This window comes from Lithobates pipiens, unplaced genomic scaffold (assembly GCF_037356315.1).
Source record: "Lithobates pipiens isolate NorthernLeopardFrog02 unplaced genomic scaffold, aLitPip1_a1.2 Scaffold_18, whole genome shotgun sequence".
In the NCBI taxonomy this organism is placed as follows: domain Eukaryota; kingdom Metazoa; phylum Chordata; class Amphibia; order Anura; family Ranidae; genus Lithobates; species Lithobates pipiens.
This window is the reverse complement of record NW_027507758.1, coordinates 110,852,768-110,996,946: the sequence shown is the minus strand read 5'-3', so window position 1 is coordinate 110,996,946 and position 144,179 is coordinate 110,852,768. Positions and strand designations below refer to the sequence as shown.

The 144,179-nt window shown below is 44.9% G+C and overlaps 1 protein-coding gene across 1 annotated transcript; it reads right to left on the bottom strand.

Moving 5' to 3' along the window:
* Positions 1 to 44,699: 44,699 nt before the first annotated feature.
* On the bottom strand, positions 44,700 to 138,900 carry SNX5 (sorting nexin 5). Its single transcript, XM_077486006.1, has 13 exons — positions 138,736 to 138,900; positions 101,605 to 101,709; positions 100,816 to 100,926; positions 99,494 to 99,615; positions 93,539 to 93,662; positions 89,943 to 90,038; positions 80,974 to 81,079; positions 78,540 to 78,615; positions 62,790 to 62,829; positions 62,585 to 62,671; positions 62,327 to 62,486; positions 56,251 to 56,336; positions 44,700 to 45,056 (listed from the first exon to the last, which is right to left on the bottom strand). Exons 1-13 carry the CDS (start codon positions 138,883 to 138,885, stop codon positions 45,006 to 45,008), a joined length of 1,314 nt encoding a protein of 437 aa, XP_077342132.1. The 5' UTR covers positions 138,886 to 138,900; the 3' UTR covers positions 44,700 to 45,005.
* Positions 138,901 to 144,179: the final 5,279 nt, after the last annotated feature.

Below are 144,179 nucleotides of genomic sequence, written 5' to 3'. Positions count from 1 at the left end.
AAGCGTTGTCCCTGAATTGCAAGACACCTGGTGTAGGCGAGAGGTTGTGACTGGCTGGTTATCATAACGCTCCTTACGCTCTACCTTCTGGTAAGCGCATCTTTTTATCGGTGGCTGGACACATTAGTGATAAAAGTGTGGAATCACTGTGGTGTGTTTGGTTTTGAAGCTAAGTGATTTTTCTTAAACACAAAGATCCTCTCGCTATGGACTTTTATTAATTTAATAAGTCTGGAACTTTATGTTAAATGTAGTGCTGTTTGTATAAGCTATTTTATTGTAGCAGCTCTTTTTCTTCTACTTCCATTTATTGTGTGTGTATCCCACAGTGGAAGAGCAGCCTTGTAATTTTCAACATTCACTGTAATTTTTTATATCAATATTTATTTTGCCATTGATTTTGTATTTTTTCTTTATTTTCACTATTATTATTATGTACTATTATTCTTAGGTCTCAGCGCAGTTTTACCCCCTTGTTTTTGAAGAAAGATGAGGCTTTGTATCTTCAGCTAGCCACTTTTATCGGTGCACTTAAACTCCTGAAAGGAAGGCCAAACAACACAACTGGCCTAGCTTATTAAGTAAACAATGCAGGATCTTCCTCAGCAAGGTGAAAGGATAATGGTGTCTGTATATAGTGTCTCTGTATCTGAATGGCCTTGTGTCCTGTGGCACTACAGGTGTAAGCAAGGTGACTAAGAGCAATGATGGTCTGTATACAGTGTCCGTACAACTATATCTGTGTGCAGTGTCCTTATTTCCTGCAAATGGCCAAAAGCCCTTTCACCCAATCCTGCGGTCATGGCCCAAATGAACTTCGTGGAACAAGCAGGCTCTTCCAGTGACGGGACTGGTCACCTCACACCGGAACGCTTCACATCGTTGGTGCAGGTGCGTCTGGATATGCACCTGGGATTTCCCCTCTCAGGCTGGATGTTCCAACTGGCTGTGGATGCCTGAAATCACATGGTGGACTGACCTGGGAGGCAGCACCTCTCCCCTAGGTCTAATCTCTTCCTCTGCCTCGTTTAGTCAGAGAAATAACCTCAGATCAGCAAGATGGAGTCTCTAGTTCCTTTTTTTACAGAGCATGCTGGCTCTTGTAGTTCCATACAGGTTAGTCTGAATGTGAAACTTGAGTCCTGGGACTACAATTCCCTGTATGCTTTGCTCCCTGGTGGTATTCACTCTGCTGACAGGATGTGATGACACAGTGTCTTAGCTGGGAAACAGTCTCACTGCAACATCGTTGCAGAGTGTCTTCTGATGCTGCAGGTAAGATAGTCAGCTCCCTGCTACATCAGAAAAAGAAAAGTGCGCACAACCATGCTGCTGCCTATATAATAAACTAGTATGTGTTGTTGGAATGAGTATCTATGTTTATTTTTCTGGATGTGTACTGTACGATTTTGGTTTTCTGTGAACAGCAGACAAAGACATTAGTCTGTCCTGATCCTATATAAGAGATATGTTTGTATAATTTGGTAAATTGTCGGTTCGCTACAGCATATGGCACGGGCAGACAACTGTGCCAAAGCTATGCAGTTTATTTTTCATGAAGAGGAAACTTGACAGGATGTGCCAGGGAGCCACCTGGAAGCCTTCTGCGATGATCATCTGCATTGTACAGTCATCTCAGGTATTCAGAGATTCTGCTTCTTACATGCACATGGACTCCCAAATGCAAACACACATACGGCAGTAAACCCAGGCCAAGTCTTGAGTAATCGTTCTGCTAAGCACCCTGTTGTTTGCAGATGTTAATAAAACCAGTGAAAAGTTCTGGAAAAAAAAATGACTAAGAATGTACAAACCTGGCTTATAATACAACAGTGCATTTATTGTACAAGACAATGACAGAATGATCAAGCCTGCAAAGATTCAACTATTAAAGGGTCGGTCCATCTTAAACTATTTTAATTTTTGATGAAGGATGGGGAGTTACAAGAGTCCCAGCCTATAGAGACAGTTCTCATTCCCAGGTTTTATACATTATGCCGCGTACACACGACTGGACTTTCTGGCAGACTAGGTCCGATGGTCTTCCCGACGGACTTTCCGCAGAGTTTACAATGGACTTTTCTAACGAACAGACTTGGCCACACACGAACGGACTAAGTCCGTTCATAAGTCTGTTAGTTTTGAACATGGTGACGTAAACGTGACTAAACAAAGAAGTTCAATAGCCAGTAGCCAATAGCTTCCCTTGTGTCGTATTTGATCCGTTGGACCAGCATACAGACGAACGGTTTTCCCGATTTTAGTCTGGAATTGAGTCTGCCGGATAGATTTGAAACATGTTCTATTTCTAGGTCCCTCTGATTTATTTATTTTTTTAAACGATGGGACTAGCCCACATGTAGTCTGCCGGAAAGTCCGGTCGTGTGTACGCGGCATTAGAGTTTTTGCACACAGCTTGGCTATCAAAGAAGTGGATCCACAATCCAAGTTGGGACACACTTTCTGGCACCCTGGTAAGAGCTGGCATTGTGCCTCCCTCTTATGCGTCCACATTTGGTGCTACACTGCTCCTGTACAACACAGGAAATTCCTGTGTCTGTGAGGGGAATCTATTTACTCAAGCAGTACACCATCTGGGGACATGGATGTTGGCTCATGGATCTAGGCTGTAGTAGTTTGAGGCTTTACGAGGCAGATGTTCAGACGAGACTGTTCACTGCCTCCCAGAGAGGAGGTCCCTTAAAGCTTGTTAAAACCTGACACCAACAACAATTTTTATATAGTGCAGCTTACCAGTATATAGATGTGGTGGGTGCATTTGTTTTCGTTTTCAGGATAAGAATATTGTCAGCAAGTACAGAAGATATCTGTTGATCCTGCCAGATATGTAATGTCCTTGTTACTTTCTGTGAGATAAAAAGAAATCACAAACACTCTTATCTATCTTCTGTGAAGTACTAGTCCCATCAATCCACCATGTAATGGAGATAAACAAATGCAGACATGTTTGAGGTACAGCTTGGGTGACAACCTTGGTTCCATGACAACCATACAGAAAGGAGTGTAGACACAAAGGAACAGGTCTTGTGTTAATTGCACGTTTACCAAGTGAAAAAAGAGGAAAAAAGCCTGAAAAAAAGAAACAAATGCAGCCACTACACCTAAGGCCGCGTACACACGCGGGGACTGTTCGCTGAAACTTTGTTCGTCAAACAGTTGCCGCAACAGTCCGCTCAAAATTTGCATGAGCGGACTTGCCCACACACGAGCGGACTGTTTCAGCGAACTGTTTGCCAAACAGTTCGCTCAACTTTTGAAATGAACGGACTCGCCCACGTAAGGCGGAGGCAAGTCCGCCCATTTCGAGCGCGTGTACAGGTAGGCGGGGCCCGCGAAGGAGACGTCGCGGGCACCGCCGCCTGGAATGGACTTAAAGGGACACCCAACGCCGAAAAAAATCGGCGTGGGGGTTCCCCCAAAGTCCACAACAGACCCTTATCCGAGCACGCTACCCGGCCGGCCAGGAAAGGGGGGGGCGAGCGAGCGCGCCCCCCCCCCTGAGCCGTACCAGGCCGCGTGCCCTCAACATGGGGGGTGCCTTGGGGAAGGGGGGGCCGCGCGGCCCCCCCACCCCAAAGCACCTTGTCCCCATGTTGATGAGGACAAGGGCCTCTTCCCGACAACCCTGGCCGTTGGTTGTCGGGGTCTGTGGGCGGGGGGGCTTATCGGAATCCGGGAGCCCCCTTTAATAAGGGGGCCCCCGGATACCGGCCCCCCACCCTATGTGAATGAGTATGGGGTACAATGTACCCCTACCCATTCACCTGTGAAAAAAAGTACAAAAAAAAACACAACACAGGGTTAAAATATTTTATTGCACAGCTCCGGGGGTCTTCCGTCTTCGGGGGTCTTCTCCGGACTCCTCCGCTATCTTCTTGTAGCTCTTTTGCTAGCGGAGGAGTCCGGCTTTCTTCCTCCCCGCCGCCGGCCTCTTCTCCCGACTTCGGGGGTCTTGTCCCCCTCTTCGGTTCTTCTGCCGGGCCACCGCGCCTTCTTATAGCTCTTTTACAGGCGGTGGCCCGGTCTTCTGCTGCCGCCGCCGCCCGTTCTTCTTCTTCTTCTTCTTCTTCTCCAGGAGATGTTGACACGTCGCTCTCTCCGGCCGGAATGCCAGAGCCGCGCTGTGCTGCCACTTATATAGTGCCAATGGGGCGGTGTCACATGGTATATGTCACATGGGTTGATGTCACATGGGGACTATGACATCGTAAGGGGGTGGGGTCACCATGTGACATCAACCCATGTGACCAACCCATGTGACATATACCATGTGACACCACCCCATTGTCACTATATAAGTGGCAGCGCAGGGCGGCTCTGGCATTCCGGCCGGAGAGAGCGACGTGTCAACATCTCCTGGAGAAGAAGAAGAAGAAGAAGAAGAAGAAGAACGGAAGGCGGCGACGGCGACAGCGGCGACAGAAGACCGGGCCACCGCCTGCAAAAGAGCTACAAGAAGGCGCGGTGGCCCGGCAGAAGAACCGAAGAGGGGGACAAGACCCCCGAAGTCGGGAGAAGAGGCCGGCGGCGGGGAGGAAGAAAGCCGGACTCCTCCGCTAGCAAAAGAGCTACACGAAGAGGAGTCCGGCGAGAAGACCCCCGAAGACGGAAGACCCCCGGAGCTGTGCAATAAAATATTTTTTCTCGTGTGTTGTGTTTTTTTTTTGGGTACTTTTATTTTACAGGTGAATGGGTAGGGATACATTGTACCCCATACTCATTCACATAGGGTGGGGGGCCGGTATCCGGGGGCCCCCTTATTAAAGGGGGCTCCCGGATTCCGATAAGCCACCCGCCCGCAGACCCCGACAACCAACGGCCAGGGTTGTCGGGAAGAGGCCCTTGTCCTCATCAACATGGGGACAAGGTGCTTTGGGGTGGGGGGGCCGCGCGGCCCCCCCTTCCCCAAGGCACCCCCCATGTTGAGGGCACGCGGCCTGGTACGGCTCAGGAGGGGGGGCGCTCTCGCTCGCCCCCCTTTCCTGGCCGGCCGGGTAGCGTGCTCGGACAAGGGTCTGTTGTGGACTTTGGGGGGACCCCCACGCCGATTTTTTCGGCGTTGGGGTTCCCCTTTAAGTCCATTCCAGGCGGCGGAGCCCGCGACGTCTCCGTCGCGGGCCCCGCCTACCTTGACACGCGCTCGAAATGAGCAGACTTCCCTCCGAGCGGGAACAGTTTGCTCATTTCGAAAGTGGCCTACACACGGGCGGACTGTTCGCTCAAACCAAGTTTCAGCGGACAGTTTTTCGGAATTTCCGAAAGACTTTGTCCGTCAAACTGCCCGCTGAAACTGTCCGCTGAAAGCCCACACACGGGCGGACTGTCCGCTGAAACACTGTTCAGCGGACAAAGTTGAGCGAACAGTCCGCCCGTGTGTACGCGGCCTAAGAACTGATAAGTAGTGATGAGTCAATTGCCCAGGGTTCAGATATGGAGTAAGTTTGTGAACTCAATGAAACTTTGTGTACTTAATTTGAACCCCATTGAAGTAATTGTGAGACAAATGTTAAGAAAATAGCCATTTTCTAGGTTAATAGGGTCTGTCATACAAAAGGCATAAGAGGCACAAAAGGAATTGCCCGGGGAACGTGTGCAAAGTAAAAACAGTTTTAATCTATTCAGGCAACATTAAACATGCTCAGTGAAGTGATGCATCTGTGCAACATATGCTGTCTACTACAGCAAAAAATGCTTTGTAAATGAGAAGTAGGGCTAAAACTTTTTTGGCCACAACTTCTGTAGGTCACAGAAGTTCACCTAATTCTGCACTACATTGACCCAGATTCAGCCTACAGCTGCTAAAGTCTGCTGTCTGCTGACGTCACTCAGCTGGTCCAGGCTCTGCAGGAATCCTGACTTTAATGTCGGGATCCACCCAGATGCCTCAATGGCAGCTGGCTCCACCTCTCAGTGTGCCACTGAGAGCCTGAGCCAGACACTCCTGCCCCTCCACAGCCAGGCGCTCCAGTGAGCGCTGGAGGGACAAAACACAGAGCCAGTGACTGACAGTCACGGGCTCTCTGCTCACTGAAGACCAAGAACTCAGCGATCAGCAGGCTTTAAAGTGATATTAATGTCTTGTTGTTTTTTTTTATAAACAAGTTATACTTAGCTGCTCTGTGCAGTAGTTTAACCCAGATCATCCTCTTCTCAGGTCCCCCGCTGGCACCCCTGACCCCTCCCTCCTGCCAGGTGCCCCAAGAGCAAGTAGGATTGCATTCTGTGCAAATGCGGAGGCATTCACACAGCAATTTTTTTTCTATAGCCCCTATATATGTAATTATTTTTTCTCCAAAATTCAACTTCCAACCAGATTAATAATAAACAGTCTAAATATGCTTTAATCTATTCTGAAAAGCTATTCAGGTAATGCATAAAAGAAAAATATTAATGCTACTGTACTGAGACACATGAGTAAGTTCATCCCTTTAGTTTCTATGAATAAAAAGCAATCAATGAATGGCAGATGGTCAGAAAGCTTCACCTCCTCCATTAATGGATAATTTTTCTTTTATTTAAGGCAGAGGTCTCCAAACTTTCTAAAGAAAGGGCCAGTTTACTGTCTTTCAGACGTTAGAGGGGGCCAGACTGTGTGAATAAACCATGCAAAATTTTTGGTGTTAGGGGGAGAAATAGTTGGTGTCGGAAGGAATAGTGCCCCATTTTTGTTGTCAGTAGAAAGAATTATGCCCCATTGTTGGTGTCAGTGGAAGGAATAGCCTTCCATTGTTGGTGTCAGTGGCAGGAATAATGCCTCAAGGGCCAGAAAAAGGTAAGGAAAGGGTTGCATCTGGCCCCAGGGCCACAGTTTGGAGACTACTAATTTAAGATATAGTACAGCTTCTGCAAATGAAAGAGGGTTGGGGGGCAGAAATTGCTGGCATAGTCAGCACTCTTGATGAGTGTAAATGACTGGTCCCTGGGTTCTATCAACCCCACCAGAAAATTATAGCTGCAGGGGTGGGGGGATCAGAGGAAAAAGATTTCAACGAAACCTGGAGCCGGCAACAAAATGGGACACATCGCATTGATAGTAAGTAATGTCCCTTGTGCTGTTTTTTTTTTTTTTTACTTTAAAGCTTTAGTTGTAAGGGTTCCTGCACATGGGGCTTTAATAGGCAATTTATATACCTTGCTTTATTTTCCAGTGCTTTCCTAAGTTCTGCCATGCATGTGCATCACATGTGTTTTTTGCCACTATCAAAGTTGCATGTTCAGAAAATACATGCATGCATGTGTGAGTAAACAGATGCAAAGAAGCATCAGTATGTACAAGAAAAAAAAGCCGCATACCGCCATTCACTTGTACCCTGTGCCTATTGAGCACCCTAAAACAACAGGATTGGAGGCACAACAGCTAGACTCCCTGCATGCAAGCGGCGTAGTTATGTAAGCTTATTTGGGCAAAGCCATTGTTGTGTCTGTTTTCCTGTTACCTTGTGTTGCTTTCTATGTAATGGTTATATAGCATGAAATCTGATCAATTACTGCAACTATCTGGTCACACTGCCCATGTAAGCAAAAAACATTGCTTAGCATTGGTACATACAGATGAGCATAGTGTGGGGTGGCAGGACAGTACCAGGCACAGCAATGAGTCATCACAACAGCAGCAACATGTAGATTTAATGAATTAAATTGTGTAATTGTGTAGGGGATTTGTTCCTGGGAAATTAACCAGTAATCTAATTGAAGTAATTGGGAGCATTGGTACTATTGTAATTAACATACAAGATTAACCATAAGTACATAGATACACACCAGTATGGAAATAATATAAATTGTATATAAGAAAAGATTAATTATACTACATACATCCAAATGGGTATTATCAGCAAAAAACACAACAGTCCTATGTTCCCATATACCCAGGTATAAATAGTTGTTAAAAAAGAGATAACTCCAAATTAATGTTGCAGCAAAAGTCCATTTGCAGAGGCCCCTGAGGATGATCACAATGTGGCACTCATCTTGGTGTTGGAGACCTGAAGACAAGATTTCTGGTGATTAGGAGTAAAGATGAGCCGAACACCCCCCTGTTCGGTTCACACCAGAACCTGCGAACAGACCTAAACTTCGTGTGAACTTTAGAACCCTATTAAAGTCTATGGGACTCGAATGTTCAAAATCTAAAGTTCTAATTTTAAAGGTTAATATGCAAGTTACTGTCCTAAAAAGTGTTTGGGGACCTGGGTCCTGCCCCAGGGGACATGGATCAATGCAAAAAAAAGTTTTAAAAACGGCTGTTTTTTCAGGAGCAGTGATTTTAATAATGATTAAAGTGAAACAATAAAAGTGTAATATTCCTTTAAATTTCGTACCTGGGGGGTGTCTATAGTATGCCTGTGAAGGGGCACATGTTTCCCGTGCTTAGAACTGTCCCTGCACAAAGTGTCATTTCTGCAGGAAAAAAAAGTCTTTTAAAATCACTTGCGGCTATATGAATTGTCGGCTCCCATAATACAGAGAACACTCAGATTCTGATAAGCCCCCCGCCCGCAGACCCCCACAACCACCAGCCAGGGTTGTGGGGATGAGGCCCTTGTCCCCATCAACATGGGGACAAGGTGCTTTGAGGGGTCACAGACCCCCAAAGCATCCTCCCAATGTTGAGGGCATGTGGCCTGGTACGGTTCAGGAGGGGGGGGCACTCTCTCGTCCCCCCCCTCTTTTCCTGCAGCCTGCCAGGTTGTGTGCTCGGATAAAGGGTCTGGTATGGATTTTTAGGGGGACCCCATGTGACGGAACCTATCCCACACTCCGATTGAGTGCTTCCGTCAGTATACCGCTTCCTAAGTCTGAATATAGATATCAGATATTCCAACTGCTCACAAGCACAAAACAAGATGAGACTTGCTTAGTGCTAACATGGACTGATTTATTAGAATTTAAAGGAATAATATACTTTTATTGTTTCACTTTAATCATTATTAAAATCACTGCTCCTGAAAAAACGCCCATTTTTAAAACTTTTTTTTGCATTGATCCATGTCCCCTGGGGCAGGACCCAGGTCCCCAAACACTTTTTAGGACAGTAACTTGCATATTAGCCTTTAAAATTAGCACTTTAGATTTCTCCCATAGACTTGTACAGGGTGTTCCGGCTTTTCGAATTTGCCGCGAACAGCCCAAATTGTTCGCTGAACAGGGCGAACAGGCAATGTTGGAGTCGAACATGAGTTCGACTCGAACTCGAAGCTCATCCCTAATTAGGAGACATTTCAACCATTGTCCAACCAACGTGGAACGCAGAAAATGTAATGTGGCACTGGAACTTATTGTCAGCCTATTTACTCTGCATCTTAGTCCCTAGTAGCTCTAATCTATCATGCAACTGGACTGCTAATTTCCAGAAGCGGCCATTGGATGCCTAACCTGGCTCTAGCCTATGCTGATTATTGAGACCTGGGCTAAAAGTAGCTATAGAATCCCAGAACAGACGGGACAGGGTTAACCATACTAACAAGAGCTGCCTAAAAACTCTATTGTTATAAACTGTCTCACCTGTTAACATACAGCAAGGTGACCACTACATACACACTGTGACATAGACCGAACTATCTGGTGTAATGAGCTAACCACAAAGGAACAGATATACTTCAGTCACCAGGCATTAAGTGTATACTTATATACAGCCAGACTTTATGGGTAACAATATTAACCACTTCTGCCCCGAAAGATTTGGCTGCTCGTGAACCAGGCCATCTTTTTTGCGATACGGCACTGCGTCGTCGCTTTAACTGACAATTGAAAAATACCAAAACAAAATTGACGTCTTTTTTTTCTCCACAAATAGAGCGGCAATTTTGAAAAAAACAATATTTTGTACTATTTGCTATAATAAATATCCGTAAATTTTTTTTTTAAAAAGCCAATTGTTTTTTCAGTTTAGGCCGATATGTATTCTTCTACTTATTTTTGGTAATAAAAATCGCAATAAGTAGCAGTTCATCCCCACTGTAGCAGGAAGCACTATGCTGAGTTTGTTACTATTTTATGCCAGAAAAGCCATCACATTCCATTGGAAGAAACCAACCCCATCGACAAGTATAGTGAATCAGAACCTACCCCTTTATAAAGACACTTACTTCAATAGAGGTTGTCCTAAAAAAAAAAAATACCAGAAAGTATGGTCTAAATGGTTAGCAGAGCTGTCCTCAGCATAAATAATCCCCCGCAGGGGAGCGGAAGTTAGCTCTTCCTGAACTACAACCCCCATTACACAAGGTCTTCTTGTGGCCTAGAGACCAGCAGAAAAGGACTTCCTATTTCATTTATGTGTAGGTTGTTTTTATGAGGAGTCCTTCCAGTTATCTGGGTCCAGATTAGAGCAGTAGTGATGATACCTCCACTGACATTTCTGATATTAGACCAGGAGTTCCACACCATCTCTATTCAAAGGTGATACACACTTTATCAAAATGGATCTAATTCTGACAAGACCACGTGCCCCGAGTTCGGGTCGCTTTTCCATTGTTTAATTGTTACTTGCCAACTATGTGTGCACATCTATAACACCAATAAAAAGATTTATTTAAAAAAAAAAAAAAAATCGCAATAAGCATATATTGATTGCTTTGCGCAAAAATTATAGCGTCTACAAAATAGGGGATAGATATATGGCATTTTTATTATTATTATTATTTATTTTTTTACTAGTAATGGTGGCGTTCTGTGATTTTTATCAAGACTACGACATTATGGCGGACACATCGGACACTTTTGACACATTTTTGGGACGATTGACAATGATACAGCGATCAGCGCTATAAAAATGCACTGATTACTGTGTAAATGTCACTGGCAGGGAAGGGGTTAACACTAGGGGATGATCAAGGGGTTTACTGTGTTCCCTAGTATGTGTTCTGACTGTAGGGTGAGGGGACTGACTATAAGAGATGACAGATCGTGGATCCTAGCTATTAGGAACTCACGATCTGCGTGTCCTCTCCTCACATCTCCTCTCCTCACAGAATAGGGATGTGTGTGTCCCTGTTCTGCCTCTCGTGCCCGCGATCACGCTTGGCCAGCGGTCATTGCGACCGCCGGTCACGAGCATCGGCACCCCCGCAGTGCAGCAGAGCCTGCTATCCCGCTTAAAGGTGCCGACATACAGCTATGACGGTTCGGGGGATCGTGCCAACCTGCTGCAGTATAATGATGGTGGCTGGTCGGCAAGTGGTTAAACTATTAACAAAGGAACACTTGCCTAATAATCCCTGCTTCTGGTCTGGAATACCAACAGTTTTTCCATGGGAGCATGTGGTCATTTCTCTCTCTCCATTTCCTCCTTATGGGGTTTCCCAGCCAGCCTTCCAAAGACAGGAAGGGCAGATACATAATTCTATACAGTACAACTCTGTGATAGCTAGCTTATTCAAACCATAGAGGGCAGCAGATACCTACAGTGGGAAAACCACAAGCTGACGGTGGCCTATAAGCAATGTAGCTGAGCTTGATAAATGGTCTTACCATTCCAGATCCAAAGCTGATGCTAATCAAGTTAAGCAGCTGACCATAGCTTTTATGGGGCTATTTCCAGTTATTAAAGCGGACCTTCAGTCATTATTTCAGCGTTCCATCTATTAAATCTTCTGCCCTTGTTGTTTTAACTTTGGATAGCAAAACATTTTTTTTTCTGACAGTAAATACCTTATACAGCCCACTTCCTGTTTGTCTGGTAAAAAGCCTAGGCTTATGACAATATGCACAGCTCTCTCTCTCTCTCATACGAGGGCCAATGAGAGCTGCAGAGCTGGAGGTATGTGTGTGTAAATCCAGGAAGTGAACAGGCAGCAGCTTCAGCTGCCCTACAGTTAAAATGGTTGCAGCCAGACTCAGTGGAGGGAGATTTCTGCAGCATATTTGGCAAGTAGAGAATCACAGTATATATAAAATAATAAGCAAAGTGGTTGGAGGGAAGCTTCAGAATGGCAAAGATGTTTTTATTACAAATTATGTGAGCAGACTGCAGTTCCTCTTTAAGCAGTTTTTAGGCTAAACTGACAAATAATAAAGAAACGTCACCCTGCATAGCCTATGCCTTTGTGCATATATATTGGCTTCCCCTACAAGGCTGAATCAGTATTGTCCAGGCCTGCACACCCTGCTTCTTTGGCAGAATTCTTTCTCTCCAGCAGTCATTTCTCAACATAAGCTAAAAATTGTCAAATGATTGGAAATGACCCAATAACAACAGTGGTCTGTTGGCAACCTTGGTCAGCTTGATTCACACCATGCATGGATCTGGCACAAGGAAACCATGAGACCGTCTAAGCAAACCAACGCTGAATTTATTCCTGGCAGAGCGGAAGGTGGTGGGGGGTTTGCATAGATATGTCTGGAATGCAAAGTATATAGTGCTGGAAAATACTTTATTTTCATAGCAATACATGCTGTAATCAGAACCAGGGATTTATTCTCAGTGTTTCATCATATAGCACAATACCAGGTGAAAATGAATGACTTCAGAGTGACATGTTCTCCTGAGAAATGACATGTGTGTAAAAGATGTTGTGTTTTGTGCTTTACCATCTCTTCCCATGGGGCTTGGATCTGTATCAGGGCAGTACATTTTTTTCAACAAAAGCACTGTCCTTTTCAACTGAGACACAGCTACCAAAAAAGAAAAGAATCCCAGTAAGGCTCGAGTTATATCTATGCAAGTTGCTTTTGAGCGTTTCTGCAGTGCTTTTTGCTGTGCTTTCCATGTTTCCAGACATGCATTTTTGACGCGTTTTGCCTTTTTTTTAATTTGGCCAATTTGTTCTTGGGCATATTAAATAATAAAATGCATCAATCCCACCATCCCTCTGCCACTGATCCCATCTATCCCACCATCCCTCTGCCCCTGAACCCATCCATCCCACCATCCTCTGCCCCTGATCCCATCCATGCCACTTATCCCATCCATCCCTCTGCCAATGATCCCATGCATCCCACCATCCCTCTGCCACTGATCCCATCCATCCCACCATCCCTCTGCCACTGATCCCATCTATCCCACCATCCATCTGCCACTGATCCCATCCATCCCTCATCCATCTGCCACTGATCCCATCCATCCCACCATCCCTCTTCCACTGATTCCATCCATGCCACTGATCCCATCCATCCCACCATCCCTCTGCCACTGATCCCATCCATCCCACCACCCCTCTGCCACTGATCCCATCCATCCCACTATCCCTCTGCCACTGATCCCATCCATATCACTGATCCCATCCATCCCTCTGCCACTGATCCCATCCATCTCACCATCCCTCTGCCACTGATCCCATCTATCCCACCATCCATCTGCCACTGATCCCATCCATCCCACCATCCCTCTGCCTCTGAACTCATCCATCCCACCATCCCTCTGCTACTGATCCCATCCATCCCACCATCCCTCTGCCACTGACCCCATCCATCCCACCATCTCTCTGCCACTGATCCCATCTATCCCACCATCCATCTGCCACTGATCCCATCCATCCCACCATCCCTCTGCCACTGATCCCATCCATCCCTCTGCCACTGATCCCATCCATCCCACCATCCCTCTGCCACTGATCCCATCCATCCCATCATCCCTCTGCCACTGATCCCATCTATCCCACCATCCATCTGCCACTGATCCCATCCATCCCACCATCCCTCTGCCACTGATCCCATCCATGCCACTGATCCCATACATCCCACCATCCCTCTGCCACTGATACCATCCATCCCACCATCCCTCTGCCACTGATCCCATCCATCCCACCATCCCTTTGCCACTGATCCCATCCATTCCACCATTCCTCTGCCAATGATCCCATGCATCCCACCATCCCTCTGCCACCGATCCCATCCATCCCACCATCCCTCTGCCACTGATCCCATCTATCCCACCATCCATCTGCCACTGATCCCATCCATCCCTCATCCATCTGCCACTGATCCCATCCATCCCACCATCCCTCTTCCACTGATTCCATCCATGCCACTGATCCCATCCATCCCACCATCCCTCTGCCACTGATCCCATCCATCCCACCACCCCTCTGCCACTGATCCCATCCATCCCACTATCCCTCTGCCACTGATCCCATCCATATCACTGATCCCATCCATCCCTCTGCCACTGGTCCCATCCATCTCACCATCCCTCTGCCACTGATCCCATCTATCCCAACATCCATCTGCCACTGATCCCATCCATCCCACCATCCCTCTGCCTCTGAACTCATCCATCCCACCATCCCTCTGCTACTGATCCCATCCATCCCACCATCCCTCTGCCACTGACCCCATCCATCCCACCATCTCTCTGCCACTGATCCCATCTATCCCACCATCCATCTGCCACTGATCCCATCCATCCCACCATCCCTCTGCCACTGATCCCATCCATCCCTCTGCCACTGATCCCATCCATCCCACCATCCCTCTGCCACTGATCCCATCCATCCCATCATCCCTCTGCCACTGATCCCATCTATCCCACCATCCATCTGCCACTGATCCCATCCATCCCACCATCCCTCTGCCACTGATCCCATCCATGCCACTAATCCCATACATCCCACCATCCCTCTGCCACTGATACCATCCATCCCACCATCCCTCTGCCACTGATCCCATCCATCCCACCATCCCTTTGCCACTGATCCCATCCATTCCACCATCCCTCTGCCACTGATTCCATCTATCCCACCATCCCTCTGCCCCAATCCCATCCATCCCACCATCCCTTTGCCAATGATCTCATCCATCCCACCATCCCTCTGCCACTGATCCCATCCATCCCACCATCCCTCTGCCTCTGAACTCATCCATCCCTCTGACACTGATCCCATCCATCCCCCTGCCACTGATCCCATCCATCCTACCATCCCTCTGCCGCTGATCCCATCCATCCCACCATCCCTCTGTCACTCATCCCATCTATCCCACCATCCCTCTGCCACTCATCCCATCTATCCCACCATCCCTCTGCCCCTGAACTCATCCATCCCACCATCCCTCTGCCACTGATCCCATCCATCCCACAATCCCCCTGCCACTGATACCACACAGCTGCCTGCAGGGGGGATCAGATGTGGGCAGGACAAGGATGGGCAGTGGCAGGACAAGGAGGGGCAGTGGCAGGCCAAGGTCTACCGGTGCCCAGGGCAATGGTACCAAACTGCACCCCCCACCTCTTTCCGTTGGCTGGTAGGTGATGGTATGAATGTGGTAGGGTGTAGAATGCAGCACGCTGATCCAAAACATATGTAACATTCTATCCCGCAATAAATGATGGGGCTGACATTGATGTAGAAAAAAAATTGTCATGAGAAAACATTGTCCATACCTCGGTGGTGTCACTAAAAGGAAAATATGTCCCTTTGCCTGTGGTGTCACATGAGAAAAAATTGTCCCCAGGTCCATGGTCTCACTGTAAGGGAAAAATTGTTCCTGCGTCCGTGGTGTTACTGGAAAGAAAAAATGCCTCTGTGTCGGTGTCACTCTGAGATGGACTGATTTGGTTGTGGTATGAAGGGAGGAGGGGAGCTGAGAGCATGGGGGCTCTGTGGGGTGTGTTTAACTAAGGGACTATGTGTAGCTCTGAGGGAGGCAGGGCAGCTATGTTGTGGAGAGGTGATGGCTCTTTCAGAGGGGCGACTGGGGGGGGGGGATTAAGATGGATGGCTGAGCTGCAGTTTTACTGCCCCCAGCTGCCTATCTGAACTGTAATATAACAGGACAGGGCTGTACATATGTCATGACTGCAATGCTTTGAGGCTGCAGCATTTCTAACTCAGGGTGCAGAGTTTGCAATACCACCTGTCAAACTCGCCCATTGTGTATAACTGGGCTGTGCCACAACCACAAGCAGGGCCAGATTAAGAACCTCATGAGCCTGGTGCAGAGGATTTTTATAAAAAAATAAAAATAAATAAATAAAAATAATAATTTGTTATAACAAATTAAAATAAATAGAGAGGGAGGACGAGATAGAGAGAAAGGGAATGAGAGAGAGAGGGGAGGTAGGAGAGAGAGAGAGAGAGAGGATGTGCATGAGCATGCATGGGAGTGACAGCAACGTAGCCCAGCCAAGCAGGGCAAGTGACCGAAGGCACAGAAACTGGATGGAAGACCGGGTGAAGATGGAAGCGCCCAGGACCTGCCGGATTGATCACAGCGCGCCGTTGGAGGGCTCAGTCTGGCAGGAAAGTGTACCCTAAAGTGTACCCTAATGTGCTGTGCATACCCGTACATTTTGGCATAACCTACCTCAGGGCCTCTAAAAAGTAGTAACATTAGCAAAGTTTACTACCGCTTTAATATCACAAGATGCCAGGAGCCACTCATTGGGCACCCCCCCCCCCCCCCCGACCTAGTGGCCCTACTGCATAGTTGCCAACATTTCTAAAATATTTTCAGGGACACTTTTTTTTACCAGTAGTATATTTAGAGTAGCTGAGATCCCCTATGTTCCTCTGTAGTAATAATGGGCAGGACAAATATGAGGACTGAGATTTCCTTTAGTTGAACAAACAAAAGTGTGCCCATTCTAGAGCTGGTAACCTTGAGGATATTCAATATAATTATTAAAGAACAGTTTTTGTGGGTAGGAGGCATAGGGGAGGAGTTTGGGTAGTATATAAGTGGCAACTATGCCCTACTGCATAGTTGCCAACATTTCTAAAATATTTTCAGGGACACTTTTTTTTACCAGTAGTATATTTAGAGTAGCTGAGATCCCCTATGTTCCTCTATACATCACAGTAGTAATCACAAAATTAAATGAGTAGTAATAATGGGCAGGACAAATATGAGGACTGAGATTTCCTTTAGTTGAACGAACAAAAGTGTGCCCATTCTAGAGCTGGTAACCTTGAGGATATTCAATATAATTATTAAAGAACAGTTTTTGTGGGTAGGAGGCATAGGGGAGGAGTTTGGGTAGTATATAAGTGGGGAGTATGTGCAGGTGAGGGAGAGAAATGTGGAGGGTATAGCAGTGGGCTCTATGTACAGGAGAGGAGTGTGGAGGGTATGGCAGTGGGCACTATGTATAGAAGAGGAGTGTGGAGGGTATGGCAGTGGGCACTATGTACAGAAGAGGAGTGTGGAGGGTATGGCAGTGGGCACTATGTACAGGAGAGGAGTGTGGGTGGTATGACAGTAAGCAGTATGTACAGGAGACGAGTATGGAGAGTAAGACAGTGGGTAGTATGTACAGGATAGGAGTGTGGAGGGTATGACAGTGGGCAGTAAGTACAGGAGAAGAGTGTGGAGGGTATGGCAGTGAAAAGTCCATTGAGCTCAGTGCCTCTGACAAGAATTGAGGAGAGGCACTGTGAGCTCACCCTCTCAGTCTGCTGCAAATAGAGTGTGCCAGCTTGTATTTAAAAGAGAAATATGTTTTAGTTATTTTTCTTTTTTTAGATTCATACTTACCTAAGTGGATGTAGCATCAGACAGATGTTGCATCTGTCCCCCTCCGTCTCTGTACTGAGAACCGAGCCACCGAACACCATCAATGGCTCAGTTCTCACAGATCCCCGAGAGGAGAGCTACTGACTGTTAGTCAGCATCGCTCCTCTCTGCTCCTCCATGCTCATTGGAGCACTGAGCTGTGGCGGGGAGCCCGACTCTGCAATACGGTTACATTTATTGAAGGTACAACATTTAGCATCTCACATGGTTGATGATTAAGACGGGCACATCTACAATGCCTTGCAAAAGTATTCACCCTCCTTGGCATTTTTCATGTTTTGTTGCCTCACAACCTGGAATAAACATGGATTGTTTGAGGATTTACATCATTTAATTTAAAGAACATGCCCACAACTTTGAAATTTTTTTTTTTATATTGTGAAGCAAACAATAAATAGGACAAAATAACAGAAAAGCTCAATGTGCATAACTATTCACCCCCCCCCCCCCTAAAGTCAATACTTTGTAGAGCCACCTTTTGCGGCTATCACAGCTCCAAGACGCTTTGAATAAGTCTCTATGAGCTTGCCACATCTTACCACTGGGCTTTTTGCCCATTCCTCCTTGCAAAACTGCTGCAGCTCCTTCAAGTTGGATGGTTTGCGCTTGCGAACAGTAATCTTTAAGTCTGACCACAGATTTTCTATTGAATTAAGGTCTGGGCTTTGACTAGGCCATTCCAACACATTTACATGTTTTCCCTTAAACCACTCAAGTGTTGCTTTAGCAGTGCATTTGGGGTCATTGTCCTGCTGGAAGGTGAACCTCCGTCCTAGCCACAAATCACACATAGAGTGGAACAGGTTTTGCTCAAGAATATACCTGTATTTAGCACCATCCATCTTTCAGTTTCCCAGTCCCGACTGCTGAAAAACATCCAAACAGCATGATGCTACCACCACCATGTTTCACTGTGGGGATGGTGTTCTTTGGGTGATGTGATATGTTGGGTTTGTGCCAGACATAGTGTTTTCATTGATGGCCAAAAAGTTCAATTTTAGTCTCATCAGACCAGAGCACCTTCCTCCATACATTTTGGGAGTCTCCCATATGCCTTTTTGCAAACTCAAAACATGCCACTTTGTTTTTTGCTGAAAGTAATGGTTTTCTTTTGGCCACTCTGTCATAAAGTTATGATAGATTTGATGGTGCTCTTAAAGTGGTTGTAAACCCTTACAAACCACTTTGACCTACAGGTAAGCCTAGATTAAGGCTTACCTGTAGGTCCAAGAAATATCTCCTAAACCTATACGATTTAGGAGATATTTGCCCGAAGACAGGCACCGCTGTGTACGGCGCATGCGCCGTAGACAGCGGCGCGCAGGCGCACTGAGCGCGGCATTTCCAATAATGGAGCTGCTGCGCGCGTCGGCTCCCGTGCGCATGCACGGGAGTGACGTCATCGCGGCTCCGCCGAATGACAGCGGCGGAGCTGCGAGACCCCACCGAGAAGGTGGATGCGCCGGACTACAGGGGACAGCGGCGACTTCGCTGGCTCCTGTGTCAGGTAAGTGACACATAATGGGCTACTATGCGATGCATAGTAGTCCATTATACTTTGCCTTTGCAGGGAATGAAAGAGGAAGTAAACCCATCAGGGTTTACTTCCTCTTTAAAGATCATCAAAGATTTGGATATTTTTTTTATAACCTAACCCTGACTTGTACTTCTCAACAACATTGTCCCTTGCTTGTTTGGAGAGTTCCTTGGTTTTCTTGGCAGTCTTTGGTTAGTGGTGCCTCTTGCTTAGGTTTTGCAGCCTCTGGGGCCGTTCAAAAAGGTGTGTATATGTAATGACAGATCATGTGACACTTAGATTGAACACAGGTGGACATCATTTCCCTAATTATGTGACTTCTGAAGGTAATTGGTTGCACCAGAGCTTTTTATGGGCTTCATAACAAAGGGGGTGAATACATACGCACATGCCAATTATCAGGTTTTTTATTTCTGAAAAATAGTTTTATGTATATATTTTTCTAATTTGACTTTACCAACTTAGACTATTGTGTTCTGATCCATCACATATAATTCAGATTAAAAAAACATTGAACTAAAGGCTGCAATGTAACAAAATAGGCAAAAAGCCAAGGGGGTGAATACTTTTGCAAGGCACTTTAAGTATGCAGCGCCATCAACGTCACCCCTTCCATGCTGCGCTCCACGAGCGGTTCAAGCCACATGTTCAGATTGCTCTACTGCAAGGTAGTCTTCCTGGTCACAATTGCAGACTGACATCGGTGAGAGCCGGCGGTGTGGGGGATGGTCTATGTGGACAGCTTTTCCCCGGATGCCTGCATACTTAGTTGTGCCTCTTTTAATCATCAACCATGTGAGTTGCTAAATGCTGTACCAATATGTCACCATATTGCTACACTTAGAGGCGACTCTCTTCTCTTTAATACTCTGTAGCTCCTGCTGGATTTTGCTTCTAATCCCCTTGTGGAGGCTTCCATTTGTGGATGGACATTTTATGGTTGCACAACCTATCACATTGCTATAATCTATTTATATGGACTATAAATTGAAGGACCTAAGAATGGTTGTGGAACAAATCATTTGAGTTTCAATTATTTCTTATGAGGAAATTTGCTTTGATATACAAGTACCTTGGATTACAAGCATGTTTCCGGAATGAATTATGCTCGCAACCCAAGGTTTTACTGTACTAAATACTATGTACTAATCACATTGAGAGATCTGAATACAATGCTTTTTGTGATAACGATGTTTTAAATGTAGAACTGAAATTGGATTGAAATCTTGATGGACATTGTAAAAGGACATGAGTATAACAAGAGAGTTTTGGCAAGGAAATTGTGCTTTACTTTTTACTTACGTAACTAGCATTATCACTTACTTAACTAACATTATGTAAATAATTTAATCTATTTGTGACACATCAAATATTTACTTAGAAGGTGGTAAAGGAAAAGTTTTCGCACAGAAGAATCAAGTTCACTCTAAATGGCATGCTGTGTAACCTTGACAATAAAATGTTTTGGAATAAATTCAATTAGGGCTTGTTCGCCTTTTTATCGAAGAGCTTGTCACCGTACTGCAGTGTCACAATGCGTTGTGGTGCATACAGTATATCACTGCAATAAAGTGTCGTTTTGTGACAATTCAATAAAGTAAAAAAAAAGTAAACAGTGTGAACGAGTCCTTATTCTGTCTGAGTATCCTGGAAACATACTTTGCAGTGAAGTTGTTTCCCATAACAACAAATCAGATATCTACTGTCCTTTCCATTGCAAATTAGAAAACAGATCTTATTGGTTTCAAACCACCAGTCCAGTTTTCCTTTCCCCTGCCTATTGGTCCTTAACTGTGATGATTGTCCTTACTAACCAACAGTAAGGTACAGGAGATGGGAAGGGTAACCAGTGCTAATTACCAATAATTACGCTGCTTTGCAATTTGGCAGGTGGCTAAGGGAACCTGGAGACATTTGTGAATCAGTGTAATACTGCGTACACACGATCGGAATTCCAGCCAGAAAAAGACCAATGAGAGCTTTTAATTGGAAAATGCGACCGTGTGTATGCTCCATCGGAATTTAGCTGTCCGAATTTCCGCCAGCCAAAAATTGATAGCATGTTCTCAATTTTCCCCGACGGAAATTCCGATCGTGTGTATGCAATTCCAACACGCCAAAAATCACACATGCTCAGATTCAACTACGAGACGGAAGCTATTGGCTACTGGCTACTGAACTTCCTTTTTCTAGTCCCGTCATACGTGTTGTACGTCACCGCATTCTAAACGATTGGAATTTGGCGTGACCGTGTGTAAGCAAGACAGTTTGAGCGGAATTCCGTTGATAAAACCACCAGAGCTTTTTCAGACGAGAATTCCGGTCATGTGTACGTGACATTAGGGTACGTTCACATTACCCGCATGCTAAAAAGATCTGTTTTAGTATGTGGGCTGCCTGGCAGTGAGCGGGTGGGGTAATGCACTGTTTACATTCTTCTAAACTTTATTGGAAGCACACAAAGTAAACACTCCAATCCGGTTTCTGCACAGCAGCACAGTGGCCTGTAGTGCCATCTAGTGTGCAGCGGAAAATGTGACATGTCTGCATTTTTCACAATGCACATCACAGCAGTGGTGTTTTGTGAATGTGGCACATAGAAAACAAGTTTTTTTTTATGTGCTCTTGTGTTGACTGGTGAAAAATGATGCAAAAAAACTCACTGGTCATGGCACATAGTTTGAATGGACCCTAAAGCCTGGTACACCCTGGCTGAATGTTGAGAGACAACGGCTGGTTAAAAAAAAAAAAAACGCAGGTTGAACGGAAAAAAACTGTTAGCTCCGGTCAGAGCCACTGTAATAACCATGTGAGGTTAGTCCAGCGATCTCCCCCACTGAGCTGTTGTGTTCTGACAAGGGGACAGCCATTGGCTGAGAGTGCTGGTCAGGAGTCGGTCAGATTATGGTTTTCCAGCATGCACATCCCACAGAAGTCGGACAGACCGACATACAGATGGGCCGAATGCCGACATTTGGCCCTTGTGTACCCAGCTTTAGTGGTGCTTTACTATCTGTTTTCCACCAAAGATACACTATAATTTTTCCTTTTATTTTTTTATTTTACCCTGGTAATCCTGACGATAACAAACTTCTTGTCCTAGGGTGATGGTAACATGTAGAAACAGTGTTGTCCCATTAAGACAGCACTACAAAAAAAAAACTTCCATTCTCCTCATTTCCATTACATGGAGCCTGTGTTCCAATTGTGTTGTCACCCTGTCACATGGGTTTTCAATGGCGATTACCATGAAGTTTTTAACACATTATGAAGACATGGTCCACTGTTACTGCCAGTGGCAGCCTGTCCATTAGGGGCACATGGGCGCCGCCCCCTCTTTCCTGGGCCACCCCCTATATGGTTAATGGATAGATTCATGCATAGGCTCTAATAGGCTTCAACACTGGATGGGCTCGGAGCACAGAGCATTGTGCCATGAGCCCACCCAGGTGTTACAACAGCGAATGAATATTCGCTGTTGTAACACTGATCCTCAATCCGGCCAATCAGAAGCAGGTCTGAGCCCCATTTTCTGATTGGCCACCAAGGAGGAGAGAGGAAACGGAAGTCACCGATGCCCGTAGAGTGCAGAGGAAGGGAAAGCCGTTGCAGCCGCTGAGCAAGGCAAGCCACCAGTGAAGCGCGGCATAGATGGGGTAAGTGCACCAGGCCCGCCCGCCAACCGACCGATGAGGGTGGGTGTTACTGTTTGCCACCCACCCAAAGAAAATTACTACCGGCCGCCACTGGTTACTGCCCTAAGACATGCCATGCAACCAGCACTGGGGTACATGTACATGGCAAGTGGCTACAGGAAATCAGTAGCACAGTGGTACAACAAAGGATGAAGAAATGTGAAAAAGAGTAGTTTACAAGTCTGGGGTCCATGGATCAGCTATATGATTGGAGACCCCTGTGCGGCTCCAGTCTGATAGACATTTGGGTGGCGTGGACCAGAGCTTGGGGGTCTTCCCCCTCCCCCCACTCCCTTTTCTCTCCTTTCTTTCTCTTGGCTGAATTATGTGCTCGACAGATTTTAACCATACACTACTAGTGACAGAGGAGACAGGGGGTTCCCCCCCCCCCAGTGGGACAGGGAGCACCCTTCCTATTACATTCATGGAGCAACTCTTGGGCCCCACATTAACTATTATGAGACCACTATGGTGTTGCAAGTTGAGAGAGTGCTGGAAGTCTCTTTGTTGGATATTGTTACTGCCTTAGCAGGGCTTGGGCGCACTCTCACAAGCTCGCTGCTACACACCTTGGAGATGCCTGAGAGTAGCGATTTTTAGAGTTACTTCTCCAGTTGATGTGGGGCTGGGGGCCTTATGCCTCCCCTCTTATGAATAATAATGTACACATTGTCTTTTCATCGGCGAACAAGCACTCTGGATTGTGCAAACTATATATATTATTTGATTATCTTTGTTATTTTTTTGTATACCTAATGTGAAAATAATATAAACACTGAAACAGAAAAAGAGTATTTTAATTAAACATTGCACTCCTCAGCAGCAGCCACAGGGGGAGTTTTGTGTTTTGCCTGTAGAAGCAGCTTAATGTTATCCTATGTGCCCATGCACATTAGGATGATTACAATTTGAAAACCCACCAAATTACCTATTGTATGGCCAACTCAATAAAAGAAAACCAGACTAAAAACCCAACTTATATGTTCATAGCTACTTATAAACATTATGAAAGTATTAAACGCAACCACTTTTTTCACACAGCCTCATCCAACCCGAATGGTATGGTAGGCAATTTTAAGGCAGAATTCAACTCTTTTTCTATTCCATTTGCTTCTGCCTGTGTTTCTTATTGATGTTTCCTCCCCCTCACTGTTGGATAGCAACATGGTCTAATGTCATATTTCTGGAGTTTCTCTGTCAATGTTATTGTATGGGTAACAGTATTTTGGTATTATGCAGAGTTTGAATTGGATCTGTCATAAATCTGTTATATAAAGTATCTGTTTCCTATTCCCAAAGATCACCCAGGCTGATCCTTGTAATTCCATGGTTTTAAAAGGGTTTCTTTCTGGTTGATATGACCAAACATTTTCTTTCCTGGGGGGCGGTCTGGAATGTTGTTTCTCAGCTCTTGGCTCCGGACCGTCTATTGCTATAATGCAAACTTGAAAGGGACCATGGCTGACAGGATGATTGATGACAGTGGGTGACAAAGATCAAAGGATCAACAGGCAACTTAAGATTGATATGGACAATGCTGCCCCTAGAGGCCAAAGTACAGAAGGACAGACAGTAATATAATTTGTTGAGAAGGACTTCCCCATAAATACTGTGACTTATCAAAAGTCTAGATGGGATGGCAATGGGGTTGGGTTTGGTTGGTGTATGTTTGAAGTATAAAAGGACTGAACGAGTCCAAGAGCTCTCTTTTTGTCTCTGAGCTGCATGGCTCTATCCACCATTTTGAGACACATGGCTCCCTCTCTACCATTTTGAGCCCAGCCAAGGAGATCATGTGATAAGTATCTTTTGATGTTCTTGTATTATATGTTCTGGTTATATGATTTGTACTATTGTAATATCTATATAATATTTTGCGTTAGTGCATTCCTATTTTCTTGGGAAATAAATAAGACTTTTTTATTAAGCCGTGTGCTTGGTTTCATAGCTAACCTTGTATTATTGTGGTCAGAGTTTTATTAGACTAGCTAATTATAGGGATAGACAAATTAATACATAGGTACAATAATATTTATTGTACCATTTACTTCACCCACCATGCGTCTCTGAATTTTTATTGAAGGGCAATAGGGCATTACATTTCTGTCTGTAGATTCCCGGTCTCCCACAAAACCCATTAGTTATGGGGGTATTAATCACTGCTGTCTTATCCTATCTGGTACATGCAACTTCAATAGACCAGTTTTATCTGGTTAATAAAATAAAAAGTAGCTACAGAGCCCACACCCTTCTTGTGAGACTCCATTCCATGGGACTCCTCTGCAGCAGCTACTGTTGTAGACCAGACCATGAGAAATCCTCTGTAGCTACTGGTATGTAGACCAGACCAACTTTTTCCTTAAAATCGAGTGAAAAAATATCAGGTCTCCTGACCCAGTAATAGGCTGCGTGATAGAGGGGTTTAAATCCCAGGACTAGATGGACAGAAACACAACACTTTTGGCAGGTAAAACAGGTCCCATAAGCACATTTTAAGTGGAGTGGAGAAAGGTTAGTATTCATGACAATGTTTTTATTGCGGTTCTGTTACAGAAACAACTGTTCCCTCGTTTTTTGTCCTGGTGTCAGAGATAGAGCGAGGGAAATTCTCCTCAAGGGGGTCACAGATAGAAATCCTAACAGGAATATTAAGGCTGGATTCACATCTATGCAGTTTTAGTGCTTTTTGCATTTTGCAGATTTGCACTACAGAACGTGTTCCATAGGAAACCGTGTTAAATGTACTGTTGTGCAAATCTGCAAAAAGCACTAAAAATGCATAGGTGTGAATCCAGCCTAACTCTTTATCAATCTACCCAGAATTATTGCATAATCAAACTGGAGCAGAATGTTTGATGTTTATGGTCCACTTCACTGCTTCACACATGACATTTCCAAAACTATTCAAAAGATGTCATAATAGGAACAGTCAATTGTAGTATCAATCTAAACTACACCACCCTTCATGACAGTGAATTATTAGTCTTTTTTTTGTAACATCCACTCAATCACCCACTTCTTCCCATATGTCTGATAATAGGGAATAAATAAGACTGGGGGAGGCCCTGCACTTCTGTCCTATTCCATTCAATGATCCTATTGTGTGTTTCATATTTCAGCATCAGACAAAGCAAAGCACAGAATTCCATGTCTCCAGACCATACACAATGACTGTTTTCCCTGGCTGCCGGCCCATTACCATACAGCACCATATTTCAGGAAGTACAGACCATTTTATATATATTTTATGACAAATTATAATTTGCCTGTAAGTGTTTTCTTTAGATGCTATAAAATGCAAATGCAAAAATAGTTACTTTTGCAATAAAAATCATGAAACATAATATGTATTTATAAAGTTCTCTCATTTGCTGCTCAGATACATTTTATGCAAAACTGACCATACATTCAGTCTTTCAAAGGAAAATATTTAAATTGCTTTTACTGGAATTCTCAAATTCTCAACAGCCAAAACTACAATTGCAAATGCGCTACATAGCTAAATATGACCTATTGATAAGCTGATTATATTTGTCAAAAAGTCACTGTTATAATTTAGAAAAAAATGACTGTAAAGGACAGACGCTTGATATTCACAGACCCTCGGTTTTGTAGCCAGCAATGTAGAGTTGCACAGAAACAGAGGGGAGGGTGGCCAGTGTTCTTTACTGTACTCCAAGATATAGGATTTACAGATATGTTAAAAATTACTCTTATCCTAATTGCAAAGTACATAGGATATAGGCCTGATATTCATAGATCACAGGATGTCCCAAAGCAATGAATAAGAATGGGCAACAACTATAATAAGGATAGACTGACCCAACTTCAGAATGCAGCTACAAACAACTTGCAGCTGAAGGCTACAGCTACAGAAGATTGGATGTCCACCTGGTGGAACTTTGAAAAGGTATGAACAGAGGACCAGGTTTTGGCCCTACAATGCTGGGCAACAGAGACTTGATATGCAAAAATTCAGAAAACTCCCACTAATCTGGTGCAGGAGGAGCTTTTTCTTTTAGAGTGTAAGCTTTTGAGATGAGTTGTTTTATCCATCTAGTGATGGTGAACTTTGAAACAGGATGTCCCTTGTGAGGCCCCCAAGGGTAGGACAAATAGGGAGACTATAGTCTTCCTGATAGAAGCTGTAGCTTTGAGGTGGACTCTGATGGCTCTGAACATTACTTTGGAGTAGCGCACAAAAAAAAAGAGGAATGGCTCTTTACAAGAGAGAACAGCTAGCGCAGAGACAAGTCTGACAGACCTGATAGCCAATGAGAAGGCTACTTTGCCAGAGAGGTCACCCATGGGGATTTCCCTAATATGTTCAAAAGGTGGTTTCTACAGGGCAGAGAGAATCAGGGTTTCAAGGATTTCATAAGGGAGAACAAGGCCACAGTTTTATGGAAAAGAATGGACAATGCCGAATTCTGTCCTTTCAGAGTACTTAAAGAGGATTTCCACCCAAAAATGTAACTTCCGCTGTCCAGATTCCTCCCCCCCTCTGGTCTTACATTTGGCACCTTTCAGGAGGAGCAGATACCTGTCTAATATGGGTATTTTCTCCCACTTTTGGCGAAAGATCGGCACAGTATCCTCAGCGATCTATGCCATGTCCGGCCTTCCTCCATCTGCCCGCTGTCTTCTGGGAGACACACTGGTCCCAGAAGACAGCAGGAACCACTCAGAACGCGCAGCGTAGTAGAGAACCAGGCTGTGAAGTCGCAAGGCTTTACTTCCCGATTCCCTTACTAGCAATGCCGACGCCTCCACCCGAAGCCGAGGAATGGGTTGGCTTCGGGTGAGGACATTGCAGGTGCACTGGACAGCTAAGTGTCATAATTTAAAAGTCATCAGCTGCAGTAGTTGTAATTGCTGACTTAATTTTTTTTTTACTCTGCATTAAGGCCAAATTCTGTTAAAGACCTGATTGTAGTAAGGCCACAATGCCAGAAACAGAGTAATCTCTGGGATTCAAGTGCTTGTGTTAATACCAGGCAAAGAAGGAAAAGTCCAATAAGAAATCTTTTTTGGAAGTTTATTTTTTTGCTTTTAGCAAAGTCGGAATGACAGATTCAGAGACCCCTCTTTCCCTTAAATAAGTTATAGAAGGCAGAAGGTTTATTATCTTAATTATATTAATTCTAAAACTTTCTGTGTGTAGTAGTCCCTCCAGCATCCCCCTAATTATTTACCTGAGCCCCTTCTCTCTTCAGCGATGTCTAAGCCATCCAGGACACTCCTCCTGATTGGCTGAGCCACAGCAAAGGAGCCATTGGCTCCCACGGCTGTCATTCAAAGTCAGCCAATCAGGGGAGAGAGGGGAGGGGCCAGGTCAGGTCTCTATGTCTGAATGGATACCAGGAGCTCTGACTCAGCTCGGGGGCCCCCATAGGAAGCTGCTGGCTGAGGGGGCACTCGATAGGAGAAAGGGGCCAGGAACAGCGAAGAGGGACCCAAGAACAGGAGGATCCGGGCTGCTCTGTGCAAAACTAACTGCACAGAGGAGGTAAGTATAACATGTTTATTTAAATAAAAATAAAAAACAAGACTTCACAATCACTTTAAGACTTGGTTTTCAACAGCCATGCCAATAAAGCCCATGACCGAGAAGCAGGATAAAGTGTATCTGTGTACCACGTTATTGTGGGACAGTTCAGTGCAATGAGAACCTTTGGCTTCTACTCTTGCTTTATTTTGTGGAGCAGTCAAGGCAGAATCCACACTGGAGTCAAGACATAGTTTAGCCTGACCTGGATCTAAGGAATTATCATAGAATCTGATGCCAATATTAGAGGATCCTTGGTTCTGGCCACAGATGGAGGTAATTTGTGGCTGAATCTGGAGATCAGGATATCCACATCTGGAATCCCCTATATATGACAGATCAGGCTGAAGATGTCAGGCGCAGGGCCCATTCTTCTTGGTTCAGGCAGTGACAGCTGAGATAATCCGCCTTCCTGGGATGTGGACAGCAAAGTGCTGGACAGCGTTGCTCCATCTATGAGAGAATCTAGCTTGCTTTCTTCAAGACCGCATGACTCCTGCTGTTCCCTTGTTAATTGATGTAGGCCACAGCCATAGCATTGTCTGATTACAACCTGATTGGATGTCCCTGAAGAAGGGTGGTCCAGTGATGCACAGCCAGTTTGATCGGTCTGAGCTCCAAGATGTTGATGTGTTTCTTCCTGGGACCATGTTCCTTAGGGTGTGAGGGATTGGAAAACCCCACCCCAGCCAGACAGATTGGCATCACCCTTTAAGTGATGCCAGAAACGACTTTCGCTTTCACAAAGCTGGGTTGGAATTCCACCAAGTTAGGGAGTTTCTTGCTTGGCTGGATAGGAACATGGGCAGGTAGAGAGAAGGCTCATGCTTGTTTCATGCCACTGTGTTTCTAGAGGTCTTGAATGAAATCATGTGAAATGGAACAGCTTTGAAAGAACAACCATGCGGCCCAGAACTCTCATGGAGAATCTCATAGAGGGGTGTCTTTTTGATGTAAAGCACTTGCTTACTAAGCACTTTCACCCTGCTCCTGACTTGGTAAATTTTCAGCTTTCAGTGCTGTCTCACTTTGAATGACAATTGCGCAGTCATGCAGCACTGTAACCATATTACATTTTTATATATAAAAAAAAAAAGAAAAAGAAAAAGGGGGGGAAGGGGTTGCCATTGCTGTCCCCCCGCTCCTCTAGAAGACACACACACGCAATGTATTCATTAAGGGAATAGACCGTAGGTGAAAGTCAAACAGCATTGCAGGGATAGGAGAGGAGCGGAAGGGGAGGGGGGGGTTCAGGCCCTCGATTCCTCTGATCAATCCAGGTGGACGCCAGTTCGGGGTCCTCGAAGAAATGGGTTTGGTCGTCGCACTCCACACGGAGCTTCGCAGGATATAACATGGCATATTTGAGGTGTAGAGCACGGAGGCGACGTTTAACTTCCTGGAACCTGGACCGTTGTTGCTGCACCTCATTGGAGAAGTCCGGGAAGATGGCCACATGAATGTTGGCATGGGGGATATTTCCCTTCTCTGTAGTCTGGTGGAGGATCTTGTCGCGATCTTTGAAATTTAAGAATTTCGCTATCAGGGTACGCGACGGAGCTCCTTGGGGAGGAGGCCGGGCAGGGATGCGGTGAGCTCTCTCAACTGCAAACATCACCGAGAATGCCTCTCTTCCAAAATTGGTTGTCAGGAAGTTCTCAAGGAAGCTTGCCGGGTCGTTGCCCTCAGCATTCTCGGGAAGGCCGATAAAGCGGAGGTTACATCTCCGAAGGTGATTTGCCATGTCCTCCTGCTTTGCACTAAGCTGCTGTAACTGACAACGCACCTCATCAGTAGTATGTTGCAGGGGGTGCAAAATATCTTCCGCTCTGCCGTTGCGGGTCCCCGCCTCCTCCATATGATCCCGCAGGGCGGAAAGGTCTTGTCTGATAAGAGAAACATCAATTTTGACCTCCTCGATTTTGGTAGTAAGCGTGCTCTGGCACATGGCAATGGCATCTACGACCTTGTTAGTGACCGCCTCGGAGCGTTCCATATCCGAGGATGCGCCTGCACCGTCTTTATCCCGTAGGTCTTCTCCAAGCCTGCTGTACTTGGCAAGTTTGTCAGCAGCTTCAGAGCTCTTTTTTGGTGGAGACATACTGCAGGAGAAGAGCAGGAGAATTCCCGGGTGTACCAAGATGGCCGCTGTTCACCAGGCAGGATCTTTAATATCCCCCCTCCTACCCAGTCCAGGGGTGTCCCAGAGGAGGCTGTGGGTGCCAGACAATCAATGTCAAGGTCCAGTGGCACTAGAAAGGGGAGCAGTACAGAAGATCTGTAATTTCTCAACAGGGCTGTCACAGGGTGTAGCAAGATGGCCGCCAGGAGCTAGGCCGAGCCCCATATTACATTTTTAGAATTTATTTGAGACAAATAGAGCATTCTTTTGGTGCTATTTAATCACCGCTGAGTATTTTAAGTTTTTCTTAACAAACTAAAAAAAGACCAAAAATTGTGTACGCTAATGAGACTGCACCAATGTGACTGCACTTAAAATGAAGGCAATAATGATCAGTGCCCTGACCATCAGTGTAAATGTATGCTGTCACAGGATGGCCAGTTATCTGCTTTCCTTTTCTCACGCAGTGACAGCTCTGAGGAAAGGAAATTAAGATAACTGCCATTTGTTTACATGGGATCAACTTTGACTGGACACAGCTGATCACATGGTAAAGGGCCACTGTGATTGAATTAATGATATGGGACTCACGTGATTGACCCAGATCACCTGTTTTTTCTGGACCTTGAACTGTTGCATGATGCTGGTTCCATTATTACTAGGAATCATTCCGATAGGTGTCAACTCCTACTTACATCATGCCACCCACGCATGGAAAAAGAACATACCCAAAGGTCAATTCCTTAGGCTAATAAGGAATTGTTCCAAGCGTCAGGATTATACACTCCAAAGGCAATTTTTTTTTTAACAAATTCAGAGAGAAAGGCTATCCAGATGACCTCCTCCAAGAAGCTTTTGTATCTTGCTTGGATGCTTGTTCTAATGATAAAATCATTAAAGCCTCCAACCCCAATCCCACCACCCCCCCCAAAAAAAAACAGCACAAGATTTATTACAGGCACATTTAGAACAATTACCGGTAGGGATGAGCTTCGTGTTCGAGTCGAACATACGTTCGACTCGAACATCGGCTGTTCGCCCGTTCGGCGAATTCCGAACGTTATGGGCCGTTCGCGCCAAATTCGTGTGGCACTCACGGCCCACAATGCACTGCGCCATCGCAGTGCATTGCTGGCTCATGATTGGCCAAGCATGCACTGTGACCCTGTATGCTTGGCCAATCAGCAGCGAGGAGAGGCATGATTGGCCACAGGCAGGATAGCTCAGGCTGTGTAGTACACGCCCCACACTATATAAGGCCTTGTGTAGTGTGTTGGCGTCTGTAGGAGTTAGTGGGTGTTCTGTGTACCTTCAACACAGTATACACCAATCGTTATCGAGCTTGCAGTCAGTTGTAGGAGATTGTGCATGCTCTGAACCCAGTATACACCGCTATATCCACCTGTATAGCTAACTATCTTGCTCTTTTTTAATAGAGCTTGCAGTCAGTTGTAGGAGATTGTGCGTGCTGTCTGCGTGCTCTGAACCCAGTATACACCGCTATATCCACCTATATAGCTAACTAAATTGCTCTTTTTAAATAGAGCTTGCAGTCAGTTGTAGGAGATTGTGCGTGCTGTCTGCGTGCTCTGAACCCAGTATACACCGCTATATCCATCTATATAGCTAGCTATCTTGCTCGTTTTAAATAGAGCTTGCAGTCCAGTTGTAGGAGATTGTGCGTGCTGTCTGCGTGCTCTGAACCCAGTATACACCGCTATATCCACCTATATAGCTAACTATCTTGCTCTTTTTAAATAGAGCTTGCAGTCAGTTGTAGGAGATTGTGCGTGCTGTCTGCGTGCTCTGAACCCAGTATACACCGCTATATCCACCTATATAGCTAGCTATCTTGCTCGTTTTAAATAGAGCTTGCAGTCAGTTGTAGGAGATTGTGTGTGCTGTCTGCGTGCTCTGAACCCAGTATACACCGATATATATCCACCTATATAGCTAACTATCTTGCTCTTTTTAAATAGAGCTTGCAGTCAGTTGTAAGAGATTCTGCGTGCTCTGAACCCAGTATACACCGCTATATCCACCTATATAGCTAGCTATCTTGCTTGTTTTAAATAGAGCTTGCAGTCAGTTGTAGGAGATTGTGCATGCTGTCTGCGTGCTCTGAACCCAGTATACACCGCTATATCCACCTATATAGCTAACTATCTTGCTCTTTTTAAATAGAGCTTGCAGTCAGTTGTAGGAGATTGTGCGTGCTGTCTGCGTGCCCTGAACCCAGAATACACCATTATATCCACCTACATAGCTCTTCTCTAATTGAGCCATCTGCCATCTGCAGGAGTTAGTGGGTGTTGTGTGTGCCTCCAGCACAATATACACTACCCAATTGCTGGTTTTCCCATCTCCCTTCAGGCCATTACCATGTCTGGAAGGCCAGCAAGGAGAGGCAGACAGGCGCGAGCCGATAAAAGAGGGCAAGCAGGCTCTGTGTCTAGAGACAGCAGTGCTGGTCGTGGATGCGGTGCATCGTCATCATCAGCATGTGGCCATGGGACACGCTTGTCCTTCTTTTCGGCAGCTGGACATGTTGAGCCGCAACATGCCAACGACTTGGTAGAGTGGATGACCAAGCCCTCTTCATCCTCCTCATCCTCTCTCACCCAGGCTCAGGGTACTAGCAAAGCAGCTGCCAACGCATCGTCTTCCCTCCTCTCAATGTCATCATCAGTGACTCCTTCCCTAGACCCACCACGTCCTCCTGAGGAGTCTCCTGAACTCTTTGAGCACAGTGTTGGGTACAAGCTCCAGGAGGATGCCCAGTGTTTTGTAGGCTCTGATGATGATACTCAGCTAGAGGAAGGCAGTAGCGTGAATGCAGAGAGAGGGGATGCTCAAGAAGGACAGCAATCTGGCAGTCATGTTCCACAAGCTGCAGCATACTGCCAGGTTTGCTCCAACGATGAAGAGGGAGGGGATAATAAGGGCACTGACTCCACGTGGGTGCCTGGTAGGAGAGAGGAGGGGAAGGAGGAGGCACATGTCCAACGAGGCAGGATGCCCTCCGGGGGCCAGCTTAGGGGCAGCACACCGACTGAATCACATCGCAGAGCTCCGCCTGTGCAGGGCGCTGCCTCTGCACGTTATTCTAAAAGTTCTTTGGTGTGGGCCTTTTTTGAGACGAGTGCATCAGATTGCACCGCTGCTATTTGCAACATATGTCTCAAGCGTATCTCGCGTGGCCAAAACATCAGCCGCTTGGGCACCACATGCTTGACCAGACATATGTTGACCTGCCATGCAGCTCGTTGGCAAGCGTACCTCAAAGACTCACACCAAAGAACAAAGCGGACCTCTCCTTGCTCCTCATCAGCTGGGATCTCCAACCCCACTAGACCTTCAGTTCTCTCTGAAACCTGCTCTGAGAGGAATGAAGGTGTAGAATTAGGTGTGTCACAGCCAAGTGCTTCCGGGCACTCTGCTAGCAGTACACCCACGTCCGATTATAGCAGGCAAATGTCCCTGCCCCAGCTGGCGAAAGAAGTTCACTCCCAGCCATCCACATGCCCAGCGGTTGAATGCTAGCTTGGCTAAATTGCTAGCACTTCAACTGCTGCCTTTTCAGTTGGTAGACTCGGCCCCCTTCCGTGAGTTTGTACAATGTGCGGTTCCTCAGTGGCAGGTCCCCAAACGGCAATTTTTTTTTTTACGGAAGCCGATTCCGGCTCTCTACTGGCATGTGGAAGGCAATGTCCTTGCCTCGCTGGACAGGGCGGTCAGTGGTAAGGTGCATATTACCCCTGACTCATGGTCCAGCAGGCATGGACAGGGACGTTACCTGTCTTTCACGGCCCATTGGGTCACTCTTCTGGCAGCTGGGAAGGATGCAGGACAAGGTGCAGTAGTGTTGGAGGTTGTTCCGCCACCACGCCTCCAAAATGCTACTATTGCTTGTGACACACCCCTCTCCTCCACCCCCTCCTCTTCTTCTTCCTCCATGGCCTCTTCCAGTGCTCTGTCCTCAGAACCAGCGCTGCTCCGTAGGCGTTCCAGGGGCTATGCAAGTACGCAGGCAAAACGATGCCATGCCGTGCTTGCGCTGGTTTGTTTGGGGGACCGGAGCCACACTGGGGCGGATGTTTTGTCAGCTCTGCAGGGGCAGGCCGAGAGGTGGTTGACGCCACGCCAGCTTAAGCCAGGAATGGTGGTTTGCGACAATGGCACCAACCTCCTCTCTGCCCTCCGACAGGGACAACTGACCCATGTGCCCTGTGTGGCTCACGTCCTTAACCTGGTGGTGCAGCGGTTCTTGGGCAGGTACCCGGGCTTACAGGATGTCCTGAAGCAGGCCAGGAAAATCTGTGTGCATTTCCACTGATCATTTAATGCCTGTGCTCGGCTGGTTGAGCTCCAAAAGGAGTTGAACCTGCCCAAGAACCGCTTTATATGTGACATGCCCACCAGGTGGAACTCAACGTTGGCCATGCTGCAGTGGCTGCACACGCAGGAGAGGGCCATCAATGAGTACCTGTGCGACTACGGCACCAGGACAGGGTCAGGGATGCTCGGTTTTTTCTCACCACGCCAGTGGGGCATGATCAGGGATGCATGCACTGTCCTGTCACCGTTTGAGGAGGCCACAAGAATGGTGAGCAGTGACAGTGCTTGCATCAGTGACACTGTACCTCTTATCCACCTCTTGGAGCATACGCTGCGTGGAATAATGGACAGGGCACTTGAGGCAGAACAGAGGCAGGAAGAGGAGGACTTCCTTGCCTCTCAAGGCCCCCTTTATCCAGACAGTGTTCCTGCTGTGCCACCCATCACACAGGAAGAGGATGAGGAGAAGGAGAATGATTGTGTCAGCATGGAGGTGGAGGCTGACACTCAGCATCAGCAGCAGTCTTGTAGGGATGATTTACAGTCCCAAGAAACCCGTGGACTTGTACGTGGCTGGGAGGAGGTAGCTGCGGATCATGTTGTCCTTAGTGACCCAGAGGACTTCAGACCGAATGCCTCAGCTAACCTACACTGCATGGCCTCCCTGATCCTGCAAAGCCTGCGGAAGCATCCTCGTATTCTTCGGATCAAGGAGAGGGACCATTACTGGCTGGCCACGCTCCTTGATCCACGGTACAAGGGTAAAGTTGCCGACCTTATTTTGCCGTCGCAGAGGGAGCAGAGGATGAGACATCTCCAGGAGGCCTTGCAGAAAGGTCTGTGCAACGCGTTCCCAGAGACTGGGAGGTTACAAACTCCTGGTCCTGGACAACGTGTTGCTGAGGCATTGTTCAGAAGGAGCGGTGGAGAAGGTGGCCGTCTGACCGATGCTTTCAGACAATTTTTTAGTCCGCAGCCCCAAGGTATGATCGATTCCAGCAACCATCGCCAGCGTCTGATTTACATGGTGCAGGAATACCTAGGGGCAAGGTCAGACTTGGACACCTTTCCCACCGAAAATACTCTGGCTTACTGGGTCTTGAGGATGGATCACTGGCCAGAGCTTGCAAAGTATACAATTGAGCTACTGGCCTGTCCTGCATCCAGCGTTCTTTCGGAACGCACCTTCAGTGCTGCTGGTGGCTTTGTTACCGATCACAGGGTGCGCTTGTCCACCGAATCAGTTGATCGACTGACCTTCATCAAGATGAATCAGTTTTGGATCACCCACAGCTACCAAGCACCTGAAGCTGATGTAACCGAATAATTTTTTTTGAAATATCACATCCCTTCAAGACTGCTGATGCTGAGTGACTGTCCTGTTATGTTGATTGTCTATCCTCTTCCTTCTCCACTGATATGTTGGAAGAACATTTTTGGTTCTGGGTGATGCCACCAGCCCAATTTTTCTGCCCCTGTTTAACAGGGCCGTTTAATTACAATTTTTGATGAAATGCTTTGCAGCAGGGCTCATTTCTGCACTACAACTAGAGTATATGGGAGAGGTTGCAGTGTCGTGGCACCAGCACCAGTGCCTAAGGCCCAATTTTTCTGCCCCTGTTAAACAGGGCCGTTTAATTACAATTTTTGATGCAATGCTTTGCAACAGGGCTCATTCCTGCACTACAACTAGAGTATATGGGAGAGGTTGCAGTGTTGTGGCACCAGCACCAGCAGCCCAATTTTTCAGCCCCTGTTTAACAGGGGCATGTAATTACAATTCTTGATATAATATTTCACAGGAGGGCCCGTTCCTGTGCCCACCCAGAGTAACTGTGAGGACTTATAGTGTTGTGGCACCAGCACCACAACCACCAAAGGTCAATTTTTCTACCACTGTTCAACAATGGTATGTAATTACAATTCTTGATATAATCGTTCACAGCAGGGCGCTCCAGCGCCCACCAAGAGTCACTTTGAGGGCTTACAATGTTGTGGCAAAACCAACACCTTGTTCCGCCATTTCTGCAGAGCATATAGGGCAGGCCCCTACTTTCAAACATCCAACTTACAAACATCTCCTACTGGCAAACGGAAGGAGACAACAGCAAGTGAGATGAAAAAAGACGGACGGCAAAACAAATTATACAGGGGTGATAACCCTTCCCTACGTTTTCCAAAAAGTTTAAAAATAGATTTTTTGACTGGAGCTACACTTTAAAAATGTACCAGTTGAAAATTACAAACAGATTCTACTGAACACAACAAACCTACACAGTCCCTGTCTTGTTTGCACCGCCTGTATACTGCTGTTCTGAGTATATAGGGCCTGGGGGCCACACGCATTTCCTTTTTTTAATATGGGTACGGGGTTCCCCTTAATATCCGTATAAGATATAAGACCCAAAGGGGCTGGTAATGGGCAGGGAGGGCTACCCATGCCATTTTTCTCAATGATTTTCAACCATATTGCAGAAACCAGATATAACATTAAAACCGCAAGCAGTTTTAAATGACGTTATTTCCGTTAAATGTCATTTTGTGCAGGGACTGTTCTAAACACGGGAAACACGTGGCACTACACAGGCATTCTATAGACACCCCCCAGGCACGATATTTAAAAGAATATTTCACTTTTTTTCACTTTAATCGTCATTAAAATGAGTGCTCCCGCCAAAACGGCCATTTTTAAAAACATTTTAGGCATTGAACCATGTCCCCTGGGGCAGGAGCCAGGTCCCCAAACCCTTTTTAGGACAGTATCTTAGCACTTTTAATTTCGAACGTTCGAGTCCCATAGACTTCAATGGGGTCCTAACGTTCGTACGAATTTGGGGTCCGTTCGAAAGTTCTGGTACAAACCGAACCGGGGGGTGTTCGGCTCATCCCTAATTACCGGTATTAGCAAGAAACACTAGTATATCCTTTGATCTGACCCTAATCTAGGTCCCTATCTTCCTGATGTACCCTGAGTAGTGTTTAGATTTAAGAATCTGGTTGCACCAAGTATTCCCAAAAAAATGTTTTTAAAACAATGGATATAAGAGGTTACTTTGATAATTGGGCTGGCATTTTTCAGTGCAGAAAAAGAGGCTGTTTCACCTGCTAATCCATCCCGCGTGGCCAGTGTTCCCTCTCGTATAGCTCTGGAAAGGTTTACTACATTAGACAATTTATTACTTGCTCAACCTAGTATGTTATATAAGTCATGAAATGCCCCTGTAATCTACTCTATGTGGGATGAACTATACGTACTTTATGTACTAGAGTTGACAAACATCATAGGTCCATTAGGGAGGGAAAGGAGAAGTATTCCTCACCATTTCTCTACATTCCATGAGAATAACCATAAAGTTCTGACAGTCTTGGTAATTGAGAAAATAACCAAAAGGGTCTCTCATGGACAACAAAAGATTCATGCTGCTACATCAGAGAGAGACCCTGTGGATTTATAAGCTCAATACACTCTCTCCCCATGGCCCAAATGAGGAGTTGGACATCCATACTGTTTTATGAAAGAATTGTTTCCACTCCTCTTCTGACCAGGGGTCTATTTATTCTTTCACCCCATTACCATTATTTATCAGTAATTACAATATTTTCCACTTATTACTTTTTTTTAATAATATAATATATATATTTGATTCTTTTTGCTATATTGTTTTTAGAATAATCTTATTTTGTAATGTATCTTAGCAACACAATGGAGCTTAAGGATATATAGATCTTCCTGCATTTACATATATTTTGTAATTATATATATATATATATATATATATACACACACACATTGTGTACACACTATTTTATATATATATATATATATATATATATATATTGTTTGTGTAAATGTCCTCTATGTGGTGTTTTTTCCCATGCTGTTTGGTCAATAAACATGTAAGTAATTTATGGTCACCCCAATTTTTCACCTTGTGGGTTAATTTTGTAAAGGGTGTGAATGAATGGCTGGCCCAACCCCCCCCCCCCCCCCCCCCGGTTTCCTTATTTAAAGTGGGGTTCCCACTTAAAAAAAAATAAAAAAATTAAAAAAGTCAGCAGCTACAAATACTGCAGCTGTTGACTTTTAATAATCAGACACTTACTTGTCTTGGTGTCCAACGATGCGGGGGGAATCGAAGCCCCGCTGATGCCCCTCCCCTTTCGGTGGCACCCACTGCACATGCACGAGCTGTGCCGCAAAACGTCACTGGTCGCGCAATTATCTGGGACCGGTTATGTGTCCCAGATGATTGACAGGAGGGAGGGTGGAGAGGCGATCTCCCTTCCTGCGCCGAGGGAAGTGACGTCAGGAGCCTAGGCACCGACCCCCTAGCAACAGGCATTTGGAGGTGAATAAAAAAAAAAAAATTCTCCAAATTTTTTTTAAGCACATTAATACATTTTTGTTTTTTGGGGTGGAACTCCACTTTAAAAACTTCCTCTGCCAGCTCATGCCTTGTGACCTGACAAAAGGGTTAATCCCCTAAACATGAAGTCCATCCTAAACTGAGCTCCGGAATCTCCTCTACTTGGATCCTATTGCCCTGCTGTTGTCAGATAGATCACAGACCGTTTGGCTTCTCTATCTTCTGTTGCCCTCACAGCACCCTCCCCCCCCCCCCCCCCCCCATGGAGCATTTCCGCCAGCTCCTGATATCTCCTTCAGACCAAGGTGACTACCCCGTTTCCCCAAAAATAATACCTAGCGTGATTGTCGGTGATGGTTGCAATATTAACCCTACCCCTCAAATAAGTCCTTGTAGGTCTTATTTTCAGGGAAACAGTGTAGGGCTTATTTTGGGGGGGTAGGGCTTATATTGCAGCAATCACCGACAATCACGTTAGGTCTTATTTTCAGGGAAACGGGGTAGCTCCAACCACGACTGTCACTTCCAGGTGCGCTGGCTGTTGCTGGCTCTGTCCATCTATCTGGCCTCCATTGGGTTAAGCGCTCGCGCCCAGGAACACCAGGCCTAAGGTCAGCTGTTTGCTCCACCAGGCTCTAAAGTATCAGACATACAGTGCCTTGCAAAAGTATTCACCCCTTGGCATTTTTCATGTTTTGTTGCCTCACAACCTGGAATTAACATGGATTGTTTGAGGATTTGCATCAATTTACAGAACATGCCCACAACTTGAAGATTTTTTTTTTTAAGTGGTTGTAAACCCTTACAACCAACTTTGACCTACAGGTAAGCCTAGATTAAGGCTTACCTGTAGGTCCAAGCAATATCTCCTAAACCTATACAGTTTAGGAGATATTTGCCCGAAGAGAGCCACCACTGTCAGCAGCGCGCAGGCGCACTGGGGCATGCCGCAGATCGTGGCGATATGCCGCGAGTGTCAGGTCCCGTGCGCATGCGCGGGAGTGACGTCATCGCGACTCCGACGAATAACAGCGCCAGAGCAGCGAGACCCAAAAGTCGCTCCGGGATACATGGCAGCGGCGAAGAGGAAGACGGAGGACCGCTTCAGGGGCTTCGTTCTCAGGTAAGTTATTCTTGAGCTAGTCTGGCAAGCAAACACTTTAATATTTCCATGTGCCTGCCATTTTCTTAATACAGTGAGACTTTCTTCATCTTGATTCTTCAAAAGGTAAAGTAACCATTGACTCCTGTATTTCCCCAAGTATTTAATTACAGAGAAAAAAAAATTTCACTGCTTTTACCCCTGTTGTCCTATGATATAGTGTAAAATAAGTGTGCTCAGGCCACCTAACTGTTAACACAGAATTATGGGCACTTGAAAATCAGCAAAACCTTGATAATTATTCACTAAAGTCAATGAACAGCCCATTTTTTTTTCGTTTTCCAGCCCATCCCTATCATCCAACTGGGATTTACTACCTCATACAGTCCCCTCATGTACTATTTTACATAGCTCACTTTTATATGTGCTTTACATGATGTGCTGGCTCTTAAAGGCAGTAGGGTTTTGTTTTTTTAAATAACCCCTTTATCTTAATGCATTAAGATAAAATAATAAAAAAAAAAGCCTTCTGTGTGTAATACTACCCGAGCCCCCTCTCTATCCAGCGATGTCCACAAGACCCTCGGCTGTCCTGGACTCTACCTTCTGATTGGCTGACTTTGACAGCAGCGGGAGCCAATCAGTGGAGAGAGGGAGTGGGGCCAAACCAGCTTTGTGTCTGAATGGACACACAGAGCTCCTCGGACACACGCTTCTATCTCCGGGCCTGGGAGAGCTTGTCAAAGTTCCCAGACTGATGACAGATGTATGGGGCAGGAAAAAGCTACGAGACACAGGGCTTTGAAGAGAAATAACAAAACACCACAGATATACGTGCCCAGCTCAAGTTTCATGAATCGGGTTTACATCCGCTTTATTATTTTGAACATGCCATTTTTAATTAGTATGGCGTTCAATTAGCGAGGTCATACTGTGAAAAACAGGTGGCCCTTATCTAAGGACGAAGCCTGCAAATGTCATACATGCTGCATACAGTGCACTGCTCTCTAAAATGGGTCGAAGCAGACATTGTTCAAAAGAACAGCATACTTTGTTCAAACAGTTGATTGGAGAGGGGAAATATAAGAAGTGGAGAAAACTGATAGGCTGCTTAGCTAAAATGATCTCAAATGCTGCTTTAAAATGGCAACCAAAAACAGAAAGACGTGGAAGAAAACTACCATTTAAATGGATCAAAGAATAGCCAAAATGGCACACTCAGCCAATGATCAGCTCCAGAGTGATCAAAGAAAGTCTAAAGTTACCTGGGAGTACTACAATTAGTAGATGCCTGTATGAAACCAAACTATTGGCAAGAAGCCGCCGCAAAGCCCCATTGTTTTGGGGGGGGGGACCATGTAAAGAGATTACAATTTGCCAAAGACAACATTGAGTGGCCTAAAGAGAACTGAAGCAAAATTTTGTGGACTGATGAAAGCAAGATGGTTCTTTTTGGGTCTAGGGGCCACAAAGTTTGCCAGACAACCCCGAACACTGAATTCATACAACAGTCAACAGTGAAGGATGGTGGTGCAAGCATCATGATTTGGGGAAGTTACTCATAGTATGGTGTTGGGCATACTTGTCACACATCAGGGAGCATGGACTAGTTTGAATACATCAAAATACTAGAAGAGGTCATGTTACCTTATGCTGAAGGCAAAGGCAACAACCCCAAACACACCAGTAAGCATGCAGCAGCTTGGTTCCAGACCAAGATTAACGATATGGAGTGGCCAGCCCAGACCTTACTCCAGTAGAAAACTTGTGAGGTGATATCAAAAATGCTGTTTCTGCAGTAAAACCAAGAAATGGAGAGGAATTGTGGAATGTAGTGCAATCGTCCTGGGCTGGAATACCTGTTCACAGGTGCCAGAAGTTGGTTGACTCCATGCAACACAGATATGAAGAAGTTCTCTGAAACAGTGGTTATACAACTAAATATATTAGTTCACAGAGTCACAGGAAAGCTAAATTGTCAAGTATCTCCTTTTTTACAGTAAACGGTTTGAGTTTGTAAAGAAAAATGCAGACACTGCTTTTTTTTTTTTCTGGAAAAAGCCCAATATCCCCTTTTCTTCACTTTCTGTAAAGTAACAACAAATGTGAAACATTAGATTTGGAATAGACTGTAGTGTTCCCAATGCATTTGCATGTATGGAAATTAAAGCTATTATAATGATTTTCCTGATTTACCCCCATTTTTAAACAGTGCTATTATTTTGAACACAACTGCATACACACATAGATCAGCCATAACATTCTTGATACAATGGCATCTGAAAGTCGCTGGGAGAGATTATGCAGCAAGTGATCATGTTGTCCTTGACTTGATGTGGGGGGAGAAATCGCTATATCTATACAGCAATTTTTAAAATTTTCTATCTATACCAGTGATGGCAAACCTTGGCACCCCAGATGTTTTGGAACTTCATTTTCTATGATGCTCATCCACTCTGCAGTGTAATGGAGCATCATGGGAAATGTAGTTCCAAAACATCTGGGGTACCAAGGTTCACCATCACCAACCTATACATATACCTATATCCATCTCAAACAATTGCGACACAAGTCATATTGTAATGGAATGTTATTTAACCACTTGCTTACTGGGCACTTAAACCCCCCTCAGTCCCAGACCAATTTTCAGCTTTCAGCGCTGATGCACTTTGAATGACAATTGCGTGGGCATACAACACTGTACCCAAATGAAATTTTTATCATTGTTTTCCCACAAATAGAGCTTTCTTTTGGTGGTATTTAATCACAGCTGGGAGTTTTATTTTTTGCTAAACAAACAAAAAATTTTTGCAAACAGGTCATTTTTCTCCTTCATTGAAGTGCGCTGATGAGGCGGCACTGATAGGCTGCACTGGTGGGCACTGATAGGCATAGTTAAGGCGGCACTAATAGGCACAGATAAGGCGGCACTGATGGGCAAAGACAGGCTCAGATAAGGTGGCACGGATGGGTGGCACTAAGGGGCACTGATAGGTACCACTGATAGATGGGACTGATGGGCACTGATAGGCATGGATATGTGGCACTGGGGTGCAGCACCTTTGTTGAGGCAGACTGTGGGCACTGCTGGGTGGGACTGACAGGGGGGACACATTTTTTATTCAGGCAGGCAAAGCAGGGGGGCAGGTGGGCACTGGCAGGGCTGGCCGTGATCAGGACTGATGTCCCGATCACGGCCGCCGGTGATCGGCTTTTTTTTTTCTCCTCGCGCTGTCAGCGCGAGGAGAAATAATAGCCGATTACCGGCTCCGTTATATCACATGATCAGCTGTCATTGGCTGACAGCTGATCACGTGATAAGGGGTCGGGATCGAACCCTTGCACGGATCAGTGATCAGGCGAGTCTCGTAGACTCGCCGATCACAGAGCGCGGCGCGTGCGCCCCTCAGGGGGCGTGCAGGCCGCTCGTGCACGGGACTACGTCAATAGACGTAGTCCCGGAAAAGGAGATCCGCGCTGTAGCCGTCGTTCGGCTATAGCGCGGGTCTCAAGTGGTTAAAAATTAACTTTCCTTTTCAATCTGCAGCTGTCATTTTCTGTGAATTGTAATATTGCTACCTGGAGGTGTTCTGTATGCAGAAGGTTTACAGAATGCCCCCCCAGATATGTCATTTCCTGCTTGTATGATTGGCTCACTGATTATCCCAGAAGTCTGTACTAAGATGAAAGTCACCCACCGCAACAAAACCGACATTGTTGGCAAGATATTCCCAATAGGAAAATCACAGTAAAAAGTAGATGCAGACCATGCAATTTTCCTCAGAGCTTTGTAGGTGCAACAGCTGGTTGATAATTATGAAACCACTCCCATTGGACTCAATTCTGAACATAGATACAGACAAACACACAAAATTTCTTCAGGAATCTTCAACAAAGTTTGTCAAAATCCTTGTACACGTACATAGATTACCCAAAGGAAATGTTTTTTTTTCTAAACAAAAAAGTGAAGTTACTCGTTAATGTTGGTTTTTCAATAGAAAAGTATCAGAACACAGTCCATCCTAGTTTGTTGGACATGGGGCTGTGTAGCTGAAGCCCTGTGAAGTGCAGTCGACAGTGCCTACAAAGGGCACGTGAACATCAGACCTCAACCACACAACAGAAGAAGGTGGCCTGGTCTGATGCATTCAAAAATCGTTTGAGGAATACAAGAACAAGATAAGATGTGTCGAGTTCACCTCCAAATTCTCCAGATCTCAATCAAATATCTGTGTGACTTGATGGAAAAATGAGTCCAATCCTTGGGAGACACCACCTCACATTTTACAGGATCTAAAGGATCTGCTACTGACAGCTTGGTACCAGATACCACAGCTTACAGTAAGCGGTCTATTAAAAAGTACATACACCTTCATGGTTGCTATGCATGTATTACTACAGTTGCACATAAAATTTTTGCCCAATTAAAATAAAGGTATAGCGAGTGAAAAAAATAAAATAAAATCCTGAACAGTGAAACAAAAAAAAAAAAAAAAAAAAGGAGCTCAAAACACAGTGTATGTTTATATTAATATATACAATAAAGCAAACATTTATTTTGCCAAAAATTCTGCAAATAAGAAATTTCAATAGATGCTGAAGCTCATTACCAAAAAGGACTAAAGGTTTTTTTTTTTTTTTTGTTTTAAGAGACATACATTTAAACATTTCCAAAGTTATTAACAAAATATATCCATTTTAGATCATGACAATCTTTCATCTTTTCGAAGATCATGAGTGAAAATACAGCTGCTCTTCTTGCCGATGTATCTCAGCTTTTCTGAAGTGTGATCAGTGCTTTCAGGTTAAATCATCCCATTGGGTTTAGCTGTTCTTGAAAAGGTCAATGCAGCTTTGTAGCAATGAGATGTTATTCTGTTAAAAATCAGGAAAAAAAAAAAAATTAAAAAAATAACACGACAGTACTAGTTACACACAGTGCATCAAAGTATTTGTATAACGAATACACTTATGACACAAGTTGATTTGTTAGCATGAAAAAAGGCTTATGCCATCAAGAGTTGCAAGAAAAATAATATATTCATAAACAGCAAGCATATACAACTGCACCAGCACTGAAGAAGTGTATGGGCGGTGTTGAAATGTATTCTTTAAAAGGCCCACAGGTCGTAAAAGATGAGCATAGTGCTGCTGGGTTAAAAAAAAAAAAAAAAAAAAAAAGTTACATTTTAAAACTCTACACTATTTAGCAGTAAAAATGTACCCTTGGAATGGGGCCTCCTTACGCTGCAAGGGTTAAAGCTGAAGTTTAGTAAATTTCCTTTTGGGATACAGCACCATATACATTAGGCATGTGTATGGCAGGCACGCAGTGCAAATTTCCAGATTAGGAGATGCTGCTATCAACATTCACAGCACTGGAAGACTGTAATTCAGGGTAATATCTGGAGGCTGTAAAGGGGACATAGCATCGGAGGATTTTAAACAGAAGCAGGTGCTTTCATATTCTCCCAGTATTCATTCTGGGTTTGGACACTGACCACACCAGCTTGTATATCCACCATTATTACATGGGACAAAAAAGGGCAACATCATAGTGCTCTCCATTTAAAAAAAAAAAAAATTGGATTTTTGTACTCACCGTAGAATCCTCTTCTCTGCAATTCACCGACCGACACTGCTCCTCTCTGTAAAAAATGGGTTGTTACAACTTTGCCTAGTATTCTCCTAGTGATAAGGGTAACAACACTCAGAACTCTTAGTTCCACCCAGGGGGGTGGTCCCTCGGGCTACAACCCTCCACCCTGCAAAGCAGTATCAGTACGCCAACAAGCAGTATAACGTAAAAAGATAAAAAGGAGGGGCAGGTGCTGTGTCAGTTGGTGAATTACAGAGAAAAGAATTTTACAGCGAGTACAAAAAATTCTATTTTCTCTTATATTCACCGACCGACATAGCTCCTCTCTAACAAATGGGACGTCCAAGCAGTGCCAAAACGAGGGGTGGGAAAAACAGCATAAAAAAACTTCTTCCACCATGGTAAGTGGGAACTAGTGAAACTATACCAAAAACAAAAGCAGTGCGTGGAAAAACCACCACAAAAAAAAGAAAAAAAAAAAAAAAAAGAAAAAAAAAAAAACAGGGCATCTTCAACAGGAGTGATACCCAAGACCGCACCAAACTGCAGAAGTAATGCAACAGTGCATTAACATAACAGTAGGGAGTTTTTATCGAAAAACCAGGAAAAAAAATATCCATTGCATATTCAATTGCAACTACACGGCCGCCTGCAAATCTTTGCAGCCAAAACAGGCATCAGCTGATGCACCGACGTCTACCTTGTAGAACTTGGTAAACGTATGGACAGATGACCAGGGCGCCACCATACACACCTGAGCGGCCGACGCTTGGTGTCGGAAAGCCCAAGACATTCCGATTGCCCTTGTGGAGTGGGCCGTGTCCGAAAAGTGGGGTACCTGCCCCTTCAAGGCGTAGGCTTGAACTACAATCTGTCTGCTCCACCTGGAAATAGTGGCCGACGAGACCCCCATGACTTTCTTTGGACCAGCCACCGAAACAAACAGTGAGTCTGACTTCCGAAAGGGAGCCGTGGCAGACAAATACACCTTCAGAGCCCTAGCCACGTCAAGAGCGTGAAGGACCACCTACTTAGGGTGCTTCGGCTTAGGACACAGATGGTAATACAATGTCCTCATTGATATGAAAAGCCAAGACCACTTTCGGTAGAAAAGACTGTTGCGGATGCAACACCACCTTATCCCTGTGGATAACCAGATGGGGGCCTTGTCCTGCAAGTCGCCCTAGTTCTGAAACCCTCCTGGTCGATGTGATGGCCACTAGAAAGACCACTTTCTGGGAAAGGGTCAACAGGGGAATCTCCCTGATGTTTTCAAACGGTGGTTTTTGAAGCGCCAACACCAGGTTCAAATCCCATGGGGGTAACGGTGGACGCACCGGAGGGACTACATGTCGTACCCCCTGAACAAAAGGTACTCACTAAGGAGTGCGATGCCAAGGGTTGTTGGGGGGGGGGGGGGGTTAAGACAGCCAAGGCTGAAATTTGCCCTTTGACGGTGCTTAAAGAGGAAGTAAACCCCGATGGGTTTACTTCCCCTTTCATTCCCTGCAAAGGCAAAGCATAATGGACTACTATGCATCGCATAGTAGTCCATTATGTGTCACTTACCTGACACAGAAGCCAGCGAAGTCGCCGCTGTCCCCTGTAGTCCGCCGCATCCATCTTGCTGGTGGCGTCTCGCAGCTCCGCCGCTGTCATTTGGCGAAGCCGCGATTACGTCACTCCCGCACATGCACACGGGAGTCGACACGCGCGGCAGCTCGATTCTTGGAAATGCCGCGCTCAGTGCGCCTGCGTGCTGCTGTCTTAGACAGCGGTGCCTGTTTTCGGTCAAATATCTCCTAAACCATATAGGTTTAGGAGATATTGCTTGGACCTACAGGTAAGCCTTAATCTAGGCTTACCTGTAGGTCAAAGTGGTTTGTAAGGGTTTACAACCACTTTAATGCCAATCTCTGGTCTACTCCTTGCTGGAGAAACAGCAGGATCCAGGATATGGAAAAGGAGCGCGGATGCCTTCCTTTCTCCTCACACATGGAGATGTAGGCCTTCCAGGTACAATGGTATATCTTGCAAAAAGAAGGATTTCCGTGCTCTCAACATAGTTGGAATCACCGAGTCCGACATACCCTGGTTCCTCAACACCTGGCTCTCAATAGCCATGCTGTTAAAGCCAGCGATGGTAAAGCAGGATGGAGAATCGGACCTCGAGACAGAAGGTCCTCTCGCAACGGCAGTCACCAGGGAATGTCTGCCACCAGACGCACCAGGTCTGCGTATCAAGGACGCTGAGGCCAATCTGGGTCAACCAGTATTACTGGGATCCTCTCGGCTTCCACTCTGCGACGCAGACGTGGCAACAGTTTCAGTGGAGGAAAGGCATAAATCAGCTGGTACTGATCCCACGGAGCCACCAGCGCATCTGACGCGTTGGCCCAAAGATCTCTTCTCCTGGACACGAATCTTGGCACCTTCCGATTGAGACGGGAGGCCAGCAGATCCACATCTGGTGTGCCCCACTTCAGGCACAGCAACCTGAATATCTGCAGATACAATGCCCATTCTCCTGGGTCCAGCATCAGTCGACTCAGATATTCCGCCTGCCAGTTCTCCACTCTCGGGATGTAGATGACCGATACGTGACGCTCTGCCCACCGAAGTATGTGAGCGACCTCCCGTGCAGCGGCTGAGCTTCTTGTACCCCCTTGATGATTAACGTAAGCCACAGCCGTGGCGTTGTCTGACTGTATCCTGATCGGACGCCCTTGAAGTCTCATCAACCATGTGTAGAGGCACAGCCTGATTGCTCTCAATTCGAGCAGATTGATTGGCAACTCGAATTCTACCGTCGACCAGAGGCCCTGAGCCGACTGAACCCCCATCACTCCACCCCAGCCGGATAGACTGGTTTCCATTGTGACCACCATCCATTTCAGAGGAAGGAACGATTTTCCGGACTGAATCACTGGGGATCTCAACCACCGGATCAGTGAGTCTCTGACTGGCTCACCTGGATCTGTCGATCCAGGGACAACTGAGATTTGTCCCATTTTGTCAAAATCTCCTTCTGCAGTACTCGTATGAAACTGGGCATAAGGTACTGCCTCAAAGTAGGCTACCATGAGCCCCAGTACTCGCATGCAAAAGCGAAGCGACGACCACTTGCGGTTCATCAGCAGTTTTACCGCGGATCTGAGTCTCTGCAATTTGTCCGAAGGGAGAAAAACTCTTGCTTCCCTGGAGTCCAACAGCAAGCCTAGGTACTCTAGACGCTGGGTTGGCACAATCACTGACTTTTTGAGGCTCAACAGGCAGCCAAATTCTTGCAAGGTCTGCATGGTGATCGCCACATCCTCCCCTAATTCTGAGGTGGAATATGCCCTCAGGAGATCGTCTAGGTATTCCATGATCACGATCCCACGTTGTTGCAGCAACGCCAGAACTGGAGCCAGTACCTTGGTAAAGACTCGGGGGGGCTGATGCCAGACCAAAAGGAAGGGCTACAAACTGGTGGTGGGCTTCCCCGAAAATCTGCAAATCGCAAAAACTTTTGAAGCCGAAGGCAAATGGGTATGTGCAGTTACGCATCCTGGATGTCTTAGGATGCCAGGGAGTCACCTTGGAGTGCAGCGACTACTGAGCGAACTGATTCCATTCTGAACCTCTGTACTTTCACAAAGTGATTGAGGGCTTTTAGGTCCAAGATTGGACGTACCCCTTCCTTCTTGGGAACCACAAACAGATTTGAGTAGAATCCCTGGAAGAGTTCCGAGTCTAGAACCGGTACAATCACCCTGTGATTCAGCAATTCCCTTACCGCCCCCAACAGGGCCCCCCGGCGAACCGGGGATACGGGTATGCTGGAGGGGAAGAATCCGTTTGGCGGCCAAGAGAGAAACTATCTTGTAGCCTGTGGAAATCATATTGCAGACCCATTGGTCGGCAAACCGGGGAGGACCACCGAGCTGCAAACTCCCGAAGGCGACCCCCCACCTGAGACATGGGTGGGGCAAACCTTCATGCGGTAGCACTTTTATTCGCAGGCTTGTTAGGCTTGTTTTGAGCGAAAAAAGGAGGGCCTGTGGGAGTAGGGTACTCTTACCACCGGTGGCATTTTTAATGTCATTTAATGAGGCTCCAAAGAGCCAGTCACCTTGGAAAGGAAGATCCGTCAGGGCTTTTTTGGATGCCTGGTCAGCAGACCAGAATTTTAGCCAAATTAGGCGCCTCAGTACCACAGCTGACACTGAAGCCCTGGATAACAGAGGGAGAGTATCCAGGGCTGTGTCACAGATGTATTTAAAGTGGTTGTAAACCCTTACAGGTAAGCCTAGATTATGGCTTACCTGTAGGTCCAAGAAATATCTCCTAAACCTACACAGTTTAGGAGATATTTGCCGAAAGACATGCACTGTAGACAGCGGTGCGCAGGCGCACGGCGGTCAATGGTGATATGCCGCGAGTGGCGGCTCCCGTGCGCATGCGCGGGAGTGACGTCACCGTGGCTTTGCCGAATGACAGCGGCGGAGCGGCGAGACCCACCGAGAAGATGGATGCGTCGGACTACAGGGGACAGCGGTGACTTCGCTGGCTCCTGTGACAGGTAAGTGACACATTATGCTTTACCTTTGCAGGGAATGAAAGAGGAAGTAAACCCATCAGGGTTTACTTCCTCTTTAAGGCCTTGCACTAGTTGGCCTGCTAGTTCCATGCAGACAGGGGAAGCCTGTTGCTCTCCCATTTCGCGGTGCAAACGTTTTGCCCACTCAGTCAGTGTCTGCGACACAAGTGCGGATGCCAGTACAGGTCACACGGCTGACCCCACAACCATAAAACAACGAGCCACTGCCTCGGCCTTCCTGTCCATGGGATCCTTGAATGCAGGAGTCCCCTCAACTGGGATCTTGGTTACTTTATTTAACCTGGATATTGGGGGGGGTCCACGACCGGAGGAGCCGACCATTTCCTCAAAGGGGTAACGCACCGCCATGTATTTGGGGACAGAAAAGGTCTGCTGCGGGCAACCCCATTCCTTGTAAATCAACTTGTCAAAATAAGTCAGATACGGGAACACCTTCGGTGAACGTACTGGCTTGCGGGACCCAAAGGGGACCCGTATATCAGCAGAGGGATCCGCTGGCTCCTGAATCTTCAGGGTATCACGCACAGCTGTGATAAGTGCTCCAACAAGCGCTTTGTCGCGCCCGGACTCGGACGGTGACTATCCGAATGGTCCTGGTCAGCATCGTCTGACAAGACAGAGCAGGGGTCACCAGCCTCAGCAGGTCCCGAATCTGCATCAGAGCTCTCCCCAGAGCATGGGGGGGGGGGCAGGGGCCGCTTTTTATCACCTTTCTCACCACGCACCACCTCCATCTTGGCAACAAACGAATTGAGGACCGCCGTCGGGGTGTCCATGGGAACTGCGCAGTCCGCAGGTAACCCGGTTGCATTTGCCTGGATTTCAGAGGAAGAAACACCAGTTTCTGAAGCCATGCTGACCCTACCCTGTCTGCCACCCGAAGGGGACTTAGGACAGTGACAGTCCCACCCTCTTTGCTGCCGCTGACTGAGGGGCTCTAACCTGCCGGACTCACCACCCAAAAGACTTCTGTGCTGTTCACAAGTAGTGCCTGTAGACCCCGAGTGCTCCCAGGTGCAGAGGAAACAAAAACTGTCGGTGGCAGTCCGTCAGAATGATCGATAAACGAGCTGAAAAATGTGCTCAGGCTACAATAAAATGGCCGCCCAGTGTCCAGTAAACAGAGAGGAAACAGAGCACATGTAGCTGCTGCTGAACACTGAAAACGTGCTCAGGCTTCTAGAAAATGGCCGCCAGTGTCCTGAATAGGAAAGCACTGGGAAAATGGCCACTTGAAGCCCAGAAGACATGCTGCCCTAACCCACACCTAAAATGGCTGCCGGCCAGCTTCCATGAGGGACAGAGACAGAAATGTGACAGACAACGCTGCACTGAAAACACAGCCAGACCCTCACAGGCACCTACCGGGAGCTTAACACACAGGATCCAGGGCACCACCAGCCAGTCCCCTATCCCAGGTGAGAGCCCTCAGGGATCATACACCACCACTCAGCACCACGTGCAGCATCCACCCCATGAGGGGGAGGGGAGGGGAGGGGAGGGAAAATAAGGACAGGGGAGAGAAGAGAGGGCGGTGAGAAACCCCCGAATCGACCTCCCAGGGAATGCCCAGCTGCTCAGCCCCGCTGGGGCAGGGAGAGCTGTACTTACCAGTCCTGAAGAGCTGGGAGACATTCCATTGTAGATCTACACCTGATCGGTACAGAATAGCTACTGACCTCGGCATACTGTGAGGCAGACATCAGTAGCCCGGTCATATGTACGCCTCGGAGCATAAAAGCTCACCGACCATCTCTGGAGCTGAGGTATGTCATGGCCTGCCAAGCCGTAGCTGTGACTTGCACACGCTCGATGGCCCGGACTGGGCAGACTACAAGGATAAGGGTATCCAGCCTGTCACCCAGCCGGTTGTTGATAGTAGATCACAGGATCATTCATCTTGCGCAGAGCGGAACTAAGTTCTGAGTGTTGTGTTACAACTTTGCCTAGTATTCTCCTAGTGATAAGGCCAACAACCCATTTGTTACAGAGAGGAGCTGTGTCGGTCGGTGAATATAAAAGAGAAAAAAAAAAATAAATAAAATGATCTCCCTCTAATTAAAAACACTTACAGGAAAAACAATACAATGCGTTTTAAAATCTGACTGCCAGCCAACTCAAAACTTCACTCATACAGTTGCGCGACGTCAAGGGTTCAGCTCCTGGAGAAAATGAGCCCATGACGTCAAGCCACCGCTGGTGTATGCGTAAAGTGGCTCGCTGGTTGGCGGTCAGATTGTAAAACCCGTTGTAGCGTTTATCATTTAAGTGTTTTTAATTAGTGGGGGGGGGATAATAAACCCTTTTTAAAATGGAGAGCACTAGGCTGTTGCCCTTTTGTCCCATATAATACATGGTGGATATAATATGAGCTGGTGTGGAATCAGGAGTCTCCATCCAGAGTCTAAAGCCTCGCACACGATCGGATTGCTGACCAAAAATCCGTGGACTTTTGTCCAAAGGACGTTGGCCCAAACTTGTCTTGCATACACACGGCCACACAATTGTTGGCCAACAATCACGAACGCAGTGACATACTATATGGTTGTTAAGCTCTTTAGCGCTACCCTTTGGGCTCCTTCTGCTACTTTCGGGTTCATAGAAGTTTGGCGAGTGTTAATGTGTGCTTTTCATTTAGTTTCTGAACACCCGTTCGTCAACCAGACATGTTGTGGAATCGGAGGGGATAACTTGTTATTTATTATTGGCCTTGGCGTTTTTGCTTTGAAATTTATTTTTTTGGTTGAATGATGATTTGATATGGTATATTTTCTTGATTTTTGGATACATAGAATGCACTTTGGTTAGGTTCTATTGGCAGATAGCATGACTAATTTTGTTTTCTTTTTTTAATGCACAACAAAAATTGCGGAGAATACTTGGCTATGTGTTTTACTTAAAATGACAGTTTGTATTTTTTAAATGTAACCGCCTACTCCCAATGTAAAAGCATCAAGGGACACCAACATAGTTGTATCTTTGATCTTAAAAGCTACGGGATAATGGTGTTGTAACTTGCCCAAAAAAAAATGAAAAAAATAAAAAAAGCTTTTGAAAATTAGTTTTCAATAACTCCATCACTATCACCAGCAAAGCAGCTCATAATTTCATAATTTGCCACGTCACAAATGTTAATTCTTCATTACAAACGCTAGTTTACAAGACTGACCGCCTCTGGCGTGTCCTTGCATCCGAGCATGCGCGTTTGTACTTTGGACTTTTGTCCAACAGACTTGTGTACACATGCTTGGAAAATCCAAGACATTTGTCCATGGAAAATGTTAAAACCTGCTATCCAAAATTTGTCCGCGGAAAATTCGACAATTGTCCAATGGAGCATACACACAGTCAGATTTTCCGCTAACAGCCTGTCATCGAACATTTCCCGTTGCGGCTTAAGAGGTATGCTTGGAATCAAAACCAGGTGGAGGACACAGATGTGTGTATTAGGGTAAGCAGGTTTTTCGCCTGGTGGTGGATGAGCACAAGTCACAAGACGTTACGAGATTGGCACTTATTGTGCACTGTTGGGTGCAGGACTGATTTGCATTCCTATACAATTTTGTTTTTCGCAGCATTTTGCATGGAGTGCAATTCACAAATGGACTATATTTGATATGTTTTCACAGAATTTTTGCGTTTAATGTAGTGTTGCAATTCACTTTAAATGTGATTAGATTTGTGGTATAAGTTGCGGTGGAGTCACCTTTTAGGTGTTATAGCAACACAGTAGTTTATATACTTGGCTGCACAGATTGAGAAAGTATTTCTTTATAAAAATCCTGTCAGCCGCTTTTCCATATTTAAGTTTAATTCCGCTTTAACAAGCATTTACACCCGCAGTGCAGGGACACCCCACTGCGAGGCTGTTTTTGAAAATAGTGGTTCAGGTTTATTATGACAGTTTGCTAACATACAATGACTAAATGTTTGAAGTGCCAGAGCCCCAACTCAAGAGGTCATATCAAAAGGTTAACATTTTAATTGCTTAAATCTTCATGAAAAAGGTTTAAGATTTTGATTTCTTGGTTCATGTATGTGCAGCAGTCTTACAAGCGCACTTTTTTGGGGAAAAAATACACTTTGAATAAAAAAACAGTAAAGTTATGCCAATTTTTTTTTAATATATTGTGAAAGATAATGTTACGCCGAGTAAATTGATAAACACGTCAAGCTTCAAAATTGCACTCGACCGTGGAATGGCGACAAACTTTTTCCCTTAAAAATCTATCAGCGACGTTAAAATTTTCTACGGGTTACCAGTTTTGAGTTACAGAGGAGGTCTAGAATTATTGCTTAGATACCTCATGTGTGGTTTGACCACTGTTTTCATATGCGGGCGTGACTTGTGTATATGTTCGCTTCTGCTTGCAAGCTCGGCGGAACGGTGCGTCCGTCGTTTTTAAAAATAAATTGGTTATGGCAGCTAGCTGCTGCCATAACAACGGTATTTAAGATCAAAGTAGCGACGTATATGACAGTGGCTGGTCCTTTAGTTAAAATGTTCAGCCAATAAAATACTCGATGCCATGTTTTCAGATTTATTGGTAGGAACCCTGGCATGCCTCTCAAAACTATCAACTGGCAGTCTTTCCAGACATTTACAGAGTTGTTAAAAAAAAAAAAAAAAAAAAAAAAAAAAAAAAAGGGGGGGGGGGGGTCTTAGAGTGAGGGAATTTTACACTGTGGTAAACATGGTACTGTCGCAACTTTGAGATAGGTTGCTGCCATGAATTTCAAAATTACCTTTTTTTTTCCTTAACTACTTCCAGCCCAGACCAATTGCTGACATTTCTCTCCCACATGTTAAAATCATACTTTTTAGTAAAAGATTTACTCGTATCATTTTATATTTTCGTTTGGGGGTTCTATTATATTTTTAGCAGAGGCCCTAGACAGAGAAAATAAAATGGTGGGTGTTGCAATCTTAGGTCACATGGTATTTGCACAGGAATTTTTCAAATACAATTTTGGAAAAAATGTACACTTGTTAATTTTAATGCAAAATATATAACCCAATTTATTTATTTTTTTAATATAAAAGATGTTATGCTGAGTAAAGATTCCCAGCACGTCAGACTTCAAAACTGTGCACGCTCGTAGAATTCACTTTCACGCGTGGGCACAGAAGGGATAGGGTACTTAAAAAAAAAAATATTTTTTTTTATACTGTCCCTTTAATTTCCTATTCCCATTACAAGAAATGTAAACAACTCTTGTGATAGAAATAAGGCATTGCAGGTCCTCTTAATGGAGAGATCTGGGGTCTAGAACCCCCCCCCCCCCCACTCTGGAAAGCATGCGTTTAACCACTTTCCCTCTGAAAAAAAGATATACCCCCTTCATGACCAGGCCCTTTTTTGCGATACAATACAGCACTGCGTTACGTTAATCGACAATTGCACTGTTGTGCAACGATGTACCCAAATAAAATGTGGGCCACCCCGAAGTGCAGGATCACACACACAATCCAGAGCAGTTTCTGCTCTGTAGCAGTAAAACTGCTAAAGGGTGGTAGGCAAGTGGTTAAAAATGTGATACATTTTCTATTGTGAATAAAAGACGGGTTTATCCGATTTGCAAATCATTGCATTCAGTTTTACACAGCAACGCAACTCTTTGTGGTCCTGTCAAAAATACAGTGCAGTCCTGTGCATTCTGCAATTATTATTTCAAGCCGTCTCATCTTCCTGCCCAGGTTACCTCTAAACTAAACAGACGCCTTTCGGCAAGCATCAAATAGTGCTTAAGCCTACTTGTGGCTCCTCTAGATAAGGCTCTATAGTTTCTTTGATATGATACTTTGCGTTGTTTTGTAAAAACAGTGTTTACAAGAATAAGGTATTATATGGGTGGTGGTAACAAACCTTGGCATGCTTAATTTCTAGTTCTGTCATCTCTACAAGGTTTTTCCGAAAGGCAGACACTCTCTTTTTCTTGAAGCCAATAAGCTCTGCAAAACAAGGTCATTGTAAAATCAAAAAAACAAAACAATGTAGGCATTAAATCTTTAGAATGCAGGGGACTCCTGAGTAGAAAAGAGCTGTAGGTCAAACACTGCTCAATACAGAACTCATATCACCCCTTTTCCTAAAGCTACATTAGGAGTGTGGGTATTCATTACAATATAGGCATTCCTGGCATGTATACCGGTTATATCTTAACTAGGACACATTAGATCTTAGCTTTTTAACCAACTGTTCTCAGGTGCTTACCAGATTCCACAAAATGATGGTCTTAAAAGCTGAAAATACAGCATTGGCATACAAGACATTGTTTTAGAATTAGAGGGATTGTAACCCTAAAAAAAAAAAAAAAAAAAAAAAAAAAAAAAAAAACACAAACACACACTTTTCCTTTAAGGCTGGGTTTACACAACCACAGAAGCAGCTCACAGCAGGGGTCTGGTGCATCCCTGATCACCATTTCAAGTGCGATTTCAGTAAAAAATTGGGCTGAATTAAGACCTGAAAATGTACCAGAAGACAGAGGACACCTGTGCAAATCGCTCCGAGAGATGTGTGAACCAGCTCCTGACATGCGAATTGGATTTGGATTTCTCTGCATCCAATCTGCAATAGTGTGAACCCAGCCTAAAGCAGGTTTTTCCGCCATTGCCATTTGTCCTTTTCTATGCTATAAAATGCCTGGTTTATCCTGCCTGTGACTGTGTCCCCTTAGGTGTGCTGACCACGGCAATCATAGCTGCCGATTTATGATACTGGTCAGCTTACGTGCCTCCACCATCCCGCTGTGTTTAGAGTCTCTCCCAATCTCCCTCTACCCCACTGCTGGTCACTTCCTAGTGTGTGGGAGGATAGACAAACCCCGCCCCTATTTCGTGTGGCAGTAAAGTTAATGATCACAATTACTGCCAGTACCTCTGTAATAACACGATATACCACCCAGTGTGCGTTTATTTTAAATTCTGCAGCTAAATACTTTATTTCACATCACAATGTATAGTCAGGTGACCTCCCGGCTGACAGAGGAGAATCTGAAGCCCATTTACTGTAGTGCTTAGATCGAGGAAGGAAAGCAGTGCAACAGCACATTGGCAATGTGAAAAAAAAAAAAAAAAAAAAGTATTTAGCTGCAGAATTTAAAAACTTAACGCTAACACTTCCCGGCCCTTCAAGAGAGGTTTATGATGTCGGGAGGCAGGGTGAGGCTTAAGACCACGTGACAGCTAGTCACGTGATCCAAAAACTCCCAATCGCAAGGAGCGATCAGCAGCTGTTAGGAGACAACTGCACGCTCTCAGCTCAGGTGTAGTACACGCAAATGTGCAGCCCCTTGGCGCTTCGGATCAAGCGCCGAGAAGCTGCATATGTGCGTACACCCAGCGCTAGGGGGTTAAAAAAAAAAAAAAAAGAAAAGAAAAAGACATTGTGTAGGTTAACTTGTTTTAGCAAAGGGGCTGGCAGTAATTGTGAGCAGACATTCAGTATTTTTTTTTAATCTTTCCATCTTAATTCTTCCACCCTTATTGTTTTAACTTTGGATTGTAAAACTTTTTTTCTGCCAGTAAATTTCTGATCCCCAAAGCCAATCAAATGTTCCTGAAGAACGATGGATCCACCCAATAAAAAAAAATTATGCAAACAGTGAATTTAGATTCTCTTAACGTATCATCCTCCTTTGGCACTCAAAGTTTGTAGCTCAAAGTTTGTATGAACATTGAGCTAGAGGAAGAGTCTGCAGGAGCCTAGGATTGCACCTCTAATTTCAGATCACAAGTACAATTTTTTTGCAAAAGGTAGACTTAAGACAAGGGCTGAAAATCATCCAAAAACTGGTCAGTTCAACAGGAACCAGACACATTTTTGGATTGTGTGTACAGAAGCTATTCTTACAACCACCTTCTGTCAATCGGGCATGCTGATAAACTAACATCCGACTAATGCTGGCAGCCAACACAAAGGCACTGACACAAAAAAGGCACAGCAGGGAGATTGCCACACCAACATCGCTTGTATTAGTTTGGCAAATTCTCCCCCGTCAGCTGGGTTTAAGAAAAAAAAATAAAAAAATCCCTTCTAGTGAGTACCCAAGCCTTCACTGAACCAAGCCTATTGGGTTGACATTGTTTTCTCGTTTCCTTTCCCCATATCTGGTTAAACACTTTCCAGAGAAAACAAAAACTCATAAAATATTGTTCCTCTGGGTTTTTTTCCCTTCCTCCCTTCCTTTCCCATCTCGTCATTCTCTTTCTTGCTCCTGCTTTGCTCTCCTTTCCTCACCCTCTTTCTCCTTAGTTGATTTTTGCTGGCTCACTTGGACGGATTGGTGGGCTTTCCTATGTTATCCCCCCTTATTTTTTTTCCACCAGCAGGTAACTTCAAACATAGGGCCACATCTCCCTAACCATTTTTACATCACCAGCGAGATGATCTGTGACTTAAAGCCTCATCTGCTAATTTTCCTATGGCCTTTCTGGTGATATTATTCCAGTCATTTCCATAGGTTATAATGTTTAGGACCAACATGAATAAGTTAAGTCAATATAAAAATTGGTTAATTACGATACCCGCTTCAAAAACCTTAGGCCAGCTCCACCTGTGGAGCTATCATGCTTTAGCACTATTGTTATTATGTCTGTATAACTACCATCCATACTGAATGTACTTTAGGTCAAAACATATGAATACTAGTTGTACGTTTCTTCAGCCTTTTCAATAAAAAGTGAAAAAATATACACAGTCGTGCTCTTAGTTTACATACCCTGGCAGAATTTATGATTTCTTGGCTTTTTTTTTTTTTTTTTTTTTTTTTTTTTTTTTTTTAGAGAATATGAGATAAAAACCATTTTTCACTCATGGTTAGTGTTTGGCAGAAGCCATTTATCAACTGTGTTTACTCTTTAACCTCTTGAGATCCGCACTATAGCCGAATGACGGCTACAGCGCGGACCTCCTTTGCCAGGACTACGTCTATTGACGTCGTCCAGTGCACGAGCGGCCTGCCGCCCCCTGAGGGGCGCGATCGGCGAGTCAATGAGACTCGCCTGATCACCGATCCGAGCAAGGGGTCGATCCCGACCCCTTACCACGTGATCAGCTGTCAGCCAATGACAGCTGATCATGTGACAAAACAGAGCCGGCAATTGGCTATTTTTCCTCCTCGCGCTGACAGCGCGAGGAGAGAAACAAAAAGCCGATCACCGGCGGCCGTGATCGGGACATCAGTCCCGATCACGGCCAGTGTATCAGTGCCCACCTGCCCCCTGCCAGTAACCCCCAGAGCATTAATAAAGTGCCACCCAGCAGTGCCACACATCAGTACCCACAGTGCCACCTATCAGTGCCCACAATCTGCCTCAACAACATTGCTGCACCTCAGTGCCACATATCAGTGCCGCCTTAACTGTGCCCATCAGTGCCGACTTAACTGTGCCCATCAATGCCGCCTTAACTGTGCCCATCAGTGCAAAATACACACAAGTTGATGCAAATGGGTTTGAATGGCTATTAACCACTTTCAGATTGGACCATTTTGCTGGCTTAAGACCAGACCACTTTTTGCGATTCGGCACTGCGTAGTTTTAACTGACAATTGCGCGGCCATGCGACATGGCTCCCAAACAAGATTGACGTCCTTTCTTTCCCACAAATAGAGCTTTCTTTTGGTGGTATTTGATCACCCCTGCGGTTTTAAATTAATAAAACAAAAAAAACACGACAGTTTTGAAAGAAACGCATTTTTTACTTTTTGCTTTAATATCCCCCAAAAATATATATATATATAAAATAAAAAAAATGTTTTTCCCCTCTCAGTTTAGGCCGATACGTATTCTAAATTCTTTACCAAAAATAAGATATAATAATCACAATAAGCGATTGATTTGTAAACGCTATAAATTTTGCGCAAACCAAAATAGGGGATAGTTTTATGGCATTTTTATAAAAAAAATTTTTTTTACTAGTAATGGCCGCGATCAGGGATTTTTATTGTGTCTGCGACATTATGGCGGACACAGCAGACATTTTTGGGACCATTGTCATTTATACAGCAATCAGTGCTATACAAATGCACGGATTCCTGTGTAAAATGACACTGGCAGTGAAGGGGTTAACCAGGGGGTCGCAGTGTAGGGGTTAAGTGTGTCCTAGGGGCGTGTTGCTAACTGTGGGGGGCTGGGCTGTGTGCTAGTGAACACTGATCCCTGCTCCAATCACAGGGGGCAGAGATCAGTGTCACTTGTTGCTAGGCAGAACGGGGAGATGAGGTTTACATCGGCATCTCCCCCATTCAGCCTCCCCGAGAGACGATCGTGGGTATCCCCGCGGCGATAGAGTCCGCAGGACCCGCGGCCGGACTCAAGGGGGGTCCCGACAGGCGGCATGCACATGATGGCAGGGCGGCAATTTCAACTGGATGTACCTGTACGCCAGTTTGCCTGCCCTTGCCATTCTGACGTACATAGTCGTGCGCCAGTCGGGGAACTGGTTAAAAAGGTAACCATCCTCTCACCTGTGAACTGTTTGCTTGTAATTAGCATGTGTATAAAAGGTCAATGCGTTTCTGGACTCCTGACCGACCCTTGCATCTTTCATCCAGTGCTGCACCGACGTTTCTGGATTCTGAGTGATGGGGAAAGCAAAAGAACTGTCAAAGGATCTGCGGGAAAAGGTAGTTGAACTGTATAAAATAGGAAAGGGATATAAAAAGATATCCAAGGAATTGAGAATGCCAATCAGCAGTGTTCCAGCTGTAGTGGAAGATAAGGGGTTCTGTTGAAACCAAACCACTGTCAGGTGGTAGACCAACTACATTTTCAGCCACAACTGCCAGCAAAATTGTTTGGGATGCAAAGAAAAACCCACAGATAACTTCAGATGAAATACAGGACTCTCCGAAAACACGTGATTCAAGTTGCACAATAAAGGAGGCACTTGAAAGATTGGCTGCATGGTCGAGTCGCCAGAAGAAAGCCATTACTACGCAAATGCCAAGATATTCCACTTAAAATACGCCAAACAGCACAGAGACAAGCCTCAAACCTCAAAAAAGGTACACCATTCCTAATGTGAAACACAGATGTGAGCTACAAGAGGCACAGGAAATTTGGTCAAAATTGATGGCAAGATGAATGCAGTATGTCCTCATGAAATACTGGAGGAACATTTGCATTCGTCAGCCAGAAAGCTGTGCATGGGACATACTTTGACATTCCAACATGACAATGATCCAAAACATAAAGGCCAAGTCGACCTGTCATTGGCTACAGCAGAATAAAATGAAGGTTCTGGAGTGGCCATCTCGGTCTCCTGACCTCAATATCGTTGAGCCCCTCTGGGGAGATCTCAAACTTGCAGTTCATGCAAGACAACCCAAGAACGTACAGGAACTGGAGGCTTTTTGCCAAGAGGAGTGGGCAGATTTACCATCTGAGAAGATAAAGTGGCTCATTCACAAATACCACAAAAAACTTCAAAGCGGTTATTAATGTTAAAGTGGCAATACACTGCATTAAGAACTGGGGTATGTAAACTTTTGATCAGGGTCATTGGGTCGTTTCTGTTGCAATTATGGATTTAAAAAGAGTAAACCGTTAATTGATAATAAATGGCTTCAGCCAAACACTAACCATGAGTGAAAGAAAAATTTGTTAATCACATTCTCTGAAAAATAGCCAAGAAATCAAAAATTCTGCCAGGGTATGTAAACTTATGAGCCCAATTGTAATGGTCTACTTATGTACATCGTAATTTCTCCTTTCACAGATGCCCATGTGTATTCCCTTGTCAGTAACATAAGAGAACTTTTCCTAATCTGACAAAGGGTAGGAAAAAAACGAATGTCACCTTAAGCAGCAAAATGTCAGTAAACACTTTGACATATTTCCTGCCAGAAGCCAGATAGAATGTAAACGTCACAGATGGAGTTAGTGAAGTATGCAGCGCGGGGTAGGACATGGAAGCTGAAGCAGCACTCATCTACCTTGCTTTCCAGACTCTGAGAGCTTCTCAAATTTCTGGCAGCACTCTTGCTGATGCAATTCGGCTTGTTTCACGTCTTTGCTTTTTAACCGAGCTTTATCGAGGGCTTTATTGGAATTTTCATATTCCACCTGACTTTTAGTCCTCCTGTGCAAAAGGTCCTGTAAGAGGAATTAAACATTACACAAAAATCCTCTTCTATTCATCCTGCAATTTTTCTTTTAACATTACTGAAAATTCCGGAATAAAAATGAATTACCTTGGCTGCCTCAATATTAAGCACGTAGTATCTTAAGAGTTCAGAAAGTTTTAAGTCTTCATCTGATGCAACCCTTGCTTCTACTTTCTGCAGACAGATTGTGACAACACACAAAGTACAATTACAGACACTTGGCATTATGCAAAAAAGAAAGAAAAAAACACAAACAAAAACAAAAACACACACACCAACACAACAAACTTACTTTGAGCTTTTCAAATAACTCTGCAAGTTTAAGTAAGGATCTGGAAAGAAAGCACATTTGACATATTGTTACCGATAACTAAAACAAACATTGAGATAATGTGTGCCCACCTGTTCTTAACGTCAACTCATCACAAAGGACGGCATAAAATGAAAAGAATGCATAAGAAAAAGGTTACAGTCAGCATACACTGGTCAGCTATAAAACTTTATGACCAAGTATGTAATACCGAGTAGGTTCCCCCTTTTGCCACCAAAGCAGCCCAGACCCATCGAGGCATAGACACAATTTGACCTCTGAAGGAATGCTGTGGTATCTGGCAGCAAGCCATTAGTGGCAGATCCTTTAAATCCTGTAAGTTGTGAGGTGGGGCCTCCATGGATCAAGCTGGGTTTTCCAGCACATCCCACAGATGCTCGGCTTGGCCTCCAAATTTTCCAGATCTCAACCCAGTCAACACCTCAAATTCATGGTTGTGCACCTCAAACCATTCTAGAACCATTTTTTGCAGTGTGGCAGGGCACATGAGCTTGCTGAAATAGGCCACTGCCATCAGGGAATACCGGTTTCCATGAAGTAGTATATTTTGTTAGCAACAATGTTTAGTTAAATGGTATGTGTCAAAGCAACATGCACGTGAATGGAAGAACCAATTCCCAGCGATTTCCCAAATAATCCTCCCGCTTCTTCCAGCTTTCCTTCTTCCCATACTGCATCCTGGTGCCATCTCTTTACCAGGTAAGTGACACACCCAGCCACCCACAGGATGTAAAAGAAAAACTTACTGCAACAGACCAGGCTACCTCTTTCCTTTGCTCCGTGGACCAGTTCTGATGCTCACATGCCCATTGTAGGTGCTTTTGGCTGTGGACATGGTCAGCATGGGCACCCCAACAAGTCTGTGACTACGCAACCCCATTATGCAACAAACCGCAACACCAATTTTTAATGCTTTCAACATATCAACTTCAGGGACAACATGTTCACTTGTTTACCATATCATTGACTTTCAGATGCAACTCTAATGAGAGAACCAAGGTTATTCATTAAACTTGAGAGTGGTCATAAATTTATGGCTAATTGGTGTATACCAAAAATGCTAAAATGATAATTAGAACCAGAGAAAGCAGCAGCTAACGTTCTATGCATATCTTGATCCCACCAGAGCCACCCCCCTTACATGCCTGCTTGTGGGACACTAAACAGATCCAACACCTAATGCTGCTCCTACATGAGGAGTAATTAACAGCAGAGGCAGCACTGTCACAGCATAAGCTTGACTAGCAGAGTCCTCACAATGACCAGAGGCTCAAAATGCGCAGATGCATACTAGCACAATATGCGTTACCTTGCAGGGAGAATTGTATTTTTTTTGTTTATTGTAAGTCTACTACCGCTCCAAGTGTTAAAGTGGTTTTACACCCCATTCATGGAATTCTCCGATACCTGCGATAACGAGCTAAAAAATTTGTGTCGGGTGGGGGGCTTAGAAGGAGGTAAGCAGAGAGCTTGTCTATTCAGACTACAGCTCTGCATGTTCCTTTGTTCCTCTGCCTATGTGAAAGGGGGGTGGGCACTTTGATTAAATATGAGGTTCTGGGAGGAATAAGCCTCCAAGTCATGGTCAGATTTTACATGACATTCCTGCGTTTTACTAGTCATTCAGAAATTGCAAGTCATAGCGTGCCGCGTTTATTGGAGCAACTTTCTTGATATGGCGGAGCCTCTAGTGCAGCCCACATCATTAATCACTTCAGCCCCGCAAGGATTTACCCCCTTCCTCACCAGAGCACTTTTTGCGATTCAGTACTGCATAGTTTTAACTGACAATTGCACGGTTTTGCGATGTTGTAGCCAAACAAAATTGACGTCCTTTTTTGCCACAAAGCTTTCTTTTGGTGCGATTTGATCGCCTCAGCAGTTTATTTTTTGCACTATAAAAAAAAAATGCAACAAATTTTGAAAAAAATTTAACTTTTTTGAACTTTCTGCTATAATATCTCTCTCCATCTCTCTATCTCTATCCCTCAGTTTAGGTTGTATTCTTTTACATATTTATGGTTAAAAAAAAAAAAAAATCCCAATAAGCATATATTGATTGGTTTGCACAAAAGTTATAGCGTCTACAAAATAGGGGATAGTTTTATGGAATTTTTTTTTTTTTTTTTAAATTCGTAATGGCGGCCATCTTTTTTTTTTTTTATCGGGACTGCAACTATATGACGAACACATGGGACATTTTGGGACCACTCATTTATACAGCAATCAGTGCTGTAAAAATGCACAGATTACTGTGTAAATGACACTGGCTGGGAAGGGGTTAAACACTAGGGGTTAAGTGTGTCCTAGGGAGTGATTTTAACTGTGGGAAGGGCTACAGCACACATGACAGCAATCACTGCCATGACACAATCATGGGCATCCAGTGAACAGAGTCTGTGGGACCCACAGAACGCACCCACAGCGCCGCTTGTTTGAGGGGACGTACCTGCACGCCCTTTTCCCACCAGTGCCAATCTGCCGAGTTATATCGGCTGGTGCGCTGGTCAGGAAGCGGTTAAAAACATAAAATCCAGTGAATGTTTATTGTCAGAGAGTGCAGACACAATACAGGAGATGGTCAGAGACTAGACCAGGCATGTTCAAAGTCCGGCCCGCTTTCCGGTTTAGAGAGAGAGATAGATAGAGAGATAGAGAGATAGAGAGATAGATCTATCGCTATCTTTTGTGGCTCCCAACGAATCTGAGCGCCGCGGGGACCACAAAAGATATATACCTGTATTTATGCATGTGCCTCGGAGGGGGCGGGACAAGCAGAATACATGCAGTGGGAAATAATTCTCTTTACACGGCGGCCTCTGTAATAGGAAGTCCGTCTACTGGGCTGCCGTTGGATGACTGTTCTGTCTATCATAGGAGGTGGGACTTTGTATCAAAGAGGCCACTGAGAAAAGAGGAGATTCTCCTGTATGGAATCTGTTGGCACTCATCCCGCCCCCTCCGAGGCTGCAGATGGGTATCGATCAGGCTGCACTGATGGCAATAGTGAGGTTGCATTTGAGGGCTGCATTGATGGCAACAGTGAGGCTGCATTGATGGCAACAGTGAGGCTGCATTGATGGACACTGACCCATATTTTGCTGCACAGTTTTAAAATGTAAGTTTTTTTTCCCCTGAAACTTCCCTCTTAATGTGAAAGTGCGTGTTATATGCCGATAAATAGGGTATAACCAAATAACACGCCCAAGCTCATCCTTAGGTCCTGAGCAGCGCTCAGGGATTCGTTGGGGGCCACAAAAGATATACCTATCCATCTATCCAAATAACACGCCCAAGCTCAGCTCTTCACCACACACAGCCACAAAGGAAAGATAATTCTTGTTGGGCAGTATATTCGTGCTCGGACAAAACACACAGACCGAATTTTAATTGTTCAAAGAATATAAAGGAAAAAAATGTCCGGCCCTCACACATGTTCACTTCATCAAATCTGGCCCTCTCGAAAAAAGTCTGGACATCCCTGCTGTAGACATAAAACAGGAGATGGTCAGAGACTGAAGACCCGATACAAGAAATTGCCAGGGAACACAGGAGAGCTGCAGGACACCATCAGACTCATGATAGACGAGTCCCATAAAATCAAAAGAATGCAGCACCGTGGAATTATATCATCAATGTGGTGATAAATAAAAAATGTGTCAAATACTTAAGTAGCAAAAGTACAGTATCAAAATACATGTAATCAAATAGACTGATAAGTAAATAATATTGCACAGTGCCCTAAGCAAATATGCAGTGCGTAATGAAATCCCATTTTAAGCAAGTCCACAGTGAAAGTAAATGATATTGAAGTTCTAATGTCCCATACAGTGACTGAGTGATGATGATCCAAGCCACGATACAGCGACTTCACACACGTGCTCCCCCGTGTGATTGTGCTCCCCTCAGTGTGTGACGGCACAATTATGTTTGGTTTGGAAAAGCAGCTGAACCACCTCTGGGCTCCGAGTACGACAGACTGCTGGATCCCCCAGGAAAATCCAATGATGCTTTCCTCAAGTAATAAAAGGCTAGATTTTATGGTGCTTCCAGCGCACCAATCTACAACAAAACAGAAAGTATAAAATCCACACCAATAGGCTTGTAAACTTGTGAGTATCAGAAACTACTCAGGGAGCATGTAGACTGTCTCCTCCTCAGTTACTATATGGGACATTAGAACTTCAGTATCCATTACTTTCACTGTGGACTTAAAACAGGATTTCATTACTCACTGCGTTGAACACTGATGAGTAAATATCAATATTGCACAGTCTATTGTTTGATTACATGTATTTTGATACACTATGTACTTTTGATACATTAGTATTTGACACATTTTCTATTTATCAGCACATGGAGGATAATTCCATAGCGCTGCATTTTTTATTTATGTAACTTTAGCATAAACTATGGGAGTGTAATTTATGCTTGCGGCTGTGCATTGGTTTTCTATAATTATTCACCATTATAGGCATTGGTTTGGTCATTTCTTATGGTATTTTGCAAGGTTTTTATTTATACGATATACAAGTCATTGGAGACTAGGGACATGCTTCAGGGGACAGTCAGCTGGGGACCGATTACAGGAGCGTGCTAAAAATCCCTGCCCTAAGAGAGCAATAGGGAAACACATTAGTGTCTGCAGAGGCCCAGGTGGTCACATGTTTTGCGCCAGAGCCTTATACAATGCTGCAACGAGCGCTCCATTATAGGAGAGACACATGGCTGGGCTTTCCTGCCGGCAAACGTCACCGCCCTTTCCCATGTCCATTAAAATTGAATAGAGACTCACTTAATTTGGAATCCCAAGCGAAAAAGGGTTGCTCATTTGTAAAGCCCATCGTTGTCCTTTAAAAGTTTATCAGTTACTTTTTTAAAGAAGCAGTATGGACATGGTAAGCTCAACACATTAACAAGCTTTGATAAGATTTACATTAAAGCGGTATTAAACCCAAAAGAAAAAAAACAAACATACTGCAGCTTGCCAATTTTTAGGTGTGATTGTCGCATTTGTTTTTTTTTAAGGCTCCCTTTATCTTATTTTCACCTAGTGATCAGGCCAGCAAGTTTTTAAAAAGAACAAGCAGATGTAGCAGTTACAGGGATGAGAAACTACACCAACAGATGTACTTACAAATGATCAGCTTTTATATATGTAAAACCTTTCTCAAAAAAATAAATAATAATAAAAAAAAACACTATTTGCTGCAATTTGGCGTCAATTTGTTAGTGCATCTAAATCTGCTAGTGCATTTAACACTCCCATCCCCTCCCCCCTATTCCATTATCCAAAAGGTGCCCCCTGTGCTCCTTCATCCAGAGCAGAGGCACTCTAAATACAGTGTATTACTGGCCAGATCACCAGGTGAAAACATGATGGAAAAAAAAAAAAGGGAACAAATGCAGCCACTGCATCGATTGATTGGTAAGATGCAATAGAATACATTTTTAGTTATGGGTTTAGTACCGCTTTGGACTCCAATACAAAAAAACAAAAAAAAAAAAACACACCCCTCTATAACAGTGAAATGAGTAGGTCATGCAAAACTAGAGTAGCAGTGAAGCCGGTGTTTTCTTTGTACTTTTATGAAGGTTGAAAATATGAAATCTGTCGCATTAATAGCAATAATTAGACAAAAAATTTAATGTTTCTAAATATATTTTATGACAGCTAGAATGACTGCTACTACACTAATGCATCATTGGTTAAGTAGGACACGTCTTCAAAGTTTTCAACACTATTTGTTCTGCCTCGGACTTTGTATTTCCCGTGGGCGGTCACACAGCGTTCAGCATTTCTATTTGTTTCAGATTACGCAGACTGGATATTTACAATGGATTACTAAACTATACAGCAGGGATATGCAATTCGCGGACCTCCAGCTATTTCAGAATTACAAGTCCCATGAGGCATAGCAAGACTGACAGCCACAAGCATGACACCCAGAGGCAGAGGCATGATGGGACTTGTAGTTTTGCAACAGCTGGAGGTCCGCTATTTGCATATCCCTGCTATACAGTAAAACCTTGTATTGCAAGCATAATTCCTTCTGAAAGCATGCTTGTAATCCAAAGCACTTGTATATCAAAGCATATAAAAAAATTATAGCAATGTGATAGGTTGCGTAACCATAAAATGTCCATCCACAAAGGGATTAGAAGCAAAATCTAGCAGGAGCTCCAGAGTATAAGAGACGGGAGGCCCTTCTAAAGTTTAGCAACATGGTTACATTTAATGAAGGTACAACATTTAGCAACTCACATGGTTGATGATTAAAAGGCACATCTAAGTATGCAGGCATCCGGGATAAAGCTGTCTGCAATCATGACCAGGAAGACTACCCTACATTAGAGAGATCTGAAAGAGAGGCTTGAACTGCCCGTAGAGTGCAGCGTGGCACGGACAACGTTAATGGCGGTGAGGAGGATAGTCTATGTGGACATCTTTATCCCAGATGCCTGCATACTTATACGGTATGTGCCTGTTTTAATCGTCAACCATGTGAGTTTCTAAATGTTGTACCTTTATAAAAGAGGAGAGGCGCCTCCAAGTGTAGCAATATGGTTACATTTAATACTCAGTTGTGACATGACGCTAAGTGTATATCAAGTCAAAATTACATTTTGCTGGTCTTGTAAAACGTTCAAACCATCATGGTTTTACTGTACACTGAAATTTCTCATAATTCCAATTGACTCTCAGCCTCACTGACCTGTAGGAAATACTCTATGTAGGTCAGAACATCTGACTTCACTGGCCATTTACTATATCCAGGTCAGAGGATAGGTATGACAGTCACTATAGCATGGGCTTGACTGCCATGATTTTGGCACAAAGCACTGCAAACCTACTAATCTAACTATGCCAGTAGTCAATTGCTTTCCTTGCACTACAGCTATAAAATAAAAATAAACACACACAAAAACCAATCAGATTGCCGCCATTACTAGTAAGAACAATAAAAAATTTTTTTTTAAAAATAGTGCCTAAATCTATCCCCCATTTTGTAAACTCTATACGCTTTTTTATCAAACATATGTAGAAGAAAATATATTGGCCTAAACTGATGAATAAAAATAGAAATGTTTTATATATTTTTTGGGATATGTATTATAGCAGGAAGTAGAACATTGTTATGTTTCAAAATGGTCGGTCTTTACGTTTATAATGCAACCCCCCCCCCCCAAAAAAAAACCCCGCAGAGGTGATCAAATACCACCAAAAGAAAGATTTGTGGGGAGGGGGGCGGGGGATTGGAAATAGCAGGAGGCTAGAACAAATACAGGACAAGACCTCCGAGTCGGAAGACCCCCCCGGGTGGCAGCGACGAAGAAGAAAGCTGGGCTCCTCCGCTAGTAAAAGAGCTAGCAGAAGATAGCGGAGGAGTCCGGCGAGAAGACCCCCCCCCCATGATGGAAGACCCCCGGAGCTGTGCAATAATTTTAAAACCTTATGTTGTGTTTTATTTATACTCTTTTCACCAGGTGAATGGGTAGGGGTACATTGTACCCCATACTCGCATAGGGCGGGGGGCCGGTATCTGGGGGACCCAGATTCCAATAAGCCCCCCACAGACCCCGATAATCAACGCCCAAGGTTGTCGGGAAGAGGCCCTTGTCCTCATCAACATGGGGACAAGGTACTTTGGGGTGGGGGGCCGCAGGGTCCGGACAACTGGAATTTGGTTGCGAAGTGGTGGAACACACTTCTGTGAACACTTAAAATTCGGCCAGGTCAGCGGTGTATGGCCAGCTTAACCCTTTCGCACTTAAGCCTATTTCTTTTTTTATTTTGTTGCTTACAAGTTAATATCTGTATTTGCTAGGAAATTACTTAGAACCTCCAAACACACACATATATATTTTTATATTAAAATATATATATTTTTTTAGCAGAGACATTAGAGAATAAAATAGCGATCGTTGCAATATTTTATGTCACACGGTATTTGCGCAGCGGTCTTTCAAACGCACTTTTTTCAGAAAAAAAAAAATCGACACTTTTTATTTTTATTTAAATAAATGTAACAGTAAAATTAGCCCATTTTTTTTGTAGAATGTGAAAGACAACGTTACACTGAGTAGATAGATACCCAACATGACATTGCGCACTCTTGTGGAATAGTGACAAACTACGGTACATAAAAAATCTCCATATGCAATGCTTTAAAAAATGTTTTACTGTTACCAGGTTGGCGTTGGAGGAGCTCTTTTGCTAGAATTATTTCACTAGCTTTACCCTCATATTCGTGATTTGAACACACATACACCTATGGTTGTCAAAAAAAAAACCCCTAGTTAGACTTTCCGGTAACGGTATTTCTACGAGTCTTTCAGGACAGCACCTGGAGAGAGCGCAGCTCCACCCACTTTCCCAGGAAACACTGCAGATCACTTTAAAAGACCGGACACTTCCACCATGGCCTCAGTTGTTCATAGAGTACCTCCGCCATGCTGAAATTAAATAAGCAGAAAACATAGCAATAACACCACATTTATCAAACACAATATAGGGTGGGTCATCGGCGCTGTCCTGAAAGACTCGTAGAAATACCGTTACCGGTAAGTCTAACTAGGGTTTTTCTCCCTTCGTCTTTCAGGACAGCACCTGGAGATGATAAGAGTACTTACTCTAGGGAGGGACCACCGCCTGCAGAACCTTTCTGCCAAACGCCTGGTCTGAAGCTGAGAGCAGGTCCAACCTGTAGTGGCGTGTGAAGGTGGTGAAGCTTGTCCACGTAGCCGCTTTACAGATTCGATTCGGAGAGGCTCCTGCTCTTTCCGCCCAGGAAGTTGCTACTGCCCGAGTAGAATGGGCGACAACCCCTGCGGGGGGGGTTCAACCCCGGATGCACTATAGGGCTCCCTAATAGCCATACGTAGCCACCTAGCTATAGTATTTTTGGATGCACTATAGCCCTTCCGTGGTCCTGAGAACGCTATGAAAAGGGAGTTTGACTTCCTAAACTCACTTGTGATCTCTAGATAGTGTAATAGACACCTTCTAACATCTAGGGTATGGAAAGATTTCTCTGTAGCGTTTGCAGGTGAAGGACAAAAGGTGGGTAGAACTATTTCTTGCGTCCTATGGAAGGCTGTTGAGACCTTTGGAAGGAAGCCCGGGTCAGTTTTAAGAACAACCCGGTCTGGGAATATGCAACAGAAAGGCTCCACTATTGATAAGGCCTGTAGTTCGCTTACTCTTCTAGCAGATGTAATGCCCACTAAAAGGACCAACTTAAGCGACCACAACCTGAGAGTCGCTGCTGCTGGGGGTTCAAAAGGTTCCTTTATCAATGCCCGTAGAACCAAGGACAGGTCCCATTTAGGGAAGAACTTAAATGGCACGGGCCTAGCTCTGGCCAGAGCTTTAAAAAATCGAATAAGCTGTTCCTGAGATAATCGTCTCTCAAGGAAAACCGATAAAGCAGCCACCTGTGCCTTTAGGGTACTGGCTGCCAACCCTAGTTCCATGCCCTCATGGAGAAATTCAAGAACTGAAAAAATCTCCTGGGGAGGAAATTCCTTTGATAGGCACCAGGAGTTAAACCGTTTCCATGTTTTAAAATAAATTGCCCTAGTAGTATCTTTTCTACTTCCTAGGAGGGTTGTGACTAACTTATCAGATAACCCTTTTCTCTTCAAAATTTGCTCCTCAGTAACCACCCGGTCAAATTGAGTTGCCCGATGTATGGATGCTGAAGAGGTCCCTGGGTTAGGAGATCCTTTCGAAGCGGAAGAACCCAGTGGGGTCCCACCGCCATCCTCTGTATGGTAGCAAACCATGACCTTTTGGGCCAGAAGGGGGCCACTAGGATTAGACTCGTGGATTCCCCCTGCAATTTCTTTAGAACCAGAGGGATCAATTGAAAGGGGGGAAAAGCGTAGCACAGGTGGAAATCCCACGGGTGTGCTAGGGCATAGAGTCCGCTTGCCTGATCTTGTCTGTTTAAAGAGAAGAAGGCCCTCACCTTGTTGTTGCTTCGTGACGCAAATAGGTCTATCTGAGGTAGGCCCCATCTCACAGTCAGCTCTTGAAAAACTTTGTGGTTCAGACTCAATTCTGATTCCCGAACTTTTTCCCTGCTCAGAAAATCTGCTACCACATTAAGGTCCCCTTTGAGGTGCACTGCTGATATGGACCTCAGGTTGCCCTCTGCCCATGACAGAATCTGGTTGGCCAAGGATAGCAGCACCTTGCTCCTTGTGCCCCCCTGCCTTGTTATATATGATACAGCTGTGGCGTTGTCGGAAAGGATCTGGACATGGAGTCCCTGAACCACTCTCTTGAAGGCCCATAGCCCGAGCAGAATGGCCCTGAGTTCCCTCCAGTTGGAGGACCTCCTGGACTCCCTGACTGTCCAGTTCCCCTGGGCTATCTGGCCTTCTAGGTGGGCACCCCACCCCCAGGAGCTTGCATCTGTAGTCAGCCTCAGGACTACCGGAAAACACCAAAGTAGACCTTTGTCCAGATTTGAGTGATCCCTCCACCACCAGAGCTTTCTCTGGACCTGAGGGGGCATCTTGAATTGTTTCTCCAGGGAGTCCCCGTAGGACCAATTTGTCAGAATTGCCTGTTGGAGCTCCCTTGCATGCAAGCGTGCCCACTGTACCGCGGGAATGGATGATGTGAGGAGGCCCAATACAGACATGGCTGCCCTGACAGAGATAGGCAGGTTTGTCTGGGTCCTCTTCACAGCACTCTTGACCTTTTCCATCTTCTCTACTGGTAGAAAAATCCTTTCCTGCCTGGAGTCGATGGTGTACCCCAGGAATTTTATCGACTGGGATGCAATCATGCTTGATTTTTCCCTGTTTATTAGCCATCCAAGGCCCTCTAAGTGTCTTACTGTTCTCCCCAGGTCCCTCTCCAATAGCTGTTTTGTATTGGCAAAGATTAGAAGGTCGTCCAAGTATGGAACGATTGATATACCTTCTACCCTGAGGGGGGCTAGGGCCTCTGCTACGATCTTGGTAAATATCCTTGGGGATGAGGATAGACCGAACAGGAGAGCTCTGAACTGGAGATGTATCACCGAGTCTCCCGTCCTGAGTGCAAACCTCAGATACTTCTGTGAAGCTATGGCCATGGGCACATGGAGATATGCATCTCTTAAGTCTATGGACGCCATAAAACAGTTTGGCATCAAAAGACTCTTTACCGAGAAGATTGTGTCCATCCTGAATCTTTTGTATTTGATTGATTTGTTTAAAATCTTCAGATTCAGGATCAGTCTGAATTTGCCCGATGGTTTTTTTACAAGAAAAATGTGTGAGTAACAGCCCAATCCCCTCTCCTCGGGGGGGGAACATCCATGATCACTTTTTGCTGCATCAGTTCCCCCAGAATAGAGATCATGGCTACGGACTTCTCCGAGTCCTGAGGAGCCTGGGTTACGTAAAACCGTGCGGGAGGGGAGTGATCGAATTCCAGTCTGTAACCCCTTTCTATTATACTGAGGATAAACAGACTGTCCGTCACTGACTTCCACTGTGGAAGGAAGGCCTGTAACCTCCCTCCAACAGCTGGAAGACTGTCACTGGTTTTTTGGGTTCGGGGTAGGGGGACGGAATAACACTCCCGACTTGCCCCTTCCCCTCTGAGGCTTCCAGGGCCTCCTATATCCTGTCTCTTTGGTCTCAGAGGTTTTTCGAAAAGCACGAAAATTCTTTGTGCTCTGGGGAATCACCTTTTTAGGAGGAAAACCCTTCTTTTTCTCAGCCGTTCTATCCAGAATGGCTTCGAGGTCAGGGCCGAATACCAAGTCTCCCTCGAACGGAAGACCACATAACTTGGCTTTTGAGGCAGTATCTCCTGCCCATGTCTTAACCCATAAGGCCCTACGGGCTGAGATTATAAGGGCTGAGGACCTGGCTGACATTTTAATTGACTCTGCCAAGGCATCCGCCATATACCCTACTGCCTTTAAGAGAACAGGCAAAGTATCGAGCAGGTCCTTTCTAGGTGTTCCTGCCTCAATATGATCTTTTATCTGTTCTAGCCAGTGCTCTAAATTTCTGGCTACTACAGTTGAAGCCATTGCTGGCTTGAGGTTTGCTAATGTTGAGTCCCAGGCCTTCCTTAGCAGGGAATTAGCTCTTTTGTCCATGGGATCCTTGAGGATACCCATGTCCTCGAACGCAAGATCCGTATTCCTTGAGACCTGGGAAAAGGCTGCGTCGAGCTTAGGTTTCTTGTTCCACACCTGTGAGCTATCCTCCTCAAAGGGGAACCTGCGTTTGAGAGACCTAGAAAAGAAAGGAGGCCTCTCAGGGTCTCTCCATTCCTTCTTGACAGTTTCGGATAGAAACTTATGCACAGGGAAAACTCTGCGTTTCACCTCGCCCAAACCCTGAAACATCTTGTCATGTAGTGACAGTTGGGCCTTATCCTCTGTGATATTTAGAGTCGTGTGGATATTTTTCAGTAAGTCATCCACCTCCTCCAAGGATAACTTATACCGGGATGAAGAAGCGGAAGCCTCCTTTGCTTCCTCTGCCTCCTCCTCTGAAACAGAGGACATAGCGTGTTCCTCCTCCTCCGAGTCACTGCCCCCCCTGGGTGCAGGTGCTGATGAGTGAGAACGGGGCGCTGAGCTACCGCCCGCAGTTGGGCGTCTGTCTAAATAAGACCGGAAAGATTCAAAAGTGTCTGATAATTCTTTCCTGAAAGAACTTAGTAGCTCTCCCTGCTGAGACGCAGGGGTACTGGAGGCTGCTTCTTCGTTGACTAAGTCGCTTATGCAGGACCTGCATAGCACCTTAGTCCAAGAATCTTTTAGAGCATTTCTACATGATGGGCACCTCCTCTTGCTAGGAGGGGACACATGCTTGGTCTTTTCTATTGCTTTCTGAAATATACCAAGAAAAAAAGATGCCAAACCTGAGTTACAAAACACAAAGTAGACACAGGAAGATATGCTGCCAAATAGAACAGATTTTAACTGCTTTCACATTCTATTTGCTCTTCAGCCAGTGAATCCCCCCCACAGACTCACTAAACAAACATTGAAAGCATTATTCCTACATAACATTTCTAGGAAAACAATGCTGCAGGCTTCCCCAAGTCAGGAAGGGAGAAAAAACAAACAAGCTCTAACAGTAATGACAGAGACCGCTGCCTCTGCTTACCTGAGCCTGGCTGACAATTGTGGCTCCTGCTCCTGCCACCGCCGATTGATCCTCCTCCATCGTCAGTGAGGATCGAATGGCGTCTGGGTGCTTTATGTTTGAATTCTGCGCCTCCCGGAAGTGATGTCAGCCGAGGAGACCGGCCCCCTCTCCCTGCGTTCCGGCGGCCGGAACCGGAAGCCGCGTCGCGCCGTCGAAAGTTCCGCCCCCGGCCGGAAATGACGCACTCGCCATCCGGACCCGGAAGGCATGAGCCTGACGAACGGCGCGAGATATGAATCTCGGCAGCGTACCAAACCCAGCCGCCAGTCTAAGGAAGGAGGAACCTCCACAGCCTGACCCCCCTGGGTATGAAGGAGAGCGGGCACCGAAGCGACCCCCGCGCGTAAAGGGAGGAAGCTTGGCCAGGTCTGTACCAACTGCGCAACAGTGGCATGCCTCAAACCCTCCCCACCTGGAGAGAGCGCAGCACCCCTTGGTTCCCTGCAGCGCTTCCACCATGGCCGGAGGAAACACTACAACTGAGGCCATGGTGGAAGTGTCCGGTCTTTTAAAGTGATCTGCAGTGTTTCCTGGGAAAGTGGGTGGAGCTGCGCTCTCTCCAGGTGCTGTCCTGAAAGACGAAGGGAGAAATAAATAAAAATAAATCACATTTCGATTTATGACCACAAAACAGGTTTTCCCACTACTTTGCAACAGACCATTTTAAATGAGCTTTGGCCCAGAGAAGAAGGTGGAATTTCTGGATGATGTTCAGATATTGTTTCTTTGCATGACCTTAATTTGCATTTTTTGGATGACACAGCAAACATTGTTAACAGACCGTGATCTTCAGGTGTTCCTGAACCCATGCAGTGATGTCCATCACAGAATCATGCCTGCTTTTAATTCTCAGAATCGTCTGATATTATATACTGTTAATATAAAGTCTTTACAATTTTTTTTTTTTTGCTTTTTTAGACGCAGCTTTTCAGAATAGTGAGATACTCTGACTCTCTAAGTTGGCTCTTTTTATATCCAATCACGTTACTGACCCGTAGGCAATTAACCTAGTTGCATAATGTTCTTACAGATCTTTGTTAGTACCATTTACTTTGCCAGCTTTTTGTTGCCCAAACCCAACTGTTATGAGACAAGTTGCTACCATCAATTTCAAAACTATCTTTTTTTCTTAAAGGTTTATCTTTTCTTGGTTTAAACATTTGATAGGTTTCCCATTGTGAATCAAATTTGGGTTTAGGAAAAATCATTGCATTCCGTTTTTATGTGAATTTTATACAGTGTCCCAACTTTTTTGGAATTAGGGTTCGACATTAATGAAGAGCCGCATTACATGTAATTTTTATAGCGTCGGTTTGCACAGTGCTTTACAATATAAAGGGAGACAATACAATAGGGCTGGAAGGGCCCTGCTCCTGCAAGCTTACAATCTAATAGGGAGGGGCTGGTGAAACAAGGTAGTAACTGTGAGGGATGAACTAATGAGGGAAATAGAAGATTTGGTTGTTAGCTGAAGGCAGGATAAGCCTCCATGAAGAAATTTGTTTTCAGGGATTGCCTAAAAGTGGACAAAGTAGGAGATGGTCAGATTGGGGTAGGGCATTCTAGAGGATGGGAGAGGTTCTAGAGAAGTCCTGGAAACAAGCATGGGGGAGGGTGGGATACAAGGGCGCTAGAGAGGAGCAAAGAGGACAGTCTGATATTTGGCGATAGGATTGGTGATGTAGCTTGGGGCAGAGTTGTACATAGCTTTGTAGGTTATTGTTTTTAATTTTATTTGTTGGGCAATGGAAAGCCAGTGGAGGGATTGGCAAAGAGGGCTAACGGACACGGAATGGTCGGTAAGGTGGCTGAGTCTTGCAGCGGCAATTATGATAGACTTTCTATGATAGACTGAAGAGGGGCTATATTGCAGAGCGGTAGGCCAATGAGGAGGGAGTTACAATAGTCAAGGAAAGATATAACAAGGGAGTGAATGAGTTGCTTACTGGTTTCAAAGGTTAGAATGATCTGCCTAGAGTTCTTCTAACCCCCTTAAAAAAAAAAAAAAAAAAAAAAACACTCTAACATTTCACTCCAACATCTAAAATTTAGTACTTTACTTAACAATGTTACTTAGCTGCCTCATTGCACTGAATCAGACTGATGTTTAACAGTTGGAAGACCGCAATGCTATCCAATCTGTTTGAACTCACTGAATGTAGGCAAATGCTCTCAATTCATTCCACATATATTTTTAAAATAGTGTCCAGTGTTTGATTTCATTATAAAATAGCCTCACACAGAAAATAACTAGACAGATTGTTCACATTACCAGTACCACACAGCATTTCTATGGCAATGATAGGCCATTTATAAAGCTAAACCAAAACACCACTGCCCCCCTGTGGTGCATTCTAGACGACACACATTCCTTTGCTCACTAAAGAACTGTGAACATTGGGTGCACTAGATGAGACCATTGTAAGAATTCTGGGCCTCTGCTGAATGGAATGTGTTTATCCAACAAAGGGGAAGTCATTAAAACGACTTCCTACTTCACATTCTTTTCCGCCCACAGCTGACAGTTACACTTACTTTCTAAGTGGCGTGCTCTCCGATTCAGCTACAGAGACCAGGGCAGCCGAAACATGGATGTGATCATCAGCAACATCTGCAAAGAAAGCAGGAAGCAATAATAGAAAGGCATAGAGGGTCATGACACTACTGGTAGACAATAACGGCAAGGAATGAGCAACTCCCAGTGCAGCAATAATTCTCACTTTTTCTCATCGTTTATTAGCAAAATGTAATGCTTTGTTATACTGTACAAAAAAATATATATATATATATTTTATCAGAATCTTGAAAAAAGGAATGTACCCACAGTATATCGCTGCACCAAGATCAGTGCTATCTCTCTGCATCTCACCTATATTTCTACAATAGTACGTACAGTTAACAGAATTATTTATTCTACCTAGTAGTCAGTCATTTGTTAAATGGGATTAGACTTTGACTAAGTAAATGTTCTGCTATATAGGGAAGGGTCAGTGGACATGAAAAGATGGACATGTTACAACAGATACCATTGACCACTATTTATACAAACCGGTTATAGGCTGTGGTGCCGTTCTGTGTATTCTGACAGTGGGGGGGTCTCCCCACTGTCAGAATACAAAATACAATAGCGCAGAGGGGAGGATTCCCCCATCCACCTCTGTTGCATGGATAGGAGAATTTGAAAAAAAAAAAAATTCTGAACTATGAACAGCCAGCTTTAGTGTCAGAAGTCACTTTAAAAAGCAGAACTAGAAAATTACCTCGAACCCCCAGACATTATATAATTTTTGGAAAGCCAAGGCTCTGGAGAATAAAATGACTGCTGTTACCATTTTTGTATGTCACAATATATGCGCAGCTGTTTATCAAACTCAGGAAGAGATACACTTGAACTTCAGTGCACACAAATACAATGCCCAATTATTTTTGGTAAAATCTAAGGGATACTGCGTTGAGTAAATAGATCCCAAACAGCCCATGAAATGGCCAAAAACGACAGTACCTAAAAATTTACATAAGCGACTTTAAAGGCTTTTATGGGAAATCAGTTTAGTTATCATAAATATTGGCCCTACAATTATTGCTCTAGCAGGTATGTGAATGACAGCTCCGAAACCAGAAGCGAATAAATCCTCATCCCTTAAATTGCCACAGGAGGAGATGGGAAAGAACGTTCCCCAGTCTACTCTGCAGGAAGCTGTCCTGACTGCTTGCTATGGGTTGCAACAGGAGTGGTCTTTGCCAGCACTGTTTGTACTGCTCCTTCCCCTCCCATTCTGAGCTCTTCAGGGACTAAGACTGATACCAAGTCAAATTAAAAGCAAAAAAAATATCTGCTTTTATAGGCGTCCTTTATAGCCACCTAAAGTTCAGCTTTAAGTCCAACATGTGCTGCCCTTTTTATTTTTTTATTTTATTTTTTTTGTAAAAAAAATAAAAATAAAAGGGTAACGTATAGGCATGTACAAAAACAAAATTTCATTGCCCCATAACAATGTGATGAAATATCCTTCATGAGCAAAGGACTGTGTGCTGATATATAACCAATTATATAAATGATGGTGCCATCCATTAGATCACTTCAGCAGCCCCATTCACGAACGGACTGTATAGACTGCAAGTAATATATGGACATCCCACCCTCAAATAGTACCCACTTTAGGTGACCTTTGACAAGCAGAAGAGGAATCGGAAACCACCAAGCTGTTACCTGTCCGGCCAAATCCTTGAGCAGGCAAGTCTGCCAACATACTGTGGCTGCTATGAAGAGGGTTCTGCAGGGCACGTAATCCTACAAAACAGCCCAAGGGGTCCTGAGCCTCCTCACAAGGTTTCCAATGCAACAAAAATCAAGGGCACGCATGGCAGGCAATAAATAAAATACATCCAAACAAACGTTTCTGCCTTTAAAACGCACGCACTTTGCTCAAGAAACTTAATCGGCTGGATGTTTTGTTTTTTTCTTGGATTGTTGCACTGGACACTTACTTACCAGAAACACAAAGACCAGCTGCTGCGATTTTACAGATGTCAGACGTGCAATCTCTTCAATATGAACTATTCTGAGCGTCCTCCACAGTAACAAATGGATAGTATCACAACTCTATTTTACTTGGACTTGTGGAACAGTTAGAAAGTGTATAAGTGGGCACTTGGGAATGTAGGAAAAGCAGCAGAGGCACCCATAAAGCAAGTCCATCTCCTGTAGGTAGCACCGGCATGACACCAGAGCTGCCTTTCTAGCTAGAAGACCGCATTACCCCGCCGAGGGAAGCAATAGAAGACTTCGGTGTAGGAAATGCCTGCACAGACGTTCAGGGTTATTTCAAGTTAGAATAAAACATACCCCCTTCCATTCACACACATTCCTTGTAAAACACATTGTTCTTGGCCATTAGAATTTGCTATGAGTGCAGCTTGAAAATCCATACACTGAATGAGAAAAATAGATTCTGAAAAGTATACAAACTTTTATGGGCTCTTGTCATTTTGTCAGCCTTAAAACTGGAGTCCTTGATCCTATTGTGATAATTCACAAGAAATATTTTTTCTTGCTCAAAGAATTCATCAACTTCCTGTGCAGAGGAAAAAGCGATGAGAGATGAGGTTAGGAGGTAGGAAAGGATTACACTATAATATAGAAGAGTCATTGTGTAAAAACGATGCAATCAACATGGAGAAAGACACTCTGAGATAAATATACACACCAGAGATTGGAAAAACGAGAAAAAAAATAAATAAAAGTTTTGAAAATATATAAACACACAAATACAGTAGTGCCCCTTGAAATTTTCCTCATGACATGTTACAATTTTATGTGATGGACCAACACAGTGGAACATAAGTGTAAAGTGTAAGAAAAGTGAGAATAAAAGCTTTTCAAAATCTTTTACAAATAAAATGTGAAAAGGGTGGCTTGCACTTGTATTCAGCCCCCTTTACTCTTTGCCAATTAGATACCTTCTAAAGGCAATTGGTTCCACTAGATTTTAGTTAGGGGTATCAGAGTCCAACTATGTTCAATTTATTCTCAGTATAAAAATACAGCTGTTCTGTGAAGCCCTCAGATGTTTGTCAGAGAACCTTAATGAACAAACAGAATCACGAAGGTCAACACATAAGACAGGTGAGGGATAAAGGTGTGAAGATGTTTAAAGCTGAGTTAGGCAAGGAAAAAAAAAAAAATATCCGAAGCTTTGAACAAAAAAGTAACAAAGATGACTGACTGTGGAAAGGGAAAAATGATTACACCATGAACCCAGCCTGATCATTCTCCACCAGAAAGGGCCCCATGGGGTATAGGCAGGCAATGCCATTGACATCACAAAATAAAATAGACAGTTAATCTACATATTAGGCAAGATGGTTAAAAAGAAAATAAACAAACAAAAAAAAAAAAAGTACAGTAAACCCTGTCGTTAGAAAACGGCACCGTTTAAGCCATCATACCAAAATGTAAAGAGTATGACACAACTGCGAACCTTCCAAGACATTGCCGTCCACCTAAACTGACAGGGCGAGCAAGGAGAGCAGTATCCTCCCTGGCGATATGATGTCTGCCCCCATGCGTTACTGCGCTCGCAGGGAATGGAGCCTGGAACAGAGGCATCGAGCGGAGGTCACGGCCTACAGACACAGCGAGGGGACATTGCAGGATCCTGCAATGCAATCCTGAGTGTGGCTCTGGGTTACTGCTAATGATACTGAAATTTCACCCGCAGCAACTCTGGAAAACCGCCAGGGAGGTTGATCAGAGAAACACCAAGAGGCCCATGGCAACTCTGGAGGAGCTGCAGAGATCCACAGCTCAGTTGGGAGACTCTGTCCACAGGACAACTATTACTAATGCACTCCACAAATCTGGCCTTTATTGAAGAGTGACAAGGAGAAAGCCATCAGTTGTGCCATTTGCAGTTTGTGAGAACCCATGTGGGGAGACACAAACATGTAGAAGAAGGTGCTCTGGTCAGAGGAGACCAAAATTGAACTTTTTGGCCTAAAATCAAAATGCTATGTGTGGTGGAAAACACTGTACATCACCCCCACCATGAAACATGGTGGTGGCAGCATCATGTTGTGGGGATGCTTTTCTTCAGCAGGGACAAGGAAGCTGGATGGAGCCAAATACAGGGCAATCTTAGAAGAAAACCTGTTAGAGTCTGCAAAAGACTAGACTGGGTTGGAGGTTCACCTTCCAGCAGGACAATGACCCTAAACATACAGCCAGAGCTACAATGGAATGGTTTAGATCAAAGTCCAGACCTAAATCCAAGTGGCAAGACTTGAAAATTGCTAATAATTTGGGGGGGGGGGGGGGGGGGGGGTGGCGAGAGCAAATAGAGGCTAGAGAGAATAGAATACACGTACATAAAATTATATTATAATATATATACATACACATAGGAAATTATTTGATCCCCTGCAGATTTTGTAAGTTTGCCCACTTACAAAGAATTGTAGGTTCTATCATTTTTATCATGTGTATTTTAAATGATAGAGACAGAATATCAACCAAAAATCCAGAACACACAATACAAATGTTATAAATTGAGTTTCAGTTCAGTGAGTAAAAAGTATTTGATCACCAAGCAAAGCATGACTTAGTACTATGTGGTGAATCCCTTGTAGACAAGTAAAGAGGTAAGATTTTTTTTTTTTTTTGTAACTGGTTACCAGGTTTGCACACATCTTAGTAGGTATTCTGGTTCATGTTTCTTCACAGATCTTCCTTAAGGTTTCTTGGCTGTCACTTGGCAAAGCAAAGTTTCAGCTCCCTCCATAAAAATTAGTTTACGCTTACCGGTAACGTCTTTTCCAGTAGTCTTTCAGGACAGCCACTATGAGAGATAGTCTCCTCCTCTTCCTCTGGAAACCCTGCGCCAGCCCATAAATTCTTACTTCCCCTGCCGGACCTCAGTTTATATCGAGATTACTTCCGGACAGCTGGGGAGACACAAGAACACATTAATAACATTGTCAAATACCATTATCCTGCTGCGCTCTGGTCTTTTGTAAGACTCCCCCCAATTTTCGGGTGGGTAACTAGGGCTGTCCTGAAAGACTACTGGAAAAGACGTTCCCGGTAAGCCTAACTCTAATTTTCCCTAATCGTCTTTCAGGACAGCCACTAGGAGAGGATAAACGAGCATTTACCAGTTAGGGTGGGACTACAGCTTGCAAAACCTTTCGCCCAAAGGCCTGCTCACCTGCCGACACCAGATCCACTCTGTAGTGTTTTACAAAAGTGGAGTAGCTGGACCATGTTGCTGCCCTGCAAATCTGTTCTGGCGTTGCTCCCGCTCTTTCTGCCTGGGAGGCTGCCATAGCTCTTGTAGAGTGTGCTTTAATACCCACTGGGATTTCTTTCCCTGCAACTGAATAAGCCTGCTAGATGGCTACTCAGCCATCCAGCAATAGTGCGTCGGAACCTTTTCTGGCCCCGGAAAACAAAATAAATAAGGAGTCTGACCTTCTGAAAGTCTTGGTCAGTTCTAAATAGTGTAGGATACATCTCCTAACATCCAAATCATGAAATTTTTGTTCCTTCTCGCCTGAGGGATTGGGACAAAATGAGGGTAAAACCATTTCCTGGCTTCTATGAAAGCCGGATGCCACTTTCGGCAAAAAGAACGTATCGGTCTTTAAAACTATCCGGTTCGGGAAAACGCCAAAGGAAGCCCCGTTTGATAAGGCCTCCATCTCACTGACCCTCCTGGCAGTTGTTTAGGCTACCAGAAACACCGTCTTCACAGTTCTCTTAGTAAACACTCTTTTAAAGGCTCAAAGGGGGGTCCCGTTAAGCTTTGTAAAACTAAGGACAAATCCCATCTGGGATAGGGCAGACCCTGGACCGGTCTCTGTCTAGACAGGGCCCTAAAGAATCTGACTACCCACGGGTTGGCAGCCAAATGCTCTTCTAAATAAACAAAAAAACTGAGGGCTGACACTTGACCCCTAAGGGTACTAATGGATAAGCCTTTATCTGCCCCACACTGTAAAAATTCCAAAACTGCAGGAGGAGCTCCGTACTGGGAAAGAGCTCTCTACGCACCATTTATTGAAACATAACCGGACCTTTTCATAGATCTGGCGAGTTTCCTTTTTCCTACTGTCCAGGAGGGTAGAAACTAGCCTCTCTGAAAACCCCTTAGCTTTTAATAAACCCCCCCTTAGTAGCCAGGCCGCTAACTTCCACTGGCATACTCGTGGACAGAGGACTGGCCCCTGAGAGAGGAGATCGTCCCGAGGGGGGCAAGAATAGGGGAGGTTCTACCGCCAACTGCTTCAGTATTGAGAACCATGCCCTCTTGGGCCAATGCGGTGCCACCAGAATCAGAGATGTGCTTTCCATTTGAAACTTTCTCAGAACTGCTGGCAACAACGCCGGAGGTGGGAAGGCATAGCACGTTCTGAAGTGCCAATTCTGGTTCAAAGCGTCAACACCTAAGGCTCCCTCTCCCCTTCTTAGGGAGAAAAAACAGGGGGTTTTTGCGTTGCTTGTGGACACGAAAAGATCCATCTCTGGAGGTCCCCATCTCTTTATTACGAGATTGAAGACCTCCTGGTTGAGAACCCAGTCACCCTCCCTCAGCCTCTTTCGGCTGAGAAAGTCTGCCACCACGTTTTTCTCTCCTCAGGAAAAATGCTGAGCGCAAAAGGGTGTAGGTCTCGGCCCAGCTCAGGATCTCTGTTGCTAAAGACAACAGGGCTCCGCTTCTCGTGCCACCCGGTTTGTTTAAATAGGCCACTGCAGAGGAGTTGTCCGACCGCACCTGAATGTGGTGACCCAGGAGCTCTTTTTTGAAAAACCTGAGGGCTAGTCCCACTGCCCTTAATTCTTTCCAGTTGGACGACCGAGACAACTCGTCGTCCTCCCAAGAGCCCTGGGCTAGAAGGGAACCCAAATGTGCCCCCCAACCTCTGCCACTTGCATCTGTGGTAAGTACCCGAGAAACCGGGATGAGCCACAGACGTCCTTGCGACAGGTTCGTCACTTTCCTCCACCACCAGAGGGATCTCTTTTCTTGGTGTGGAACATGTACTAGGGTGTCTAGAGCCTCTTGACTGTGGTCAAACACCCCTAGGACGAAGGTCTGTAGGGGATGAAAATGTAGTCCCGCCCACTGCACTGCTGTGAGGGTAGATGTAAGGAGACCCAATACTGACATCAGAACCCTTATGGAAAACAGCTGGTTGCTCTGAAGAGAGGCCACCGCTCTGTCCAGCTTTTGTACCTCGGCAGAAAAACTCTCAACAGTGTTGAGTCCAACAGGAAACCTAGATAGGAGATCTGTTGCGAGGGGATCAGGCTGGACTTTTCCAAGTTTAGAAGCCACCCCAGGTCTGTAAGGACCCTTTTGGTTAGGTCGAGATCCTTGACTAACTGTATTGGGGATGCTGCAAATAAGCGCAGGTCGTCCAGGCAGGCTATTATACATATCCCTTGGAGCCGAAGAAAGGCCATGGCTTCTGCCAGGACCTTGGAAAAAATGCGGGGTGAAGAGGATAGCCAGAAGGGCAGGGCTTGAAACTGAAAGTGTACCGTTTCTCCCCCTAGATCTATGGCAAGGCGTAGAAACTTCTGCGAGGCCTCCGCTATAGGGATGTGTAAATACGCGTCCCTTAGGTCCAGTGATACCATGAAACAGTTGCGGGGTAGAAGAGCCCTTACTGAAAAGATTGACTCCATGCAGAATCTTTTGTATGTCACTGACCAGTTCAGGGGCTTTAAGTTCAGAATTAATCTGAACTTTCCTGAAGGTTTTTTCACTACGAAGACATAATAAAAACCCCTTCCCTCTTCTGCTTTTGGGACTGAGAATACGTCCCGATTCTCAAATTCCAACAATGCTTCCAGCAAGGCCTCGACCTTTGCCATGCACCTGGGTAGATGCGCGACAAGGAATCTTTGTGGGGGCGGTCTTGAGAATTCCAAGAGGTACCCCCTTATTACCCTTAAAATAAATTGATTGGGGGATATTGTCTCCCACTGTGGGAGAAAGGCCCCCAGTCTTCCTCCCACTGTAACGTCACTGGGTTTTACGGGGCTGGTCAGGAGGGCGAAAAATCGCCCCTCCCTTTTTTGGGGCCAGGTTCTCCATTTTCCCCTCTGGTTTAGGGGTTTCCCTGCGCCCTTGTGGACAAAACCCCTTTTTTGTTTGTACGGGGGTTTTACGCTTAAGAGGAAAGGATTTTTCCTGTCCGGTCTAGAACAGTCTCTAGCCCTGGGCCAAAAAGGAGGTCCCCCGTCAAAGGTATCCCACAGTTTTACCTTGGAGGTACTATCCCCTGGCCACGTTTTTAGCCAGAGGGTACTTCTGGCCGAATTGGCTAGAGCCACCGTTCTGCCCGACATGCGGACAGACTCAGCAGAGGCATCTGCTATGCAAGCGTTACCTCGCAGCATAGGAGGGAAGGACGACAGAATGGTTTCCTTATCTGTGCCTGCCTCAATATGTTGTTGGATCTGTGAGAGCCAGTGCTCTAAATTGCGAGCCACAACCGTAACTGCCATTTCAGGCTTTAAACTGCCGATAGCCGAGTCCCATGTTTTTTTAAGCAGAGAGTCAATCCTTTTGTCCATGACATCTGCTAAAGCCCCCATGTCTTCAAACGCCAAATCCGTGTGTCTGGAGACCTGGGAGAAAGCGGCATCTAATTTGGGATTTTTATTCCAAATGCATGCCGGGTCCTCTGAAAATGGGAATCTTCTTTTAAGGGATCTAGAAAAGGGCTCTCAGGATCCTGCCACTCCTTTTTAACTGTTTCCATTAGTACCTCGTGCACTGGAAACACCCTTCTCTTTGGTTCCCCTAAACCCGAGTACATTTGGTCATGAAGGGTTAGGGGCTTCTTATCTGCTTGGATACCGAGGGTTGTATAAATCGCTTTCAAGAGGTCCTCTACCTCAAGGGATAATTTATAATTGGAGGCTTTCCTGGACCCCCGTCCTGGTCCTCCCCCTCTGAACCCTCCTGGGAAATCGGAAGAGGAACTGTCTGGAAGTCCCCTTCCTGTCCCTGAAGGGCCTGCAACCTCTGACCCCCCTGTAGTAGCAGGTTGAACCGGAGCAGAACTCTGTGCTAGATGTGGGATTGTATCCTGGGTAGCTGGAACCGTGGGAAGCTGAAACTTTACAAACAGGGATCTAAAAGAAGAGAAGGTGGACGAGAGCTCTTTGACTGAAGCTGCTAGTCCTGACTCCTGTTCAGATTCCCTTTCCCCAACAAGGGAATCTATACAGTCTCTACACAACACTTTTGCCCAAGATTCCCCTAAAATGTCCCTACAGGAGGCACACTTCTTTTTAGAGCTATGCGTGGACTTAGTTTTTTCCGTAGCTTTCTGAAATAAGTAAAAAAGAAAAAAAACAGAAAGAGAAAAAGTCAATACAAAGCTCAGGATACAACCCTGGGAGTGCACTAGACCCCTTTTTAAATGAAGGGATCTGAGCCTCCCCTCCGCCCCGGCCACCCAGGGGGTCTGCCCCCCATGATAGAACCATACATTGGGGGTGGGGGATCATAGATAGAGAGTACCCCTCCCCAGGGTGCTCTTACCTTAGAAATGCTGAAGGTAGTGTCTGTTGGTTGAGCATCAGCTTCCGACATGACTGCAGGTGGCTGCTTACTACTGAGTTTCACGCTGCCTGTGTGCATTCCCAACTCGTCTCCAGCTTGTGTCCGGCCCTCCTATCAGCTCCATGACCCGGAAGTCGATCGTATTCGAGGTCAAGCCTTCGCTTCCGCCGGATAAGACGTCGCCCGTCGTTCAGCCCGCTCGGTTCAAAGAAAAAAAAAAAGGCGGTCTGTACCCTTGTACAGGGAAATCCGAACGGCTTGCCAGCTGCGTCCCTGTAGACGCGATAGGAGTCCCCCACGACCTGACCCTGCGCTCAACTAGGAAGGGGTGGCAATACCTGGTGAGGCAAGTAAACCCAACATCAATCCGAGCGGCTTGACCCCAGCTTTCTCTTAACGAAGCCCCCGCTTCTTTCAACCTGGGTTCTTTGATGAAAAGAATGACCACAGCCTCCCTGACTGATCGGCCTGGTCCCTGCACAGTGTCTCCCCGCCGGAGGAAAAACACTAATAACTGAGGTCTGGCAGGGGAAGTAAGAATTTATGGGCTGGCGCAGTGTTTCCAGAGGAAGAGGAGGAGACTCTCTCTCATAGTGGCTGTCCTGAAAGACGATTAGGGAAATTTCTATAGGATTAAGGTCTGGAGACTGGCTAGGCCACTCCATTACCTTAATTTTCTTCTTCTTGAGCCACCCCTTTGTTGCCTTGGCGGTATGTTTTAGGTCATCGTCATGCTGAAAGACCCATCCATGACCCTTCTTAAGTGTTCTGGCTGAACATGGCCCTGTCCATTGGCCCCTCAATGTGGAAAAGTCGGCCTGTACCTTTAGCACAGAAACAGCTACAAAGCATAATGTGTCCACCTCAGTGCTTGGCTGTAGGGATGGTGTTCCTCAGGTCATAGTAAGCATTTTTCTTCCTCCAAACATGGAGAGTCACGTTAATGCCAAAGAGCTCAATTTTGGTCTCATCTAACCACAGCACTTTCAATCATTCTCTGAATCATTTAGACATTCATTGGCAAACTTCAGACAGGCCTATGCATGTGCCTTCTTGAGGAGGGGGACCATGCGGGCGTTGCAGGATTTAAATCCATTGCACCATATTGTGTTACCAATGGTTTATGTGGCGACTGTGGTCCCAACTGCCTTGAGATCATTCACAAGCGCCTCCTGTGTAGTTTTAGGCTGACCCCTCACTTTTCTCACGCCCATCCTTGCCCTTTGTGGCAAAATCTTGCATGGAGCGCCAGACCGAGGGGGATTGATCGTGAGGAGACAACTGGTGGAGTTTTTATTCATAAAAAGAAGAAATACAAAATCACCAAGCTTCTTGCTGATAGTCTTGCAGCCCAATCCAGCCTTGTGCATGTCTACAATCTTGACCCTGAAGTCCTTTGACAGGTTTGGTCTTGCACATGATTGTGAGGTTTAAATAGAAGAGAGATTCTTTGGACTGGTGTCTTTTATACACAACGAGTTGTCATTAGGAGCACACCTTCTTAAATTGACAGGACTAATTTGTGTACCACATGAGCACATACTGTAGCCAGTTTGTGGGAGCCAGAATTGTTGGTTGGTAGGGAGATCAAATACTTTTACTCACTGAACTGCAACTCAAATTTATAACATTTGTATCATGGGTTTTTTCTGGATTAGGGAGACACGCCAACCAGGAAGGTGTGTGCGATTCTGTCTCAATCATTTAAAATACACTTATAATTATAGACCCTTCATTTCTTTGTAAGTGGGCAAACTTACAAAATCTGCAGGGGGATCAATTTTCCTCACTGTAGATACACACATGTAAAAATACATATACATATATTTGAACAATATGAAGCCTCTAGGGACCCCACCTTCACTCCAGAGAGAAGAACTTCATCAGCACTCTTCACCATACTCCGGAAGAATCCGCCAAACATCTCTTTGGTGTTTTTCCGCCTTACACTTAACTAAAATCAGAAAGATAGTGCATTAGCGACCAGATCCTCAAAAATAATCAAAACAAATCCTCATTATGCCCCTTTTAAAAAGCGACTAGCATTGCTTTAGCATCCAAGTAAAGCCCACCTCAACTACCGTTCTGCATTTAAAAAAATAAAAATAAATAAAATATGGTCAACTGGTTAAAAACAGAACATTTTTATTCCTGTATGTGCTATAAACAAAAAAAAAAAAAAAAAAAAAAAGCTGCACTGGAAGCCAGAAATTTTGCATAAAGCCGGCTCATACATGGATTGTGATTCGGCCTGTTCAGCAGGGACCGACGAATTTAGATCCATGCTGACTGTACCAATGCAGTCAATGCATTATTCGATTTGGGTAAAACCAGCCTCTGAGATTTTATTTTATATACGATTACTGCAAGCTATAGCCGCTAGCAGTAATTGTGTTCTGTGGCCGGAAAGTCTACTCATGCAGGGGCATGCAGACTGCGTTGATGGGGGAATCAAGCAATTTCCTTTCCTTAAAACCATGGTGGAAGGAAAGAAAATCCAATCAATCGATGGGCTTAAAGAGGAAGTAAACCCTGATGAATTTACTTCCTCTCATTACCTGCAAAGGTAAAGCATAATGGACTACTATGCATCGCATAGTAGTCCATTATGTGTCACTTACCTGCCACAGGAGCCAGCGAAGTCACCGCTGTCCCCTGTAGTCCGGCGCATCCATCTTCTCGGTGGGTCTCGCTGCTCCGCCGCTGTCATTCGGTAAAGCCGCGATGATGTCACTCCTGCGCATGGGATCTGCCACTCACGGCATATCGCCGTTGACCGCGGCGCGCTCAGTCCGCCGCAGACATCGGTGCCTGTCTTTCGGCAAATATCTCCTAAACCGTATAGGTTTAGGAGATATTTCTTGGACCTACAGGTAAGCCTTAATCTAGGCTTACCTGTAGGTCAAAGTTGGTTGTAAGGGTTTACAACCACTAAGCAGTTCGTTGCAATCCACGTGAAATTTGTATGGTTTCACACTTGCCATTAAAACATTCCTTTATAGAACTATAAACACTTGATAAAAAAAAAAGAAAAAAAAACACACAGGTACAAAAGACATACGTTAAAAGCTTTGAGGAAGTGTGATGACTGCACGCCATGGTCCTTTGTTCCTGTTTGATGGAGTGTTTAAAAATGTAATCAAGATTTTTTTTTTTTAGCAAAGCAAACCAGCTCATTTTAAATGCTGCAAACTTTTCAGGAGGCTTAATATGAAGGGAAATCCAAATTGGCTCCGGTGTCCATGTTTTTGTGGGTGGGTTTGTAGATTTCACACCAGTTGAAGTATATTTTGGTCTGGTAGGGTTTTCAGAATATGGAAGAAGAGATGATTCAAATTATGGCAAAGCCTTTCAAGTATGCCCTCTTACGGTCTCCAGAGCCTATACTATACCCAGCACAGTTTTTGCTTTTAACTTACATGCAACATGTACGAAGATCAATATCAACATATTTGCTTTTTCTTTTTTTTGAATAATTTAATGGTTTCTAAAAAAATAGACAATTATACTGGAACAGGGGAGATCGGGAGTACATGATTCTAGGCAACTGTAGAGATTAATATGCAGAATCACATTAGCCGACTTCCTTCTAAAAAATACTATTTATTTAATGGTAACAATATATAGTGTTATGTTGTACTTTTCACATCAGTCTCTGCCCTCAAGGGAGTTTACAATCAAACATCCCAACATTCACATGCACACATACCATATAGCAGTCAATTAACCAGCATGTCCTTGGAGTGTTGGAGAAAACCTGAATTACTGGAAGAAACCCAAGTAAGCACAGGGGAGAACATGCAAACGTCATGCCGGAAGTGTCCGGATTTGAATTCTAACTGAGCAGCCTAGTGTTGCAAGTTAGAAGTGCTCACCATTAAGCAACCGTCTCTCAGGCTAGGCGTTTCTCTCTCCAGCACGTTTTTTAAATGGAGTCAATGTTATCAGCCTCTTGTAATCCTTAGATTTTGAGAGGAGGGCCAATGCTTTATACCAGTCAGGTTGTACTGCAGTGCAAATGTGCTGTCAGTGGTGGAAGGAGAGAGTACTAAACTCCTGCAAGTAGTAAGAAAGTGAATGTATGTAAACTCTCATTTGTTTTTTCCTATAAAAATAACAAACATGTTATACTTACCTGCTCTATTACAGTAGATTTGCACAGAGCAGCCAAGCCCCTCTTCTCGGGTCCCTCTTCTGTGATCCTAGCCCCTCCCTCCTATTCAGTGCCCCCACAGCAAGCAGCTTGATATGGGGGTACCCAAGCCAACTCACAGCTCCTTGTGTCTATTCGGACACGGAGCCCTGGCCCCACCCCATCTCTCCCCCGATTGGCTAGCTGACTTTAAAGCAGTGGCATCCAATGGCACCGCTGCTGTATCTCAGCTAACCAGGACAGAGAATCTCAGACAGCTTAGACAGTCGTGGACATTGTTGGACAGAGGGACCTCAGGCAAGTGTTGGGGGGAGGGGGGGGCTGCTGCATACAGAAGGCTTTTTATCTTAATGCATGGAATGCATTAGATAAATCACCTTCTACCTTTACAATTACTTTAAAGGTTCGGCTTTTGTTAAAAAAAAAAAAAAAAAAAAAAAAAAAAAAAAAAAAGCCATGTCATACTTACCTGCTCTGTGCAATGATTTTGCACAGAGCAGCCCTGATCCTTTTCTCAGTTCCCTCACCGGTGCTCCTTGCTCCTCTTTCCCTGACCAGTGCCCCCAACAGCTGCAGTGATTTGAATTAAGCCATCAAGTCACACTGGTGTAAACTAGGGCTTAATGACCAGTGATCATTCTGGGGGTGCATTCTTGAAAGCTGTTAGTGTAGTGGAGGTTGAGCGCTTGGATTTTCTCAGGATTAGCAAAACAAAATTCTTAGGTCTTGGTCAGGAGGGTGCATCTAAGCTTACATCCACGAGAGGTTCCATGTTTGTCTGAAAGGGATACACAGGTATTCAATGCATCCACGTGCAGGCAGACCCATTTGTGTTAAATGAGATGCAGAAGATGCATGACAAAGCTGTTGGGGTGTATGTCCCTGAATGCAGACAGTGCGCATTTAGAGAAATGCACCTGCACGTTCTCAAATTCGGACCAGTGGCTGTGCAGCTGCTGAGTACCTAACAAACATGAATAGGAGTGCCTGTGCGCAGATGCAGAGAAGAGCTGTGCATGTTGTGTGCGCGCAAACATGACCCTTCGCATGGATGTATGCTTAGATACACCTATGTGAACAAGGCCTTTGGTATGTAAAACAGTTACCATATATGCATCTTAGATGCGTATTTAGCTGCTTTACTTTTTATTTTCTTAAAGGGGGAGAAAAAAAAAAAAAAAGGGGGGGTTGCGACACTACATGATTGAACAAGGATACTGCAACTAAATGGAAAAACATCAATGAAACAGCTGTGTCAGCATCCAGGCCTCGGCCTCTACACAGGAAGGAAGGGTGCTTACATCTTGGTCGTATTCCAGGAATATATGGAAGTTTCGGTCTTTGCTCAAGATGGGATGAGAGGCGATCCTCTGCAGAAAAACTTCATGGACAGACACAGTTTTCTTAAAAACTGCCAGATATTCCCTGGAAGCACAAGGGGAAAAAGTTACAGAATGCAAGGTGACACGAACAAGTGTACAATTCACTACTGCAGCCGAGTAGCACAATACTTTTCACAAACTGCTTACATTTGTGCAGATTTCATATAAAGCAAATTCATTTTCAGAAACAGAAAAGTAAAAATCACACAGCCTAAAATCCCCGGGGATTATCTGTATGCAATATAAACTCTGGACACAGCTCCACATACACAGCGTTACGATGGAGGAGCATCATCTGCCAAACTGCTAAAAAACACATTTCCTGCCAATAACCACAGCTGCTAGCCAGCAAAATTGTTAAAAGGAAAATAAATCATTAAAAAATCTGCTGAATGGATGTGTAGTTATTACAGTTTATTAGATTTTGTTTACCAAAAAGTCCTAAAGTGCAACTTGATGGAAAGAAACAGCAGCTTAGACTGTGACCCCTCAGGACTTGCTGGATTTGGAATACGTGCTTTGCACTTAGAAATCATTTTTGATTAAGCCATTGCAGGAAACAGAAATTTTTTGATTTGCATCTCCTATGAAGGGTGGTTAATGGCACATAATATAAATATACACACACACACACACACACGGTAGACAGAAAGTTAGTGAAACTAAACCTCCCCCCGCCCCCCCCCCCCCCCCCATCCTTTATAGCCAAAGAAGCTGCCACCTTGGCATCAGTTTGATCTGCAGTTGCCATGATGCTGCACATGCGATCGATTACACTAGCCACTTCAGGGCTTGACAGTCCAGCTGGGGGCACGAGCAACTGTGTGCCTTGAATGTAACTTTTGGGAAACCTCAAAACATGAAATATGAACAAAGCATATTACTCTTTAGCATGTACTTGTCTAAATGAAGAGCACCGGCATATGTCTGCTGCTTCATTCCTCTGCTATCAGCATGAATCTCATCTGACAAGTATCCCTGACACTGAGTAAAAAGGTTACAGGGAGGGATGCAAGGATTAACAACCACTTTAAAGGGGTTGTAAACCCTCATGGTTTTTCACCTTAATGCATTCTATCCATTAAGATGAAACCTACTGTGGTGCTGAAGCCCCCCTAGCTGGTGTCTCGTGTCCTGACTGAATAGATTGACAACAGCGGAAGCCAAATGGCTGCACTGCTATCAAATCCAATGACACGGATGTCGAGGGGGCGGGGCCAATTCCTGTATTGTGTGTGAATGGAGACAGAAGCAGGGAAAACACCCACATGGGTGTCCACCTTAGGAGAGCCTTCAACATAGGCCCTTGATGCAGGGAGGAGCCACCAGCGCTGCCGGGGGGACCCCAGAAGAGGCAGATCGGGGCCACTCTGTGCAAAACGAACTGCACAGTGGAGGCAAGTATGACAAAAAATAAATAAACATTACAAAAAATTACAACCCCTTTAAATCACAAGGTTTATTTCCACTTTCAAGTAAAGTGAAACGAAACTTTACAGCCACGGAAGTGGCCATTTTGGCCTCTTATAAGCAGTTGCCATGGTGTTGCACATATCATTTGTTATTACACCAACCAATCGACTGCTTGACAGGTCTTTTGAAATCGAACATAAGCACTCTATAGTAACTAACAGCCACACTATAATCTAAGGCATGCCTTGAATGTAACAGTTTTGGGAAACGCAGTGCAATTAGAGGGAGGCAGCAAAACAATAGTCTTAGTATCCAAGGATATAGTGGTACTACATCCTTCTAGTAACTAGACTAAACCCACCAAATGAACCATTTTCTTAAAAACTGGACATTAAAAACAAAAATCCCTACCAAAAGGAAAAACTAAAGATACCACACCAAAAATCAAAAAAAGTTTCACATTTTTTTTGGACAAATATTAAAAAAACTTTGGGTTAAAATCATGAAGAGTAATAATACTATAGATAAATGTATTTCATAAAGTTACAAAGATCCCACTCTTAGCAACAGTATTTTATTAGTTAAACATGAGTAAGCAGGCTTTGTCCCATGAAACGTGTTGAACAAGCCATCATGCAATGCCCTTATATGGACAATTGGGGTTGCTACCATCTGTAAACACTGGCAATATATGCACTTGTAGCATGATATTTTGTTTGTTAGGATTACTCTTCAGGAGCTTAACCAGAATATTTTTTTATATTTGTACATAAAAAAATATGAACATCTGTATACAAATTTTTGGTGTAGTGCCATCAAAGCCCTATTTAGTTTTTCTTTGGTAGGTATTTTGTCTTAAATGTCCCATTATAGGAAATTGTTTAATTGGTGGGTTTAGTCCTGCTTTGAAAAAACAGGTGAAGGGACAGACATTCCATCACAATCTTCCTGTAGACATCAGTAGTCAATAGAAAGATAATGAACAACTACTGGGAGAGTCCTTCAATAAAACATGGGTGACACGTTACAGCAATTCATGCCAGGTTAGACTATCAAGTTTGTATTGCCGTCTGTCTGCATTGAGATACATCTCAATTTGCCTGGATGAACACTGTCATGGAGACAAAAAGACAGAGGAATCCAAAATGTTAGAGTTGTCGCCAGATTAGTAGGTGAGGGTATATCATCTAATGAGGACAACTGTCTACATCCTATCCTATAATTTTTTTTTTTTTTTTTACTTGTAGCCAAATGTTTAGTCTACATACTGAAGAATCCATCACATGCAACATTATAATCAAGATAATAAAATTATCTAGAGCAGGGATATGCAATTAGCGGACCTCCAGCTGTTGCAAAACTACAAGTCCCATCATGATTTTGCCTCTGGGTATCATGCTTCTGGCTGTCAGAGTCTTGCTATGCCTCATGGGACTTTTAGTTCTGCAACAGCTGGAGGTCCGCTAATTGCATATCCCTGATCTAGAGTAACGAAATGAACTCCAGACAGAACAAAGCCAAAAAGGAACAGTTTATAAGCAGGGGATGGGCTTGGACAATTATGTACAAAGGGTGTTCCATTTGGCATATGAAGTCAGTTAACTTGAGATGTGCTAGATTTATGCACAAAATGTACAATACTGGGCCCTCAGAGAGCTGGTGACTGTCAGTCACCGGCTCTCTGCTCTGCCGCCGCCCCCCCCCCCCCCCCCCCCATGCTCAATGGAGCGCAGGGCTTTGGAGGGAGCAGGAGTGGCTGGCTCAGCCTCAGCAGTCCAGGGTTGTGGGGAGAACCCGACCATATTTTTGTGATCATTCCCTGGCATGGACCAGCCCTGTGACGCTAGCAGGCATCAGCCAGAGTTTGTTGAAAACAAGTCAAAAGGAGTGCAGAACGGACTGCACTCCTGTGACCAACAGGAGAGGTACATATGGCTGTACTTTCCCTTTAAGCTGGCCAGAGACAGTTCGAGTCTGACATTCCAGCAAGGAATATCTGAGATTTGAACCATGTATGGGTAGGCTAATTGTACAACCAGCTTGTTGGATTTTTAGGATGCCATATTCCTGGCAAGGATGGCCCTTGTGCCCCCCTGCATGGAGGACACAATAGCTCCATGGAAGGGATTCCCTCATTAACACAGACTGTTGATCGAGGAATCAAGTGATTCTTTCCTGCAACCAAATAAATCGTATCCTCTATAGCCTGCCTTTGATTTCTGTGTGTTTCTAAGCATCACTTCACAGGGCCTCTACTTTGGGTGTGTCACAAGAACAAAAGAATTGTGTAAATGACTAACACTAATCAAAGCGCTAAATGGAAGAAGGGCACTTGTCCTCTTTGACCCAAGTGGCAACCCGTGACTGCAATAGAGAATGCATTGTGCTAGGACCATGGTGACTCAGAGCCTCTCTCTTTACAAACAAGGCCTTTGGCTCATGACAGTTTGTTGGAAAAGATTTCATAAAATTATAATAAATAATGACAGTCTGGAAGTGAATGAATAAAAATTGAGTTTAGACAGCCAATTTAATATTGATGGAAAGAACACCCTAATAATATGTGAATCACATTAGTTCAATATATTCTGTTAGGGCCTTTAGTGGTAGAATCTGTTTGGGTCTCCACTTCCACCAGGCCATAACAATGGTGCCAAACTGCAGTAACTGTTGTCAGTAAAGCTAGACATTCACTTTACAAACTCATTTCAGTTTTCTTTAGATCTAACAATGTAGTACAAAAGTTACTTTTCTTGTCTAATGTAGAGTGGATTGTTCAGGTGGCATTCTATGCCAGAAAAGTAAAAAAGCGGGTATTGCTTCTAAAAGGCTATCCAACCAGATGTGAAAAAAAAAATAAAAAATTGCTACTTACCACAAACTTTTTGGAAATGGAACCAAAGAAAAAAAAATGCTCCCAAGTGCCCTTGGGAGCATTTTTTCTTGGTTCTATAGCCAACCAGATATTGGCATTTTATGCACAAGTACGTACAGTATAATACATAGTACAGTATGCAAGATGCACTGAAGTTTCGGCAGCCAAAACATATCAGCTAAAAATGGTGTTATCAGCATTTTGCTGATAAGAGAAAAGGCAGCCAATAATAGCAAACACACGTGCGATTTTTCTGCAATTTTTTTACTATGGTTATGGAGTTTGCATTCTTGCTGCATTTTTAATGCATTTCAACGGGGAGTTGCGTTTTTTTTAGCTGACCAAAAATGCAGCAAGCAGGATTTTTAACACCACAATGGAAGCACAACGCACCAGTGAAATACATAGAATTTAACTACTAAAGGACAGGAAGGATTTGTCCCTTAATGACCAGGCCATTTTTTTGTGATACGGCACTGCAACGCTTTAACAATTGCACAATCACGTGGTGCTATACCCAAACAAAATTGACTGTCCTTTTGGTGGCATTTGATCACTTCTGTGGTTTTTATTTTTTGCAAAAAGAGCGACAAAAAAAAAAAAAAAAAATTTTTTTTAATAATAATATATATATATAAAAATAACCCACATTTAATTATCAATTTAGGCCGATATATATTCTTCTACATATTTTTTTTCTAAATAAATAGACATATATCGATTGGTTTGTGCAAAAGTGATTGCATCTGCAAACTATTGGATAGATTTAGGGACTTTTTTATTGTTTTTACTTGTAATGGTGCGATCTGCGATTTTAGCAGGACTGCGCCATTGCGGCAGACAAATCTGACCCCAAATGACACTGAGGACCAGTGACATGATTACATTGATTAGTGCTATAAAAATGCACTGATCAATGTAAAAATGACACTGGCAGGGAAGGGGTTAACACAAGGGGGCAATCAAGGGATTACGTGCGTTCCCTAGGTATGTTCTAACTGGGGGGGGGGGGGGGGGGGTTGGCTCACTGGGACATGACAGATCACTCACTGTTTCTGATCACTAGGAACAGGAAATCTGACATGTCATCTGGCAGAACGGGGATCCGCTTTGTTTACACTGGCAGATCCCCGTTCTGCCTCTGTACTAGGTGATCGCGGGTCGCCAGTGGACATCTAGTATGCTCAACCCGCTGGCACGCTCCCACAGAGTGCGTGAGAGCACGTTGCCGGGGGGGGGGGGCACATGCCTGCCATTGTGTGAGCAGTTGTACAGCTACAGCAGTTCGCGCAGGAGAGCCAGCCTGCCGTAAAAAGGTGGAGGCTGGTCGGCAAGTGGTTAAAAAGGTATCTTGCGCTAAAGGTGCCAATAAATTCATATTCATTAAAAGTCAAATTATATATAAAAACATTTTAAAAACAAAATGTGTGTTTTTCAGCCATGTGCATCCTGCATTTTCTGTACCAAAATTTCCATTCAGTGCCCCTCTAATGTATGTATTGAACATTACATTTGTAATACAATTATAGAAAACATGTACTTTGTAGGGTAAATTTAGAACTCCTACAACAATAGACAGTACATACGCCTCTAATTCCTGTTTCATTTTGGCAAATTCATCCTTTGTCATAGAGCCTTCTCCTTCACCCAGTTTCTGCATTTTATCCCTGGGCCCATCAAAGTCAGGTTTTGCAGGTGGCGGTGGAATCTACATAGGAAAAACATTTTTTTTTTGTAAGTGGAGGAATGTGACATATTACTGTAGGTTTTTAAGACTTATAAGCTTTATTTGGATTACTCTGTCTGAAGAAAGCCAGCTGGGTGGTCCATCTGTACATAAATAAAGCCATAGTAGCTAGCAAATTTTAATGCACACCTGTAAGTTACTCGTTCTTCCCATATGCTCCTTTTCTGGATCCTTTTCTCTGCTCCTTTTGTGCATCTTTTTCTTTGAACTACCTGTGTCTATTAAAGCTCACATGAGGCTTGGGGTGCATTCATACCTGCGAATGCATCTGCACTTCAATTAGATGCAAGAAACGCAGCAGGGGTTCCCATGATAACTTGCGGGAATCAGCCCCTTTTAAAGCCATGGGAGGTTGCCGACTCCTGCAGCTAAATTGCAGCCAAACGCATGTAATCTCTCATGCATGTGAGTGTTTGGCTCTGGACACAGGCAGTCTGTCTCCAGGGCTGATTACTCCATAAGCGGTTACATGCGAGTTGCTATGATTTGCTGCATGAGGCGGCAGCATCCCACTGCTTTTTTTTTCTAGGAGTCTGTGCTAGCCCAGCTCCTCTGTCCTCTCACCATCACCATACATAACCTTTACTTTAATGAGCTTCTAGGGGAGGAGTGAAGGATAATAAAGTGCCACTTGAGTGACAGTTCTGATTCTGCTGGGGTTGTTGGCATCACATCCAAGATGATAGAGCCCAACAGCTGCAGGCCTCCACCTACTAGTCCTTTTGGACTAGTAAAGAAGCCTGAAATTGTAAAATGCACATATACGGTAATCTAATAAAATAGAACAAAATAAAACAAAGAAGGACAGCTGTTGAATTTAAGATACGACATTTCGTTCTACTGCATGTTCTTACGTGTAGTAGAATGACAAAGTTTGGACTTGACTAAAAGGTCTGGTAACATGGTCACTTTAGAGAGGGGTGTAATACAAGGAGGAAGGCTTATGGCCAAGAGGAAGACGCAGCAGAAAAGAAGCCAACTGCAATCCCTGTAGTCTAAGAGGTAATCCTAAATTACATTTCCACCTTCTGCCCATACATCCTGCCACAATATATTGCATTATTATTTTATTGCCAAAGATTTTTCATCTTAAAGTTGAAAGATCATTTGCCAGTAGAGAAGATTAGGGAGACTGCATGCAGCAAATGTAAAAATACCCACAATAATGCCAGCATACTCCTCATTCTCCGTAAGAGAGTCATGTAACCAGTTGAAGTCATCGTGCTGGCGGGTCACAGAGAACTCTGGGTTCTGGAAAATGTTCAGGGTAGTCTACAAAATAAATTAGTAAATTTGTATTATAATGCAGTATACACACACACTTGATATTGTGCTATGCTAAAGCAGTCTGTTTCATATGGGAGTTAAAAAGGCAAGGTCAGGCTATTACCAGGTCTGGTGTGTTTGGCTGGTCATACACAATACAACCTGTTAGGCACAATCGCCATTGGGCTTCACAAAACTATGCTACGTGAAATCATTAGATCTGCATAAAAGCCAGGGACATTACAGAAGATGACCAATAATAGACTCCTGTTTTCCCTTCAACCTGGATTTCTCAGTTGACTTTGCCCCATTTCCTAAGGCCCAGGTAAATTACATCACCCTAGGGCAGTTGCAAATGGGAGACACCTTTACAGGGACATCTTCAGGAACAGCACAGACTTAAAGTAGATCATAAATTCACATATGGACTGCATCAGATTTCAGAGTACAGTAATGTAGATCAATGCAGACCATTGTGCTGAACCCCATGAACATGAAGTGCTTACTACTGCTTTTATTTACAACAGAACTATATGCAGGTTGCACAAGTATCATGTACATCTACAGCAATACAGGTTAGGACACATCTTCAGTATGTACTGGGTATACAAAACACATCACAGAATTAAAAATAAAATCAAAAAGCCAACCCCCCTCACCATGAGGGGGTCAAATTAATCTCACCTTTGTGTGGACTGTGAATTTTACTTTATCTCGTTCGCTGATTGCATCTGGAATGTCAATCTGTAGTGATGCATCTATGTTCAGATCCACAGATACAGACCTAACCTAATGGCAAAACAATCAATTGATTAATGAATACAGTTAAAAGCCAAATACTACAAGATTAACATTTACGGATTAAAGTAACATTACATAAGTTTTTTAAAATTACTTTATGTAAGCAATAGTGTGACTTAAAAATAAAATTATGTCATGTTAATTACAAAGAAATGCTCAATAAAAAACCCGCACCTTTTAAGATGCTTTTTTTTTTGCCAAATTCTTTATAAAGTCTAAAAAAAAAAAAAAAAAAAAAACTATAAACATCAGTACAATAAAAAACACAATTAGCTGTAAAACAGTAACACACAGTAAAGAAAAAAAATACATTTGCCTTGTAAGATGTATTGGATGTGTTGGTTTTGTTTTTTCTAAGCGATTTAAAAGCATCAAGAAAGCTTGTCAAATGCCCATGCAAGCATTCAGGAGGACGATATATGCCCATTACTGAGAGGTGGCCATCTCAAGTCCAAATCCTATGTGGACTGTCAGACCATGGGAGTGGTGTATATGGCAACATGTACATGTGGAGCATTCTATAATGGGAAAACCAAACGTGCATTCGTAATGCATATACAGGACCCCCTTTATTATCTTGATGTGGGTCTCCTGTACACGCCTATATGTAAACATGTAGGCCTTAATCATACTTCAGTCTGATCCCTCAGCGATTTAATTTTTTGCCTTAGAAGAAGTGATCCCCAGCAATTGAGGGGAGAAAACTTTGATAAAAAAAAAAAAAAAATGATCTTACAAAAAGAGGCCAAAAGGATCTATAATCAAAGAGGCTACTATGCCTCCGGGGTTGAACAACACTTTTAAACCATTTCTATAACATAGGGAACACTCTCACAATGTGGGCACCATGATCTGTATTTGCAAACCAAGAATGATACTATTGTATAATCTTATTTTCTTTTATTCTTTGTCATGTGATTTGACTGTCGTTACTGTGGCTTGAGGGGTTGGTTTGGCCATCTATATGGTGTGGTTTTATGGTGAGGCATTTGGGTTCCCCTGTTGGGCAAGGAGGTATCGTCTCCTCAGTATCTGTTCGCTGCTCTCACTCGCCTTGAACGGGGTTGGGTGGTTAGCGAGCATGCACTCCTGCAGGGGAACCCAGGCTGGATATGTCAGTGAGCCACATCAGGCGCAGTCGTTTCCAGTGGGATCGTGTCTTAGGGCGAAAGCCACATTACAAGTGGGATGCATACTCCATTGGGAGAAAGGCACGGTGTGGATGCCAGGACGGGTGGCCACCTGAGACTGATGCATTCCCATATGCAAGATTTCTCTCACCAAGGAAACTAGTTAGATATTGGGTTGTTCATACTTGGAGCAGACACTGTTACTGGTTATTATGCTTGAGTTCTGGCAGAGAGTTATGGCAGTATTAGGTCTTTGGATTATTGATGGATGCATTGGACTGGCAGGAGGGCCTAGCCACCTATTCAAGGGTGTGGCTGTGGCTAGGTTGGCGTTAGTTATGAGACATTCGTTGGTTGTAGCCGTTGTCTGGTGGTTGGAGTGTTTTGGTTGGTGAGGGCTGTTTAGGGCTGGGCTTATGGGGTGGTGATCCCTGTAGGATCAATTTGGATGCAGATTGGGGGTTCCTTTGTGCATGGGTTGCCACTTGGGCTAGTCTGAAGAATCAGTTTATGGCTCTGCCAAACAACGGAAAACTCCATGCATCTTTCAAAACATTCTAAGATTTAAAGTGGTTGTAAACCCTTACAAACCACATTGACCTACAGGTAAGCCTAGATTAAGGCTTACCTGTAGGTCCAAGAAATATCTCCCAAACCTATACGGTTTAGGAGATATTTGCCCGAAGACGGGCACCGCTGTCTACGGCGTATGCGCCGTAGACAGCGGCGCACAGGCGCACTGAGCGTGGCATCCTCTATAACGAAGATGCCGCGCAATGCCACGCATCTCGGCTCCCATGCGCATGTGCGGGAGTGACATCGCGGCTTCGCCCAAATGACAGCGGCGGAGCTGCGAAACCCACCGAGAAGATGGATGCGGTGGACTACAGGGGATAGCAGTGACTTTGCTGGCTCCTGTGTCAGGTAAGTGACACATAATGGGCTACTATGCGATGTATAGTAGTCCATTATGCTTTGCCTTTGCAGGGAATGAAAGAGGAAGTAAACGCATCAGGGTTTACTTCCTCTTTAAGCATTTGTGTTTGGCTTATGCCACACATAGTTTGATGTATTTGTAAATTTTTTATGCTATGTATTTGTAATAAAAAAATAAAAATAAAAATAAAAAAAAAGAAGAAGTATTACATTGTTGTGTGCTTACCTCAGTGACAGTCGCAAATCCTTTAAAGTTCCATCACCATATGAGTGTGGTGATCTCAAAATTTTTCTTCCATATATATTGTACAGGGATGTGGATGTGATAAGACTGCCCTTAGAACTGGTCTTACAAGTTTATTTGCAGCCCATGAAGTTGTTTTTTCTAGTGTGAAGCGATGTAAAGGAATTTTATCTACTTTGAGGCGTTTAGGTTATTGTGTGAGAGATTTTGCGATTTCTCTGGGAGATGGATTCATATACTTTGATCTGACACTTGGCTTGGTCCAGCTTAAGATGATCATGGAACGATTGTCATGGTCACTTGCTGGCACTGACTCTTTGTGGACACAAAAATCCTTGCTACTGGCAAGAATGCTCAATGCCTTTACTCCTGCCTGGCACGGTCAATATTGCTGGCGAGATTGATGCTTTTGCCTGCAAATGGAGGCATAGGTTGTTACCACACAGCTGCTCTGTACAAACAGGAAGTTACTAGAGCTGCTCTGTCCTAGTTTATCATTTCCCAGAGCATTCTGGGATAGAGGGAACCTCCACTGTCTCTCCCCCAGCTAACACTTTACAAATGCTTGAATATTGCACTATAAATGTGGTAGGTGCAGTTAGAGTTGTAAAGGCAGAAGGTTTTTTTTTTTTTTTTTTAATCTTAAAGCGGAGGTCCAACCAAAAAAGTAACTTCTGCTGTCCGGATTCCTCCCCCCTCCGGTGTTACATTTGCCACCTTTCAGGGAGGAGCAGATACCTGTCTAATACAGGTTTCTGCTCCCACTTAAGGCGAAAGATCGCTGCAGTATCCGTGGTGATCTTAGGCATGTTTGGTCCCTCCTTCATTCGCTGCGGTCTACTGGGACCTGTGTCTCCCAGAAGATAGCAGGGACTACTCAGAACGTGCAGCATGAATGGAACATGAGCAGTAGGGAACCAGGCTGTGAAGCCACAAGGCATTACTCCCTGATTCCCTTACAAGCAATGCCAGCACCTCTACCCGGAGCCGAGGGACGGGTCGGCTTCATGAGAGACCATCGTGGGCACCCTGGACAGGTAAGTGTCCTTATTTTAAAAGTCAGCAGTGGCAGACTTTTTTTTTGGGGGGGGGGGGGGGGGACTCTGCTTTAATGCATTAGAAAAAAAAAAAAAACACACCCCTTGTGTAGCAGCCTTCCCAGCACCCCCCAAATACATACACGAGCCCCATCTCTCCAGCAATGTCCGTGAGTGTTTGAAGCCATCCAGGACCCTCCCGATTGGCTAAGACACAGCAGTGGCACCATTAGCTCCGGCAGCAATCAAAGCCAGCCATTTCGGGAGAAAGGGGGCAAGGCTCAGTGTCTGAATGGACACACAGAGCCACGACTCTGCTCAGGTGTCCCCATAGAGATCTGCTTGCTGTGGGGGTACTCGATAGGAGGGAGGGGCCAGGAACAGCAAAGAGGGACCCGAGAAGGAGGATTCTGCTGCTCTGTACAAAACCAACTGCACTGAGCAGGCAAGTATAAAAAATAAAATAAATAATAAAACCACACACTAGACTTTACACTTTAAGCTGCAGTTACATTGGGCTAGCATTGAAACGAATGGAGATAGCTGATAAGGGCTGATGCCTCAAAAGCTTCACAATAACCAAAACACAATGCAATTGCACAGTGTGGTGCCCATTGTAATATTCATGGCAGGTATTGAAGAAAGGCCGTTAAGAGGCTTTAAAAACACAAGGTATTGATGCACCTGTGAACAAGCCCAAGGGCTCCTTCACACTGCCACAAAGGGACCTGTACAGCATGCAAGAGTTTACAAAACCTGTATAAAAATAATCCTGGCAAACAGACTGCATACATCCGCTCATAGAAACAAATTATAGGATGCTTGATTGGGTACACACAGGCAATTGCTTGTTGGGTGTCTTGGATATCTTTTTATATAGGTAAGCTACCTTTTCCCGCAGATCCTTTGACAATTCTTTTGCTTTCCCCTTAACTCAAAATCCAGAAACGTCAGTGCAGCACTGGATGAAAGATGCAAGGGTCTGTCAGGAGTCCAGAAACTCATTGACCATATATATATATATATATATATATATATATATATATATATATATATACACACACACACCAATTACAAGAAAACACATCACAGGTAAGGATGGTTACCTTTAATAGCCATTCAAACCCATGTGTGTCAACTTTTGTACATGTTATCAGGCCAAAATCACCAGGGTATATAAACTTTTGATCAGGGTCATTTCTGTTGCCATTATTTAAAAAGAGTAAACAGTTGATCAATAATAAGTGGCTTATGAGGGGTAAGAGGATGGACCAGCAGGACTGGTTAGAGGGATGCTGGACGTTCTGCATAACACTGTACTTATATAGCTGTCCCAAAATGCAATATGGTCTCAGAGAGAATGTCACTTTTGTTTATGTTCTTGGTTTATTTTTCTTATTTTTCAGTTTTAATGACATTTCCTATGTCTCAGCGGTCTACAAACCAGGTCAATTTGTACTTTGTATTTCCAGTATTCCTTTAGACGTAAAAACCAATACTGCTGTACGACTGTATTTCCTGTCTATGTTTGGTTTGTACCATATATGTTTTGCAATAAAAACGTATTTGATTTAAAAAAATAATAAATGGTTTCAGACAGCTTGCGTTATTCACATTCTCTGAAACATGGCCAAGAAATCAAACTGCCAGGGTAAAAAATTATATTATATTATATTATATATATATATATATATATATATATATATATATATATATATATATATATATATATACATACATATACACACACACACACGTGTGTGTGTGTACCCAACTTCACAATGGTCTGGTAAAGACTCGCAGGGAACTGAATGGGAAAACAGAGGAAATAAAAAGCTATACTTCATGTCAAATAGACTAGCAGACAATGACAGTTCTGCAATCTGGGTTCATTGAAAGTCATCTTCCTCTTTAACAAATTCTAGAACCATGAACAAGAAAGAACTGCTGAATCTGGGAAAAGAAAAGATAAGCTGAAATGTATCAACATCCTGAGATAATACCAGGAAACTAAAAGAAGAATAACAGATTTCCATAGGTTCACTCTACAGTGTCTAGTAGAAATTCAGAGATTCCACTTCACCTTGAGTGGGGTTAGCCAGTCAGTTAGGCCTGTGGCATGTAATAGCCTATGGTCAATGACCGACTAGTACTTTGATTCAATGCAGCTACTGGGCTGCACTGAGAGAATGAGGTCTGCCATTGCATCTGACAAAGCTAGTTTTCTGGCTGTCCTTCAATATTGGTGCCCTCATTTTGTTACACCGATTTGTTACTAAAAATTAGGACATTATGGGATTGCCGACAGTGACATTTTTAAGGCAATTTGTTGCTCTGTGTTTAACTCCATTCGCACTGGGCAGAATCGCTGCAATTCTGCCAACGATCTCAAAACACATTAATCGCAAAACTCGGGTTCTGGTGCCATTTTCAATAGCACATAAACGCGGTGCAGTTTCGCTGTGATTGTCACACAATCACACGGCAAATCGCATCATAATAGTGGCACCTGAATCTGCATTTTGCAAGTTATAGCGTGTACCGGTGCATTTTTGGAAGGGTCAGGGATTTCTGCCTGCAGCAGGTTGCATCTTGGATTCCATAGACTAATGGAAACGTGTCAAAAAAGCATAACAAATGCAGTGCTTTTGTTTAGGCACTTTTGATGTCATGTTTTCACAGCATTTATGCTGGTTTCTCCCTTATGACAGACACCTTCACCTAAGAGAAAAAAAAAAAAACAGACGCACCAGGAAAAGGCATTAATGGTAACCTGCATAGGTGTAAACCTAGCCTTAAAAACGGTTGTAAACTTTTACAAAAAAATTAATAAAAAAATACTCCTGCAAGATAGTCATAATGTGCTAGTATGCATCACATAATACTTAGCTTAGAATGAAGCCCTCCAGTGGCGAGCTGTCATTGCAGACAGGGCTTCCATCTTCACAGTCTGTGGGTGTTTGAGAGGCTGGACCGCGACAATGGCATGCGCATGGGAGTTGCGGCTGCGTCATGGAGCTCTGAGGTCCCTTCAGAGCGCATGCGCAGTGAAGTCACTGGCCACACAAACAAGAGAATATCTCCTAAACAGTGCAGAATTAGGAGATATTCCTTGTACCTACAGGTAAGATTTTAAGCCTACCTGTAGGTACACATGCATCAGCGGTGTTTACTACCACTTTAATGCTTTTCTATTAAATGTTTCAGCAATCGCTGATCTTCGCTACAAATAACTGAAGGCGAGCCATTTGTAGCAGAGTAGAACCCAATGTTGTAGCAAATGCCCAGTGACTATAGCAATTGAACTCCTAGCTACAAATTGGCAACTGCTTGCATTAATGTTGATGTGCAAAAGGCCATACTGGTGTGCCATAATAACGAATGGCACAAAAGCACAATAAGGACACTAGTTTTTAAGTGACTTAGGAAAGGGGAAATTATGCAGGACTGGGCATGTGTCTGCAAAAGCGCTTTGTTTCTGTATACACCAACACAGATTTTACTCTATGTTTACAGGAGTGATGACAGGTCCCCTTTACCCTTACAATTGCAATGAATATTAGCAGGCTGTCCTGGGTCACTTGATAGCAAGAGCAATAACCTGCGGGTTAGCAGGAGAGGAGGAGGCTGTGAATATTAACCACAGAAGCACATGATATACCCAATTCATGCTGCAAAAGGGATAAACAACGTAATGGCTTAACAAAGATCTTCATTTCAAATAAATTCTAGAAATGATCTCTATTTTTCACAGACTCGGGACAAATACACCATAGATTGTTACAGTGACTAACAGGATCTTACAACTATGCCAAGAGTGCAAATACAAAACCGGTTTCTTCCCATGTAGAACAGTTTACTGCTTCCTGTAGATGAAGCATATAAAGTAAATGACCAATAATAATATCTTCAAGAAGTATATACAATAAAGGCCCAGCAAAAACCCTGGGCCTGTCCTGCCCTCAACTATAATTAGAGCGTTTATAAACATAAACAGCAGCCAGATGAAAAAAAAAAAAAAAAAAAACAGCCATTGATGCCCGTGTTGGACCACCTTCGGCCTGGTCATTGCTGGCACACATCACCACAGGGTCTCCTAAAGGGTCACAAGCATGTCATTAAATGCATCCATACAATATCCAGCCATTCCTCAAAGTGGATTAGTGCATACTTCTCAGTTTATCTGAAAAGACATTACACCGCAGTAAAGGATACAGGACAGGCTGGACAGCTTTTCTAATCAACAATCACTGCTGGTCTTAAACCAATGTAAAAACGGTGGCACAGATCTGTAGTGCCACAAGGGCTAAAGCAGGAGCCAGCGAAGAGGAAAAAAAAAAAAAAAAAAAAAACACATGGCACTAAAGGTAATTTTTAGTTTACCAATATATACAGGGTTTATATAGCGCCAACTGTTTACGTGGCACTTTACAGCATGAGGGAAGACAGTACAGTTAAAATACAATTTGATACAGGAGGAATCAGAGTCCTGTTCATTAGAGCTTACAATCTATGTATATATTGCAATGCAAGAAACCTTTAGGGCCCATTTAAAGGTGTTCATTGGGGTTACCTCGCACTTTAACGTGCGTTGCATTAGGGCAGCCTGCCACATGTGGTTGAGTGTTAACATGCATTGCAACGCAGGTACGTTGAGGGTGTCCTTTAGAAACTTGGCACCTATGTTAGCTTTACTTTGAAAGACAGTGTATCTCTACCTTATACATATAAAGGACCACTGGGGAAAAGTGCCAGGGATTTATTTTATTTGTTAAAATAGGGGACAGTCTTATTTTATGACAAAACAATGTTAAGGGATCACAAATCACACTGCCCAACACCCAAGACATGCAGTTCCTGGGTGCCAGGCAGGTGTTTTTATTCTACATTTAGCCCTGCTGTGGACAGGCAGCAGGGTTTACTTATTTTTTGCCCCTTAACAGAGTCAGGGCCACCAATAGCAGCATACTACCAGTCCTCATTGTTGGGGGCAAGGGCACACAAGGAGGCCGGAGAGCATGGGGAAATCAGATGCAGGCAGGACAAGGAGGATGATCTGTAAGGCAGAGGGCGGAATATGGGAACGATGCCTTGCGAGTCTCTCCATCCAGAAGCTGAAAGTCAGTTTCTCCCCCCTCGCCATTCAACCAGCTTTCAGCTGCTGTAGGGAGAGACAGGGCATCGTTTCCCCCCAAAAAATTGTTAATCATCCTCACTTTCCAGCTGGCCACATCTGGGCCCTGTGTGGCCAGGCCCCCCACAAACAGGACACAGTGATCAGAGAGGATCGCTGCCATACACTCACCTGGGCATATAATGAAACAGCTGCCCACGTGACTGTGGGCATGTATGGGTAAGGGACAAGCAAATCTATGGTCCTGAGGGATTCCCCTGCCTGCTCTCACTGCCCGACAGCTGGGAAGAGGTTTAAGGTATTATGGGCGCCCTTTACATGATGGCGAGAGGACAGGGAGCGTGGGCCAGCCGATTGTGGGGGAGGGGTGTGTAAATGGAATTGAAGCCATTCCAAAGATGGAAACAGTTTTCCATTTTTTTCTTCATTAAAAATTAATTTTCTCTTTTTCAAGTTTCAGTTTGCACCATCTCCCTGGCGTGCCACAGCCGCCACACAGAAGGCACCTTTCAAAAGTGAGTTTTTCAGGCGGACCTGATCGGACCCTCCAGTCTCTTGTATGGAGCGGTGGATGTCAGCAGACATTTTCACGGAGATGGTTCACATGCCCTCCACTGCGTAGCGTAAAGTGCCCAGCGCTATGTATCCTGGGCTCCATGGGCCTGTGACCGGCATAGTGGGTGCCGTAGGGTAGATCTTCTGACCCAGAAGCAATGTGTGTGACCTTACTTCTGGATCCCCGTTAAGTTTCCCCAGCCAGCGAGGCCGGGAAAGGATCTAACGTGATGCGATCTGCATTACATTCCGGGGACCACAGGCGAGACATGCACATATACGCACGTACAAACGTGAATTATTTGTAATCCTCACGTTGATAACATTTGTAAATATAGACATGCTTTCCTATCATGGTTACTCGTTTTTAAAACCATTTTGTTTACATTTCTTCAGTTACTTATATGGGTTTCTTGCCTAGGCAAATGAGGTCCTACATCCCAGGAGTCTTCAGGAGGGGATTACTCAACTAAGCCCACCCTCCTGCATGCCTGCGCTAAGGGCAGATAGATTCCAGGAAGTAAATGCTTCATGAATAATCTGCTCTTACACAAGATGGCCCTGGTCAGAAACACTAGCTGGTGTTTCTGAAAGCGATTTCTCAACAAAACACGTAGACCAGGATGGATGGGGGAGTTTGCTTGGAATGTTAAAATGGTAGTAAGGCAAGTATATAAGGCTTACCTGTAGGTATTGTAAATATATTCTAAACTTACAGTTTAGATTTTAAGAGTGCATGCAGCCGACGTCACTGACGCATGCGCTCTGAAGGTCCAGCTTACAGTGCCGGACCCTCAGAGCCCATGCCATGAACAGCGGCTCCAGTGCGCATAAGCGGGAGTGAAGTAATTGCGCAGATGCCCGTAAGTCCGGAAGGAAGGCCAGGGGAAGAGGTCAGCCCTCAGCATCGCATACTAGCAGATTATTACATTGCCTTGCAGGGATTTATTTATTTTTTAACCACAAAAGCGGTTAAAAAAAATAAAATAAAAAAAGAAGGATAGAAATATAACAAAGTGGAATTTGCTACCGCTTTAAAAATGAATTAAATAGCGTTTTCAGTTTGTGGCACTCCAATGCAGTGAAGATCCACTTGCACTCCTACATGGTCTGCCCGTCGAAAGGCATACAGAAATCTGTACAATTGCTAGTTATTAGGATGTGCATGGTCACCTATATATAGGGAAAACCAACACCACACCCAATAAACACTGCTTTGATTCTATCCTTCATATGAACACAGCACTTAGTCACTTGCTTTTAACTCATTGACAATAGCAATACAGGACCAAGGTGGTCGCATCTCAGCAGCTATAAGCATAAGGTTTATCCTCTGCGCTAAATAGTAGCAGTGCTCCAAGCAGATGAAGTGATCTATACTTTTTCTGTATTAAAAGTTGGGTAATCCCAGCTCTTATTGCAACCTTTTACCCAATGAATGTTCTCTGTAACCGAAGAAGCAGCTCAGTTTACAAGTTCCACTTTCTACAGTCCAGTATACTGTAAGGCACAAAGACTCACCAGGATCGTTTACAGCGAGATGGTGAAATTGAATTGCCAACTCTATACTTTGCTGAAAATCCATTACCTTTGTGATATTTCTCCTCCCCCATTTACCCGCTAATGCATTTTTACCTCAAACCTTAGAACCTCACTGCCTAAAGCAACATTTGACACCCAGGAGCAGCAATAATGCCACTTTTTGCCCTTGGTGTTCACAAAAAGGACAGAGCACAATTAAACACTTTGCCACAGCAAAGCTGTAACTAAAATCCACCCAAAATCTTTCTTGCAGTCTATTGAGAGACACAGAATAGTTGGGTTATATGGCCGCCTACAGGCAGAATGGACACGGAGGGGAGGGAAACACAAATTATAGGACCTTTTACAAGTAGTATGCCTCTGTTTTGTAGCAAGCAGTACCAAAAAGACCAAGGATGAGCATAAACAGAGTGTGGGACCTGTGCATCAATGTACTCCAAGAAAAGCATTTTACAGCAAGCACATAAATCCTATTTTTCTTTTAGCCCATAAGGGACACCGGAAGTTATTAACTGTTGGGATGTCAAAAAGCAGTCCAAACCCCCCCCCCCCCCCCTTCTGTCAAGGGGACTAAAACAAACTAGACAAGCAAGATGGAGAACTATACCAGATGTCCGAGAACTAGGAGGAACAGTTACTTAACCAGTGAGGAATAGAACCAACCACAGACAAAATGTGAAGCTGGTTGGTTGTATCCTTGAATGCCAGGACACTCTACTGACCTAGTGGTTTCCTCAATAAGGTGAGTAGGGTCAATGGCAGATCAACAGTAGGATTGGACCACTGCTTAGCAATATTATTCTGAAACCGGAACAAATCAATTAGCTGTACAGGGGGTGTCCGGGATCCGTTTTGGTGCTTCCAATCCCCAGAGAGGAATACCTTAAAAGAACTGATGCAACAGGAAGGTCTTTCAAGCAGGGGCTCTAAAAAAAACACCCCAAGACTAGAGCCATTAGTCTGATACTAGCACCTAGCATTAAAAACTATGAGGCTGCTCCCAATTCTCAGCTTGATAGGCCTATTCAGAGAGCTGGTCTTCAATAGTTCAATAGTTCTGGACCTAGAAAGTGCTTTACAGTTAACTGGTTACAAAAATAGCTTCTAGAAAGCGGCATACACTAAACTCGGGCTAATCCCGCAAGGTCCAGTCAGGTCTGGTCATGGTGCTCCGAAGCCAAGCTGAGATAGCTGCCATCTTAGAAACCAGCTCTAGCAGCAAAGAGAAGAATCTTGACTGAAGAGGGAAAAAAAAAAATCTTAAAGTAAAACTATAGTCAAAACTTTTTTTTTCTTCATATTGGATAGAGTAAGGGAGTGTTAATTCTGGACAGGTTCCTGTCCCATAGTGAAAACAGGAAGTGACAGGAAAAACCTGCAAATTGAGGGAATGCTTTGAGGTCCCCCCCAGTTCACCATAACTAGTGTCCCGATTGGAAGATTCCCCCTCTTACTTTTATGGGGACAGCCCAAAATATGGGATTTTCGTTTTCAATGATAATGGTAGAGGACAAGCAGAGAGGGTGAATATCCCCAAATGGAGAGACAGACTAATGAAAAACGAATAGGTGTTCTATTCCGATTTCCAAACTGTCCAAAACCAAAAAGGTTTTTCCCTTTAATTAAACTTTAATAATGGCAACAAAATATTTATACTGTTCCCAGTAGAGCCGAGGAAAAAAACATCAATCCTTGTAGCCTCCAAGTTGTAGGTGGACTTATCCTGGGCTGGCCAAAATTATTTTGCCAGTGTCCAATCCCTCTGTAAGCAGCAGTATAACCCAACAGTCAATGTAACCCAGTAGACAAAGCAAAATTAAGTGGAAAACAAAAGCAATAGTAAATGAAGATATAGATATATATCCCAAAGCGTCATTGACATTCAATAAGCCTTAGTATATCTTATTCTGAAATTTAAAAATACAATACCCAATAGGGAGAAAGACATTGTAATACGCAAGACGCTCTGGCAAAACCGTATTCCCATTTAATTTGACGCTGAATAAATCCTGAACCTCCATGCTGCGTTTCCAGATTCAAGCTCAGAGACCCAATGACAAAAGTTTAGTCAAGAAAAGAATCAGCCTGTCTCCCACACTGTTGGCATAGTTTGTGGCATTAGTCCACTCTTTAACTCTTGTAAAGCTGGATAGAAAGGCCATTCCTAATTTCCTCATTGTCACCAGAACTCATCATGATGAACCATGTGAGGACAGCCAAGAAAGAGGATAGTCAGATGCACATGAACAGTTGCAACTTATAGACAATGATTGGTCTTACAAAAAGGATAAAACTTGCTATGGGTAATGGGTCTTTGGCAATCCAGGGGACACTTCCTCCAACATGGCCATGTTATCGGAGACCTACTGCTAACCATCAGGGAAACTGGCAGGAATCTCGTACATTGCAGCATTCTATGGCTACTTTTTGCCTATTTGACATTGAACAGTTTTAGTTGCAACAGCTGGCAATGAGGACGTCCAACACATCACCAAGCACTGGCATTCAAACATGTATTTTCAAAGCCATACTCCTGATAGCTTATCTGCTGCCAGTGGGCAAACCAAAGGACCAAAATATAGGAGTGACACACAGTCTGTTGTATGGACTAGAATTGATACCCAGCACTTTTTAGACTTTGCTCCGGAGACCATGTCTTCCACTAGTGATCAAAAAACAACAGACAGTCACTCTCCATTCATACTCTTTTCCTCTTTTCAACTCTGACCAAAGCAATATGGAAGCAGACAGTGCACAATCACTAGAGAGGAAAACAAAATGATTCAATTATCTCGACCAGCTGTTTCTCAACCTCTAATGGAGAAATACCCTGGAAATCATTTTCATGCCTCGGGTAACCCCCTGCTAAGATTACTACATCTCTAGCTCACAGCACATTTGCATGGTCAGCAAGTTGTAAACATAATACGTAAAAAGAATAAGGAATGTAGCGTATGTAGCATATCTGACACCCAGAGAATTTTTAATACTCCTCTTCCAGCAGAAAAAGAACAAAACAACTGTTTATGTATCAAATCTTTAAAATGGAACCAATACTAGCAATGACCAGAAAATAAACATTAACAGGGGACGTTGCAGATAGGATAGAATAGATTAGGATAGAATAGATAGATATATTAGGGCTGTTACTGATTAAAATGTTCTTGTTCGAGCGATTTTTTTAATCGACTAATTTCTATTAAATATAAACGCACATACAGTTTTTACAATTTTTGTTATTAAACTTTAAGAAAAACGTAGAAAGTTAGTTTAACTTTAACTGTAATATCCACATCTCCCCCAATACCTTAATATTTAACATTGTCTGCTCTGTCCGGAATAGACAGCAGGCAGACCCGTCCGTCCGTCCTCAGAGTAGACGGCACAAGCAGGCGGGCAATGACGACATCAGCGCGCCGCTACTAAGCCGCCGTCGGGTGGACCAAGATGGCCGCGGCTCCGGAGCTAGGCCGAAGCCTTTCCTATGGGCAAGACTGCGGAGCCCACTCCGCGGGTCGTCCTCGATCAAAAAAAAATTAATGATTAATCGAACAATTAATCGTTAATTTCTACATACATACATACACACTTTTGGTTTTCTGTCAGCTAAAATTTTTATGGAATTAAAGCAGAACTTCAGTATTTTTTTATCTTTCCATCCATTAAATCTTCTGCCCTGGTTTTAACTTTGGATAGTAAAACTTTTTTTCTGCCAGTAAAGACCTTAGTGAACAGGCAGCAGCTTCAGCTGTCCACAGTTAAAATGGTTGCAGTTAGATTCAGCGGAGGGAGATTTCTGTGGAATTTTTGGCAATTACAGAATCACAGTATAGATAAAATATGTAAAGTGGTTGGAGGGAAGCTTCAGAATGCAAAGATGTTTATTACAAATTATGTGAGCAGACTGCAGTTCCTCTAAGTTTAGGAGCTGTAGTGTACATGAAGCCTTAAAATTGGTATTTGGTGTTGTGGGCCAATGCAAGGAGGACCCTTTATGTTAGGCACCTTTCGCATGGGTGGACCAATAGTGTCCGCCTGACATTTCTTTTTTTAGGCGGATCCAATAGATGGCAATGGATAGTCCTATGTCCATTTACACCAGATGACAGCCAATCCGATCCTGCCCGCTTAAAAAAAGACTCAGTTAGACTTACCGGTGACGGTATTTCTAAGAGCCTTTCAGGACAACCCCGGAGAGAGTGTAGCTCCACCTTGCAATCAGGAAACACATGCCCACTTTAAAAACACCTCCTCCTCCTCCATGGCTTCAGTTATTGTGGCCTTCCGACGCTGGAAAACAAAGCACAGAAAGCACAACACCATGGTAGAACTTAATACATTTACTAAGCATAACCTAGGGAGGGAAGTAACGGTTGTCCTGAAAGGCTCTTAGAAATACCGTCACCGGTAAGTCTAACTGAGTCTTTCTCAAATCGCCTTTCAGGACAACCCCGGAGAGGATAACCGAGAAACTTACCCTAGGGCGGGACTACTGCCTGCAGTACCTTCCTGCCGAAGGCCTGATCTGCTGCAGACAGTAGATCTAACCGGTAATGCCGGAGAAATGTCGAATAACTGGACCAAGTGGCAGCCTTGCAGATTTGTTCAGGCGTGGCACCGGCCCTTTCAGCCCAGGAAACTGCCGTGGATCTAGTAGAGTGGGCAGCAATACCTGAGGGAGGTATTTCTCCTTTTGCTTTATAGGCTTCTGTTATAGCCAACTTAAGCCACCTACCCAGCGTACTTTTAGAAGCTTTCTCCCCCTTGCGTGATCCAGAAAATATCACAAAGAGGGCGTTTGATTTTCTAAATTCTTTAGTAACTTTCAGAAACTGTAAAAGACATCTTCTCACATCCAATGTGTGAAAAACTTCCTCTCCTGCATTTGCTGGGCTTGCAGAGAATGTAGGTAACACTATTTCCTGTGATCGATGGAAAGTTGAGGATACTTTCGGTAGGAATGCTGGATCCGTCCTCAGTACCACCCTGTCCTGATAAATTCTAAGGAAGGGTTCTGTAATAGCTAGAGCTTGGAGCTCGCTGACTCTCCTGGCCGAGGTGATGGCCACCAAAAAGATTGTTTTTAAAACCACCTTCTGCAAAGAAGCTTCCTGTAAGGGTTCAAACGGTGCTCCCGAGAGACCCTGTAAAACTGTAGACAAATCCCAACTGGGAAAGTCTTTAAGGGCTACTGGTCTATTTCGAGCAAGAGCCCTAAAAAAATCTAGAAATTAAAGTTTCTTTAGATAAAGTCTTTTCAAAGAAAACTGATAAGGCAGCCACCTGAGTCTTCAGGGTACTGGCTGCGAGACCCTTCTCCATTCCTTCATGGAGAAACTCCAAGACTGACACCGTGCTCTTGACCTTGAGTTCTCTAGAACTGCACCAGGAGTTGAACTTTTTCCAGACCTTCATGTAAATTGCCTGTGTAACTGCCTTCCTACTGGACAGCAGGGTCTTTACTACTTTATCTGAGAGACCTTTAGCCTTTAACAGGTCCTCCTCAGAAACCAGGCGGTTAGCTGCAGGAGTTCCACTTCTGGATGACTTACTGTCCCCTGGGATAACAGATCTTTTCTGAGTGGTAACCTCCATGGGGGCTTTGAGGCTAGGTTTCGAAGACCCGCGAACCAGGGTCTTTTTGGCCAAAAAGGAGTGACTAGTATTAAGTCTGTCCTTTCTTCCCTGAATTTCCTCAGTACTAGTGGAATTAGAGGAAAGGGGGGAAAGGCATAGCACAGCTGGTAATGCCAGGGGTGAGCGAATGCATCCAACCCTATTGCTGCATCTCCTCGGTGAAGAGAAAAGAATCTGTCCACCTTTGAGTTCTGCTGGCTGGCAAAAAGGTCTACCTGAGGAACCCCCCAGGCCTCGGAGATCATCAGGAACACTTCCTGATTCAGACTCCATTCTGCCTCTAGCAATTTGCGCCTGCTTAGGAGGTCCGCAAACAAATTCTGAGAGCCCTTCAGATGCACTGCCGATAGTGAGGCTGTGTTCTGTTCTGCCCAGGCTAACAACAGATTGGCCAGCTCCATCAAGCTCCTGCTTCTGGTTCCCCCTTGCTTCATAATGTAGGTAACCGCTGTTGTGTTGTCTGACAACACCTGAACATGGTGGCCTCTCAAACTCTGCTGAAATGCCACTAAACCCAGAAAGATCGCCTTCAACTCCCTCCAGTTGGATGATCTTTGAGCTTCCTGTTTGGACCAGACCCCCTGAGATGTCTGACCATCCAGATGGGCTCCCCAGCCCCAGGCACTTGCGTCTGTAGTAAGGCGCTTGTCCACAGGAAAGGTCCACACCAGGCCCCTTGAGAGGTTTGCCTGGTCTCTCCACCACCAAAGAGCCCTTTTCGTCTTTGACGAAATTTTTAGCTGTTTTTCCAAAGGATCCTGATGGGACCAGCTTGACAGAACCTCCCTCTGAAGGGGTCTGGAATGGAACCTGGCCCACTGAACAGCCGGGATTGCTGCCGTAAGCAGGCCCAGAACTGCCATAGCCATCCTGACTGAGACTGTCTGGTTGCTCTGTATCCGCTGTACAGCTAGCTGTAACTTTTCCTGTTTTTCCAACGGCAGGAAAACTTTCTGGAGAATCGAATTTAATGTATACCCCAGAAATTTCATTTCCTGTGAGGGGGTCAGGATTGACTTCTCTAGGTTTAGAAGCCATCCCAGGCCCTCGAGGTGAGACTGGGCCCTCTGGAGATTGACTAGGACCTGCTCCCTGGAGTCTGCAAAAAACAAAAGGTCGTCCAGATAAGGAACGACTGGAATCCCCTTCAATTTCAGGGGTTCCAAAGCCTCTGCCATAATCTTCGTAAAGACCCTGGGAGAGGACGAGAGTCCGAACGGCAGAGCCCTGAATTGGAGGTGCCATACCGAACTCCCTACCTTCAATGCCAGGCGCAGGAACTGCTGCGATGCCTGATGAATTGGTATATGAAGGTAGGCATCCCTTAGGTCCAGGGATGCCATGAAGCATTCTGGGGTCAACAGCTTTGTGATGGAGAAAATTGTATCCATCCTGAAATGTTTGTACCGAATGAACCTGTTCAGGAATTTCAGATTCAGGATTAGACGGTACTTCCCTGAGGGTTTTTTCACCAGAAAAATATGTGAATAAAAACCCCCGCCCTGCTGGCTTACTGGGACTTGAATCAGAACCTCTTGCTGTATCAGCTCCTGTAACAACAGCTTCATTGCAGAGGCCTTCTCCTGATCCCTTGGCAATGTTGTCACATAAAACCTGCTCGGGGGTAGTTCTGAAAACTCCAACCTGTACCCCTGATCGACAACGCTCTTCACGAACAGATTTGGAGACAGCCTGTCCCATTGTTCGCGAAAAGCTGACAGTCTCCCCCCCACTGGGGAGATATTGTCACTTGTTCTTAGGGGACTGCTCTGGGGGAGATCTAAAGAGGACTCCACCCCTGCCTTTGCCCTTCTGTGAACCCCATCTGCTCTTGTGCTCCTGGTCTTTTTTATGGGACTGCTGAAAAGCACGAAAATTCTTTTTAGCCATCTGCTTTTTCTTAACTGGAAAAGCCTTCTTTTTATCGGCTGTTCTATCCAGCACAGACTCTAAATCAGGACCAAAGAGCAAGTCACCCGAGAAGGGAAGACCACACAGCTTGACCTTAGAGGCAGTGTCCCCAGACCATGTTTTCAGCCAAACTGCTCTCCTGGCTGAATTTACAAGAGCCGAAGACCTAGCGGCCAGTTTAACTGATTCTGCTGATGCATCCGCCATGTATCTGCATTCAGGATCAGTGGAAAGGACTCTAAGAGATCCTTGCGGGGTGTCCCCGCCTCAATATGGCTCTTCAGCTTCTCTACCCAACATTCCAGATTCCTGGCCACCACCGTAGCTGCCATTGCTGGTTTTAGACTGACTGACGCAGCATCCCAAGCTTTTTTAAGGATGGAGTCAGCTTTTTTGTCCATTGGGTCTTTAAGGATCCCCATATCTTCAAAGGCTAGATCCGTTCGTCTGGATACCTGCGAGAAAGCTGCATCGACTCTGGGTTTCTTGTTCCAAACCTCTGAGTCCTTATCTTCGAAGGGAAACCTTCTTTTGAGAGCTTTAGAGAAGAAAGGGGCTTTTTCTGGGTCCTTCCACTCCTTTCTCACTGAGTCTGAGAGGACCCTGTGGACAGGAAAAACTTGCCGTTTTGTTTCGTCCAACCCCTGGTACATTTTGTCATGAACTGACAGTTGTACTCTTTCTTCCTGAATTTCTAGAGTAGTGTAGATTGCTTTTAAAATATCATCTACTTCCTCTAGTGATAGCTTGAATTTGGAGCCCCTGCTATCTTCTTCCTCTTCCTCCTCCTCAGAATCCCTGAAGGAGATGAGAGTACTACCCCCTTCGTCTCCAGACTCTTCAGTTTCCACCTGTCTGGATGACGACGCCCTGGGGCTGGGCGGTAAGTTCTGAGGCTCGGTCTGTGCGGGAGGGTTTTGTATCAGGATGGACTTGACTGAACTCAAAGAGTTTGTCAGCTCTTTAACCGAAGAAAACAAATCCTTATATTGTTGAGATGTTTCCTCTTCCACCAATTCTCTGATACAATTTCTGCACATTGCCTTCTGCCATGAATCTCTGAGGGGGGTTTTGCAGGAAGGACATTTTCTCTGACCTGGTCTAGCTTTTCCTAGTGATTTTTCCTGAAACGACATACAGGTTTAATTCACTAAAAGCTCTCAACAACCAGTTGCTTAACACCAAGCCAGTGCAGAGACCCACCACCAAACAGACCTACTAGTGAGACCCCAGAACTAGGCTGCAAAAGGTCAGAGCGAAGTCCACCTCTGACCTGCAGCGACAGGCCCCCAAGAGGGGGGAACAAACAAAGACATACCCACAGTAAAGCAGAGGGTGCCAGTGCACCTTACGTACCTGGGCTGGACCGGTGCTGGGGGCGCCTGTCTCCGCCATAGCTGGCTTGCACTCTTCCATCGTTTGAGTGAGGCAGCTATTTTACAAACAGCTCTCATTTTAAATTTTCCCGGCCGCCGCGTCATCAAGGCCGGCCGGAAGCGGAAGCACACGGTCACCTGACCCGCCCCATGACCCCTGCGTTCCAGGCGCTGAACCACGGCGCCACGCCCCCTCAGAGCGCCCGCGCGTCACCGTGAACGACGCCGTCGCCGCCCGGGACCCGGCGCCGAAAACGGAGCCATGCCGCTGACCTGCAGCGGCCTCCGCCAGCAACAGAGCCCTCCCTGCGCTAACAAGCGGACACCGGGCACCCGACGCCGGCACTCCGAGGGTCCTTACTCCCGTGAGATGGCGGGACCAGGAGCTCCAGGAGTCCTCTCCCCGTGGAGATGCTGCTGGGGGTCAAAGAGAAACAACCTGCAACAAAAGGTAAGCCTTACTCCCCTGCAGAGAGTGTAGCTCTCCCTGGTTCAGGCACATGCTTCCTCCAAGGAGGAAACACAATAACTGAAGCCATGGAGGAGGAGGAGGTGTTTTTAAAGTGGGCATGTGTTTCCTGATTGCAAGGTGGAGCTACACTCTCTCCGGGGTTGTCCTGAAAGGCGATTTGAGAAAACAAAAAAAACAAACATATAGATGGACGGGGGTGGGGGTGAAGGAAGAATAACTGTCAGATGTAACTGGGCAGGCGGTCTGTTTAAATCTGACCGCCCATACAGGAAAGCAGTGGTTGCAGGAAAGACATTTGCACCATCTATGGGCTAATCAGCCTAAGGGCCGGTTCACACTGCAGGCGAGGCAAGGCGACTCCGACTTGCCTCGCCGCGACCTGCTGCGACCTCAGCGGCAACTTGCAGATGACTTCTGTATAGAAGTCAATGCAAGTCGCCCCGAGGTCGCCCAAAAGTAGTACAGGAACCTTTTTTCTGAGTCGGAGCGACTCGAGTCGCTCCTCTCAGAACGGTTCCATTGTACAGAACGGGGGCGACTTGCGAGAGCGAGGCGAGTCGTGTCGCCTCGCCCGCTGTGTGAACCGGCTCTAAGGGCTGATTCACATAAGCAACCATGCTGAAAACAAAGCTCCTGGTGTGCTGAAGCACTGACCCATTGCACTGAACGGTTTGCTTTTTTTGCTAAAACTTTGCTCTGTATAGTGACTATTGTATCCATAATCTACAAGTCTTCACATGACCAATGAGTAAATGGTGGAAGACTATTTACCAGGCCACACCTAGCTACATACTTCAAAGTGAAAGTAATCGGTTCCCAACATATAAAATAGATCAAGATTAGAGCCATAAACAGACATTTCATATGTCAATTGCACTACTGTAACCCAAAGATTTTAAACACAACTGTGGTTTAAGGTGTTATTTTAGTACAAATAAATCTTAAAGAGTAACCTTTTGTAATGGAATTTCAGGCCCAAAGAACATGGAATTGGAATCTGAAGACACACTCATTCCAAACCCTGAAGTATCACTGGTTGCAGAGCCCCATTATAGGACAAGGTGGTTTGCTTTTCTTGAGTTTGGTCAAAGTCTTCCCCGTTTAGGGCTCATGCACTCAGGTGCATCTGCAGGCACAACTGAAATACACCCTCCTGCACAAACTTAAAACATAATGTAATACAAAACAGCTCTGTCAATAAAAACAGTGGACAAGAATCATAAACGATGACATGTTTTAAGGGTAAAGGAATTAAGACATAAATCCATGAAGATCCACCAATGGGTATTAGGAACTGTGACAGAGCTGTCAACTATAAGACTGGTATTGAGAAACAATTGTTTATGGCCCACAAATAGGCTAACTTTGTGCATTTGGCGCAAGGGTCAAGCAGGAGAGAACCTACCCACCCAACCGGAGGCAAGCTTACAGACATAATGGAATTCTAACAAACATAGTGAACATTGTTTCATCCAAGACTAGACTTATTTATAAAAATTCACACACACACACACACACACACACACACACACACACACACACTTTGAGGGATATTGGTACATACAAAACCTAGACAGGAACCCCAAAGTACTAGTAGACTAGAGGGCCTATCTTGCGCCGGAGTAAAGAAATAGAAAGTAGCGAGTTCGAGAAAGAAAAAAAAAAAGCAAGAAAGTCAAAGAGCAAAAAAGCGATATCACACCTGCCCTGGAGTCCAACCCGGGAAACGATTCAATGTCAATCCCAAGTGTCCACACCTACAGTCTAGAAAGACAAAGGGTCCACACCTTTGTAGCTGCTGACTTAATATTAGGACACTACCTGGCATATTAGGGGGCACAATTTTCTATCCTGATGTTCAAATGTAGGGATTAGTAAGAAATATTGTAACCAAAATACTTAGCTTAACCACTTGCCAACTGGGCACTTTTACCCCCTTCCTGTCCAGGCCAATTTTCAGTGCTGTCACAATTAGAATGACAAATACTCAGTGATGCAACACTGTACCCAAACAACATTTTTAGAATTTTTTTGAGACAGAGCTTTCCTGTGGTGGTATTTAATCACCACTGGGTGTTTTTTTTTTTTTTTTTTTGCTCAAGACCAAACTTTTTTTTTTCCTTTTTTTTCAAAAAACACACACACACACACACACACACACACACACACACACTTATTTACAAAATGTTAAAACTGTAACAAAGTAATTTTTCTCCTTTGCTGATGATCAGTGCCCCAATTATCAGTGAATACGGTGTCCCGACAGGCTTGCTAGTTAACGGCTCTCTTTACTCACACAGACACAGCGTGGGAGGAGCTGATTGCCCATAACATGCGAGTCTGTTTACATGTGATCAGCCATGATTGGACACAGCTGATCACATGGTAAAGGGTCACTGATTGACCCTTTACCCCAATCTGGGATAAACTGTGTCCAAAGGACAGAATGATCACAGAGCATGCCTGCTGGAATTGGGTGACCGCACTGTAGCCATCTTTTGGCTATAAGTGGGTCAGCAAGTGGTTAAAGGGCACCAGACACCTAAAATTCCAAGGCCTGCCTTGTATTAAGGAAACATGAGCGTTAAACTGTAGTGGGCAAAAGGTTAGACGGTATACTTGCCCTTCCCCTAGCTTTTGCCCATTTTGCTTAGGTGAGGGTGATGTCATCCTCCTTCCAGCAAGAACTGGGGAAGGTTGAGTACCCCAAATATCTAAATTGCTTTATGACCATTGTTGTGCATCCATTGCAGTTCCAAAGAAGTGGGATTAAATGTGGTATATGAAGTGGCTACTGGGGGCAGCATTTTCCAGAAGTGAACTAGGATGCAGCTCTAATGTTATACTTACTAGGGCAGGATGTAGAAGGGGGGAAGAAAAAATAAATAATAAAAAAAAAAAGTCCAGATCTGCATCCAAGCCTATAAAGGAATCCTCTGACTCAAAGCCCACATCGCTGACAACCATGTGCAATAGGACATGACTGGCAGAGAACCTGGATAACGCTGCCAGATAGAGACAAATAGAATAGTTCTATGGTGAATAAGAATTTTAGGGTCAAAATCTCATGCTCCCACTACTCTTGCAGGATTATGAGGGGAGATCAGCAACATCAGCATATAATGAAGGCCACCCTATCAGTCTTCACTTAGACTGTGTCCCAACCGAGGAACACATCGGGGACACAACCTTGCCTTTTTTTTGTCATTCCAGTAATAACCAGAGCTGTGACCACTAACCCAATACTTTAATCAATAAACAGCAGAGACAGAAAATGGTGTGGGACTTCATCAGCATGGAGCTCACAAGAGGGGGGGAAAAAAAAAATATATATATATAAAATAAAAAATAAAAAAAGGGGGGGAAGGGGAGATTTTTAGAGCGGCGCCTAGATTAACACACCTAATCCTACCTTGCATTGGTCTTCCAGTGTTTAGTGACATTGTTCTTTAACAAGAACATGTCACAATGGCTGTTAAGACATAGCTAAAGCTCTAAATCAGTGTTGGAAGCGGCCATTACCTGACTCCCAGAATCAATAGCAACTACGGATGAGCTCAGGAAAGATCGGATCTAGTCAGAATCCACCTGAACTAGCCCTCTAGGAAGCAGTCATTGCACAAAGCCATTAATAAGCTGCCTAGACTTACCCCCGGTAATGACTTGTCTACTTATATTTGGTTTTGGGCAGTGACAGCTTCCTGGCATAGTTCAGCTAACGCAAAACAGTTTAACTAACGCAATTATGTAGAACAGGGGGTCTCCAAAGTTTTCAAACAAAGGGCCACTTATTGTCCTTCAGACTTTAGGAGGGCCGGATTGTGGCCAGCAAAGGCAGAAAATGTCACGGGCCCAGAATCAGTGAGAATAAATATGGCCTCAGGGTTGGTGGTCAATAGGAGGTATAGTATTCCATCATTGGTATCGGTGGATGATATAGTGCCCCATTGTTGGCGTCAGTGAGAGGAATAGGGCCTCATCAGTGGAAGGAGTTGTAGCCCAAGGGCCGCATAAAGGCTAGCAAAGGTCCACATCTGGCCCTCGGGCCTCAGTTTGGAGACCCCTGATGTATAACATGCCAATGTCTAAAATTATTCTTCAGTGTAAAAAAAATAATCCAAACAATTTAACTACTTGAAACCAGTCTAAAGATGAGTTTTCCTTCACTGGCCTGAGTAATAACCTAGGTAAGGGAAACCTAGATGCTTACTCTTCTGGGGCCCCAGAGCCCCACATACTGCCAAAGAGTCGTATGTGACCCCTGGGCCACAGGCTGGGCACCAAGGGTCACTAGGCAGAGCTGTGTCTGACTGCTAACGTTTAATGCAACACTAACTTATTATGAACAATATAAATGAAAAAGATTAGCAAAAATGTATTCATTTACACCTAGTGTGCACATGCCTTGGTTATTAGACTGTTAAGAATTTAAATTTGCTTTATACTATGCAGTGTTCTTCACCAGTTTGGTTTTAATGAATAAACGTTGTGATCCAAAAGATTCAGAATACATTAAGCCTAAGGAACGTAGACACAGGATCTACAGCATATAAAGTGTGGTAGATAGCCCTGACCATAGTGACTATTCCTCAAGCCTTGGGGAAGCTCAGGGGTTGCTATACACTGTCAGGGTAGAGTACACATAGAGCATGTCCAATGTTGGACATGCCTTTCTTGGATGTACAGCTCTGCCAACTATGCGATTTCGGGGGAAATCCTCAGCCACAAGTCCACAGCCTCCAATGTTGGACACACAATAAAAGATTGCGACTTTCACACTACACAGTTGGCATAATGAGGAATTTCCCAGAATTGACCTGACAAAGTACGTGGGGCAGATTTGGTCTGGAGATGTAAACAAAGCGCAGGGGGGCAGATTGGGTCCAGAGATAAAAAATGTAAACAGATTGAAGGGGTGGATTTGGTCTGAATACGTAAAATGTAAAAGCGTGTGGACATTTGGTCTGGAGATGTAAAAAAATAAAATAAAAAAAGAATTGGATTTGACATATCAAATGTAAACAAATCACAGGTGGTGTGAAGTCAGTCCCGCAGAAAATTAGGGCCGAAGGTCTCTAGGAGTACAGCCACCAGTGATCCTCCTTGATTAGGGCAAGTGGGGGCATCGCCAGCTCAGCAGACGAGGGAAGCCTGCTGTAGCCCAGGGATCGTTTTATATTGGGCAAGTGGGGGGTCTGGGATGGACAGCAAGGGATCCAGGGAAATGGGTCACTTACCTGGTAGTAGCCAGATACACTAGAAGTTTCAGTGGCACTGGAATGGTGTACACATAAGGCATCCGGCTTTCACCTGTCCACCATCCCAGTGACACTGACAGTGCACAAGGCTGTCACCTACAGTTAGTGTAACTGGAATGGTGGCTAGGTGGGAGCTGTTATGTCCCTTCAACACAAGGTCTCAGGGTGTTGCTGGCAATGCTGCTAGTATCTGCTCAGCAAGTTACACACAGCCTGGATGCACTTAACCAGGGAAGGGTTTACTACTCACTCAGAAAGCGATGTACATTCTTACACAGAGGAGTCCTATACAACAGGAGCCAGGTGCACGGTCAGTGTTAATGGAATGGTGCGTTGACTCTGTACAACAGACCAATGCTGTAAGCCACTTTTAGCGCAGTTTTCCCACACCCATAAGTCAGTAATCCGTGTCTTGTGATAAGCTCCGCCCCCAACCTCAGGAATGCCAACTTCCCATGTATGACAGATGGTGGTAAAGTTGTTGATGTGACAGATCAGACAGACAAGGAATTAAATCTGATAGACCGCTCAGCTTTTGTCTCCACCAACATGTACTGTAGGTAATCTCTAGCAACATATCAGTGGTAAAAAGACTATCAATAGTTACTGTATGGAAAAGTCTTAATAACCAATGGGCAGTCTACAACCATCTTTAAACCTAAGGAGTTTGCACCTGTAACATTGTAAAGGATGCCCCTTGTAACCAATAAGTAGTCTTAGAGAGTCTATTGAAGCAATTCAGGACTGACAGTCTCATTAAACTGGCATACAGCCACCAACAGTCTCTACCAATCCAGCAGCTTCTAGTCATCTGTTCTAACAAACAAGTTAATAAAAAATACATAAAAGCTACATTTCTCACTTTCGAATTTACCAGTCATTAGGATAAGACAACACGTGGTAAAAGGCAGTTATTTAGCCCCACCCACATCTAGGCAGACAAATGGTTTTCCCACAAGGATGTCTCTACAAACAGTTATATGAAGTGTAAAGATTCCAACATCTTCTATGATCTGCATCCCGAGCACTGATTTGTTGCTAAAGGAGACGAAATGTCACCTCCTCACTGCCTGCTTTAACCCTGTAAATGCTGTATCACTGCAATGCAACTGCATGCATTACATAGAGTTGCAGTGCAGCCCTATTCATTTAAATGGGTTGTATTCAGCTGTGGTGCTGAACATAACGGTATCATTTTGGCTGTGGCCAAATCATGTACACCTCCCCCCTCTGGTTGCCTTTGAAGCTTACCCCCTTCCTGCCCAGGCCAATTTTCAGCAGTCACACTTTGAATGACAATTGCATGGTCATGCAACACTGCACCCAAACTATATTTATCTCCCCCCCCCCCCCCTCTTCTTTCTCCCCACACACAAAAAAATAAAAATCAGTTTTTTTTTTTTACCTTCCTAAACAAAAACAAAAAAAAATAAAAAATCGTTCTTCGCTTGTTATGATAAATAATTCTTCATAATTTTAGGCCGGAATGTATTCGGTTATGTTTCTGGTGAAAATAACCCAAATCAGTGTATATTATTTAATCTGCAAGTTAAAGCATCCACAAACTATGAGATATATCTGAAAATTGGTCAGTCCTGATGGCCCATCTCATTTGAAGCCCACAATTCTCAGGACAGTACAGATATCCCCCCAAATAACCCCTTTTTTGATAGAGAAAAATATTTTATGCAGTACAGCATCATTATATAACAGGTGTGGTGGTCATCAGGAACCCAGACTTGTGACAGTACGAAAAAAATTTATATATATTTAAACATGCTTTGACCAGAGCTGGTGACAGATCACACAGCTGCGTGGCTCTGAGATCTGGCAGGACGTCATTCTACCCATATCGACAAGATGTTCCCACCGTCATCATGCTATACGCTGGCCGGGAACCAGTTAAGAGGGCAATAACACTGCTCAACTGTCTGTTTTGACCCCCCCCCCCCCCCCAACCCATGTGTGTTTGTCTGTGCCTCTGTACTGAGCGAGTCTAATGGGAGTGGTTTCATAATTAACTGTCAGGTGTGGTGGCAGCAGGGCACGAATGAGGAAATCTGCTGGGCCTGCATCCCTTTAGACAGGTTCCTATTGAAAGCATCTCCAAAAGTGACATTTTTGCTGCAGGGGGGATGCCTGAAATCTAACTTGTATCTTAGGGCAGATTTCTGGGAAATTTGGTGAGCCAATCACACAAGCAGGTAATGACTTATCTGGGGAGTGGTCAATACACACTCCGTACAGAACAACCCTTGGTAACCATATTGCATTCTCAGAAAATGACAAAGCTGCAGATTGAAAATTTCCTTTTCAAACATTCAATTACAATATGACATAATTATATGCACTATATATTTTTATTTGCCTTTTTTCCCCCCTCCATGAAAATGGTTACCCTTTAGGAAAAAGGGAAAAATCCTACCATGTGAAACCTGGGTACCGATTTTGTGGTTTTGTTTTCTTTTATTTTTTTCGTTTAAATATGTTTTGTTTTGAGATGCACGATGAGTTGTAAGCCATTATCCATTATGCACATGGCTATGTGTACCAATTGGCCAGGGTATGCCCCAACAGGCCCGTTTTGTACCTTCACAGTCAAAATTTCCAATAAAAAGAATTTTCCAAAAAAAAAAAAAAACCCCACAAACACGCAACAAAAGGATGATGTGAAATGGGATTTAGCCCAGGTTCACACTGAGCTGCAGTAATGAAGATGTGCGATTTCAGCTGAACTCGCACGATTTCACTCCCGCATGTCAGTCATGATTTCAGAGATCTCTGTGCAAAAAAAAAAAAGCACAGGAACTACTTTTTTAAATCGGAACGGAGCTGCAAATGTAGCATTGCACAGATTAGGACAGTGCCATTACCAGCAATTGACGTTGATTTAACATGACAAAATCGTACCAACGTGAACCAGGTTTTATGGCCCACTATATGATTGTTACCAACAGGTATGCCCACAAACCCGAAAGTGATGCCGGAGGAACATGTCAGCTGCTTCTGCAGTGAAAAGGCGCCTCTGCCGGGGCTACATTCTAAGATAAGTGTTTCATAATGTGCTAGTATGCAATGCATACTAGCACATTATGCCATTATCCTGCAGGGTTTTTTTTTGGGGGGGGGGGGGGGGGTGTTCCCCAGGGTTTACTAATGGACTTTGAACGTGGCATTGTTGGTGCCAGGCGGGCTGGTCTGAGTGTTTTTACAACTGCTGATCTACTGGGATTTTCACAACCATCTCTAGGGTTTACAAAGAATGGTCCAAACAAAATATCCAGTGAGCGACAGTTGTGTGGAGGAAATGCCTTGTTGATAGAGGAGAATGGACAGACTGGTTCAAGGTAATAGAAAGGCAACAGTAAGTCAAATAATCACTTGTTGCAACCAAGGTATGCAGAATACCATCTTTGAGCGCAAAACACATCAAAAAGCAGATGAGCTACAGCAGCAGAAGACCACACCCAGTGCCACTCCTGTCAGCTAAAAACAGGGAACTGAGGCTACAATTGGACAATAGAAGATTGGAAAAAACATTGCTTGGCCGGATGAGTCTCGATTTCAGCTGCAACATTCAGATGGTAGGGCCAGAATTTGGCATAAAACATGAAAGTAGGGATGCACCGAATGGGTTTTTTGGTGCCGAAACCGATACCGAAAATGAAAAATACACTAGGCCGAAAACCGAAACCGATACCGAAACAGCACCGATACCGAAAATGACTGTTTTAAAAAAATATTTTTATACAGGAGGTGGTCAGAGACTGGGGAACATGGTTCAGGAGGTGGCCAGAGACTGGCGACGTGGTTCAGGAGGTGGCCAGAGACTGGCGACGTGGTTCAGGAGGTGGCCAGAGACTGGCGACGTGGTTCAGGAGGTGGCCAGAGACTGGCGACGTGGTTCAGGAGGTGGTCAGAGACTGGCGACGTGGTTCAGGAGGTGGTCAGAGACTGGCGACATGATAAAAGTGATAAGTGTGGTGTCCCCCTCGTGCAGCCAGTGTTTGTGTCCCCCTCGTGCAGCCAGTGTTTGTGTCCCCCTCGTGCAGCCAGTGTTTGTGTCCCCTGTGTAGTCAGTGATGCAGAAAGAGAGGAGAGCCGCCTCTGCCTGCCGTCTGGATCAATAGAGCGCCGGGAACATCACAGCTTTAATTTCAATAGCTGTGTGTTCCCCCGTCGCGCGCCGCCGCATATAGCCCCTCCCCCTTGTCCGGGGAACTGTGATAGACAGATCCCCCGTCCAATCTGGACGGGTGATCTGTCTATCAGTTCCCCGAACGAGGGGGAGGGGCTGTAGGCGACGGCACACGACGGGGGAACACACAGCTATTGAAATTAAAGCTGTGATGTTCCCGGCGCTCTATTGATCCAGACGGCGGAGGCGGCTTTCCTGCGATATACACCTCCCGTGATGGGCGGCACTAGGGGCGGGGGGCGGAGCTCCGCCCAGGCCCCGCCCCATTTTCGGCTCAATTATCGGCCGTTTTTTCCTTTCGGCAAATTGCCGAAAGGGCCATTTTCGGCCGATATGTTTCGGCGGCCGAAATTTCGGTGCATCCCTACATGAAAGCATGGATCCATCCTGTTCTGCATCAATGGTTCAGGCTGGTGGTATTATAATGGTGTGGGGGATATTTTCTTGGCAGACTTTGGGCCCCTTAGTACCAACTGGGCATGGTTTAACCACTTCCTGACCGCCTGCCATACACATACTGCAGCAAGGCGGCTCTATTGCGCAAAATCATGTACCTGTACGTGGTTTTGTCAAAAGCCATTAGGGGACGCACGTCACTGAAGCTGTGGTCTCGCGCCGATTTGGCCACAGGGGGGCTAAACAGCGGGCCCAGCTGACACAATGTCCACTCGCGATGGCTCCCCACAGAGACAGAATGGCAGCGTGACAATGTAAACAAGCAGACCACCGTGCTGTCAGCCATTGACACTGATCTAGTGTTTCTGCCAATCTGTAACACAGATCACAGTGAACCCATCAAAAGTACAATTAGGGAATACACCTAACCCTTTGATCACCCCCAATGTTAACCCCTTCCCTGCCAGTGTCCTTTATACACAGTGTCAGTGCACATGATCATTGTAATGTCACTGGTTTTCAAAAAAAACTGTGTCCAATCTGTCCGCCGCAATGTCGCAGTCCCACAAAAAATGTCCATCGTGGCCAGGGCTAGTAAAAACCAATTAAAAATGGTATAAATATATCCCCGATTTTGTAGACGCTATAACTTTTGCGCAAAACCAATATATGCTTATTTACCAAAACATATGTAGCAGAATACATGTTGGCTTAAGGAATTGTAAAGGTAAAAGTTTTTTCACCTTAATGCATTCTATGTATATTCTACATCTGACAGTGCCAGCCCCCCCGTTTTACATACCTGACCCCTTGAAAGTCTCACGCTCGCCTCCGACATCCTCTTCGCCACGCACCCTGGCCGTTGATTGGCTAGAGTGGATGGATTGAAAGCAGCACACCCATTGGCTTGCACTGCTGTCAATCACATCCCATGACACGGCGGGGCGGGGCCAAGTGATACAGCTAGCGACCGTAGCCGCTCACTGTATCACAGGAACGCGCCCGCAAGCACTCCACGCTATGCGAGGGAGCTTGCATGAAGTTGTGGACTCCTTGCGGGAGGGAGCCGAGACAGCTGCCGAGGGACCCCAGAAGATCAGGTTCGAGGCCACTCTGTGCAAAACGAGCTGCACAGTTGAGGCAAGCATAAGGCCGCGTACACACGGGCGGACTGTTCGCCCAACCTTGTCCGCTGAACAGTGTTTGGGCGGACAGTCCGCTCGTGTGTGGGCTTTCAGCGGACAGTTTCAGCGGACAGTTGGACGGACAAAGTCTTTCGGAAATTCCGAAAAACTGTCCGCTGAAACTGTGTTTGAGCGAACAGTCCGCCCGTGTGTGGGCTTGTCCGCTGTACTTTCGAAATGAGCGGACTGTTCCCGCTCGGAAAGTCCGCCCATTTCGAGCGCGTGTACAGGTAGGCGGGGCCCGCGAAGGAGACGTCGCGGGCTCCGCCGCCTGGAATGGGCTTAAAGGGGAACCCCAACGCCGAAAAAAAAAATCGGCGTGGGGGTTCCCCCAAAGTCCACACCAGACCCTTGTCCGAGCACGCTACCCGGCCAGCCAGGAAAGGGGGGCGAGCGAGCGCGCCCCCCCTCCTGAGCCGTACCAGGCCGCGTGCCCTCAACATGGGGGGGTGCCTTGGGGAAGGGGGGGCCGCGCGGCCCCCCCACCCCAAAGCACCTTGTCCCCATGTTGATGAGGACAAGGGCCTCTTCCCGACAACCCTGGCCGTTGGTTGTCGGGGTCTGCGGGCGGGGGGCTTATCGGAATCCGGGAGCCCCCTTTAAGAAGGGGGCCCCCGGATACCGGCCCCCCCACCCTATGTGAATGAGTATGGGGTACAATGTACCCCTACCCATTCACCTGTGAAATAAAGTACAAAAAAAAACACAACACAGGGAAAAAATATTTTATTGCACAGCTCCGGGGGTCTTCCGTCTTCGGGGGTCTTCTCGCCGGACTCCTCCGCTATCTGTGTGTAGCTCTTTTACTAGCGGAGGAGTCCGGCTTTCTTCCTCCCCGCCGCCGGCCTCTTCTCCCGACTTCGGGGGTCTTGTCCCCCTCTTCGGTTCTTCTGCCGGGCCACCGCGCCTTCTTGTGGCTCTTTTACAGGCGGTGGCCCGGTCTTCTGTCGCCGCCGCCGCCGCCTTCCGTTCTTGTTCTTCTTCTTGTTCTTCTTCTTCTTCTCCTGGAGATGTTGACTCGACGATCTCTCCGGCCGGAATGCCAGAGCCGCGCTGTGCGGTCACTTATATAGTGACAATGGGGCGGTGTCACATGGTATATGTCACATGGGTTGGTCACATGGGTTGATGTCACATGGGGACTATGACATCGTAAGGGGGCGGGGTCACCATGTGACCAACCCATGTGACATATACCATGTGACACCGCCCCATTGTCACTATATAAGTGACCGCACAGCGCGGCTCTGGCATTCCGGCCAGAGAGATCGTCGAGTCAACATCTCCAGGAGAAGAAGAAGAAGAACAAGAAGAAGAACAAGAACGGAAGGCGGCGGCGACGACAGCGGCGACAGAAGACCGGGCCACCGCCTGTAAAAGAGCTACAAGAAGGCGCGGTGGCCCGGCAGAAGAACCGAAGAGGGGGACAAGACCCCCGAAGTCGGGAGAAGAGGCTGGCGGCGGGGAGGAAGAAAGCCGGACTCCTCCGCTAGTAAAAGAGCTACACACAGATAGCGGAGGAGTCCGGCGAGAAGACCCCCGAAGACGGAAGACCCCCGGAGCTGTGCAATAAAATATTTTTTCCCTGTGTTGTGTTTTTTTTTGTACTTTATTTCACAGGTGAATGGGTAGGGGTACATTGTACCCCATACTCATTCACATAGGGTGGGGGGCCGGTATCCGGGGGCCCCCTTCTTAAAGGGGGCTCCCGGATTCCGATAAGCCCCCCGCAGACCCCGACAACCAACGGCCAGGGTTGTCGGGAAGAGGCCCTTGTCCTCATCAACATGGGGACAAGGTGCTTTGGGGTGGGGGGGCCGCGCGGCCCCCCCTTCCCCAAGGCACCCCCCCATGTTGAGGGCACGCGGCCTGGTACGGCTCAGGAGGGGGGGCGCGCTCGCTCGCCCCCCTTTCCTGGCCGGCCGGGTAGCGTGCTCGGACAAGGGTCTGGTGTGGACTTTGGGGGAACCCCCACGCCGATTTTTTTCGGCGTTGGGGTTCCCCTTTAAGCCCATTCCAGGCGGCGGAGCCCGCGACGTCTCCTTCGCGGGCCCCGCCTACCTGTACACGCGCTCGAAATGGGCGGATTTGCCTCCTCCTTACGTGGGCGAGTCCGTTCATTTCAAAAGTTGAGCGAACTGTTTGCCCAACCTTGTTCGTCAAACAGTCCGCTCGTGTGTGGGCAAGTCCGCTCATGCAAATTTTGAGCGGACTGTTTGCCGAAACTGTTTGACGAACAAGGTTGGGCAAACAGTCCGCGCGTGTGTACGCGGCCTAACATTTTTTTTTGTTAAATAACAAAGTTGCCTTCAGTGATCCTTTAACCACTTAAAGAGCGCCTCACGTCGATATACGTGGGCAGAATGGCACGGCTGGGCACAAGCACCTACAGGTACGTTGCCCTTAAAGTGCCCAGCCGTGGATCACCGGTGCACTCGCGACCCAGTCTTGAGCTCCATGACCGTGGCCGCCAGTGTCCCGCGATCGGGTCACAGAGCTGAAGAACGGGGAGAGGCAAGTGTAAACAAACCTCTCCTCGTGCTTCCTAGTGAGCCTGTCACAGGGAAAGACTATCAGTGACATCACACGCCAAGCCACGCCCCCTACAGTAAAAAAAAAAAAAACACACACTTAACCCCTACACTGCCAGTGACATTTTTACAGTAATCAGTGCATTTTTCGCACTGATCGATGTATTAATGCCTAAGGTCCCACAAAAGTGTCAAAAATATCCGACGTGTATGCCATAATGTCGCAGTCACAAAAAAATTAAAATAAAAAGCGCTGATCACCGCCATTAGTAGAAAAAAAAAAATTATTAATAAAAAATGCCATAAAACTATCAATTTTGTAGACGCTATAACTTTTGCGCAAACCATACGCTTATTGCGATTTTTTTTTTTACCAAAAATATGTAGAAGAATATGTATCGGCCTAAACTGAGGGAAAAAAAATGTTTATATATTTTTGGGGGATATTTATTATAGCAAAAAGTAAAAAATATAGCATTTTTTCAAAATTGTCGCTCTATTTTTGTTTATAGCGCAAAAAAACAAAAACGCAGAGGTAATCAAATACCACCAAAAGAAAGCTCTATTTGTGGTAAAAAAAAAAAGGGGGGGGGGCAACATCTCACAACCGCGCAATTGTCCGTTAAAGCGACAGTGCCGAATCGCAAAAGGGGCTTGGTCCTTTAGCTGTAAAATGGTCCAGGGCTTAAGTGGTTAAGTTGATGAATACATTTGATTTTTCTCTCTTTTTTTTTTATTGGATGTTTTATAGTAAAAAGTACCCCCAAACACAAAATATTTTAAGCAGAGGCCCTATATAAAAAAAAAATAAATAAAAAAAAAGGGGGTGTTGCAGTTTTTTATGTCATGGTATTTGCGCAGTGGTCTTTCAAACGCAATTTTTTGGGAAGAACAAAAACATATAATGTCAAATGTGATGTTACGCTGAGTAAATAGATACCAACATGTCATGTTTTAAAATTGCATCTGGCTGTGGCACTTTAAACTCCTTTAGGTTACCTGTGCTAGAATTATTGCTCTCGCTCTGACATTCATGACAATACCACCCAAGTAAACAAAGAGGCAGAACCGGAAGTGACATACTTATTGCGCTCGGTTTTCAGTGAGAGCGAGGTCAGTTGCTCTCTCTCTCTCTCTGTTCCGTGCAGCCGATTTTGCATCGCCACGATCGGAACAGTAGAGCCAGGGAGATGTGTGGGACCCCTTTCTACCACCTGCAGAAGGGATTGATTGCCTATCAAAAAATAAATAAAAAATCACCGACCTGAAGCCTGTAGGTGGGGGACCTACCTGGTACTAGCAACGTGTACCGAATACAGGAGGAGATATATATTCTATCTCCTCCTATATTCGGTACACCTTGCTAGTACCAGGTAGGTCCCCCACCTACAGGCTTCAGTTCAGTGATTTTTTTTATTTTTTTATTATACACACACCTAACAGATTGACAACACTGAATAAATGACACTTTTCTACAATGTAAAGTAGTGGCTGTACAGCTTGTAGAAATGTAAATTTGCTGTCCTCTTCAACACACAGCCATTAATGTCTAAACCACTGGCAACAAAAGTGAGTATGTCCAAATTGGGCCCAAAGTGTCAATATTTTGTGTGGCCACCATAATTTTCCAGCACTGCCTAAACCCTCTTGGGCATGGAGTTCACCAGAGCTTCACAGATTGCCACTGGAGTCCTCTTCCACTCCTCCATGACAACATCACAAAGCTGGTGGATGCTGGAGACCTTGCACTCCTCCACCTACCGTTTGAGGATGCCCCACAGATACTCAATAGGGTTTAGGTCTGGAGACATGCTTGGCAAGTCCATCACCTTTAGCCTCATCTTTTTTTTAGTAAGGCAGTGGTTGTATTGGAGGTTTGTTTGGGGTTGTTATGTTATACTGCCCTGTGGCCCAGTCTCTGAAGGGAGGGGATCATGCGCTGCTTAAGTATGTCACAATACATGTTGGCATTCATGGTTCCCTCAATGAATTGTAGCTCCCCAGTGCCGGTGTGACAGATACAGTCCGAAAAGTGTCCGCTCTCAACTGTGCTTGCGCAGTACGGAGCACAAGGAGATTCTGAAAATCTCCAAAGATGAACGGCTCCTGCGCTGCGAGTCCAGGTGCAAGCCCCACCATCCAAGTGGACATAGGGCTGCACATATTAGAGGGCCACTCAACGCTTCGGGCATGGCCTTGCTTGGCTCTTTTTAATTCTACTTATGTCCACTTGGATGGTGGTGCTAGAACCTGGACTCATGGCGCAGGTGCCATTCATCTTCGGATATTTTTTGGAATCTGCTTGTCCTGCGCAGTACACAGCGGACACTATTTGACATGACACCAGCAGCACTCATGCAGTCCCAGACTATGACTTTCCCACCACCATGCTTGACTGTAGGCAAGACTCGCTTGTCTTTGTACTCCTCACACACACTTGACACCATCTGAACCAAATAAGTTTATCTTGGTCTCATCAGACCACAGGGCATGGTTCCAGTAATCCATGTCCTTCGTCTGCTTGTCCTCAGCAAATTGCTTGCAGGCTTTCTTGTGCATCATCTTTAGAGGAGGCTTCCTTCTGGGACAACAGCCATGCAGACCAATTTGATGCAGTGTGTGGCGTATGGTCTGAGCACTGACAGGCTGACCCTCCACCCCTTCAACCTCTGCAGCAATGCTGGCAGCACATCATATGTCATATCCAGAGGTTGCCTTTGGGAAATAGACGCTGAGCACGTGCACGCAACTTCCTTGGTCAACCATAGTGAGGTCTGTTCTGGGAGGAACCTGTCCTGGTAAACCTCTGTGCTGCAGCTCAGTTTCAGGATCTTGGTAATCTTCTTATAGCCTAGGCCATCTTTATGTAGAGCAATAATTCTTTTTTTCAGATCCTCAGAGTGTTCTTTGCCATGAGGTGCCATGTTGAACTTCCAGTGACCAGTGTGAGAGCGATAACACCAAATTTAACACATCTGCTCCCTATTCACACCCGAGACCTTGTAACACTGAGTCACATGACACCGGGGAGTGAAAATGGCTAATTAGGCCCAATTTGGACATTTTCACTTAGGGGTGTACTCACTTTTGTTGCCAGACATTAATGGCTGTGGGTTGAGTTATTTTGATACTGTTATACAAGCTGTACACTCACTACTTTACATTGTAGCAAAGTGTCATTTCTTCAGTGTTGTCACATGAAAAAATATAATAAAATATTTACAAATATGTGAGGGGTATACTTACTTTTGTGCTATACTGTATATAAATAGATGACCCCGGCTATATGTCATCACTAGTCCAGCCTCTGACATCTCCCCCTCCAATGTAAAGTTACAGGCGGTCACCCCCTATGTATAACACCCAGCAATAGGTCTGTATGTACAGAGCCTGGAACCAGGAAGTGTCTGCTGTGTACTACAGTGTATGACTTTCCCACCGCTGACCCGCACATAGAAATCTCCAGCCTCTACCTTGCCGCCATCGTCTCCCTCCACCTTCAGAGAAGCCATGCTGCAGCGGGAGACCTCTCCGCACCTCCCCGGGATAGCCGCCTTCTCACTGGGACGCTTCCTGACTCCACCGGCACCCAACTCCGCACAGAACACACCCACCTCTTCCATCTGGCACGCCCATACAACTTAGCAAACCACGCCCCTCCATGAGAGCCCACAGGCTGCTATATAGCCACGCCTTCGAATTAGCGCCGTGTACCTTATTATGTAACTCCGACACTTGACCACGCCCACTTTTTTTTATTTTTCTAAATATGATAAGTGCCTGCTGCCAGACCTCGCCCACACTGTTATTCTCCGCCTCTAATCTGGACCACGCCCACACTGACAAGCTATGCCCATACGACAGATCACGCCCACACTTGCGTTCTCCGCCCATGCTGCTAGACCTCGTCCACACGCCTGATCCCTTCTACACTGACAGTCTCCGCCTATATCTCAGGCCCCGCCCACACTGACAGTCTCCGCCAGCATAACTGGGCGCCGATCTCTTGTCATGTTCTGTTTAGTTGCAGGAAGATTGCAAAACAGCTTCACTGAGTGCTGAACTGGAACTTTCCAGTGTCTATGAATTACTATACCTAACCTAGAACTAAAAGCAAAACTTTTTGTTCATTTTGGATAGAGTAAGGGAGGGTTATTACCCATGTCAGTGTATTTTGGCCATCTGTGTCCCCATTTGGGAGATTTCTATTTATTTCCTGTCTCATAGCCAAAACAGGAAGTGCAAGGAACTCCAAGGTGAGGATAGGCCTGGTTTTCAGAAGAACTAGTGTCCCCATTGGAAGATTTCCCCTGAATTCCTGTTCTGGGGTATCTTCACTTTCATTGCTAACAAGATAAATAAAAGGGTGAATCTTCCTAATGGGGGCACAGCTAGCAATATAAACCTGACAGGTGTTCTGATACCTCCCCACCTCCCTCCCCTTCCCGTCACACCCCTCTGTACAGAAGTCCCGCCATCACCCGCTGTGACACGTTCGGTTGCCTTTTCACCAGTCTGGGGATTTGAAATTCACTGCAGCTTAATCTCCTAAACGTACCTCGTAAAGGTACGTATAGGTGGCATTCTAATTGGTCGGCGCCATCATGTAACGAAAAAAAAGGTTAATAAACAAATATATATATATATATATATATATATATATATTTTTTTTTTTTTTATTTCTTACTTTTTGCCCAAAAATTGGGTGCGCCTACACATAACTGATACACATGTTACATATCGGCACGCACACCAGAATGTGAGCAATAATTCTAGTACAAAGCCTCCTCTGTAAATGTAAACTGATGACCTAGAGGGGGCTTTTGAAGCATCTCCTATAGAAAATATAGGGTACTAAAGTTTGTTGTCATTTCATGGGCATACACAAATTTATGGCTGGACATGTTGGGTATCTGTTTACTTGGTGAAACCTCATCTTTTATATTTTGCTCTAAAATTCACTTTGGTGTGATTTTACTGAAATTTTGAATTTCCTAGACCTTTTTGATAATGTATCAAGAAAAAAAAGTCTGTGTTAGCCCTCGTTTACATTGAATGTGGCTTTGAAATTGTGCAACTTCACCTGAAATCACACGATTTCAAAGCTGCATGTCAGTGCACCTTCAGGTTGGAATGTTGAAGTTATCTATGCGGTTTCATGCACAGATGTCTATGCAAGTCACACCCAAAATCGCCAAAAGTAGTGCAGGAACTACTTTTGCAAATCAGTGAGGCACCGCAAAGTTGGCATCACACTGATTTGAACAGCGCCATTGCCGATAATAGGGTGGACTTGTCATGCGATTTGACATGTCAAATCGCATGACAAGTCGCTCCATTCTGAATGAGGGTTATCTTTTTTTTTGGAGGGGGGACGTGCTTTAGAATTCTCTACCTACAGGCTCCTGTGATGTAAATCTGGCCTGAGTGTGGCCCCGTGTTTCAGATCAATTGCAGACAGGCAGCCTATACAAATCACTAGCAGGCTGACACAGACCACATGTAATCACGCAAGGATGGATTGCTTGGGGCATGTGACAGATGAACGGCCCTGTATACAGGTAATGTGGTCCAGGGGCGATCATCTGTCCATAATGGCAGGCAGGGGCGGCCCGTCCTTTAAGGGCGCACAGGCGACAACCCCCCCCCCCCATCCATTCATCTGGCCCTTTTCAGGACACCAGATGCATGGATTCCAATTGGGGGGGGGGGGCTAATAGGCTTCAAAATAGGGTGGGCTCAGGGCGCAGAGAATGTGCTCGGAGCCCACCCAGGTGTCTGAGAATAGCAAATGAATATTCACTATTCTCACACTGAATCTCCTCTCTGCCAATCAGGAAGCGGGTCTGAGACGAAAGAAGAAGCGTTCTGATTGGCCGCCAAGGAGGAGGGAGAAGACGGAAGCCACTAAGCAGAGGAAGGAGAAGCTGCTCATGATGCCCACCGCCATGATTGCCCATGGTGGAGAGCAGGGGAATCTGCCCATGGATACCCAGGGGAGGAGAGCATGGGAAGCTGCCCATGATTTCCCATGGAGGAGAGCAGGGGAAGCCACCGTGTTTACCCGCCATGGATGGAGTAAGTGCATGGACCGACCGACCGGTGACCGACCAACTGTGCTGCGGGTGCACTGTTTGCCACCCCCCCCCCCACCCCCACCAAAAAAATTACCACCAGCCGCCACTGATGGAACAGCTTTGGAACCTCCTAGGCAGTCATTGATTTGTACAGGCCGAGCAGCCGCAGTTAGCAGAAATACACTGGCCTGGGTGGTATGTGTGATTTGGTGCTGTACATTTTTAAAGATAGTTTTCCCACTGTCCGGTGCATTTTTTAGCCCATTCAAATAAATGGGCTGTCAAAACGCGTGCATCCCCATGCGACCCTGGTGTGAAGCGGCACTAAGAGTATGGCTTTTTTTTCTTCTACTCCTGTTCTGGATAAAATAGTACAAGCAAGGTCAACTAATGTCTTACTTCTGTGACATATAGGGCACTGTTAGATAAGTTCCCAAGGAACTTCCCCATTCGCTCTAGGGATGGGTGGAAACAGGATCTTGGAGGATCTAAAGAGGCTTGGGACAATATTCTTCGATCTTTGCCATGCGTTTCTCTTTCTTCATCACATAGACTAACTCAGATTTTCATCCTTCATAGGGTATATAGAACCCCTGAATTTTTGTATAATATTGGTTTGCGATCTGACCCAACCTGTGCAAGGTGTGGTAACACAGGTACATTGATACATCTCTTGTGGCGATGCCCCAAAATCTGGAGATATTGGGTGGAGGTGGTTGGTACTCTTAAGGGGCTATTGGATGTTAATATCTTGGTTGAACCACTTACATGCCTACTGGGTTAACATGATCCCTATATTTATACTTCTCCTACTGTAAACACTCTTGGGCGTGGCCTTTTTGTGCCACGTAGACAGATTGCCTTTAAGTGGACCTCTCCTTATCCTCCTGCCCTATCTGATTGGATTTTTGATCTAAATAGGATTGTTTCCTTTGAAAGACATATGTATTTCTTAAAGAACTCTTGAGGAAATTTGAGAATATCTGGTCACAATGGCTTGAGGCCATGTCTCCAGCAGTGGTATAGATCAATCTTCACAAATAAGCATCGCTCTATATCTTTATGAATATATCTGATTTTGTTTGTGTATATATATTTTTCATTAATAGGTATATCCTATGGATATGTTTAGTCCACTCTATTTAGCAAGCATTAATTGTTATTTATTGCATTTTTTTCCATAGCTTCCATGCTCCAAAGGTGGGTGGGGGCGGGTGTCTGTTTCAGGGGTGGGGGCTCTTATTTGTTGTTTTTAGAATCTGTGATATTTTATGGCATGTATTTTGTACAATGTGTTTGTAATGATTGTAAACTGCAAAAGAAACTAAAAAGAATCTGATTCAAAAAATTATGTTAGGACATAGGCAGGCTGATAAGGAATTATACAGTGGGGGAAATAATTATTTGATCCCCTGCAGATTTTGAGAGTTTGCCCACTTACAAAGAAATGAAGGGTCTATAATTTTTATCATAGGTGTATTTTAAATGATAGAGACAGAATATCAACCAAAAATCCAGAAAAAAACACGATATAAATGTTATAAATTAAGTTTCTTGTAGTTGGTTACCAGGTTTGCACACATCTCAGGGGGGATTTTGGTCCACTCTTCTTTACAGATCTTGTCTAAGTCTTTAAGGTTTCTTGGCTGACGCTTGGCAACTCGAAGTTTTAGCTCCCTCCATAAATTTTCTATAGGATTAAGGTCTGCAGACTGGCTAGGCCACTCCATGACCTTAATGTGCATCTTCTTGAGCCACACTGTCAGGGAACTCACCGTACGTATGCCCGTCCCCTTCTATAGCTGCAGTTCCCCTTTGTTCCAGGCGCCATGCGCGGAGACCGGAAGCGTGCGAGAGGCCACCCTCAGCAGTCTGACTCCGCTGTAAGGTACGTGACAGTACGATCCAGCCACAACATGGAGTCAGACAGGGGGGCCTCACCCTTGGAAGCTTTGTGCCAACAAATCTCTGCCCTTACCCAAGCAGTTCAGGGCCTGCAAGATGGTTACCATCAACTTGAACAGAGGGTGGAGTCATTAACTCCGAACACTACTGCTTCCCAAGGGGCTACAGCATCTCGGTCCGCCAGTCCGGCAACTCCAGCATCTATGCCCGCAATAGTGGTGCCATCCCCTGAGCCTCGTGTTCCTACTCCAGAGCGGTTTTTCGGAGATCGCAGCAAATTCCGCGCTTTTCGTAATGCATGCCAATTATACTTCCTGCTACAGCCTCGCACCTTCTCCTTGGAAAGCACAAAAGTGGGGTTCATCGTCTCCTTGCTCCAGGGGGAACCTCAGACCTTGGAACAGGCCAGCCCTCTACTTGACACTATGGACTCTTTTTTGAACGAGATGGCTAAATTATATGACGATCCTCAGCGTGCCACAACTGCTGAGGCCAGTCTCCACGCTCTGCAACAGGGTCGCAGACCTGTAGAGGATTATGTGACGGACTTTAGGCGGTGGAGTTCTGATACTCAATGGAATGACGCCGCCCTACGTTACCAATTCCGCATTGGACTGTCCGAACCATTAAAGGATGAATTGGCCCGTATCGGAGTTCCTAGTTCTCTAGAAGACCTCATACAAGTATCAATCCAAATCGACCGCCGTCTCAGGGAACGGAGATCTGAAAGAGTTGGCCAGTTTCGCCCCACTTGGATGTTACCCAAGGTTCCGAATCATCCTCCCATTTCCACACCTGCTCCCATCTCCGAAGCTCCAGAGCCAATGCAATTAGGATTACTTCGCTCACCATTGTCTCTTGAGGAGAAGCTACGCCGACGCCAGAACAATCTTTGCCTTTATTGTGGGGAAGCTGGTCATTATGCGAAGACATGT

What these genes read in the sequence shown, in the direction of transcription:
- SNX5 (XM_077486006.1), bottom strand. Translation starts at nt 138,885, where the DNA reads ATGGAAGAGGTGGGTGTGTTCTGTGCGGAGTTGGGTGCCGGTGGAGTC. An exon ending in TTAATATTGAGGCAGCCAAG is followed by an intron (nt 62,487 to 62,584) that starts GTAATTCATTTT and finishes TTCCTCTTACAG; the next exon opens with GACCTTTTGCACAGGAGGAC. An exon ending in TAGAAATTAAGCATGCCAAG is followed by an intron (nt 45,057 to 56,250) that starts GTTTGTTACCAC and finishes GATTTTTAACAG; the next exon opens with AATAACATCTCATTGCTACA.